The 144179-nt window shown below is 40.3% G+C and overlaps 1 protein-coding gene across 3 annotated transcripts; it reads right to left on the bottom strand.

Annotated features, from left to right (window-relative positions):
* Positions 1–4297: 4297 nt before the first annotated feature.
* On the bottom strand, positions 4298–96542 carry ATG10 (autophagy related 10). 3 transcript variants are annotated; one of them, XM_083404371.1, is made up of 8 exons: positions 96451–96542; positions 92074–92196; positions 81450–81569; positions 31076–31202; positions 25941–26038; positions 8973–9070; positions 7841–7956; positions 4298–7068 (listed from the first exon to the last, which is right to left on the bottom strand). In XM_083404371.1, exons 2-7 carry the CDS (start codon positions 92194–92196, stop codon positions 7845–7847), a joined length of 678 nt encoding a protein of 225 aa, XP_083260497.1. In that variant the 5' UTR covers positions 96451–96542; the 3' UTR covers positions 4298–7068; positions 7841–7844. The 3 variants fall into 3 exon arrangements, with proteins under 3 accessions (XP_083260497.1, XP_083260495.1, XP_083260496.1); XM_083404369.1 differs by lacking the exon at positions 96451–96542 and adding an exon at positions 96001–96217; XM_083404370.1 differs by lacking the exon at positions 96451–96542 and adding an exon at positions 93230–95989.
* Positions 96543–144179: the final 47637 nt, after the last annotated feature.

The following is a 144179-nucleotide window of genomic DNA, read 5'->3' on the forward strand; positions in this document are numbered from 1 at the left end:
CCCCAATTAAATCCAGAATCCAGTACCGCTTCTACATGCAAGCTAAACCCTTAATTCAGCCAATAATCTCCCATTAGTAATAAATGAGTATCAACCAGCAAGCACACACCTAATTAAATTAAGCACCCTTTCACACTTCTTGAGAAGCCCAAGCCTGTCCCTTTCTCAGCAAGAATGAGGGCACATTGCTAATAGACTGTGTTAATTAGGTCAAGAGTATTCCTTTTTCTGCATTTCCGAGAACTTCCATGTTCACCCCTTTCAGCAAAGGCAAGAACATCTTGCTAAAAATAGACCAGATGAGAAGAGATGTCACTATTGCTGGGCTTTCACCCTGTGGCATGACAGTTAATTAACTCAGGATATCCCAGGAACTCTCCATGTGCTTTTTGCTATGAACACTCAGGTATGAGCCCAGACTCCCTGTGGAAAAGCACCTCTAGCAGTGAGACACACTTTCCCTATAACCACATGCACAGGGCATCACCACTTCATTCAGGCTTCTGCCTGGGAGGTTGCTCCACACCATTCAGGTTCAGTTTTATGGAATACTTTACCCCACTCCCAGAACCCACCAGGTCCACCAGCAGGGGACAAGTGCAAAATAGTGCCTTGAAAGGGAGGACAGACATAACGTTAATGAAAAGAGTGCTCCCATTTCAACCTAGGACTTTGTTTTCCATGGAAGAGCTGTGCTCATGGTCCTTTCAAACCCTACCACTACCTTGCTTAGTATTTGACTAGTTGAACTAAAAAAATTGTTCCCTGTTTTCTATGTTTGCTTGGTTATAAGGCATATGAGGATTTTTAAAAATAAGAGTGGCAGTTTGTCTCTCTCCCTCTGCTTAGCTTATTTGCTGGGCTTCTCTCTGAAAACAAATTTGTTGGCAAGCAGAGGACTGGCCAGGAGATGATGCCGTAATTCCTGCTGTGAAATAAGTGGCAGTGATTCCTTCCTGTCCATCTATGTTTCACTGAGCCCCCAAAACACAGAAGGAAGAGTTACCGTGCACCAAGAACTTGATCATGTGATTTTGCTGATCTCAATCATCGGCGTGTCCTGCCATCTGGGCAGTGTGTCATAGAGGAGTTTCAGCCTCCCCTAGTAATGTGCACCTGACTTTTTGAGGGTTTTCCTTCAATTAAAATCAGGTGGTAACAATGACCAGGGATGGATTGCCTCTTTCTAGTACAAAGTTCTATCGACGATTCTAGTGAAGTGAATGGTTAGTTGTATACTTATTGGTTGCTTTCTTATGCACTCTTTACCATAAGGACCCAGCGTGGGTTACAACAACAGAAGATACAATTATAAAGATACAAATCAAAATGCTTTAAAATGCTTTAAAAAGATACAAAGATACAATCAAAATGCTTTAAAAATTGTTCCAAATGGAAGAGAGCTCCAATTTATACAGCTGCAACCTCAGTTCCTGAATGCTCACATATAAGCGATATGCCTTTGGAACCTTCAAACAGTGCAATTGTAGCGTACCCAACTCTCACGCTTTGGGTATTTCTCCCTTGAAGTGCAACTTTCCTCACTTCTTGTCACCTGGAACTATCCCAAATGCACCCTCTTATCAGTACTGTTACATATGTAAAAACAACAACTGCATTTGGGAGCACTTGCAAGTTATTAAAAATTAGGCCATGTTTTCCTTTGCCTCTTATCCCATTTAGTACCAGCACTTTGATTACAGCCATATTGCCCCAAAGCTGCACCTGCTACAACCTGGTATGCTTGATGCCTGGCCCAGTTAACAACTTACTCCAGCTCACCTTCTTTCCCTTTTCATTGCATTTCCATTTTAACATCTTGCTTCCCTCTTCATCTTCTTCTATATTGTTCCTCAGCTTCCTGCTTTTGTGTCTGAAAACAGAAGACTGACTTTTCAGTAACCTCTGCAGAAGCCCAAGACAAATGACATTATTTAATGATTAGAATAGCTTCTTTTCTTCCCGTTTTGTACCACCAAAATGCATAACATGTGCTTTTCAAAACTTTACCATTTTCTTATTTTAGCTCCGTTTTTTCCTCATTTTCTTTCACTGTTTACAGGTTATAATGAAAAATCTTAAATAAATTACTCATGAGGAGTGTGCTGTCAAGATAATATTGAAATATTATTGGTGGCTACCCCACAATGATGAAATCTTTGGCTCTGGAGGTTTGCCAAAAGTTGAGCAGGAGTATTTTCTAGGAACTATGGTTGCAATAATCACCATACTTTTAAGATACACACCCTACACAAATAATATTGAGAACAGTAATTTGTTAAGGCTACTGGGAATCTGTGGGGGTGAATTACACATCCCATGATTCTTGGGGAGGGGGGACAACTGTGCTTTAAAATCCATGGTTTGTATGCAGCCTAAGCAACCTTTCTGTCTGGACTAGCATTTGGCTACTGGAGCTGAAGCTGTTAGTATTTTACTGACTATATTGTATATACTTGGTGTCTTAACTGCTTTTTGGAATGCTTCTTCTCTTCAGTTTGCAAGATAGTGTGGGGTACAAATATACACACACACCAGAATTTATATTATCTTTTTCTGCTCTTCTGAGAAAACTGAGAGTTGGCAAACCATCATTTACAGGTTACATTGTTCCATTGTTACTGCCAAGTAGAGTAACCTACCTGGTCTAACTATACAAGTTCTGAAGTAGTGAATTTGGCAATAAACTAATTAAAAAGTACACAAAGAATAGAACTTGTAAATGCTTTCTTCCTGCAAATACTGGGTTGTTTCTGAAGTATTTCAGCTGTTAGTTTAAAAGGATTATTCATAAGTCATTTTTACTAATGTAAATAACTTTAGATGTGTTTTGTGGATATTCATATATCCATAAAATTGCATGTGTTGCTGTTGTTAAAAAAAATAAACAATATCCCTAGCTCACTGCAACCACAATTTTAAAATAGGGTGCCTACACTCTTAGGTACTTCCAGATTACAATATCCACATATTTTACTTTGTACCTTGCCCCATCCAATACCAGTCATGGATTTGTTGCTGATTAATAGCTGGGTATATGTACTTTAAAATATTCAGAATGGTTTAATCTTTCCACTGCACAAGGTGGGGGAAGATGTATTCCACAGAGGTGTATGTATTATAGCTGGAACACTGCATAATTCTCATCTGGAAAAACCTTGTCTTGGTAAGGTCCCTACTTTCTCTGTTTCAAAATGCTTCTTGTTAATCTTATCATTTTCTATTGCTAGAAGTTAAGCTAGGATGCTTGTCAATCTTGAGCAGACACTGAAAACAGGTCTATCAACTGCAGAGGCAGATGACAACTTGAACATTAAAGTTTGCTTCTCAAAACAAGGGCAGGCAGGGAACACTGTCAGTTGAGAGAACCTCTGGAGTTATGTTGGGGAGAAAGCATTTAAGTAGCCCTCTGTGCAGCTACCCATTTGCCATATGCACTGCAAAAGGCAATGTGGTTTCAAAGGCAAAATGCCATGCTTTCAGCAAGGCAACCTGGGTGTCTGCAGTAATGAACGAAACAGGGGGAAATGTTTGCACAGCATGGAATAGCATCCTTATGTTTCTTTCCAGTCCGTGACATTCCTCTTTTCTTTTTTTTCTTTTCTTTTAGTTTTGTGTTAAAAGATAAAATCTTGAAAAGAGATACAAATTAGCTTTGCTAAAGAAACTTCTCTGGGAGGGAGGAAAATGAAGAAGCCATAGAAGAAATGTTTTCTTTGTCTCAATTCTTGCTTCGCAGCCATGACTGACTAGTTGAATTGTGACCTAACATGAATAAAAAGGCTTGAATCACTAGTATAAAGTTTTGGTTTTCCAAACATGGGTTTTGTTGGTTGTTGCCAGTGATGAAGATACACCATTGAACGGCTGACTTATTGTTAGATAGTCTGACAAGCTAGATCCTTTTGCATCAGAATGGAAAAAGAATTAAATAGTAATCCTAAAATATGTAAGCAGCAGTTCTACATTTTCACTGATGGCTATAAGCAAACTAGAACTTCTTAATCTGAAAACACTGGCATTAGGCCACTGGTTAAATTCCTCATACTTAAGGAAAATCCCAGGTGACTGTCTGAACTCTATTGAACCAGGAGAAGGGTAGTGGAACTGTGCCAAACATCTTGCCCTCATAAATGGAACATATAAAACTGTATCATTTTCTTGAGAAATAGCACTCCTTTAAATGTGAAAAATATTAGCAAAATAGAAGGCTGTGCATACTCTAGACTAAAACAAAAAACAAATCCAAAATTTGCATGAAACCAAATTGTGTTACTCCCACAAATGATACAAATCGTTTATTTGTTTGCTTTGTGTAATTTATTTTGCTTTTACATGTGAGAGGAAGGAACTGTACAAAACACTTCATTGTGTAGCTTGCAATCCTGTTCTCTTTGGTTGGGACATCAAAAGTTAATGCTGGGACATATGCTTTGCATGCAGAAGGTCCCGGCTTCTCCATTATTATTTTTTAAAGTTGTTGTTTTAACAGGCGCCATGAGAAAACCTCTCTTTTTCTGATACCATGGAAAGTCACTACCACCAAGAGTACACAATGCTGGGCTACATGGACTAAGGCAAACTTCAGATGCAGTACCCCTAGCTTCATCAACCATTTATCTGAACTGGTTAAGTCAGCTGTTCATGTTCATATCCTCTAATATAACCCTCCCCAACTTGGTGCCCTCTAGATGTCTGGGACTCCAACTCCCATCGGGCCGAGTCAAAATGTCCAAGGGTCACTTGAGTTCACAACATCTGAAGGAAACCAGGTTGGGAAACACAGCTCCTACTATTCTTCCACAGAATAGTTGTTTTCCCCCAAACACAACACAAGCAGGTAGCCAAGAACAAATCCTGGCTTCTACTGGTGGCTTGTTTGGTTGAAACAGACCGGAAGCCTGGGTTCACATCGGTGGGTGCACCCGTGAGGGGGGGGGCAAGGCACGGAGGGCACCCTCCCTTGCAGCACAGTTCAGGGTAGGAGAGGGGTAGGGAAGCTGCTGCCCACTATCCTCCTGCTCTCTGCCACCAGGTCAGGCCACGCACAAGTATCGCAGTCAAGGCACAGCTCCTTCTGGCACAGAGCCAGGCTCTGATGAAGGAGCCTGCGGTGGGGGCACCTGTTTGCTCCCCCTCTCAAAATTGTGCTTGGGGCCATGACTCCCACAGCATCCCCCACGCTACACCTCTGGTTCACATGCCAGTCTGTGGCTTGTTTGAACAGCACACACAAACTTCCTGTTCATTGACAATAAATTGAAGTTTATGGTTTAAAGTCACATGAAAACTGGGGCAGAGTAATACTTCTCACTGTGGTGGTTATAATTATTAATGTGGAACCCACTTAATAATAGTGGAGACTTACCTAGGTAAAGTAAGGTGTAGTCTTTATTCATGAACCAAAGACTAGTACAAGCCGAAGTTACCATAAAACCCACTAAACTACCTTAAGTGGAAGCTAAACCATTTTTTTAACATTATGAAGAAACATGCTGCCATATATTACCAGTTAGTGATCTTTGGAGTCTTTACTTTTAACTTCAACAATGCAACACTGGAATTTTTAGTCATCTTTATATTCCTTATTCTTTTAAACTACACCCACTCAATGCTGTAACAAATACAGATTGTGTGTAGTCTGTCCAGGACAGTGGGAGGGAAACGAAGAGGTATATCTGTGCTATGATGCATCTCAGCAACGTGACTGACATTAATAGAGCAGTGACTGATTTAAATGGAAGTGAAATTAATATCTGGACGTTTTTTGCTAATTGATTTCATATATTAACTGTTAATTAACCTCTTGAATGGATAAGCCAGATAAACATATGTAACATGAAGACTATTATTGGGCATTTAGCAGAGTCCTAATTGAAGCTACTTGGTATTAAACAAGTTCTCAATGTAGCTGTACTTTTTACGAAGCCTACTCTGAGGAGAAAGGCAGTACAAAGAGAAGGCAGGGGGAAAGTGACACAAAACATCAAGGGCCATTTTAAAGCCAAGACAGCTTAATTTAGGGTCAACATTTAACATTACATTTTTCCTACATGGAAAATGCTTCACTGTAAAACAAACTAGGTGGGAAACCAGCAGCCATGTTTCCTGTTTCACATATAATGGCAGGCCGGTGGTGAAGTTTAATTGTAGTATCAGAGAGGTACAAAGGTGAAACTGTCCTCGTGGCAATCCACCTCCCAGTCCCGTCCCAACAGCCTGGCTCACTTCTGGTATTGGAACAAATCTGAGGGCTAAAGTGTTTAGGTGACAGACCATGAAAAGGTAATAAAAAGGAAGTGCTCATACTGCACAGCACATCTGAGGTAAAAAATCACACCCCCTTCCCCAGGGAAGACACATAAACAACAACTGTGACTGCCACATCATACCCAGTTTGGTCCCAAGTCAAATGTGTGCATTGCTACATGTATATATGACTGTGTGTACAGACTATGTGAGAACTCACAGCCAGTTCTAGATGTTCCTGTGTATGAAGCCTATAAACACCATGTCTGATCCTAACACACGAAGAGCGCAGCAGCAGTTTCATGCTGATTCTTCAGGGAAAGTGTTTTCTGTAATGTGTGAAGCAATCTGTGTATTGGTAACTTATAAATGTCGCTAATGGGTCTAAGCCAAGGCAAAACAGCAGCAAGGGAACCATTTCCTACAAAATTATTCCTTTTCATAGAAGCAGCTGAAAGCAACAGAAGCTAATGTAGGTAGAAACTTTAAATTCCTTTGACAATCACCAATGTTGTCTTTTCGTGGATATACTTTGTGAATTACTTCAGAAATAAGTTACCCCAAAACAGTTACTGTATCAAGTTTGGGAAAAGAGAACAGACATTTCTTTCCTGCAAAGACCATGTATCACACTTGTTGCAATTAGAATTGCTTCCTAAGACTTGGTTATAATTAACACATGAATGTTAATGAACCATAGCCTCTGCTTAGGCTTCTTGTGGTGATGTTGATGTTATCCTCAGTTTCCTGTCTGAGCTGAGCTACAGGACTGGTGGGACATCTTTATGCTTCGCCACTACCCATGCTCTGGTTCAGAATCTGAAACAGAAATAATGAAAAGCAGAATCAAAAGTTGGGAACTGGAACAGGATGGATATATCAGCATGCACTAGACTTGCTTAAATTAAGTCACTCCTGATTTTGTTTTTTTGTTTTTGTTTTTTGGTGACTAAAAAGGTTATTGGCAGTGTTTCAATATACTGCTTCACTGCAGAGAAAAAGTGCTTGGGTATAAGTAGAAGGGGTGCCAACTTGAATAAAATATTAGGGGAGGCAAGTAAGCCCCATCCCACATAATCAAATGCCCAAAATGCCAGTTGTTGTTACAGGGGATGGGATTCCACAGAAGCAGCACAACTAAAGAGAAGGTCCTTCAATATACAGTGGTACCTCGGGTTACAGACGCTTCAGGTTACAGACTCCGCTAACCCAGAAATAGTACCTCAGGTTAAGAACCTTGCTTCAGGATGAGAACAGAAATCGTGAGCAGCGGCACAGCAGCAGTGGGAGGCCCCATTAGCTAAAGTGGTGCTTCAGGTTAAGAACAGTTTCAGGTTCTTAATCCAGAACGAATTAAGTTCTTAACCCAAGGTACCACTGTATATTTAATGCGTTTTACAGTTAAGGAATGTCTACAAAACCAATTGTACAAGTCATAGAACCAAAGGAAAAGCAAATGACACCCTGGGCACCATTTTTACATGAAAAGTAGCATTGGTTTCTAACCCCCATTAGCCCCAGCCAACATGGCAAATGACCACATATGATAGGGGATGAAGACCTGCAATTTCTGGATAAGTAAGATTTTTACCTCTTTACTCAGCACTTGTAGTCTGCTCAGAATTGGCTTTTGCATAACTCAGAGGCAGATTGAGACCCACCATTGGGCCTACGATACTCAACCATGAAATAATATAGTTTGTATTCCTACAAAGCAAAAAGAAAATAGCTTTTTTTACACTCTAGCTGTCTTTAAAAGCTTGGATATCATTTTAAATGGCTACCAATTTTTTAAAAATTGATACAACATTGCACACATCATTACTATGGAGGAGGGGGAAATCCCAAAATGCCCTAAACGGAAGTTCTGACATTCCAAGTTTTGTGTAACAATAATCTGAAACCGCCAACTTTAAGGTCGTAAAAATCCAGAAACAATGATTTTCTTTATAAACAAAGCATATCTATACATAATAAAAGCTACAACCAAAGAAAGGAAACAAAGAGCAACACAATGAACTGTCAATGAAACATCTCAACAGATCTAAAAAACATACTCCCAAATCAAATCTACTAAAGCTCTGAAGCTAGGTCTAGCATAAAGCCTGTTTAAACAAGAACATTTTACACGATCTTCTGAAGACCTGCAAGGTTGGGTTCAGTGGGTACAGCATTGCAAAATATTAGCATATTCTAAGCAGAGTCCCTCTAAATCACTGAAGTAATTAGGGAAAGGGTATCTCGAGTTCCAAATCATGGAAGCTAGAAGATCAGACCTTGCTTGTAATCTTGTCTCCCATCACACATTTATCTTTGAAACCATGCAGTCGAACAATTCTTTTGAAGAAGAAAAAATGAAAACACAAATTCTCAGAATTCCCTGGGTCATACATGAGTAGCCAGAGGCCATAAGAAGCCCCCGGAGATTATATTTTCCACTCAAGTCTTTTAATCATAGAAATTCCAGAGGAGCCTAGTCCACACATTAATAACAAAGAAGACCAAGTAAATATTATGAACATGAAATTTGAGAAACACCTCCTAAAATGTCCAAGGACTATCCAGCAACACCCCCAGGTTTATTACAGTATAAGATAAAGAAGAAGTTTAAAGAATTGTGCCTTATTTTTAACCTGAGTTTGTCTGGCTACAACAGTACACTTTTACTTGGTTATTTAGGGTGAATATGAGAACCTAATAAACCTCACACGGATACTACTTGCCTGTTTTGTTTATACGAACTGGATAACACCGCAGACATAAATTCATTTGTCCGGCAAGGATGAAGAACAAAGAAAGGCTGTCCAAGCAATGGATGCTCCTGAAAAAGATCAGCCATGCTTATATTATTTATATAGCACTTGCAGTATCCAAAGTAGTTTACAATCATTATTGCATTTGTAATGTTAAGTTCTTAGGGTTCTCATTTTACAGATGAGGAATCGAAGGTTAAGCGATAGCAACTTGCCAAACACCAATAAATCTAAATCTAAGAGTTTAGACTAGGACTTCTAAATCCAAGACCAATATTCTTTCTGATAGATTACACTCATTTATTTATGTGTCATATTCACTTCTCTACAGAAATATTAATAAATGAAACACCCAAGGAAATTAACATTCTTCTTTTTTTTAAAAAAATAAGCATTTTAAACGTAACAACAAAACACAAACAAGTTAGAACAAAAAGGTCCAGTAGATAAAAGCACTAAAAGTGAGAAATCCAAGCATAATCAGACTCCAGCCAGGTTGAAAGTCTGCTGAAACAAAAACATCCTCAAACAGCACTGGAATAGCATCATAGTGATGATGGTAAGCTAGGTCTTCCAAGGCAAAGAGTTCCACAATAACAGAGAAGGCACTTTTACACGTTCTTGCCAATGGCACTTTGGATGTATCTCACCAGTTGATCTCACTGAGCAGACAGGAATGTATGGAAGGAGACAGTCCTTTGAGTATCCTCAGTAGACTTTGAACAGTGATCAAAGTGACCTATGTTAAAACTAAATTTATATAATCAAGCTATATTCCAATACAATTTAGCATATTGACACAGGACGAGAGATACCAATTATACAAAGCTATGAATGATGTAAACATTTTTAAAGAAGCACAATAAATTTTATTACTTTATTACTAAAAATGAATTTACACAGTATCAAGCTATCTAAGACCTCTGCTGGGTTCTCTAGGTATGCAGGTTCTCTGTCATTTGTTAATATTTTAGCAGTTCCCAAGTCTAGTATGTACATGCAGAAAGCAGCCTTAGGCCTCAGGGATTCAGTGTGCCAATGACTTATAACTATGTGCAATCACAGTAGTGAATCATCTGGATATTAGGCCAGATGATTAAATAGATAGTCTATATTAAAAATAGTAAGATGAGTACACTTTGAGAACACCCGGAAGATATTTAAGAACACCAGCTCATGTTAGAGTATCACTTTATAAAGACTATACAAAAGAAAATAAGCTATTGGGGAAAACACAAATTAAAGGGATTAAATAAGGGATTAGAATTGCTGGATAAATAAAAACATGTAATCCTTAAAGAACTTATTCTCTTGAAGGTATGGAGAGGGAATTATAGAGGTACCACAAATTCCATGTTTATTTCCGTAATTTGGTCTGTTTCACGCTGGATCCACTGAACTCTTCTACAGCCGTATGAGAGTTGTCTAAGCATATTAGTCACTGTTGGATTTGAATATCAGAATTTGCATTTGGTTCACAACAAGAGTTATTTTTCAATGCATTCCTGCAGTACAACAGTATTCCCTAAGAAGACATTTTGAGGCTACCTTTATGCTCTGCAGTGACCTGCCCCCTCCATACACACACACATCAAATGTAATTATTTTAAACTGGAGCCTAGCATACTAAAAAAAATACATTCCAAACAAATACCAAGAATGTCAAATACAACTACAGTCTAGACCAGCCTCCCAGCACTCCAACCCATGCCATACGGGTGTTTGGGACTAAAACACCCATCAGACCCAGTCAGCACAGCCACCCGGTTAAGGAAGGCTGGAAAGTAAATTATCTGGCCATCTGTAAGATTGAATACTAATGCTTTCTCAAATCACCAACTTACATGTACATTGAAACCAATGAATGTTCTTTCACATTAAAGCACAGCCTACATATGCACTGCTACAGATCTCAATTTACCATCTACACTTTTGTAGACCCAGGACTGATTTCCATGTCTGATTACACAATGAAACAAAATGCAGCAAGTGCCAACATTCAAGACTGACTTGCCAGCCAGAAACTGGAATTCTGCAAACAAGTAATCCCATGTTTAGACCTGAAATACTAAAATGGACTTTGTTGCTAATTTCCCCTTTCCTTTGTATCTCTGTCCTGCCCCAAACAAATCTGCTCCAGAGGATTGAGAACAATTTGGGAAGTAGTGTGGGGAAGATTGTAGGAGAAAGGCAGGATCTGTGGAAAATACTCCATCCCCCTTTTCATTCACATAAATCTTCACTGGATCAAAGAGCCTTTTGTCAACGGAAAGACACAATCGGATACAACCCCAACAGAGCAACATTTACTAATTCAACAAAATTTATGTAGAAGAACACTAAAAATTGTTGAGGCTCCTTTTATTTTAATTCAGAAGACAACCCAAACTACAAATTCATGCAAGGATGCCACCATCTGCTATCCATGCTAGTGAACTGATGCCATTCTGTATTATGAAGTAAATGCCAATCTGAATGAAAATATATTATTTCACTCAGCTGTTAGACTGAATCTGAAATGTATGAAAATACTTCTAGCAAAGACAGATTTCTGAAAAAGACTATGTCCTGAAATTGGCAACAAGAGTTTTATCAATGACAAAAAAGGAGCAAACACAAATTATAACACAGCTAGCAGGTACCTATCCTATCTTCAAACTAAAAAGTCAGCCTGAGAAGCCATGGTGCCATCAATTCTCTCTCCTGGTGGCTTTCCAGTTCCCCTATATAATATATTTATACCTGCCATGTGCTTCTAGATCTCGCCTCTCTCATCTTCCCTCTCTGCTTGTCTCTTCTCTCAAGGACACTGGCTAAGATGCTCTAATATCAGAGAGGCACAAATATTGTGGTCTCACTGGCTTCATTAGCATTACTGATGGGATGCCACAAAGAGAAGCACCTTTGTCCTAGGCAGCTAACAGCTTTGCGGATAATTTCTATAAGGCCTTTGGAACAACCACCTTGTTCCCATTCTTACAGTTAACTCAACTTGCATACAGCTTCTCTGTTTACCCCTGCATACACTTCCTGCCCCTTCCAGCTCTACTGAATTGCAGGTCATAAGCTACTGAGGCAGGTACTTGCCCTCCTACACTCTGTAAAGTTGGAACTCCATCACTGATGAGATGGGTTCTTTTCCCCAATATAGGATGCTTACTGACATACAATACACACTACTTTGTTAGCAGTGTTTTGCTGAAGATACTGAATATTAATTATACACACAAACACCATGATCAGCTTAACCAATAACATGCACGTTCAGATTTTTGTTAGAATTCCTGATTTTCCATCTAGACACAAAGCAATTTCACATGCTGAATTTTCACAAAAATGTAACATTAAGACTATTCACACAACAAAAAATTATATAATCTCCTTAGTAGTACAGTATGTATATTTAGATACTATGTTGTTGTTGTTTTAACATGTTGTTGTTAATCTAATTCTATGCTACCAACAGTCAGAACACTGTTGCACTAAAACAATGAACTGACAACCTTTCCCCAAACATTTTCTTTGACCTACATCTTGAGTATCTGTACCCAGCATACTGTCTTTATCTTGTTTCATCAGATAATGGCTCTGATATAATGAAGGTCATCCTGCTATTATACACCATTTTCTGTGTCAAGGATATTGCATTTTCCCACAGTTCAAACTAAATATATTGTTGCTGGGAAAATAAGATTTTCTCCTGAACTAGCAGGGTCGCTGGAATGTGGAATGCTGTCTAGAAAAGGATGGAACAAAAATCACAGAAATCTATTGGATAGTGTGCATGACATCAATGGTATTAAATAACAACAGTGCGTCCCTACCTATGCACACATTCCAGTTATGTCTTGCCCATGTCTTGTTGTGCTGTGAATATGAACACATCAACTCTTCTTCAAGTTGTTTCTCTCCCCCCCCCCCATTCACACACATACACACCTACCTACCTTAAGACTTCCCCTTGCGATTTTGTCAGTTATTGTCAATTATTGTCAATCACTCCTGAAGGAGTGGGTTCAAAGTCTTGGGGTCAATTATTGTCCCCCAATTGTATGTTCAAAGTCTTGGGGTCAATTACTGTCAATTGCCCCTGAAGGAGTAGGTTCAATCCAGCTCTGTAAAGTGACATGCCCAGGTGACCTGAGTGCCTTTTATGAGCTCTCGTTCAGTGGCGTAGCATGGGGGGTGCAGGGGGGGCCGGCCACACCGGGCGCAACATCTGGGGGTTAGGGTTAGGGGGCGCAAATCCACGGGTTAGGGGGTGCAAATTACTTGCCTTGCCCCGGGTGCTGACAACCCACGCTACACCAATGCTCTCGTTGATTTTTATTTTAAAAAAAACTAGTTATGGCCATTTTTGGACTGCAACACCATGAACTGACAATCTCCAGATTGTATTGTTGCAATGCATTCTGTGTGGGGCTGCCCCTGAGGCTGGCCTGGAAGCTGCAGCTAGCGCAAAATGCAGCAACTTGACCGCTCACTGGGGCAGAATACTGCCACCATGTTACGCCACCACTAAAAGAATTGCACTGGCAACCAATTAGCTACCAGGCTAAGTATAAGGTGTTGGTACTGGTGTACAAAGGCCTATACAGTTTAAGACCCAGTCTAGATATCTAGTTATTTAATTATGTATCACATTTATAGCCCCCCATTTCCCCCAAGGAGCTCAAGGTGCCATACATAGTTCTATTCCTCCCCATTTTATCCTCACAACAACCTGAGAGTTGAGTTAGTGGCTCACTGCCACCCAGTGAGATTCATGGCCAAGTGGAGATTTGAGCCCTGGTTTCCCAGATCCTAGTCAGGCACTCTAATAATTACACCACACTATATGAAGATCACTTAACTACTTATATACTCAAATGATCACTGCACTCTGCAAGAGAGCCCATACAAATGTAGGAATCAGACCTCTAGTATGGAAATACCTGCTTTTTGAAACTCTCTCCTGTTATGTATCAAAGAGCTGGTACCTCTATTATATTTCCGGCACCTATTAAAGAACTTCTTTTTCCAACAACACTTTTAAGTGGAGATTCTTTTCCCAGTCTCTGTATTAGGCTTGAAATTGCTTTTAGATACATTTATACTGTTAAAATTGTTGAATCACTTTGGGATGTTTCACAGGAAATGATTCATAAATGAAATATATTTCAGATCCAGGTAAGTCTTCTCTTTATAGGCTGAGTGATCCCTGTTGTGCACTCTGGAGCACACATCAGACACATCATACAGATAATTTACCTCATTCAGCAGCAAACCTACCCTCCCTTTGGTACATGTAAACATGATTGCCTTTGAATCAAGACTATTCTGAGACAAAAAAAAATGCAGATTTTCACTTTTGACTGACTATATCAATCCCCCAAAGTTGCTACTTTAGTTTACACTCAACACTCGAGTAGTTTGGAAGGAAGCTGTATTTTTCAAACTTTTGTGCTAAGACTTTTATACGATAAGCTCAACCATGTCCTTTTGTTTGTGAGTTGTTAAAAAGTCTGATGTACATCCAAGGTTAAACCAATGAAATGGAGGCACACTAAAGCAAGTTGTGGATAGTTGCCAGTGCAATGAAGGTTATCGAAAGAGTTAGCAGCTCGGGGAATTGATAATGGAAAACTCGCTCCTCGTGTAGTTCCTAGAGCAGTTTCCAAAGCTATTGCTTCCCCTTTCTTTGTCCAAGCCACCAACTGGGATTGAGATATAGAAAATAGTATAGAGACATAGAAAGAGGAATGTATAAACAAAGTAAGAATGCCAAAATACATATGTTGAAAAACTTTCTACTATATGAAGTTTCCTTAATTTTCGTGTCTGGAAATCCTCTCCACAAAGGCGAAGTAGCATTTAGCTTCCAGATGTCAGGCTTATATATCAGTGATGAAAAGAAACATGAATCACACTGAGTTTTGCAAGCACAAACCTATTTAAATGAAAAATCAACTTAGTTTAGTTATAAATTAATCTTTTGTGGGTGAAACTGCTACTGCAGTAGACATTTTCTGATTAATGTGTGTTGGAATTTTGCAGGAGGCAACCTGACATTTACAGGAGCAAAAGCGTCTTCTGGACAGGAACAAAGCATCAAAAAGTGAAAATACTTTTCTGAAACTTAAAGCATTATTTCCCTGCAAAGAATGTGACAGCATCATAGACATGAAACAAAGGGTCTACCAGAATTTCCCCACCACCAACCTACCATGCAAATTGATTTCCAACATTTTCTGTATCATGGATTGTCAGACAGAAGATTCTGCTTGACTCTCTTTTTCAAAAGATCTTATTATGAAGGAAAGCCAGGAAATGCTTAATGACACATTGAACCTAATGATAATTAGTTTTATCTTCTGCTATAGAGCAATTCAGAGCGAAAACAGGAAGATAGCAGCTGTGATATTTTTAAAAAGCTTTTTGTTTTGCAATCTGAAAATAGGAATGCAGTCCTACACTAGGAGTTTGATGGCCCCAAAAGCCATTACATTATGGGGCAAGCTTCTTTTTCCAGCATGTGCAACAGCAGCATTCAATAAAGACAAATCTTTCTGGTTTCAAGTCCCTTATGCTTCTTTTATCATTGACCAAATAAAATGTCATTTCTACTAGATCTCAATGAGAAAAAAATACGAAATACTCTCTTTTCATCCCAAGAGAAAGCAAACCATGCCTAAGTTCTAGCACTGACAAAACAAAACTTTCAGCCTGTGTTATACAACTTTAGGCACACAGTGAGATAATGCCTAAAATAATATGTGAAATATTATCCATGTCAAATTTCAATTAACAACGAATGTCACTTTTGGGCATTACAGCAAGGTAATTAGTTCTGGATAGCTGGTACTGTGTGTTTTACTTCCCTTCCCCCAAACAGCAGGTATTTTGTTGTTGGTACATTTCCTGTAACAGCACCATTTATTTTCCCTGTCATAACTGGAGCTCCTCCAGTAGTAATGGCTTCTATTTTCTCTAGTGCTACATTAAACTGCCTTGGAGCATCCATCATAGCCTTTATGGGCTCTCCATTTCTCCTATAGTGGAAAGGGATTGTTGTCCAAAACATCCTCTGTCACATCCAGTTTGCATGATATAGCTTTGATGAAAATCATTCATAGAGGGATGTCAAGACTTTTATCAAGGGCAGCAGAAAGCGTTTGTAACTGAACATTTTTTTCAATACCACCTGAGACTTCAGCCATTCTTCAGACTAAGAGGAGGAAATAATAATAAACTTTACTTCCTGAAAACTCTGAGAAAAGGATGATTGACATGCAATTAAAATGCACAGGTTTGTGTCCAGTGCTCTGCCATCCAGATAGACATTGGACTAGTGAAGGTTGAAATGAACTAATTCATGGACTACAGCAGCCATACCCAATCTGGTGCCCATCAGATGTTTTGGTCCTTATCATTGGTCCTGTTGACTAGGGTTGCTAAGAATTTAAGTCCAACATCTGGAGGGCCCAGGTAGGGAAAAGCTGGGCTATAAAGACTAGATGCGCCCGACCACCAAAACATCCCTCTGCAGATATTCCCTCAAACCCGCACCAACACATCATTCTAGAACCCATATATACAATTTGATACATTTTTGCTTAAGGTATGCCACTCAGCTGGGGTCTAAAGAAGCAATCAAATTTTGATTTAGCGTAGGGATTTCAAATAGCAATACTTATGCTCCAAGTAATGTTCCAGGATAGTGATGAGACAAAGTCAGTACAACAATGCTGAGTTCGCAGTGATTGCTGAAGTAGATGGGTAAACAGCAGAACCCCAACAAGAGTCATGTTTGCCTATACATTGCTTAAATAATAAAGATTTCTAAACAATCCCCCCCTTTTTTTAAAAGGAAGTAGACACCCTTAATAAGGCCTCTCTCTGTTCGGATCATGACAGGAAAGGAAATGTTCAATTCCCATTAGTCAGGCTGCCCTGCTGTTACTAGGGGAGAATGCTTCATTTTTTAACCAGAGCCTAGCCTCGCAATACAGCACTCAATCATTTGGAAGCTTGTTTTTGAAAAGAAACTGGAACTCTCACTATTTCAGCCATTACAAAAAAAATAAAATAATAAAAAACTACCAAGTCCAAATCCTTCTGCAATGGGAAATGAAGTGCAAATTAGGAAACTTTATTTTATTTTCTCCATAAACTTATTTTTTAATTACAAATTAGCTTGGTAGCACATTTTTTCTCTTCTTCGAATCAAGAGATTCTGGCAACAGTCCTCTGTTGACTCACTACCTTGCCCTTGTATATGTTCACTGAATCAAATACTGAGGTTTGAAAGAAAGGAACTGTTTAAGTTTTCAAGAAACAAGGCAGCCACAGTCTCAGTGGCTTCCTTCCTTCCATATGGAACAATGTTGTGCACATTGAACAATATTTATAATACTTATTTTGGAGAAAAGCTAAGCGCAGTATAAAGACACAGAATAGAGTGCTTCAATTTAAGGCCACTATATATGGAGCACACATTCCTAAGGAAATTGTTTTGAGAATCCTGCTTTTCAGATAAGACATGTTGAAAATATGAAGCTGCCCTATACTGATTTAAACTACAACTAGCCCAGGATTACCTATTCTGACTGGCAACTCTCCAGGGTCTCAAGTTGATGACTTTTGAAGCTCTCCTCCTGAGCTTATTGTAACTGGAGTTGCAAACTTAAGACCTTGTACATGCAAAACATGTGCTCTGCACTGAGATACAGTCTCTCCTCAGTATTTAACATTATCCTCTATCAAGAAGGAGCTAATGTGGTACCATGTTGGCTATTTCTGTTCTACACTTTATTAGATTTAATAAAATAGAGACGCGTTTCCCTGCTGTGATTGTTGCACCTAGAAAAGTGAGACTAGCAAGACATCACTTGAAATGCTACCGGATAATCAAGTGAAGGCAAATATATCAGAAGCTGCCATAGAACAGTGAGGCCTCTCTCCTCTCTCTCTCTCTCTCTGCCCCCTCCCCAGATTGTAATTCAAATTTATACAATGACAAATTGCCAACTACTCTGTGATGGAGCTTTTGTTCAGCAATAGAAGTCATTTGTTGTTATCTACATGTGCACAGAACTTTAAGGTACCATCATTCCATGTTAGTCTGTTTCAGCAAAAACAATGAGTCTTGGGGCACCTTAAAGACTAACAGATTTATTATGTGATAACCTTTCAAGGACTAGGGAAATGCAACATGGTTATTTTTCAATATTGTAACAAAATGATCTCATCAGGGTCTTCCTGTGAGGTGCTTATGAAACAGTGCCCATCCTTCTTTTCCCACCTTTATTCCCCAGGTTCAAGCAAAAGTGATATTGGATCCAAATCCCATTTTGTATCCAGCAGTGCTTAGTGCGTTGATCTCATATTGCCTATGCACCATATTTGTAAAATGAATATTTATCCATATCAAAATAAATGAGACTGTAAAGAACATGGTCAACTTGCATGGGGAAAGAAGGAAACACTGAGCTATACTCAGTTGCTTGGGGTACCATAAAGCAAGCTGACTATGACCCTCCTTCCCTTCGCTAGTACACGACACTTGGTAAGAAAAAGATTACAACATACAACCTATCTCAGTTTTCTTGCACCTCCAGGAGATACATGTCAGTGGCTATTTTGTTAAAGTGATCAATGCATTTCAGATATTAACACAAAACCCCTGAAAAACTACCTGTATCTAGCATGTACAGAATAATAACTTTCCTCTGTATGTTGGAGTGGCAAACTGGTGCTGCTCCCATAAGTTGCTGGACTGCTAGTAGTCCTAGCCAATTTCACCAATATTCAAGGATGATGGGAGTTATAGTTCTCTGATATCTGTTGACTATAGCCCTGTGGATAAGCCTTAACTGTTACTGGCATTGCCCTTTTCTTTGCCCTCCTGTTTAGTTTTCTGTTCCACTCCTAAGAACAAGGATCTCTCTTCTTAATGGAGAAGCATAATTTGACAACGAAGATGCTGCATAAATTCAACAACAACAACAAAACCCACTATGAAGCACAGTCTATTCAGTTACAGTTTAAGTTTATAACTGATTAAACACTTTTTAAAAAAAAGTTTATACTGGAAAATTGGCAGACTAGTTCTTGTTCTCAGAACTGGCACATCACTCATTCTTTCATGAAAATAAACAGATGACATATTTTTCAATACTTGCCAAAATAAAATTAATTTAGCCATCAACTTTTTAGTATCTTACATGTCATTTTATTAAATGACTCCTTAAAATATGTTCTGAAGTTGTGGGGTTTTTTTAAGGTATAAGAAGACAATCCAACAAGCTGTGTACGGATGGAACAAATGATATTGGAGCAGAATTTGGTATAAACACAACCTGATAAGAGAAAATGTAAGAGTTTAAAAATCTTTCAAAACTGTTTTAGGATGCCTGCAAAATTTAAAAATCCTGTTAAATCAAGAAAAGTTGACACGTTAACAAATATCTTAGGCTGCCACCAGACAGATGATTTCTAGTACTACTAATCACTGCTCTCCCGCTGTAAACTACCAGAATTGCAGAATACTTTCCACACTATCAAGGGGAATGTATTGTGCCCTTATCTGTGTATATATCCTGCTATGTTTCATCATCTAGGCCTGAATGTGTGACACAGATGCTTTGAGTGAAGAAGGCCCAATTCACCTGGGCAATCCTTTTTTAAAGAAAATCTAATAAATCAGAGCCCCCTAAAAAAAACTTTTTAATTAGTGCTAAGCGTTTGCTTCTTTTAAAAAGAGCTGTCCAAGAAATGTGAAAAAATAAAGTTTTTCACTATGGTTTTACAACTCTTTCATTTAAGTGCTAATATTTTAATATAAAAAGGGAAAGGTCTTTAGCAGTAATCTAAAATTCTAAAAAGCAATAAATGTGCTAAAATTGTGACAATTGAAAAGGTAATAGTGAAGGTGTATTAAGCAGCAAAATATTCACCAGCATGGTATGTCACTGCACATATCAAAACCCTACCCAGTTAAAAAGAAGAGTTGTGCTAGGATTGTCTACACCTGAGGATTGTGTTCCTCTTCCATTCATCTTTTTTTTTGGAAAAAAAAAGGTGGCAGGCAGATACCCAGGAAAGGGCTGTTACTCGGACTCTTATTCCAAGTCTCCACACAAATTCAAACACTCATAAACACTTGCGCACCACAGAAAATTCTGTGGTCATATAAAGTGGGGGGAACAAGTAGCTGTGTTTATCCCCTGAAGCAGTAGTAGAATGGAACTTCCATCAAAAGAGCAGAATGGTGTGGCTTTAGACTTCTGGGTGCCAATGACCATCTCTACACCTGAATACTTCCAAACTCTATGTCGGCAGGACTGCCTTATGATGGAAACAAGAACTTTGAGGGCAAAACATGTTCAGCAATAATGGCGCTTATGATCTTCTCTACTGATACTACAAAAGCTTTTCCAGAAGTTCTAGCCAGTGTTCTATAGCAACTGTTGATATAGCTCAAAGAAATTTCACAGGAAAAAAAATTAGCAGCCTTCTGTTAAACTATACTGAATGCAACCTCTTCTGTTTAACAGAATTCTCGAATATGTCTAAGAATAGCTACCCACACATGAGTCAAGTATTAAGGTATAAAACCTCCCTACAACAATGTCACTTTGCTGTGCCTCAGCACCACTACATCAAAGCCCTCCAGAAACAGTTAAGAATCTCTTTAAGAAAAAAATTCACACCATTAACATACTTGGTCATTTTAGAAATAATGTTTATTGATTTTTGTGTTAAAACTGCCATAAATTAAGTGATGCAATGGACAGAATTACTGCTGTACTATAAAGAAAATGTCTTTTGGGTTCTTAACCACACAATGAAAAGAATAACAGCTGGATTAATGTAAAAATAGTGCAACTTGATGCTGATATTGCAGAGGTGTGGACAAGATGGTACCTGTTCACATGAAAGACATGACACAGCACTGAAATATCTTCAGAGTTCGTAGAGAGGGAACTAAGCCTACAATGATGTGGTTCAAAGGAAGAGAACTTTTGCAACCCTGGTGGCAGAATCCAGTTGATTCCTCCTGCTCCATTTAAGCATTGCAGCTACTGCACAGGGTAAGAGTTACATTGAAAGAATTAGAGAACAGAAAAAGGGTTCTATAAATCCCTTTAACACAGCTTACCAGTAGAACCATCCAACAGAAGTCTAAACACCATCAAATATAAACTGTGTATCTATTTTTTCTTTTCCATTGCTACTTCAATTATTATGCTATTTGCAATGCATAATGCAAAATACTTTCAGCCAAAGTATTTGGATGTATGCCACTGAAACCTACACATTATGGACTAAATCACATTTGAGTCCATGTACTTCAGCTTAACTAGATCAGGCAATATAAAAAGTGATTCTGCTTGGAATTATATACGCTCAACAGATCTGTTAAATCATTTAGAAAAATCACTTGTTAGACATAATCCTTTTGTACAATCAATTTTAAGGATCATAAGGTGCTTTAAAAGCTAATTCTAACAATTATTATACATATTGTTCATACAAGTAGAGGCTATCATAAACTTAGGGGTATTGGTGATTCTAGCTACTTTCAAATGAGAACGAACTATGGTGAATCTTAATGGTTGATTTAAAACAAGCCAGCATCATAAACCACGCATGTATGGTTGACATACATACAAGAAAATTGGGAGTTTCTGGGGTGAAATAATTATACATACTCATCTGGTATACTTGCCTAAGCTGGTGAAGTATACACCACACAAAAGGACTCAAAGTGATAGAAATGCAAACCCATTTCGTAAAGGAAATATAACCCTATCTAACATTGGAACATTAGAACACACCACTTCCTTAGACAGACAGACTACCTATCCACAAATACTTCCATCTAGAACAAACATTTGATGCCACCACCAAATTCTCACTAAAATGCTACCTTATAGGTTGCTTATACCTGTGACCACCTGAGAGTACCCTGGTATGAATTAGAAGAATATATACAGGACTGCAGAAATTCATGTTCTTAGAGGCTCAAAAGAAGGCTACCAAGATCACATAATCCACAGTCCTTAAACTTGGGCTATAATCCTAAACACCCTTACTTTTCAGAATGTACCCATGAAGTTAGGGATATATATTTCCAAGTATTAGCCTGGACTATCATCCAGGTTGTGTATGTATTTCTTTTCTTTTTATTTCATTTTTTTAAACAACACTTAAAACAAACAATGTAGAATAAAAATAAAAAGCGAAAATGTGGGGGGAAAGGGAAAAAAGGAAGGTATATTATAAACCTATAATAATTAACTATTACACAATACAGTTCCATTTGCACCTATCTTATATAACCAGCTTGTGTGTCTGATTCACATACTGTATTATTTCTATGCAACTGAGGACACATATAAGTGTAAGGATAATCACACTGAAGGAATTCAATAGTCTTGTCAAAGATGTGAAATGGTTCTATGATTCTATATTTTTTTTCTTGGCAACTTGATGATTTAAAGGCTCAAGCTGTTCATTCTCATTAGCTTACTCAACCACTAGCTTTGTGTATTCAATTATATATCCCATTATTGATTAAGCCTTAGTGAGTATGAGCTCATTTGCTCAGAACTCTATTTACTCAAGGAAAAGTTTATTACAACTATTCTTAGGTGTAGAAGCCAGGGGTACCGGGGCATTTATTCTGTATCTATTTACGTGAAAGTGAATGAAAAAGAAATCAAATAGGTTTTCTAGTTGCCAAATGAAAGCAGACATATTTTGTATTTTTATTGTATTATTATTTATTACATTATTGTAAATTGTAACCACAGAAATCTCTTTTACAAAGGCTGGATTATCTAGAATTAGTTTTAATTTACATCTAAGTTTTTTATTATCTGAATAGTTTCTGAATCTGTGTAGAGCAAATTGGTGATTTCAGCTCATAAATATAGATACCTCATGGTGCCTCTCTCTCTTCAAAACTCCGCTGATCCGTTTTGACAACACATTACAATGCTAAACATGTGTCAAATTGGTTACCGCCTATATCACGGTGAACACTTGACATAATTAAGAGATGCCTTCCTCAAATCAACTGTTTTTATTTTATTCAGCATATTTTCAATTCTGCATCTTCCATATCCCCACCCTCAAGGTAATATTCATTTCGAGGTTACCCATCTTATAAATTCCCTATGAACTCTGTCTCTTCTCCCTATGCTTCTTAATAGTGGCAATTCAATTGCGCCACCACAGCAGCTAGCGCATGCTGGAATAACCTCAACCAAGCTTATTTGTGCACTATCAGGCACCAAGCAAAGAAAGCAATGGGAGAATACCAAACCATGCAGAATGTTGAAGCACTTCCAGAAACTTCCCCAATGCCTATGGCAGCACCATCAATTTCCACCAATCATAGAGAAGTATTTTCTCCACACTGAGAAAATACAACCACCCCCTACACAAAGTTCAAGAGGAAGTTTTCCAAGTCAAAGAATAGGCAAGAGTTAAAAGCACCTGATTTTAGCATTCAAGCACTTTTGACAGGATGTGATTAAACTCAGCAAGGAGAATTTCTCCCCCCCCCCCCTTACTTGTGATAAAGCCTGCTGTAGACTCCCTTCCAAGACAGGCTTTTCAGAGGCAAATGAGAGGAAGGGGGGTGAGAAGGAAGCTCATTAAGGATTATACCTTTTACCCTACGTTTGAATCAATGTCTCTCCAATCTTTCCAACAAAGTCCTTTAAATATGTCTATGGTTGCTTCCAGATGACTTGCTAACTGAACATTTATCCTGATTTGTTTGCACAAATGTGAGGGATGTTCTTTGAAGTCAACTGTCTGTTGAACTGATTTTTGTTTCTGGGGAGGTTATATGACATTGTGTTGACATTGTGCTGAGTAATTATCCACACTTTACAGTGTGTTGCCCCATCATTTTCCTTACTGAAGAAGAAAAGATCCAAGTTGGGGGGGGGTGTTAGTTGCGCAAGCTTGCAAAATTCACCAACTGCGCAACTTGAACGTGCTGCTATATAACTGAATCCCATTCACAAAACATTACAGTCTGAAAATGCCCTAGTTTCCAAGTTTTGCAAAACACATATATATCTTAGGGACGTGGGTGGCGCTGTGGGTAAAAGCCTCAGTGCCTAGGGCTTGCCAATCAAAAGGTCAGCGGTTCGAATCCCCACGGCAGGGTGCGCTCCCATTGTTCGGTCCCAGCGCCTGCCAACCTAGCAGTTCGAAAGCACTCCCGGGTGCAAGTAGATAAATAGGGACCGCTTACTAGCGGGAAGGTAAACGGCGTTTCCGTGTGCGGCTCTGGCTCGCCAGAGCAGCGATGTCACGCTGGCCACGTGACCCGGAAGTGTCTCCGGACAGCGCTGGCCCCCGGCCTCTTTGAGTGAGATGGGCGCACAACCCTAGAGTCTGTCAAGACTGGCCCGTACGGGCAGGGGTACCTTTAAATATATCTTAGAATAATTGCATCTTAATTTAACAGAACTTCAACAAAGGGAAATTTTGCATTTATGATAACGGTTACCTTCTAATACTGAGGTTTTCAACCTTTCTGAGTCCACAGCTCCCTTGACCAACTACATTCTTTCTGCAGTGTCCCTGTGGGGCTCAGGAGCCCAGGTACATCACCCTTTGCCTGCAGAGCTGGCAGCTCTCACCCTTTTTTAACACCCTCCCTTGTGTAGTGTTCCCTCAGCCTCCTCTCCTCTCCCCTGTCCTTGGGAGTCCTCTGAGCAGCCACTGCTCCCACCCTTGATCTCTGAGCTGCCCCCCCCACCCACTCCAAAGAGAGGTGCCTCCTCACACAGTCCAACAGGGGCCTGGGAAGAGGATGCCCCCAGCCTTAGTGGCCCAATAGAGACTGTTCAAAGGTGAACATGAGGCCACCATCTTACTTACCTTGGGAGGCAGCAGTGGGCGCCACTGTGGAAAGGCTTCCCTTCAGTTTTGGACACTCAGATACCAGGCAGACATTTCACACAGCTAGCACAAAAAAGGCCAGTGGCCAGTGCCTAGCCTACCATTTGTCCATCCATTCCCAAGAGCAAGGGCTGGTGGACTAGCTGGCTGGGCTCCCTTGCCTGCTTGCTCCGAGGCTCCTCAGTTCCTGACAACCAGCACCCACTGGCCAGCCCCAGAGGCACCATTCGCCTGTGGAGCTTATAGCCAGGGCTGAGGCAACAACCAGCTGTGCAAAGCTTTGAGAGCCAGAGACACAAGAGGACATCAGAGGATGGAGGGAAAGAAGGAGAGACAGAGGCCAGTGTTGCCTGCAGCACTTATGACCATCATTCAAGGCAGCCTATGGTGCCACGGCACACTGGTTGAAAACCACTGTTCTAACAGAACCAAGTAAGGCTGGATTAATACAGGCTTATTATACCACAGCACTGGCTTCAGTCAGAATTTGTTTCCCCTTCTTTTTCAGTTAGCTGAAAAGTTCTATTTACAGCAACACAGTTGTAGGTGCTGGTCAACTACAATAGAAATTAATCTGAATTTCTATTATATAGAAGGGCAGGTCCAGAGTGAGCCTGTGATACACATTTCTTGTCCCTTTAAATATAGCATTGGAAATGCATCTCCTGAATGACTATTTTTATTCAAAATGGAACTCGGAATTTTTCCACTTACATTGGCTCATAGAAAGAGGTGAATTATCTATTTCAGAACTTCACCTCCATCTGGTCTGTAGAAAGATTTTCAGTAGTAACAAAAAGATAGGAATCATCTATAGCTAGTTGTGCTTAAAACCCATGTAATAAAGACTGTATAATTATTTCATATTTCATTGCTATTAATATCTCTCACATTTAGCAAATGGGCTTTTTAGGGTTGATCCCTTTTTCTGGACTAATAAAGGTGTAGTTTGGGATACTGGTATCCATTATTCAACTAAATTAATTCCATGCTGTAATGAAGTAATAGGTGGAATAAGCTTCTAACCTGTTGTGTAATGGTATCCCAGGGGCCCTGCCAGAGCTGCTCCCTGTGGCATTCATGTACACCTTTCCATATTTCATCCAGAGTTAAAGGTCTTCCATCTGGGGGAAAAAAATAATTGTAATATATGTATCTCCACATACACACACGAAATGCAGATAATTCAAAAGCAAAAACAGAAAACACAGAGAAAATTCTATTTCCTTTAAAAGATGCCACAACAACATCTGGGATGTTTGTGTACGTGGCTGGATGTGTGTGTGTGTGTGTGTGTGTGTGTGTGTGTGTGTGTGATGGAACATGGCCCAACCCTGCTGAGTGTTTTGTAGCTGTCATGTCCACGTAGCAGAATAACTGCCCTCTTCAGAGTCCTCACCATGCAGTATTGATTGGTGCTTACTCTTGTATCCTGGATAGTTGCTGAGGTTTTATAACAGAATGAAGTTACTGTATTGAAAAGAAACATATGATCTTTGCTCAAGTATTTGTTTTTGACAAATGAGAGACTATTTTGATGCTTTTTCAATAAGTATCATTATCTTGGCATTTATCAGGTGTCAGGAGGCCATTATCCTGTGATAAATAGTTTTATTCCACTGACATTTTCATGTCCGTGAAATAAACAAGATTTATTCGTCCAATTAACATTTGAATGTCATGTTTAGATACAATCCGAAATCCTGTTGCCATCAGATTCAGTTTTATCTTATTTTTGTTGAGTACACTCAAAATGGAAGACAAACGTCTCTGTTGACATCTTACCAGTGGTAACTTCAATGTAGGAAAATAAAATGGTGAGCAAGCAAAGTCAACAATATCTATGTAGGGAAATAGGCTTTTATTGCATTATGTGATAAAATGTGATAAACGTGATAAAATGATACACAAGCCACAACTACTAATGAGGCGGCTGGAGCATGCCCTAAGTTACCACACATAGAGGAAATGCAATTGAAGGTTCCTGGTGATCTCCTTTGTGTGGTTTTTAGTACTGGAGAGCACACAAAGAGCAAGCAGATTCCTGCTCTGGAATTCCCCTCCTCCATATGTCTGCTGCTTCTGGATGTTATGTAAGGATTTTTTGCTTAGATAAGTATGACACTCTCTTATTACTATATTAATTTGTCAACACATAATTTAAATTTCATATTTGAATTGCTATTCTTACAAATGTTCACTGTTTAATCACTGTAAAGAGGGTAAGAGGGTAAAAAACCTTATAGATATAACCACACATAAATCATAAAATAATCTATGCTGTAATATACATACCTGACCATGTCTTAAATTCAATTTGTTGGTCCTCAGAAACCACAAATTGCACTTTATGTTGTTTCCTCTAATCCCATAATAATATCTAGATCAGAAGGTCTTACTCTACTAGGCTGAGACCCACACCTGGATTGCTGTGTTGGACCTAAAATGGGTCACACCAGCAACACTACCATGATACAAATAAATGGTAAAACAAAAAAAATCTTTTTCTCTATAAATATAAAAAGGAAAATTTCAGGCTTCTGAATTTTCGCTAAGAATTAAGCTTCATTTAGGTTTTTAATTTATAAAGAATAGTGTGAATTTGGGGTGAGTTTTGCCTCTTTCAGAGATCAAAGCTTTATCACTTAGCATTTCACAGAGATGTGATTGCACTTACTGAAGTTGTTATAAAATAATGTTCCCATTGACTATTACTCTTCCTCAGTTGTCATACAGAGGCAAATGTTCCAGCAACAATAGTTTTGAAGATTATGAATCCTCACGTGCTATGTTTTCTATATTGGAAATTTAGACATGATGTTTACATACACTTCTATTTTAGTGCATATACATGAGCTGAAGAGTCACAAAAATGGACAGGTGCAGGGAAGTCTACACAGAAAGCTCATCTTATGCCAAATGAACTTAGGATGAAATGCTATGCATGTCGCCCTGCTAAACATGCTTCCTTGTTAAAACTAGGATTGCCTCTTGATACACTACCAGTATCACATTTCTAATTTATCTGTTGTCAGCAGCTAAGCCGATACACTTCACCAGAAATTGCTCATATGACACTGCTGCCAGAAAAACACAACCATACAGATGATGCAACATGAATCATGCAACCAGAAGCAGCATTATGTATGCAAGTGGTAAAAATACAACCAAGAGAAAAATAATGTATTGTTTTCTCTCTAGCATAGACACATTCCAAAACGTTTAAAATTTTAAATATTATGTTTTCTGTTGGTTTTATTTATTTTTTAACATTAATGATTGAAGTATATGTTTTAGAAATGCTCCAAAATGTTTGTGTGTTTGTGTGAGTTTTATTATACACTATACACTAACAACACAATCCTAAACCTGGCTTTTGCAATGTCACACACCACAATTTTATACTAATGACTCAAGTCTGACACACCAACATACACAGGATTGGGGTGCAAGTAAATAATATTTCCTGATGCAGGTGGAACAGAAAGATAAATCTGGGTGTCATCTGCATATTGGTGACAGCTCATTCCCAATTTCCCAATGACAGCTCCCAGAAGCTTCAAACAGATACTAAATGGGGGTGGGGCAACATGGAACTCTGTGGGACAGCAGAGGACTTCAGTGGCACTGAACAAGAGTCCTTCAAAACTACTTTCTGGGAATGGCCTCAAAGGTGCTAGTGGAACTATCATAACTTGGTACCTCTAACCACCACTTCTCACAGCCGTTCCAGAAGGATACTGTGATCAACAGTACTGAAGTCACCAACAGGTTAAAGAGAACAAGCAGGGTCACACTCCTCCATCTCTCTCCTAGCAAATATAATCAACCGGGGCAACCAACACAATTTCAGTATCGTGACTGGGTCAGAGTTTGAACTGAAATGGGTCTAGTTAATCAGTTTCCTCCAAGCATGCCTGAAGCTAGACAACCATCTCCCTCTTAACTAAATTGCCCCCAATGGGATATTTGCCACTCAGTGATATTTTTGAATATTTTTGGATCCAGGGATGTCCTTTCAAGTAGTGCAATAATCAAAACTGATTTACAGATAGAACAGTCTGTGTTTTGGGTGCCTCTGTAGGACTTGCTCTAATCACGGTGTCCAGTTCTGTCCGGATCTATCCCTAAAGTGCCTTGCAAAATTGTAACAAATAATGGTTGACCCTGGTCCCAGTCAGGCAGTGTCTGCAAGGAAACAATCTGCACAACTCACTCTGCTGATATGTAACGTGATGTGATGTGTGTGTGTGTGTATTTGTGCCCCACCTAATGGTGCTCAAGGCAGAATTTTTGCCCATGGCAAAGCAGCTCCAACACCACTGCTGCTACATATAAAGGACACCTAAGATCGGTTGGAAAGATCTATTAAATTGGGATATGCTACACTATTTAGGTCAGAAGGGGGCTGCTAAAAAGATATAAGGAGGCCCTAGTTTATTGTAGAAATCCTCCAAAAGTCATTATTTTCTATTGTGAAAAACTCCCAAGAAGAGTGCTAAAATGTATAATTATACTTGCAGGAACAATTAAAACTCTGTACTGCAAGGGGAGCTGTTGGCACACAATACAAAGATTGTGCATTAGATCATCCATCAGCTTCTGTAATATCCACTTCCAGCTATAAGGAGTCATGTTTCAACACCTCCGATTCCCTGATGCTGACAAGCTAAACAACTTGTTTTGTCTCTGGGAGCTCTTCTCTGGTGATTAACTGCTTATAGTGAATACTAATTATGTGAAAATACAGTACTGTAAAAAAAAAAAAAGGTGGGGGGAGAACTGCCCTACTTCCTTTACCTGCAGCATCACCATTCCCAAACTCCCCACTTGCTTCTAAGAGGTATATGCTATTGTTCCATCTAATACAAGTATGATGACATTTTATCACACTACAAATAAATTAATGTGCCTACTGTATATTTTGGGCAGCAAGATTTTCTTTATCCTGCCATTTGCAGACAAGTTAAACAGCAGTGTATTGCTACTTTGTTAAATGTTTGCAATAACCACAAGCACGTATATAATTGCAGTGTGGTATGTGTGAATTAGGGAACTATTACTAGCAATGGAGCCTGATATATGTCCCCAATTCCCTACATCCTAACTTGAAAATATACCCTGAATTGTCATTTGCGTGAAAATGAACCTCAGATTAAAATCCCTTTTACCAGAGGAGTCAGAGAATTTGTTCTTCCATTTTACATCCAAAGAGCTGGTTAAAATGCTAACATGGCAAAATTAAAAGCCATTAAACAATATAAGGCAGCGAGTGATTAAATCTACCAAACACATTCAAAGCAGCTTAAGCTACTTTTTAATTAAAAAGAAAAAGATATCACTAGCAACATTCAGATGTGTTCATCTAGATAAAGCTAACAGATCATTCCAAACACAAAAGCTACTGATACTGCTATACAGGAGACTAAGTTTAGAAAATGACCTCAGGATTCCAACTCCCTGGCCTCAGGTACAGACTCCTTGGGCAGAGCAGAGTAGCATATAGACACTGCTACAAGTATGATCACTCTATGCCTGCTAATTAAGTAAGCATTACTAACAGTGGCCTTGGAGGAGGCAGTGTTCCACCTTCCTGACAAAATAAGGGAAGCAGCAGTGGAACATTGGTTGCAACAAAGATTGAAATGAAAATACCAAAAGCAATGTATGCCAATGAAAATACATAAAGCTAACTTTTGGCACAAAGAGCTTTAAAATTATTATTGTAATTGTTGAAACATGATAACGTAAGGGGTGTTCTCTATTTAATCATTCCCAGCCAGAATACATTACTAATTTAAAATGAAAATTCTGGATAAGTACATATTCAAGGGCATCTTTTCAGAAGTTGGCCCCATTTCTGAGTCTGACACAGTAGATTTTTCTTTTCTTTTTTGTAAAGAAATTGCCAGCAGGTTTAGTTAACCATAGGCTTGCTGCCAGGACTCTTAAGATCAAACTTATTCAGGCTGAGATGATATCATCTGCCTCAGGACACTGATATTTACAGAATCTGAAATATATACAACAGCAACCACCATACGCTAATATTTTTTCATCCTTTTATTTTCCTGCTAATCCAGTACAATTTCTATGTCTCATAAATACTCCATGTGCACATTTTTCTTGTTAATAATTGTTTCATGAAGAGGACATCTTACCTAAAAAACATGCCCTGAAATAAAGTACAGGAGCTTGATAGCTGCAGGAGTACAAAACATGATATTCATAGCGAATCACCTCAGATGCTGCAGAGTTTCCGGCCACTTGAGAGTCATCTAGACATTCCTGAAACAAACATTAACAGCGGACATAACCAGAGAGAATGGGAATGAAATACAAATGAATAAGTACCTTAAATAATCATAAATGCTATCACCATGCTGTCACCTGCCTTATCATAGGAATATAATTTTAGCAATCACTTCACATTCTTTAGGCTGCCTTCCTTTTTTGTTTTATTTTTAAAACTTTCACATGTATCTTTATCTCTTTGTTGACTTATTAATTAAAATAGGATATTTTTTAATGAGAGAAAGGTTTCTTAATGGTATCGTAGGTAAGTTCCTAGAGAAAACTTTTAAAACTTACTCCGCCCTTCAGAACTCAACTATGGAAAGGGCATGTATGAATTGAGCAGGTCACTTCCAAATTAATAATCTGCAATTGTTAAACACATTCAGGCATCCAAAGTGCTTTACGTGCATTATCTAATTGTACCCCTTACAACAAACTTGTAGGAGAAATTCATTATTATTATCTCCCAGAATGCAGACAGGACGACTGAAGCTAAGACAGAACGGCTTGCCCAAGACTGTCTAGTGAGCTCGTACCAGAGCTGAGATTTAAACATGGGACTTCCTGATTCAAAGTTCAGTCTCTTAGCCATGATGCTACACCAATTCCCTATTATGTCTGTTTCACCTATAATGTTCTTTCTAACCTAAGAAAGGACAATCGATGTACTTTACTGTAGGCACTTGCAGATGGCAGGGAGGGTGCCAGCACTAACCTCCCCAGTTGCCTATGCTGCTGCTGCATACTGGGATGGAAAGGAAAAGTTGTTGTTGGTGGTAAGGTCAGTGCAGTGCAAATGCACCAGATGAGGGAACTGTTATATAAATCTAGCCTGGGTCAATTCACACAGGCAAACCCACACAGAAATCAACACATGTTGAAGCAATTGTACAATTTTTATGACACTTCCAGCTTGCACCATGTTTTGCTACTAAACCTGGTTTAAGCAACTTTGCGGTGGCATGGTGAATTAGGCTGGGTAGATGGACAAGTTATTATCAAACAGCTTTACCACTGTCTATATTCTGCATGGATACATTCCACCCATTTTGTCAACATACCAATTTAGTTCTGTGAAATGTTACAGTTACTGCTGACGATCTTCCAGTCAATTTGAATAGTAAACTAACCTCAGATAATTTCCTATATAATTCAATTTATGTGGAACAAATGCCAATGTCAAGATCGAAAGAGACAGTAGGCTTGATGCTTTTTTTATTTTAAAAAAATTATTATTAAAAAACATATATTTCAATGTCATACAAAAATAAAAAAAGCAACACAACTGAAAGAAAATGAAATTTAACATCCCCCATCCCAAAAATAAATAAACGTGGGTTGTTTAATTCACAATCTGGGGGGGGGGGGGAGTATTGGTGTGTTGGGGTAATAACCTTTTTAAAAAATGCTTTATTTATAAATAACATAATATTGTCTCATGGTATAATATTTTCACTTAAAGCTGAAAAGATACTAAAAATTCCAAATATTAGCATATTTCACAGAAAACGTTTGAGCACTGCTATCATCGTTCATATAGAAAATAAACAGCTTGGTGCAATTTTTGAAGAGAAGAAAAATCCACACAACCCCTCCAATTCTGTTCTTGCTACTATATTGTACAACTGATTTTTATTTTTATTTTTTATTTTTTTTGTAGTTTATAAACCTTTGCAAGCATGTTATTGAAAACAGAGCTCTTAAACTGACTAAAAGGAGACCATTACTAAAGTAGGAGTAAATAATGATATGGTGAAAATATCTAAGCTACAAGGGAGGTGGAGCCTAATGCAGAGGTATTTATTAAACCCTCCCAAAAGATCACAATTAACAAATTAATTTACTGGCAAGTACTGGTGTTCAAAGGCTTTGGAAATGAGGCCATTAACTTCTCTTTTTTCTTTTTAAAAAACATGCTTCATGGAGTGAACTAAAAGGAAATACTGGAACATATTTGTAAAGATAACACAACTGATGCATTCACAGTATAAAGGCAGAACGCCTGCCAGAAAAACGTGCATATGTGCGCACAAGCTGAGTAATGGCATGCTTCCAAACTCATGCCTTATACAGCCATAGAATTTGTAGGTGCACTTGGTGACAACCAGCTGTGAGTTCAAAATTCACTATACTGATTTTTCTGGGTGAAGTACTGAATGGCTGAATGGCTGAAAAAACAGCTTCCCTAAGAACACAGTTGGCGGTATCATATGCCTCTCAGGTTGTTAATGAACTTTAATTCTTCCTCCTACATAAGAAAAATGCCAGAACGGATCATGTTAAAGATGGTAGACTTGTGTTAAACTTGACTAAACACTTAACATTATGTTCCAACTTAGTAGTAGCCAACAGCCTGATCTTATTCAGAAAATAAAACCAGTATATGATTTAAAATAGTCAAGATAATTATTGGAAAAACAGAACAGCAGTATTTTCTAGAAAGATGCTGAAGCAATTTTTTAAAAGATGAAAACCTGTTCAATAGACAACTATAACACAACATGCCTTTTTATAGAGAAAACATACATGGTATTTACTAGATATTCAGAGCTCTCATTTTTGCCTGCCTTGTTTCTAGAAATATGACGACTTGCTATATATCTGTGATCTATAAACATACAAGGACTTCTGAATCCTTCTTAAGGCCAGCTCTAATCCCTTTTTATTTGGTAAACAGTAGTAACAGGATGCATGACATAAAGGCTTGAGTACTCATGTGTAATATTTTTCTCTGTACTTCCAATAGGGTGGATGAAAAGAATTTACCAAGGGGAAGTCAACTTTGGTCTCTGTAAATGTTGATAGCATCATTTTCTGAAGCTGAGCCATGTTCTAACTGAAGTTCATTTTAAGTCACCTTAATACACCCTTTACAGTATTTGACGCTCCCTGTGAATGAAAAGACCACAAAATCTGAGAGATTATTCTGTTTAGTATTATGTGCAAAGGAAAATAAATTGTGCTTTTAAAACAAATTATCCTAGCTTTAGCTATAATGATTAGCAATCACATTAAGTAGCAAAGAAACAAGGATTATTTTTATCATCACTAAGAAATGTATAATACACCATAGGATACATTTATTTGGACATGATTCTGCCTCATGTCCTAAAAGCAAAGTATAAAGAGGCCCTATTTGGTAATTAAAATAGCCCTTCCTTTTCCTTCCATGCTGGCACATCACAGCTGTGCCAGGTGCACATAAAAGTGACCAACTGGTTATGCTAAACCAAGTCCCTCCTGCACCATGCCTTCAGGTATATATACCAACTACTTTCTGCTTTTTAGTCTCTCCTGCTGTGCAGACTACTTGGAGCAGGAGTGGTAGTCCACAATTACAAAACATTCCTATGAGGAAGCCCTCTGTCCTCTTCACCAATGGTGACACAGCGGAATATTTTAATTTTGAAAGACAATGCAATCTGTTTTTATTATTAATAGTGCATCGTTGAATTCAACTCATGGTGTTTAATTCAGCTAAGTCAGCCTTAGGGCAGATCCAATGAAATCAATAGGCTTGACTAACTTAAGTCCACTGAGATGACAAAGTTGGATTCAATAAGTAAGTTGAGCATCCCAAACAGCATGGGAAGACTTCCTCAGCAGAAGAAGCTCTCCACTTCGGACTTTTGCCCTTCATGATTTGAGGGAGGCTACAGGAAGGGCAGATCTTAGGAGATTTATTCCTGTTCTCGCTTTTTTAGGTACTGATTTTACACACAAGCAGAATGCCCAAATAGGGCCATAGGCAGACATGCCCCACAAGCAGACAAGCAATTTTATCCTCAGCATGCAGTTTATTCTGAAATGATTTTAACTGATATTTAGTCTTAGGATTTACTGCTGCGGATTTAAAAAAAAAACCATTTTATTATATATGTGCATTGGTTTATTATGCTGTTAATAGTTTTAGTGCTGCTCCTATAATTCTTTTAGATGCACTAGTGTGTTTTAGAATATGGGTGACATCCACCACCCTGTGAATCAACTTCCACTTGCACAATGGAGCTTCTCCTTCCCCATCTTCTGGAGCAGTTTCTGGAGACTTGTGATGAGTTACTGGGGAGGAGAGGAAAGGAAAACTCTGTTGTGCAAGTGAATTGTGCTAGGCAACTGAGTAAGCATAACTGGAGGTCACCTTAATTTTTGATAATTTTATGGTTTGTTTTTAAATGGTATTTAATATTGTGGGCTGCCTCTGAAAGGGCACCCCTGAAAGGCAGTCTAAAATATTGAAACTGAAATAGTACAAATAAATGGATGTGTCATAACAAACAATTAACTACTCTAATAAATGCAACTGAAACAACGCAGTACAAAAAAATAGTTCTATTACTGCTCAATTCATTTTGCATTATGCTGGTTGCATTAATGTAACTTGCACTGTTTTTGACTGGTTTTATGAAGGCAGAACTAAAGTCTGTTATCAAAAGATTTGCTTGCAGAATGGTGAGTAGAAAGTTATTATATTCAACTGTTTCAAAACAGGATTTAACTTAATTTAATTCAACAGGAACTAATATTTTCTAGAAAAACAGCACACAATCACTTGATTTTTCCCACTTATTTTCTTCTCCATGATAATTTCACTTGCATGGCTGCCACACTGCATAGGAAAACTGAATCTGGGACTGACTGTTTCCTAAACAAATTGGGAAGTTGTCATCAGGAAGCATCTGTTATTTTATTACACTCACGTAAATGCATTTTTGTGCTATCATAATGGAGTACTGAGCAGATGCTTTAAAGCACTATACCTAGTGCAATAAATGCTTAATAATAAAAAGACAAGTACTTGCCATCTAATTAATGATATAAGTTGCTTTACAAATGCATTCTCACAAGCAAAATTTGTCAATCTTCGGGTAGGTTGTTTTTTTTAAAAAGTATTATGCCTGCTTCTAAAATGTTATCAGTTCTGTTCCCTTTAATGCTATATTAGAATTGTTTTGGGGGGGTTGAGAAAGAAATATTAATACAACATATACATTTCTCTCTTTGCAAACAAAGGATCTTTGTCTTCTCAAAAAGCTCTTCCAACAAGACCCTTCACACAAAGTTCAACTGTTAGCAGAAGTCGTTAACTTGACTTTGGCACTGACTGGTCCAGGTCAAGGCAGAACACAAAGTGAGCAAAGGCTATTCTTGAGGAAGAGGTAGGCTGACAGAAGTTGTGGTCAAACAAGGAAGGCAACTGTTACAAAAAAGATGCTGCAGCTTTTCTTCCCCATCCTCAAATGTCACACAAAGCTTGGTCCAGATCCTTTCTGAAGCAAGATTCTCCAGCATTGCAGATCCAGCTTGTAGGCATTTTAACAGTATGAAAAAGTGATAGTGGAATAGGGTGATTTGACATGGATGTATTTGCAAGACTGCAGTCCTTCCTACACCTCTTCAACAAACTCCCTTGCTCTCCTACTGCTAACTGTAACTCCCTTCAAAATTCATATTGCAGAGACAAGTCTTGATCCCATCAACAGGAAGTCAGGAGAGGCACAAAGTTTCTAATATGATTAGCTGAAAAGCTATTGGATCTGAAAGATGTAAAAAAAAAAGTAAATGCAAACCATTTAGTGCTAATAGGAAACACTAAAGTAGCACTAGTCTGTTATGTTTTAGGAACATAAGTATTGGATCCCTAAACTCCAAATTCCTTAATGTGGAGTATGGTGCAATCCCCATGCAATAAATAATTGTCTAGGAAAGTCTCAAATAGAAGATGCATCCAGTAAATAGGCTGTATGCTTTTATTTTAGGTTTCTTACTCTGGAGAGCACAAATCAGTAATTTTGTCTTGCCAACAATGACTTCCCACAAGGCTTTGCATCTTTTAAACTTCTGTGTGAAATATTGCCCTTTTTACATCCCAAATTATACTATTTCAAAGGTGCGCTTCACCTTGGGCAAATGGAGTACCAGATCAAACGAACATGGAAGACTACATCAGTACAAAGTTAAACAAATAAAGAACTGAAATTAGTTTAATGTAAGGGTGCTGCTGGGGCTTGTCTGCTTGGTTTGATTTTATCTCTACCATAAGTTTCCACCTCCCAGGTGTTCTTTATTAATCCTGAATTCACCCTTGTTGCTTGAAGTCCCCACGAGTCTAATATATTCAAGCTTACTTTGGCTTTTTGGCATAACTTACTGAGTTGTGTCTAATCCTCCCCTATGGAATCCAGCAGTTAAACATATGTGGTCAATTACATATAATTTTCTAGGATCAGACCACCTCACAATACCACCTACCCCCAACACTTACGGCTGTCAAAAGACATGGAGAATGGCATTGGGAGAACAGCAATTCTTGGCGCGTGAAGAGAGTTTCCTTCAGACTGAATAACCACTAGACCACATAGGCCAGGAAGGCAGTGACGATTACAGTTCAGTTTCAGCTCCAAAACATGAAATCATGAGACTGGAAGGAACTCAAAGCCCCAAATCATACTTTAAGGCAGGATCTTCTACCAGATATTAATCCACATCCAGACCACATACCACATTACAGCATGCCACAAACACAGAGCGAGAATGAAAAACCCTGCAGGCAAAGAATAGTTTGGTAAAACAAATCCAAATGGCTCAAGCAAATAAGGCAAACATGCTATAAGGAAAGACAACGCCTTACCCCAAATTGATATGAGAGAAAATTCTCTCTCAACACCAAATAATGCTTAAAATTATTTGAGAAGTGGAAACAGAGCTCCATAATAAGGGAAAAAAACCTTCCTGTAACAAAAAAGAAATATGGAATGTTGAAAGCCTGACATTTCCAAAATCCTCAAGCTTCCTGTAAAAGCTTCTATTTTTCTTTTGCCAAAGAAATAAGACTGCATCTTAAATTTCTATGTACTCCTATGACAATAAGTGGAAAGAAGCAAGGAAGCTTTATACTAATTACAAACATGAGCATCTGCATGAATTTACCATAATTGTTCTTCTACAATTTAACAGCTTTATGGAAAATCCTAACCAAATTCTGGATAATATTATGGTAAGCACTATTCCCACCCCCTCCACATTAAAAAATAAAATAAAATGTTTCATTGACAACTTATAGATGATCCAGTGAAAGGAATGCTTTGCCTTAATTAAGTTCTAAACATAAATGTTTTGCAAAAACAATTGGCTGTGGTTAATTTTTGTGGCGAATGTAATTTCAACAAAATATTTCTTTCAGAATAGCTTGCAACTTTACCTAGCATAAAGTCGGGGGGGGGGGGGTACACAGAGGGAACTATGTTCTCTCCAGCAAGTTCCAGGGCAAGTCTGGAATATTCTTTGAGGCTCAGTTGGTTGCTACGCAGCAGACAAAAGCTTTAGTGTTTTAAGGGAGCTATACAGAATCTTCATTGTAGGAAAATTAATTTCACTTAATGTTACATTTCTACAACAAATCTATGGTGCAACAGCATTTGAAATACTGTGTACCATTCTGTTCGTCTTACCTCGAAAAGGATACTGTAGAGTTGGAAAAGGTTCAGACAAGGACAACCGATATGATCAAGGGGGTGGAGTGTTTCCCCTATGAAGAAAGGCTGCAGTGTTTGGGATTTTTCAGTTTACAGAAAAGGCAAGTAAGAGGTGACCTTCCTCTCTCCTAACACTAGAACTCATGGACATCCAATGAAGCTGAATTTTGGCAGATTCAGGACAGATTTTTAAAAAGTACTTCTTCATGCAGCTCATAGTTAAATTATGGAACTTGTTTCCGCAGGAGACAGTGATGGCCACCAACTTGGATGGCTTTAGAAGAGAACTGGACAAATTCATGGAAGGGCTCCTAGTCATAATGGCTATGATCTTCCTCCATGGTCGGAGGCAGTAACACTTCTGAATACCAGTTGCTGGAAGCCATAGGAGGGGCAAGTGCTCTTAAGCTTGGGTCCTGCTTCCTGGAACCTGGCTGGCCAGTGTGAGAACAGGATGCTGCTCAAGATGGGCCATTGGCCTGACCCAGTAGGCTCTTCTTATGTGCTTACTGCCTCTGGTCCTACTGCAATAACATCTTCAGGATAAGCCTGTTTGCCTGCATTCACAAAAAAAGCATATGGCTATACCATGGTTTAGTGCAATGTGCACAAGCTGCAGTAGGTCTTAGGCTCACATGTTTTCTCCTCCTAAGAGGTGCCTGAGAGGAGTTCAGATGCTTTTGATTCAGGTTTCAGTTAACCAGTTTGCAGTGTTGTCCTGGGTTTGTGGTTAACTATACCCATGGCTAGTTTCAACAAATGAATGTCAGAAATCATGCCTTACATGACTTTTGAACTACATACTTCACAGCATGTAATCTTAGTCACACCATATTATATGCAGCCTCATGGGAGCATGCCAATCATTGTGAAATAATGGGAAACCACGATCTGCTTCCTAAAGGGATGATTCAGTTCTAAATCTGGGACTTCGTGGTGCAGCCTTATAATAAATAACTTGGTTCAGATGAAAGGTTCTTGGTCCAATAAACCACAATTTACTAGACCAAGAATGAACCTTGCACATATGCACTCCCTCCTCCTTTGTGTAATGAAAAAACTCCCAATACATATTAAACAACCACTTCCTGTTACATCTTAACCATGACACAGTAGTTTAATATCTGGCTATAAACCAACATATCAAACCACAATTCAGATTAATGGGAAACTGTGGTTTAACAGGACACTGTGGTTTAATAATGGGAGTTTTCCATTATGGCATAGAAGAGAAGCAGACAAGGGAATGTGTGGGCACAATATTTGTACTTGTTTGGCATGAACTGGAGCTTAGTCCCTCTGCAATCATCATAGGGATAAACTACAAGGATGGCTATTGACACATTGTGCCCCTGAATGTTCTCTTCAGGTCTGCAAGATGTTCTCCAAAATGCTACCAGAAGCTACCTTCAAGTCATTCTTACACTATTATGTCAGTCCTCTATCCAACCATTGCTCTATGAAGATTAATGTGATTAAAACTGTTAGTAAGACAAAAGTAAGTGTCTCAAAATTGGGGGCACGGGTCAGGGAAGAAGCAGTCTTTGGTCAAAGATTATTCATTTTGCCAAAGGGGGGAGAAATATGAGGGACTGTTGGTATAAAAAAGATCTGAAACTGTAATCTGCATAGAACAATTTTATTAGAGCAAGAGGAAACTGTGTGAAGTCAGTTGTGTACTCTGATAAATCTGTTCCCAGACAGTAGTACTCCCTTGCTAGAAAAGTTAAGACTGTCTGGCTCCTTGTCCTTCCATGAGCATGTGAAGACTTTCTTATTCCAACAGGCTTTTGGGAACTTTTTGTAAGGAAAGGGCTGCTGCTGTGATGTTTTTATTTAGTTATCTGTATGTTTTAATAGATTATAAAACATACAGATATATGCTCTATTAAAACATACAGATCATAGCACCAGCCCTTCTATTAAAAAATGATTTCTATTAATGTTTATTTGTTTTTAATTTTTTGGGATAGCTTACTAGGTAGAACATGAGACTATTAATATCAGGATTGTGGGTTCAAGCCCCACATTGGGCACAAGACCCCTGCCCTACAGGGGGTTGGACTAGATGACCTGCATGGTCCCTTCTAACTCTACAATTATATGATTCTATGATTCCCTTTTTAGCTGTTACTATTTTCTCTGTAAGCTGCCTTGAGTTTCTGTAAGGGTGGGATATAAATAAGCAAAACAACAATAAGAATAAATCAACAATAACTTTTATAGAGGAATATGGAAGCACATAATAGCTACTAAGAGAACTGAAAGTGGTCTGAGAGACACTTTCTTTCCCTTGGTGTATACTTGTATTTTTTCTACTGCCAACTCTGGTAAAAACAACAACAAACCAGTTTTGAAACAACACAGTCTTACAAAACCTGTTTATCAAAGGCAAAAGGATGATGAGCAGTGATCACAAGCAACTGTTTCTTTTTCTAATTGCCTTTATCTCTCTAAACAATATTTTGTGTTGCCTTTGGCCTTCACTGCAACATTTGTATATGCAACAGGTTGCAATACAGTGCAAAAGTTTAGATCATGAGACACACTGCCATGAACCCTGAGAGGCTGTCAACAGGGAGTTTGTTTGCCTGTGCTCCATGATTCAATACCTAAAAATTAATGCAAAAATGACCCCAGCCCCTATGTTGTCAGAGCAAAGCTTGGCATGCTGATGTCACAGCTCACATTGATCCTGCAATCATCTTACCAGCAGTGCAGTTTCTATCTTATACAACACAGAGTCTGTTGGGATTGGAAGTGTTGTATGAGGGCATTCAACTGCCAAATTAAGCCATACTAAAAAGCAAATTCTATGAACAGCCAAAATGCATCTTTTATGCATGGAGAAAAACTGAATGCTAACAAGGAAAAGGCTTCCACGAGTCACCGAACCAACAGGCACTCTCAAGGCACTTCTTCCCCTCTCCTAGACTCAACAATATTGTCTTACATTTCAACCTCACTTTTAGGGAGCTTTCTGAAGTGATGCCAGAAACTACTAAATGTTTGAGAAGAACTCAAATATTAAGCTGATAGCTGAATATGGATTTAATTTTTGTTGAACGTATCTCTGCAATGTAAGGGGTGTCAATACACTCTAGGCTGCCGTAGTCACCCTTAACATGTAACATTTAAAAAGATCTTTGCCAAATAATGCATGTTAGAACATGAGCAGAACATGTCGGTTGCTTTCTATGTTTCTGCCTTATTTTCAGCTAGGCCAGAGCAATCAGTAATGTCAGCCGAGAAAGCATAAGACACAGCAGTCATTATGCATAACAAATTCACCCACAAATGTGTGGTTAGGTTATTGACAATGCTGTAACTTTCTAGTTTGGAGCTTGGAATCAACTCTTTCTAACCCCAAGCTATCAGAGCCATCAGAACCAACTCTTCAGTGGCACCAGTGGAGGTGCAAGCCTATCACCACATTCTGTATTTTCTCCCCATTGCTTCATACAAGAATTGAAGAATCATAGAATCATAGAGTTGGAAGGGACCCCAAGGGTCATCAAGTCCAGCCCCCTGCAATGCAGGAATCATAGCTAAAGAATCCCTGACATTGATGGACACTCAACCTCTGTTCTACAACCTCCAATGAAGAAGAGTCTACTACTTTCCAGGGCAGTCCATTCCACTGTTCAACAGCTCTTACTATCAGAGAGTTCCTAATTTTTAATCAGAATCTCCTTTCTTGTAATTTGAATTCACTGGTTCAGGTCCTGCCCTCTGGAGCACATACCATACTGGACACAATCCATCTACAAATCACTCATGCTAAATTAGAATGTGATAGGGAGATCTTCTAGGTGGCTACATCAAAGGCTAAAATTTCCACTTACATTTATATTTTTAATATGAAAATATTAAATAGAAATTGTTGATTAATTATTTAAATGTTGGTTACCCAGTAATGTCCAGAGGGTAGAGTAGATTGGGGAAAGAACACTGGCCCAATCTCAATTTGGGCATAAAATCTGAGGATGATCTTGGGAAAGTAGCATTATCTCAACAACAACTTAAATCTAAAAGTAGATGATTAACCCTAATGATACTTCAAAATCTAAAGCCTCCTGCATCAGCAAGTAAGAACTTAGGACAGGGGGAATCTACATAAACCTAGCATGACTTCATTAAACAAGATGATGTACCATTACTACAAAAATAATGAAGCAAGCATTTCAAGGGTACATGCAGCACTTGGAAACTCATTCACAGCACTCTGCTACCACATAAACACTGCCCTGGCTGGGCTGTGATGTGATCCAGTACTAGTTGAGTGTAAATTTAATTGCAACTCAGCTTTTTAAAAAGCGACTGCAATTTGCCAATGTGAATTAGAAGCTGTAGCTTATATTTTTATTCCGAACTGACAGGTGTTTTGGTTAATGTATTCTGGGAGTCTGTTTGCTTGTTTACTGTTTTTAGGGTTGGGAATGTCCTCTTCCCACTTCAGCTGAAACAAGATTAATAAGAGACCCCAAAAATCATTTCTCTCATGTAGGCAGCTTCCATCAGTTAGTTCACATCTCTGGATTTCCCAAAGTCCCAACCAAACCTCAAAAGTTACTTCTCAAATCTGGGAGAATCTAGACACTTGACCCCAAAACTTACCTGAATCCTTTGGACAGAGCCAAATAACCAAAATTCCCCTTTCTTTTGTCCAAAACAAGAACTGCACTTATATTCAATACAAATCTCACCCTATTATTTTGAAATAGCTCCCACTCAGCCCTAAAGTTATACTACTGAAGGTGCCATATGATGATCCACCACAACTTCATTCCTCTAAGTCTAGCACTTCCTTAACTCCAAGTCACCCACAATTTGGAAAAAGCCAAACAGCCAAATGAATTCTAAAACTTACCCCTCTGTCTTTTATGCAGTGCCAGAGTTCTTCAAAACCCTTTTTGAACCTCAAAAGTTCTGCCAGTCCTTCTGTGATTGCCACATTTTCATCTAAACCCCCAAAGTCTGATCTGCAAAAAGGTCATTCATTTTAATTTGGGTGCCAGACACTCATCTCAAAAATGCATCCCAATCCCAAAAATCAGTTTCTCCATTGGACAACCCAAGGCACTCATCAAGTTCACCAAATTATCACTCTGTTTCTGGTAAAACAAGCTGCCCAACGGTGTACCTAAACTCTTATATTTCATTTAGGGAAGGTCAGATTATGATCTGAGCCCACAATGCCACCATACCTTTCAGACCCTATTACTCATTTGAATCCAAAGCCAAGCATCATTTGGGAATGATCAATTGTCAATCTGAACCCCATTTTAACCTCCCCTCTAAGTAACGCCTCCCCTTGTTTGGGCAAGGTCAGGTGTCCATCGAAATCTCAATTGTCACCCTTCTACCTTGAGTGGGAATAGATACCCAGTGGAGCCACAGTCCTTTGTTCAAGTGCCTATAAAACCCCATTGGGCAAAGTTGAATGCCCAATCCGAATCCCACCCCAAATCTGTTCCTTCATACAATGATTCACTAAAGGAAAGTTGGAGGTCATAATATGGCTATATTGAACTTTATATTGGGGAAAGAGAAAGAGAAAGTTATCAGCAGTAAATTTGTATTCACCACTAAGCCTTTAGGGTGAAAAATAAATTAGATTAAAATCAAAGTTTGTAATTAAAACCATTATTTTTCACAAATTTCTTGGTTACATACTACAGGTCAGCATCATACTCCCAACAAAGCCAACACAAAAAGCCCTCACAATGGAATGGTTGATGCAATTTATATTATTCACACAGTGTTCTACGTGAATAATTATTCTTACAGTTAAAAAGCTCTACTGTTAAACTGTTACAACACCTCAGGACATGCATTTTTAATACTGAAATTAAAATAAATCTGTTGAGTGTATATATATCTCACCCACACCCACACAAAATTGAACACCCTGAAACATTAAATACAAATATACCTAATGATAACCAAATATGCCTAAAAATTTCTATTCTGTGGCATTAGATTTTTTCTCACTGTTGCTACAAGGTCATGTTCAAAATTTAAATGCAGCATTTGAAGTGTTCCTGGGCACAATGAATCAGCTAAAATCTTTGTCTTGGGGATATTTTTGCTTCCTGACAGAAAGTCTGAAAGACAATTAATGAAGAATAAAATAATCCAATAGTAGTATCTTCATGGTAGGTGGCAAAATGTAAAACCGATAGAGTGAAAACAAGAGTAGCTGCTTTATATGAACTATGGACAAGGAATACACAACTAACATAAAAATATGATAACAGAGTTGACATGGCATTTACTGATATGTTAATGTGTGCTCTTTTCCACTATGGGAAAAATTAATTAGTCTCAGTTTAAGGCATTCCATCCTCTTCAGTGTCTATTATTACAAATGTTTCATGACAAGGAGCAATACAGACTATCACACACTGAGCTTCACTTTCAAATTGTGAAGGAGAGGTTTAAGAAATATGTTTGTAGCCATTGTTTTAAAAAGTGAACTGTCTGGGTCAAGCAACTATATGAGCAAGTGTGGTCTAATATATGGAGAATCAAGCTGTATGAAGGATTGTGTGTGGCCTTGGAAAGTCATCTGCAGTCTAAATTTTCCATTTCAGCCAGGTCCAAATGGTTGCTCAACACTGTATAACAAAATATGACTTCCAGTAGTGAGACCAGACCTTTTGAATAAATGAGTTCAAATTTGAAAAATATTAATTCTATACTTACTAAACACACTGCATTTGCATCACTAGTTTTATAAAATGTGTATCTTCTACAGTTCCAATTTCATTTTTACAGTTTTCCCAATTGACAAAAGCAATTATCTAACACTGCCCTGTCCAAACTATTATTTCCTGGGATACTGCCAGCCCTGGATAAGAATATAATCTTTTTGAAACTATTTTACTGTGGGTGATTTTAACAAACAGGAGAAAGTCAAATAACTAATTGTTCTTTATATGAATTCCTATCACATATATGAAGCTCTTGGGCTGGCTGAAATAATTGTTCATTGTAAGCAGGAGCAATAACATTTATTCTATATATAAATATAACTGGATTTATGTTAAATGGTTGCATAAATGCAACCGTTTTTGGATCCCATTTATGCTCAATGGCTCCTCAAGTCTGCAAATATGTTACTGAAAAACCATTTAGGGAATGGGAAAACATTATAATAAAGATTATTAATAATATGTAAGCATGAACAATCTAAGTAAGCCAGGGAGAAAGCTTAGCTACTAGTTTCAGTAGGTTTAGAAGCTTGAAATCCTGCTCTGTGCAGAACCAAAATGAATGACTACACAGAGAGCATAAAAAGGAATGAAAGTACATAAGCAAAATGAATCCTGAAATGTTTATAAATGGAACACTGATATAAAGTGTTCAACTATATGATTAAATTTAATTAGACTTGGACACACCCAGCCCTCTTTATCTGATCCATTCATTCTGATCCAAGTATGTAAGACTCAGCTATAAATTTCGCTGAGTGAGCTTGGTCAGTTATTGCCTAACCTTCCTAACATGGTTGTTGCATGGATAAAATCGGGGGGGGGGCATGTTTGTCACCTTAGAACAGTACATGGGGGGGGGGGGGTCATTCCTCCTGAGCTGCATTCAGAAAGTGTTGTTGGGGGATGAGTGTTCAGACTCCTGGGCTCTCACTTGTGGGGTGCTTCAGAGCTCCGTCCTCTTCTCCATGCTTTTTAACATCTATATGAAGCTGCTGGGAGAAAACATCAGGGAGTTGGGGTTTGACATTCACCAGTATGCAGATGATACCCAGCTCTACCTCTCCTTCAGATCTGAACCAGTGAAGGTCCTGTTTAAGTGTCTGGAGGCAATTAGAGAATGGATGGCGACTAACAGATTGAGGCTGAATCCTGACAAGACAGAAGTACTGCTTTTGGGGGGCAGGGGCAGGCAGGCTGGGGGACTCACTGGTCCTGAACGTGGTAACTGTGCCCCAGAAGGACCAGGTGTGTAGCCTGGGAGCCATTTTGGACTCAGCTGTCCATGGAGGCGCAGGTCAATTCTGTGCCCAGGGCAGCTGTCTATCAGCTCTATCTGGTACACAGGCTGAGACCCTACCTGCCTGTAGACTATCTCACCAGAGTGGTGCATGCTCTAGTTATCTCCTGCTTGGACTACTGCAATGCGCTCTACGTGGGGCTACCTTTGAAGGTGACCCGGAAACTACAACTAATCCAGAATGTGGCAGCTAGACTGTTGACTGGGAGTGGCCGCTGGGACCATATAACATCAATCCTAAAGATCTCCATTGGCTCCCAGTGTGTATCCGAGCATAATTCAAAGTGCCCTAAATGGCCTTGGCCCAGTATACCTGAAGGAGACTCTCCTCCCCCATTGTTCAGCCTAGACGCTGAGTTCCTCCTCCGAGGGTGTTCTGCTGGTTCCCTCCCCGCGAGAAGTGAGGTTACAGGGGAAAAGGCAGAGGGCCCACCCTGTGGAACACCCTCCCATAAGATATCAAGGAAATAAACAACTTGTAGAAGACATCTGAAGGCAGCCCTGTATCAGGAGGTTTTTAATGTTTGATGTTTTGATGTTCTGATATGTGCTGTGAGCCGCCTAGAGTGGCTGGTGAAACCCAGCCAGATGGGCAGGGTATAAATAATAAAATTGTTGTTGCTATTCAAGCTGGCAAGCTGATAGTCCAATTGTCAGGACTTCAATGTGCCCATCATCAGACATCCCAGTTATATCAGATGATTGAAATTTGGGTTGCCCTGCCCAAATTGGACCAGCAATGGGGAGGAGAGAGAAAGATCTGGCCAGCCAAGAAGGTCCAGTTCCCCATCTCCACCCTATTCTATTCCTTTTGTCTTTCGTTTTTTGTTTTAAGAAAAGATGTGTTGCATTTATGCAAAGTCTAGGAATCTCCCATATATGTGGATAATGCTCCTTCTTGTTTTTCAATGATACCTTTTCAGTTCTAGTTCTATTAGCACTACTCACTACCTGAGTTCACTATTAAAGGAGCATGGAGATTCCATTTAGTTCTCATAGCTGACAGGAGGAGCATCATATGCGTTCCAATTGAACACAAGTTTTTGTGTGTACATAAGTCTAATCCGAAGCGGCAGTTGAACATGTTGCTTTGGTGGCGGGGGGGGGGGGGGGGAGAATCATAGATAGAAGGAGTCTTCACATGATGCATAGGACTTACAGCACCTCCATTTTTGGAAGTCATCAGCTGTCCTGCCTGAAGAATATAAAGTGTCCTCCCTCTCTGTTCTGAAGAGCAAATAGTAAGTGCATCAAATTGCTATATTTTAACTATCATCAGTAAAATCACCTACGGAAATATTCACAAGCAGATTTGTGACACTTGGCTAAATGTTCAAAGATAGACAGTACTAAAAATGTCATTTGGAGAGCAATTAATTTAAATCTTCCGCACCCAAGGCTGTGTACTAAAGTGCTTGTTCATAGAATGCTGCTTAACTAAGGAACCAAACCACACTGAACACAGTAGCACTTGCAAAAAAACATGAATACTAAGTACTACACTTTGCAGCTTTTAACAAATTATAATATTTTCTGCATACTAGTTCTCTCTCTAAGTTCTAAACAGACATTTGTTGAAATGCAAAAGACAAACATCTAAAACAGTTTTCAGTTTTTTGGCTTATTTTGCTAAGTGACTGAGTGCAAGGGGATTATGAATGTCTTTTTACGTAATTTCACAGCTGTTGTCGACTACCTCTGTGTTCCAACTATAAACAGACTGGTCCACATTTATGCTAAACAACCCTTGAATAAACTTTTAGATTTGTATAAAAGGGGAATGTTTTTAATGAAGAGCAAGCTGGTCAAAAAGAAGGATGTTCTGTACTGAGGAACTGTTTTATTCTTAATTGTTCAGTATTTGCATAGTCTGTTGTCAGACAAAGCAAAACTCTTTGGAGCATTTATTGACCTGAAACCTGCTTTAACTCAGTAGATAGAGAACAATTATGGTGCAAACTCAAAAAGACTACTATTGATCCCCAATTATTGTTTTCCCTTAGAGAAATCCATGTATACATTAGAGCTAATGGAAGAACTGGCTAAAATAGAGACCTTAACAAATTATTTTTAATAAACAAGGAAAGGAGGAAGTCTTCGTCACTTGTTCTCTTTTTAATTTAATTTTTTTTTATTCACATGTTTCAAGTTCTCTATCCTGCTTTCAGGAGAAAAATCTGTTATAGGTAATCTGTAAAAACACTAATCAAATTACTTAATAATGAAATACAAATATTGCATTCCTTAGTCAACAGCAAGTAAAATATTTGAAACAAACATGAGTCCATGTAACATATAAGTATTATCAGAAAGCCTCCCTAAAGGAAAATCATGTTTTATACAGATGGCTAAAAACCTCCATCACTTGGCTCCAAGTGGTCTTTCAGGGCAAGGTACAGTTTTGAGTGCCATCACCAAGAGTGCCATACTTCAACTTTACATGGGCACTTCCGCTGCTAAGAACACCTCTTTTTCAACATATGACAATGTAATACCTAACACGCAAGGAGAGACTTCTTACCCATTCACCACAGTGGGGCCTGATTCTGAGTAAAACATGTATAGAGTTGCTCATCCTGGCTCTTAAATTCCATAACTTACCTGGAGTTTTTAATTACAGTATTTAACTCTATTCAAACTAATATTAACATTTTGGATCTTACAGCATTTCAGACAGCTGGTGAATTAATAATTTAATCAACCAAACAGATCTCTACTTTTTCTAATCTACGTCTAACATCAAAATAGTTGAACAAAACATATTTTGACTGTCTTAATAAAAGCCAAAAAATAAAAATCAGCTAATTAAGACTGACAAGAATTTATGGTGGAGGAGAATTATAATCAGTTAGAGTTGCTACAGCAAAATACTGTTCATTATAATTAGAAATTAATTTGGAATATTTCAAATTGAGCCAGAAACTTTTCAAAGTGATTTTTGGAGAAAATATGTTTGATTTGCCTACAATAATTCTAGTGCCTTTGCTCAGGGCTGAGAAAAAAATTAGTTTTGCTACTAAAGATGATCAGATTAAAATACAGGAAGTCTTTGCATCTGAAAAAATAAGATGATCAATTCTTAAGTTATTCTCCTCTCCACAGTTAGACCATATGCACCAGGCTGTAAAGTTATTGGGATTTTTCTATTTAAAAAAATGTATAAATATATCAAACAACCTCCCCCCCCCAAAAAAAAGAAAACCCCAAATAAAGATTCTGGACCAGAGAAAAGGTGTGACAGCTTTACCTAATATTCTCTCTTATTATAAGTTGAATATAGAAGATGACAATCACTATTATCATAAGCATGAGGGAGTCAATACATTAACTGGTAAGTCCCCAAATACTTGCATCATTTATTATTTTTACAATGTGTTGCATATTGAGCTAGAAACGTCTTTGCAATATCAGGTTTATTAATATAAAAAATAAAACTACCATTCTGCCAAAAAATAAAAAAAGGCATTCTGTTTTACCTGTCCCTTGATGACATGGATCTAATGCATACAATTCACAATAGCAATTTCCTGAAGCTTACTGTGCCATAGATTAATAGCAAGAGTCCTATTACTCTTCCAAAGTTTTACCAACACAAGCCTGGCAGCAACTAATATCTAATCAAGTTCTTAAATACTAATTCCCCATGCCCGATAAAGTCAGACAGTGAAAGCTGCATTAATTCTGGTGTTTTAATGATTGTTTGCTCTGTTATGGTATAGATTTCCTTGAGTATCTCATTCCAACATCTCAATTTCTGTGGACACTCCCACCATGGATGAATGTAAGTGCCCTGTTAACTGTAACATATCCAAAGTCTGGGGACCTTCTTAGGCTTTTAATTTTAACATTCAGCTTAAGAAATAAACAATACCAGTTTGCATTTAATGTTATTGTTTAATCAACAGTACTGCCTTACGCGCACCACCTAGGTAACTTGGATTATAGGGCAGAAATCAGTTCAGCAAATAGCATAATTTAGATATAGCTGTACAAGAGTTCAAAAAGTTTACCTGAATCCAATACTGTATTCTATAGTTTGAATTTGAATCTAATTTTCAACTTATTTGCTAAGAATTACTTGTATTAAAACGAAGATTACTAGATAACAAGATATATCTCAAACAAATCAATTGTTCCTTTTTCCTAAGAGAAGTACCATTGCTACAGCAAATAATCCCCTCTAAAAACATTATTGTGAGGGTGCTCAGGTTTCAGAATCAATAACTTTTCACCTTTCCAGTTCTACTAAGAGCAAAGCAAAAGAGCTCAAAGCATCTTCCCATAAGAAAACTCGGGGCAACCTTGGTATGCTGACCAGACAGCAACTTTGCTCTAGTTTGAGAATCAAGTACTAAAACCGTTCTCTTTCTCCTTTGATATTTGATTTATATTGGGAGCCGCTGAAGTGAACAATAAGGCATTACAGAGAGAGTCAAGGTTTTGTACACAAAATTCTAAATAGTTTTATATGTGGCTGATTTATTATGATTTATTAGTAAGCACAAATATGTTAGTGGGCACTATTAAGTTATCAAGTTTATATGCAATTCGCAATTCTGTTGGTACACAGAAGTTATAACATATTTAGATATTTTAGTTCTTAGAAGTATTTCTCAAATGGTTATGTTGTTGTTGTTTAGTCGTTTAGTCGTGTCCGACTCTTCATGACCCCATGGACCAGAGCACGCCAGGCACTCCTGTCTTCCACTGCCTCCCGCAGTTTGGTCAGACTCATGTTTGTAGCTTCGAGAACACTGTCCAACCATCTCGTCCTCTGTCGTCCCCTTCTCCTTGTGCCCAAATGGTTATACTGAATTTTAAACAGATTGATAACAATTTTATCTTTCAATTTGGAAAGATGGGCATTACTTAGTATTTGGTGCAAAGTTAGTACACTTAAGGATGAATGTTTTGCTACAGATAATTTATATGCTTTGTGGTACAATGGGATCACATCTTACTTGAGGCTTGGGTTCCGGGCAAAGCATGCATATGCAAAATCACATATAGCCAAGAGCCTCAGACTCCCTGGGATCACCACCCTCCAGCCCAGACAGGGCCCTAGAAAGCTGCTTCCTCTTTTCACGTTGAGTGGCTCTAAATAATAACTGTGGGGCTAGTTCAGATTACAGTTATCCAGTATTATTTTTATAAAAAAATAGGTACTGGAACTCACCATGAATGCTTCCCTTGTTCTATTATAATGGCAAGGGCACCTACCTGAGAGGTGCTGGAACTGAGTTCCAGCTGAAAACAAGTTCTTCACTTACCTCATTGTGGGTGGGCAAGCAGCACAGCCTCCTGCCTGGAAAGCAACTGCTACCACATCCTGCTGGGATTGCCCATCCCCACTCACCCCCCACCAGTCATGCACTTTTCCTGCTGGCCAGAGGCTTGAATTGGCTGCAGCCCCTGCCAACTTGGCGGGACAGTGTGAGTGACTCCAAGCCAGCAAAGCCAAGAGACCAGCATCCTTTGCTGACCAGCTGGAAGCAGCAGAATGTGACCAACACTGAGGGAGCAGCTGTGGAACCACTGCCACCATAAACACGTAACTGCCCCTATTCCTGGAACTGTGGAAGAGCAGAGAAGGCAACAGCCAAAGGCAGTAATGATGGTCACAAGGCAGAGGAAGAGAAGCCTCCCCAAGCAGGTGTTACCTTCCTTGAGTTTGCTTTCTTCTCCCCCATGTAATCCTTCCTTCTGTCCCCCAACCCCACATATCCCCGGAGATCTCAAGAAGCCCCTCCCAGTAGAGGCAGGGTACCACTGCTCTCCAAGCTTCCAAACACAGTGTGCCAATGGTGAGGAGGCCTTGTCTGCCCACGTCTTCACTCAAGAGTGTTCCTTGAGCAGAAGCGGCAGGAGCGTCATTTTAAAAGAGGAACTTTTGAGTTGACTGAAGCTGCAATTAAGTGCGTAAAGCTGAGTCCATGTAAGCAAAATGCATGTAAGATGAGATGCCATTGTATCCTTTTAATACTTTGTAGTTAATGCAGCATTTCATATGGGGGGGGGGGTATCTCCACCTCATTTTTTCGCTTTGAAAAAATGCAGCTGTCAATATTGGAAGGAGAATTTAATTTTCCAGATCTTAGTCTATATCACAAGGCATATTTTTTTTAACTCATGAGGGATTGGCATGCTTCTTTTTCTTCAAATATCCCTGCCTAAGTAATCATTAGAGAGGACTTACTTAGCACCCTTTTATGGATTTATGGATGCATGCATGCATGGCATTAGATTTGAAGATAAAGAGGCAGTCCTTTTATGGAAGAAATGGGCTAATAGTAGGATTTATTCATTAGATTACTTAACAGGACTGGGTGGAGAATTTCTGTCATTTGCAATATTGCAATTTAGACACCACTGGTGCTAAATGCCAATATATTCAATTCAGCACCTTTGTCTGTCTATGGGCCATCAGCTTTGAGTGCATTGGCATCTCTATCGCGGAGGGAAAAATTGGATATTTGAAGAAAGTTAAACCTTTGACAGTAGTTTATAAATATTTATTGGCATGTTGCAAATGTTCAGGATTTTGGAGACAAATGGAACAAAGAATCAAGCGTGTTCCATACATCCTAATCAATGGAAACTTGCGTTTAGCATCTATGTGTACTGTTTCAAACTGATATTGATTCAACAAAAATCAGGTATGGGGTATATTGCATGTCCCAGCATATTAAAATAAAGGAACTGGTTGCTTCAGATAGGTGCTTGAGTCATAAAACGGGACATGTCTTGTGGAGTCCTCTTTTTGGCCAGAATTTACTGTATGCATTAACTTTGGGGTTTTTTTGGGGGGGGGGGAATCTCTGAGTACTTTTAATTTATATTGCTGTACTATAATGTGTAGACCAACAGATGGCCGACGAAAGTGGATCATGCAAGCCCTTATGGTTGCAAAGAGACCAAAACACCCACCACTCATTACTCAATGGTCTGAAGGATCTTGACTCTCCTTGACTGAACATGTATCTTATACAGTGGTACCTCGGGTTACAGACCCTTCAGGTTACAGACTCTGCTAACCCAGAAATAGTAGCTCGGGTTGAGAACTTTGCTTCAGGATGAGAACAGAAATTGTGCGGTGGTGGCACAGCAGCAGTGGGAAGCCCCTTTAGCTAAAGTGGTGCTTCAGGTTAAGAACAGTTTCAGGTTAAGAACGGACCTCCAGAACGAATTAAGTTCTTAACCCGAGGTACCACTGTAATCATCAATCTCATTAGGCTATCTAGATATATGGACTACTAATATTAATATATGTGTTTAAATTAGGAGTGATGGCTGATGCTTATAATGAATATGACCTGGTCTAGTTTCTTCCTTTATTCTTACAAAACAAACAATGAAACTTTCAGGGCATAGATTTGGTGTGGGAGAGGGGGAAAGACAGGGCATTTCCCTCAAGCATATACCTGAATTCTAACTGAACTTTATCTTCACTTGAATGAAGATGACACTCTCTGTATGATTACAACTACATTTTTGTCTTGCAACTACTCGTACACTAAGGACAGAAGAGAAAGTACAACTGTACTATTGCAAGATTTAATGAAGTTGCTTTAAGAATACTTTGATCTTTTCTTTTTGTATTTATAATTAATCATATATGAAAGGATGAAGTACTGAAAAGGTTAACTAGTCTTGTTTTTTCTCAACTGAGATATTCTGAGAACCTTCAAGGCATTTAATTCCAAAACAGGAAGCCAGAAAGAGGAACACTCAGCTATTCTAATCTCATGCAGATCTTTTGGAAAGTATTTTCCTAAACACTTGCTGAAAGATTTTTTTCTTGTTCTGCACGCTACCACATGCAGACTAAATGCAGTGCTGGAAAAAAGAAAAACAAGTTTCCTATTTAATTCCTCCTTATTAGGTGAAGTATCAATTTAACACCCATAATCAGAATCTGGTGGGGGTGTGGTGGATAAAAGGAAACAGTTTACTACTCAGTGGTGCAGTAGGACTAAAACACAAAGTTATAGGATGAAAAACTAGTTGTTGTTGTTTTTTAAATGCCTGGATTAGAATAAAGCAGAAAAAAATCTGCTGCTAATAATGATTTCGAGAAAGAAATTTGTGGGGCTATTTTTTTATTCTTGATTTTATTGGGAATTGGATTAGAAGAAGTGAAATTTCTACTGCTACTATTGCTATTATTTTGTTGCTTTATACTTTATATGATTTAAAAATGAGTTTTATATTTTGTAAGCCACTGTGCAAAAACAGTGTATTTTGAACAGTAGCATATAAATGAAGTAAAATTCCTACAGTCAAAATTAAGAATAAATGCAAGATCACTCTCTTAAAATGTTTAGCTGTTATGGAAGTTTTATCCATTTGGAGAAGTTCATGGATCACTGCTTCAATGAACAGTTTTCAGATTTTTTTTCTTACTGAACTGCAGACGGGTCATCTTCTAGCTATGTAAAAAAATCTATGTTATTCTCAAGTTTTCCTGAGCCACGTCTTCTATTTAACCAGCATTGCTAATAAAAGCATTGCTGTAACTCAGTCTTTAAAGCTGGGTAATGACACTATAAAGGTCCCCTTTGGTCAGTTCAAACACTGTATTCATATATTTTGCAAATTTTATTTTAAAAATCAGGACTATATACCTTATCAATACATTAATGTGAGCATGTTACACCGAGGTAAAGTAATAAAATACTATTTAACAAACCAAGTTAAAAGCCAATCTACTAGTTTGCAAGTTCAACGCAGTCTTGTAAGTTTAATTATCATCTTATACTCAAACATTTTCTGAGCAAAAGTGATGACGATGTTTCAAAATGCATTCCTACAACTAGCCACATAGTTCTAAAGTCTGGTTCACACACAATTTTGGAGATCAGAATGTGATTTTACCCTAGGGATTAGTCATCTAGTCTGGTAATGAGCCAAGGAATACACACACAAGCAAGATCTCCCATATGCAGCAGTTCAAGGCCGAAAGGAGACCGATGCCTCTCTATAGAGTTCCTCTACTCAACCAGACTAGAGACATGTGGGATGGGTTCCATTGGTCCTCCTGCACAGTAGTGAGAGCATTGAGGTCACTCACTCTGCTGTATAACAGACAGGGAGCTGCTTACAGAACTGCTCCTATCCAGCACTGAGATGTAGAATCAGCTTCTCATGCCTGAGAAGGTTGGTGGGTGGGCAGGGCTCAGTTTTCTACCTAACAGGAAGAATATACCCTAGTTGCTATCCAACAGCCCACAGACAGTCCTAGATCCATTGAGCAATGATCCATTTATTCAGAATAGATGGAAACTGGGCAGCAATTAAGCCTTTTTTAAAAAACCTGTCCTGCGTGTATTACCAATTCATTTCTAAGCAGCCCCTATCTCAGTTTATTGCTTTGTATCTAAAATAGAGGCAGTGTCCTTATTTAACTAATCACTTATAAGTAGGAACAGAGGAGAAATTCAATTCAGAATACATTTAAAGCCAAATCTATTAAATTCACACTTAAACAAAATGCAAATCAAAACCAGCTACCCTTAGAAATTTACACTTATCCAGAATTTATGATGCAATCCTTCAACCAATGTTTACAAAAATGCTTATTTTATGGGAAGGTGTGCATACAGCCATTAGTGAAATTTTTCAAAAATGTCCTATACTAGGGGAACAGTACACAAAAATGTGCAACTAGTCAAAAGTAGTAGTAGTAGTAGTAGTAGTAGTAGTAGTAATATATTATTTATACCCCGCCCATCTGGCTGGGTTTTCCTAGCCACTCTGGGCGGCTTCCAACAAAATATTAAAATACAGTGGTCTGTTAAACATTAAAAGTTTCCCTAAACAGGGCTGCCTTCAGTACATATAAAATGTATTAGGACAAATTCAGACACACTGATTTATTAATTTTTAATTGATCAATAAGTTAAATTAATTATGTTTATTTACCTTGAAATCATCTGGTTTGAATTGTAACTTGCACTCTAGTTTATTAAAACTGACCTAGTTTTTAACTGAATTAAAGTTGAAGCTTAAATTGGACTGAGATCTACTATGACTTTTCCAGTAGTTAGGTCGGCTTACTGGGGTCCCTCAATGTTGTCCTGTAGGATTAAATAAAAAAACTATGGTCTTATTAAACGAAAGATTTATCCCACTGGGATACAGCTCCTACCCTTATTGATTTTAGCTGATAGTTTGATAGAGCACAGACAGACAGACAGACAATATGATATTAACACTCTCCTTACACAGGTGCCTAATACACTTGCTACCTTGAAGCTTTCTTACTGGGGAAGAGACACTTCTGCTTTCAGTACAACTTTCAGTACAACAAAGCCATCGAAGGAATGCCAAACTGTGACCTCATCAGCCTTTCTAAATACCTGCATGACACTTCTTTTTAGCAAGCATTTTTTCTATGATTTTGTTACAAATATGAATACACGTAAAATGATATTCTGTTGTTTACTCTCTCTCACACACAAATACATATGCATCTTTTAATGTAACACACTTAGAATTCACTGTAACATGGAGCAGACCAAAAACATTTGAAAGTTAACCAACGAGAAAATATCTGAGTCATTGGTAAAAAGTTTCATTGCTTTTGTACAAGAACACAAATTCTACATTGGAACTTGGTGACACATAAGAAAAGGAGTCTTATACTCTAACAATGGAATGCAGTCACTTCCATCAAGCCTCACTTGTTAACAGATGTGTAAACAGCAACAAAGGAAAGGATACCAATGAACATATTAACATAGTCCAGATTTAAGAAACTGATTTCTAAAGATATTTTTAAAATGTTTTGCACACAAGTCCCACAGATCTTTAGCACTGGTCTGATGATTCCACAGACTTCCTTAACCATACCACCGCAACTGGCTTTGGGCCAATACAAAACCCCAGACATCCTAATGACCTCATTATGTGTTGGCTGTACCCTACTCACTTTTTCAGCTCAACTCAAAACTTTGTATAGCCTGCATCAAGAAATGTCTGCTTACCTGTGCAAATCAGATCGTCAGTCTTCAAGCTGACAACATACTAATACTGTTTACAGCACCTAGTCCTTAACTGTGTGGCAATAGAAGTCGTTATCAGGAGCTTGTTCTACACTTGAGTAGGACCCTGGCAGAGACACATGCCCGACTGGCATGTTCTCTCCCTCCTGGTCGATCGTTCGGGAGCTTCAAGCTTTCTTCTGCCTGAACATCACAGTGACCGATGCCAACAGACATTGGCAGACTTAGGGATCCGCAGTGTCTTCGCAGCTTGCGTAACAGACCTCAGCAACTCAGCATTTTGGCTAATCTACTTTATTTACATATAAACACACGTGGAGCACTGCAACATGGCTCCCTCTCTCTCTAGCATCAGACAGCAAAGAGAAAGAACAAAGGACAATAGTCCCACTTCATAGAACACAGTAACACAAACATCCTGTCTCAGTCACTTCCCACTCTGTGGATTCAAAACATACACCGTCATGTCATAGACAACAATCCCATGACTGCAATCATGGAGGAGGAATTCTAACAGTCGTATCTTCCAAAATTCCACTGAGCTACCAGGCTGTTTACAAGTTATGAGGTCAAGTCAACTTTTTATCAAGAGAAAGATTCAAAACTAAATCATTCAATGAAACAAACTCCCCTGCCTTCTATTTCAGCTGTCAGAAATAACCTTATATGTGGAAGAAGTTTCTTTTAAGTGCCTCCTCACTCCTTGCCATAAACCACTCCTTGGACTATTCAGTGGCTAAATTCAGCCTAAGCAGCTATTCACAACCAGTTTGGGTACATGGATGATTGTGGGAAATACAGAAAGTATATAGCAGAGTTGCTGCTGCATAATGAATGTAGTGTTCCTAATAACTTTATAACTATTTGTGGTAGAATAGCATTTTGAAAATCACTTGACCAACATTTTAACACTGAACATTGTAATCTTCCAAATTAAACCAATGAAAACTTGGAATTTACACTATCCATAAATCTCTCATGCAGAGAGCTATCCCAGTGCTGACTGAGACATGGATCAGTCCCTGGTGGTGAGCAAGATCCCTCTTCAGCCAAAGAGTACCTATAGCACAAAGTAGAAAGTGTGGCATCAAATCAACAGTGTGACCACAGTCATACCTGAATTCCATGCACTTCTCTGATTCTGTCAAACAAACACTACTGAATTGCCCAACAGACAGCACTGAAGTAAGGTGGAACCACATCAAAGAGGCAACCTACAATACAGCTATGTCCTCTTTTGGCAAAAGACAGCAGCAGATCCCCAACTGGTTTGAGGCTGACATTAAGGACATGGAGCCTATTATTGCTGCAAAGTGTAGGGCTCTTGTGAACTACAAGAATCACCCTGCGATAAGAAACTTGCAGCACTCAGAAAGGTAAGGAGCAATGATGCCCAGAGGATTACCAGATGCTATGCCAATGACTAATGGCTAAAGTTGTGTCAGAGCATTCAACTTAAGGCTGACAGTGGCAATACTTACAAAATGTACGAAGGCATGAAGAAAGCCTTTGGAACAACAGTCAGAAAAACTGCACCACTAAAAACCTTGCCTGGAGAGACCATCAGACAGCAGCATATGAAGCAATGGGCAGGGCACTATGAAAAACTGTATTCATAGGAAAATACTGTCTTCAACACAGCAGTTGACAGCACCCTGACTCTGCCTGTCTTGGAAAAGCTGGATGTCCCTCCCTCCCTCAACTCGCAGGTATGCAGGAAAGCCCCAAGGGCAGAACAAAATCTCAACAGATGTTCTGAAACCAGCCTTAAATCCTCCTCATGACACACCTCCATGGCTTCTTTTGCAGGGTTGGGGAACAGGATTTGTGCCACACAACATGCACGACTCCAGCATTCTGACCCTCTACTAGAGCAAAGATGACTGCCATGACTGTAGCAACCACCATGTATTCTTTTCCCTGTTGCTCTCCTATGCCTTCAGCTCAACTGAAACTTTTGACTAACCACATTGCAGGAAACCTGAAAATCCCAAGCACTAATGCAGTTCAGTTTGATAGATTCTGAAAAACCGTGACATAAATTATCCCCAAGACACAGGGTAAGAAATCTATGGTCCTCAAAATGTTGTTTAACCATAACTCCAATTATCCCTGACTCTAGGCAGTGCTGGCTAGGGCTGATGGGAGCTGTCCAACATCTCAAGTACCACATGTTTCTCAGCATTAACGCCACTTAGCCTTGTCTCTTTAACAATGCAAGACTAAGATATGTTGTCCTAATAATTTATTGAGAACATTATAGGGCCACAGTTGTGGTCTTGGGTTATGAGCAAGTCAGGTGAATTGCATTCTGCCATTATAAAAGTGGGTACTACATTCTATGGCTGTTAGAAAAAGTCTCAGTGAATTGATTTGAAACTTGGCAATGTAGAAGAGGTGTGTTTGAGGGTAGCCCATGCCAAATGTGAGGTTGTGCTACATACTTGTAGGACATTGTGGTGTGCAAAAAGCATAGGATTAATCTCTGTCCTGTTCATTCCCTAAAGTAGCTAAAAGGAAAGATATTTTACCTGTTGGGGGGGGGACTAGATGACCAGCAAGGTTCCTTCCAGCTCTATCATTCTATGTGGATGGTATAATTTACCAGTTGAATACTTGTGACAAGGAATGATCACTTCAGTCACATAAATTCCATGTGTCTTTTCCAGTGAACAGACAAATCTTGAGACTTAAGTCCACCCCTCTACCACTGACAGTCAAGGTAGTAGTGAACCTTGGATGTTCAGCATAGGATACCATAACATATTGCCTAAATGAGTTTGAGTGGACATGGAAAGCCCACGTTAAGCCTAATTGTTAACCTAATCTCACAAGGTCCATAAAAAGTTAACTGGCGTCACCTGGGATATTCCAGAATTGTTCCAACATACTCAAACCCACAAAAAAAAATGGTTTGAATAGTAAATTAAAAGGCATATTCAAATATGACATTACTGTCAGCTCAAAATATATATACTTTGAAGACACATAGAAATTAAATTCTAAAATGTTTTATAAAAGTAAAGCAAGTAACATTAAGTGAAAACAGCTATTTTAAAAAGCACTTTTAAAATCTCTGTGTTGTGTCCTTATAAAGCTACTTTTCTGAGCAGTCTGTGGATGTTATTCATGTGCCAAAACACAGAATTTGTACAATATGTTTAAAAGAAGTACTGCTTGTCAGTCAGATTTACTTGTCGCTTTTGCAAAAGAAAAAAAAGGGGGTGGGCTGTCTACACGAAAACTCCAGAAGCATAGTTGTTAATAGTTTTAAGTTAAACTTTACATGTTTAAACTTTACATCAGTTTCAAATAGAAAATATTTATTTGCTTTTCATATTTTAGAAATGAACATTTATACTATCAGTTATCAATGTATTCAATAAGGGAAATGTTAACTATCAAAATTTTATCTGCTGACAAGCCACAAGACATAACACAGCACTCTTTATTGTTTTTACAGCAAATAAAATTCATAACTTTACAGTTAAGCCAATATTTAGTCTGGTTCTTGGGAGAGCTAAACTGGGTGACCCAAAGTAATATGTAAGAGTAAATGCAATACAAATTATTAAGCATTCAAACTGAAAATGCAATTACTAATTATCTAACTAAACTAACAAGAAGCAATTAGGAAATCTCATAAAAGCCCACATACAACAAACAAATCATGTTCCTTTTGGGTGTTTTCAGAATGTAGAAACTAAATAACAATACTGAAGTCAGTTATGACTTACCTTGTGTCCAAGATAATGCAATTTCTTTCAACTTGAAGGCACCTGTCTTACCTCTCATTCAACATTCATTAACATTTTGTTGCAAATGAAAAATTAAAAATGCTAAAGCATAGTATATAATCAGACATTACATATTCTCTTAACACTTTCATAGATGGAGTGATTGTATATATGCAGGTTTTTCAGAACTTAAGTGGCTGAATTTATCTTACAAATGCTAATTTGATTATAATTATGCAACCTTGAAACAACCCACCATCTCACACACATGTATTAAAATTATGGCATGCATATCCTCTGAAACAGTGGGGCGTGGAGCCAAGCAGCATAATTATGAACATCCAGTATTTGTTGCTTTCTAGCTGTAGAAAGGGTGATTTCTATAGTCTTCTTCAGGTACCTTGCTTGTTTTAGGAATGCACTGTGGAACTGTATGATAATTTCCTTTACCAACTGTTTTTTCAAGAATAAGATACAAGATGCTGAAATGGACGAGAGGAGACAAAATAGTTACATTGTTATCTGCTTGGAAGCTTTCATTACTGTTACTAATAACTGTAGGTTTGCCCACTGAACAACAGGTAATCTGAAATTTAACAAATAAGTTGAAAGTTTCAGCCCTTGGTATGTGACACCCATTGGAATATTGCAGGAAGGCTAGAAAGACAGAAAGAAGCTGATTGGAATTTACATACAAAAATATTACAGATTTTTGCTGGTTGACCAACAAAATAAAGCATGTTTGGACTGCAATTGCCCTTTTTCAGAATGTTGCAGGATTAGTGGTTGTGTTGCCTGCTGTAGAAGTCTATTCACGTCCACAATATTATGCTTAGAGAACAAAGAAAAGACAAAAGTCTTCAAAAATCTATCATCTAAATGAAACTAAACTTTAACTTGGATTATAGAGTACATATTAAAATATACTTAATTAGTTTGTACATAACCCTATACATTGAAAGAAGGGAATGGAAAGTGAAACAGACAAATTCAGAACACAAAAGAAATATAACACAAGTTTAGGGAGCCCTGTATTGGAATCTTTTTTAATATCTGATGTTGCATTATGTTTTTACTTGTGTTGGAAGCCACCCAGAGTGACTGGGGCAACAGAGCCAGATGGGAGGGGTATAAATAAAATCATAATTGTATCTAGTTGGATTCTTAAGGAACTAGGGTAAGGTCTTATTTCACACGCTACTACTGAATCTTCTCAGAATCTCTTCTGTGAGCCTCTGTAAACAGGTTAGTAGTTTCCATACAGCAAGAGGCACAGTCTATGGTTATGGGTGAATCCCAGGCTTCAAGGTATCCAAGGAATGTGTAAGCCAGTATCATCTACTTTAAACTGGGCCTGGAAACATAGTGGAAATGAATGGACTGTTGAGGTAACAACATATAATGAAATCAGGAAAATGTACTGAGATGGACTAGAAGAAAAAAGTAGGTTCCTGAGGGGCAGACTTCCAGTGCATGCCAAGTAGTTAGGGAAATGATGCTCTGCTGTGCCATGGGATGAAGAGAAAGTTATTTCTCAGTGGTAGATCCCTAATTGTAGAACTCCCTTCCTAACAACATTCAGCAATCCCACACATAGACTACATATACACAAGCTAAAACCTGTTCTTACCTTGTCCAAATCTCTGAGATGTAATTGGCTTTTTATTTTTAATATTCTATCATTTCTGCTGTCTCTAGTACTGCTGCTCTATTCTGCTTTCATATCCAGTTATGATGTGATGCTAACAATATAATAGTGTTGTGTACTGCTATGTATGCAATGTTGAATTCTTAGCTGCCCTTTGCTTCTGTTGGGAATAAGGGTGGACTATAAGTACAACAAAATAAAATATGAGCGGTATGGGCGGTATAATAACAAACAGGCCAACAACTGAAGAAATGGATCGCCTGCCCGTAGATGAAAGAAGGGGCATGAACAGAAGCAGTATAGCAGACCAGAGAGTTGGCAATATAAGCACAGGGTGGTTTGGGGTATGTGTGTGCATGTATATTTAAGAAAAGCAAGCTTTAGAAATGAATGTCAAAGACAAATTTATGTCCTTGAATTTGGACATGGATGATGCATAAACTGTGAGGTTGACAGGGGAAAAACTCTCCAGGGGCATAAATGTGCAGTAAACTGATGTGTATTTTTAAACATTACTGTTGAAAAAGTATGACGGCTGCCAAACCAAATATTCTGAAATCAAATGTAAACACCTCAAGCTGTGATTATTTGGTAGCAAAATATTAAACAGTTTAAAAATCCCTTTTCATAATTATTCCAATTTAATCCAAAAAGTCACTCACATTACATAAAAAGGTTTAGAATAAGCCTGAAACCATCTTAAATCACAACAGTATACATATGCAAACAGTCTCAAAAAGATTAATCCAAATGTGTTATAACCTCTACAATTTTAGCAACATTTAAAAGGAGCTCTTTGGGGGGAAAATACAAACACACTATTAAAAATTATTACATTTGGTATCAAATATCTAGTGTTAAGTTTACAATGGCAAAAATCCAAAAAGCTCTATGTTATGCAAGCCCCAAAAGCTTGCTTATGCCCAGATGGTTTTTACTTATTTTCTTTGAGAAGCAAACCACAGTACCATGCCATACCATAAGCTGATTTTGAAAATCACCTCCGTTTCCACATGGCCTAGCAAACTGCTTTTTAAAAAACCAAAGCCCCCTGAAGTGCATGGAAATAGCTGTATGGGGGGGGGGGGGTTTGGATTCTAGTCAATTTTGAAAAAAAGATTTGTTTGTGCACGAGAAATTAGCAAACAATGAATATTACACTAACGGCTCAATACAATGCAAAACTCAGCATGCTTAAAGTCTATTGATTTCAGTAGACTTGGGTACACCTTATTCTTTATGCTGGATTTGGCTACAGGGCTTATTGAGTTATAAAGAATTTTAAAGGGCACCAATCACAATATGGTCACTGCTGGATGCATGGCGTAGCCAAGATGTCTGTGGTGGAGTGTGTAGCATAGCACAAAGTTAGAAAGAGCCATTACTGCTTGTCCATGCCCCACAACTTGCTTACCATTGGAAGTCAGTGCTATCTCATGTTGGTGTTGTTTGTGGCAGTCACACAAATTGATTCTCCATACACTCAATGATGCTGCGCTTGTCTAGTAACAATAGGGAGTCTTCCATGGTACCAAGGAAAATATACAATGTGGCCACACCAAACTGTCTCTTGCATGCCCACAGAGTACATGCACTCACCACACACATGCAGACCACAGACACACATGGATCCCCCCCCCCCCAGTTTTTAATTGCCTATTAAAATATTTCAGATACCTAGGTGAACAGAATTCTGAACTAAGTGAACAGAATTTTGTTGAATTGCTTAGGCACTGCATAAAGATAAGAAACATCTTTTGCTGAGTTAGTATTGTTGCTGCCTAATAACTGTGAATCTGCCAGAGCCAATGTCAACTTCTATTATGAAAACAGTTTTCTAAACAATTTTTAGAGGGATGGGCTGTAAGGCTCTCTGCATTCCTCCCAATATCTAGGGATTTAATTACTACTTATCTACTTACACAAAAAGAAATATTACACATGTAGTTATCTAATTTACAAAGACAGTGAAGAAACTGAAGGGTACTAGCTGGTTTTCCATAAATTAGCACCGTCAAATGAGAAGTGCCCTTTTTATTTGCTTTTTCCCCCTTTTCTTGCACATTTTTGCCATAGCAGAGAACTTTGTCTATAAAATTGTGTCTATAAAACTGTTTTCAACTGTGTTGAAAACAGATAATGCAAATGAAAGTTGTGTGCTGTTTTGTTTAAAAAACACAGAGAGACACACACAAATATTGAATGTTGAGAAGTTTTGGAGCAGTACTCCAGCTAGTCTGAGTCCCAGCTATCTACTGAACCACCTTGATACTATCCTGCCCGCAGATTAATATCACCTGCTCTGGAAGCTCTCCTGCTTTGCCCACCCCATATGTTAATAAGGTGTATGTCTTAGTGTGCTCACGCTACAGGTTGGTATGAGGGTGCTTGGGACACCCTCTGAAGACCAATGGCTGGAAATTCAAATTGAGGAGAGAACTGTTGCACTCAGGTCCTGCTTGCAGATTTCCCATAGGCACTTGGTTCTGATTGGCCACTGCAACAACTCAGTGCTAGACTAGATGGACGTTGGTCTGATCCTGAAGGACTCTTTTTACGGGGGATTAAATGAGAGGTCCTTCTTTGTGGTGGCTCCACATCCTTCTGTTGGATATACACCAAATCTCTACACTGTGGGCTTTTAATAAGGCTCTGAAGATTGACTTTTTCAACAGGCCTTTCAGGCAAGAGGCTTGTTTGGACGGTGATGGTTTGACTTGTCTATGATCTCTCTGGTTCTGTATTTTTTATGTTAAGTGTTAATTTAAAAGTTGTTTATTTAATTATTTTTTTAAAATATTTCTTAATTTTTTCTCATTTTTATCTTTTGCTTTGCTTATAAGCGGCTTTGGACTAGCATTTATGCAGAAAAGTGGCCAAAAAAATATTTTTAATAGGTATAAATATATTCCACAAATTTGCAAACTTGTAGTCTGTGTATTAGGGGTTACGTGACATCAGTGCTTTTTAAAAAAAAGAAAAAGAAAAAAGGTGTGGTACACACCATGAAGCTGTTACAGTAAGTGCCACACTTTTAACATTTTTTTTAAAAGGTGCCAGTACTGTGTACCCTTGAATATCCCCAGGAAAAAAGAACTGTGTGACATGCTGAACTGTAAATGGCAGACATGTTGCCTAAAACACAGCATGTCTGCTACTACTAACCATTCTTTGCAATGGACAGCTCCAGGGGCTGTTAAGTGTACTTTCACATAAGCAAATTGTTAGATCAACAAGGCCTTTCAGATATGAATCAACTTCATGTCCAGTAATTTACCCTCGTATTGTCTGCAAGAAGCAGAGATGTCAAAACAAACAGATAAATGTAGACAGCACTGCCTGGTTATTCTGTGAACTATCTTACATATGCTATTAAATATCACTTTTCTGTGCCAGAGCTCCATTAAAAAAATAGGCTATTTAAACAGGAAAGTGCTAATAGAGAGACATTTATGTTAAGGTAACAAATGCACTAATAGGTCTTTGCAACAGATAACTGTTTTTAGTACCTGCCTTTACCTTTTCCCAAAATTTTTTTTTTTAAGAACTTAAACATTTCAATGAATCAGTCAGTCAATTTACAGGTCCAACCAATTATGACAGTTATGCCTAGTGAAAGCAAAATGTAATATTATATAAATATACACCCCAAGATTTATCATAATATAATCTGAAAATTTTACATACAAAGAATTTAGGTTATTGGGTAAATTAGACAGATAGAAAAATACCTTCTGTATCAGATAACTATTACCCAGCTTTATTTCTTATTATTTTAATCTAATTATTATCAGAGACTAGGTCATCTAATGAAGCATGCTATCATTAAAGTTGAGCTCAATACCAGATTTTCTCAATGAACCAGTAATTTTAAAAATGCAGACCTAAAGTTAAGCTACAAACTTAACATTTAAATGCCCGTAGAATCCCTCTATCATAAAAATTAGCCAACACATTATAGTTTAAGTGCTGCATAGTGCTAGTGCAAAGTAATTTTAAGAGAGGTTTTTTAAAGTATTTCCTTCATAAAGGACTATACGCTACTTGTGTAGCACTAAAGCTCCCTTGCAGCATTTCCAGTCCATCAGGTACAGAGCTAGGGTTTTCTAAACCTCTCTAATTATCCATAAGACTAAATTGGGTCCTAGATAATTTAGTCTTCACTTTCCACAAACCATTTATTTTTAAATGGAGGGGGGGCATAAATGAATGCAGAGACACAAGAGGAACATCAGAACAAAAAGAGAATTTCATTTGGGGGAAGGAGTGAGAAGCAGAGTATTTAATTCTGCCTACCCCATAACCCACTTGTTACTTATATTAAAGAACTCAAGTTGGATTTTATCTTAATAAGCAGCAAAAATTTTAGAGTCCTTCTGATATTTAGGAACAACCCAAAACTTAATATGCAAAAGCACTTTTGAGTAACAAAGTCATCCAACATAATCCCTAATCATGCCCCACCCTGCCTTAAATGGCTTCCGTATGATGTTTAGACTTATGAATGCTTTGTTGAAGCTCTTGAAGCCTAAAGCTGGACTCAGGTGGCTCTGTGACATCAAAGCAGCCAAGTTGTTGACAGCTGTGACACTTCTTGATGTCTTGCCCACTGTGACAACGGAGTAAACAAGGAAAGGAGTGCAGGACCATCATCAGGACAAGTTACAAATGTACTTGAAAGCATCCTTTCTGCAGGTTTTTATTCTATGATAAAGACCCACCAAGTCACCTAGGACCTGTTCAGAACAAAATGGATGCATGAGACACAGTCCAAGAGAACTACAAACTGGATTTATATGGTCAGACATTGAATTCCAAAGCTCTTGCAGATTCTGATTATTAGTTTATCACTGTCTTATACCTGTGAATATTAGTATAAGAGCCCTGCTGGAACAGACTAAAGATTCATCTACCTAGCCCATCATCCTCTTTCCAACAGGAATTTCATGAAATAACCACAATCCTTTTTTTAAAAGGCTATTCCTATCAAAGGATTTCCTAAGAAAATACTGGCCAGCCACATATGAACACACAAGCTTGGAATAATGACTGCAACACGTTTGAAGGCACCAGATGGAAGGAGAACATTATTGCGATTTCTGCATCCCATTGTGCAACAGCCAAGAGAGCTGTTAAAGCTTTCTGACTATTTCTAAGCGATTTAATGTGTCTTCTTTTGAAGTTTGCATTCCCCTGTCAGTTTATCTGATAGATCAGTTGTCTGGCAAACAAATTTTCACTGGCAAATTATAACAGAATGGAAAGTTAACTACACATTACAAAATATCACTACATAGTTATAAAGCTTGTGTATGAAAATATTACTTTCTAAGTGGCAAGACATTTTGGCATAAATGTGTTTTTTCCTTTGACACTAAAGCTGTTGCTCTCCCCATTTTGCATCCTGTCAGCCTTTTGGTAGCTATAGGTTAGTCTTCCCATCACAATAAAGATCTTGGTCTTTTTATCTTATTTTCTCAGACATAATACAAGCACATAGCTTTGCGTTATTTCAACGAAAACAAAAACCAACAAAATAGAAAATTTATTATTCCTTTCACCTTTTTTGCTGCCATATGGGGCTTTCATTGGGAGCAGGGGGTGTTATTAAATTCTCGTCTGAATTTTGCCCCTGGTTTCAAAGTCCCAAATTGCCTGGTCTTGTTCCTGGATTTGCTGCCTTTCCAACTCCTAGCTGTACCCAAAACATTGAACACCGATGGATTAATGACTATTTGTCAAATAGTGAGTGGAAGAGAAAGCTCTCTCTCAGGCAGCAACTATAGCTCTAAACCATACTTGTTGGGCTGACGGGAGCTGGAGTTCAACAACATCTAGAGGGCCAATTATTCTACCCCTTAGGCATGACAGTCACAAAATACTTATGGCCAAAATTGGGCCACATGCGCCCCTCCCCACAAAGTTTCCCAGATGTTACTATTACAACCCCTTTGAGAGTGAGAAACATTAGCATCATTTCTACTACTCATTCTGTGTTTGACATTGAATTATTTGTATTTTGCATAAACATGGAGAGTCCAACAACATTTGCAAGGCCACAGGTCTTCATCCTTGCTCTAAAGATTGGCTCCCTGAGGCTACCCATCCCAATCCAGAAAGGCTAACTGAGAGAGCTGTTAAAAAAAGCTATGTGCCTGCTCTGTCCCTATGCACACACCAGAATTTCTCCATAAAGAGACACAAGCCCCACATTGCCTTTATATAGTTGCTAAACTAATTTTAGTATGCCAGGTCTTTGTAATTATAATTTTACAGATGAAGAAATGAAGTTGAGAACCAATTGGCCAAACAGGGTCCTGAATCTGACTCCTTGAATTAAGCTCAACAACCTATTTGTTATACCATTTGATTTCCAAACTCCTTTCTCTCATTATCCTTTGCACACATATTTTCCCACTGGTGGGAATAGTCAGTGACACAAAAGTGGTGGAAGGGACTGAGGTAGCAGAAGGGGCAGCAGACACCAACTCGAATCTCCTCTTTCACCAAAAGCTAGAAATCAGTTTGCAGAATCAGCTTAGGGGTAGTCATCAAGTGGAATGCTTAAACTTCTTACACTAGCGGACAATACATGTTAGAAAACCATCTGCAATAGACATTTATGGATGAATTCTATTACATAACTATCATATCTAGGCAGAAATATTTTCATTCTTAAAGTGCCACTTTTTCACTAGTGTGAGTAAAATTTCCTTCGAATTGGTCTAGTGTAATGCATTGTAATCAGTTCCTAAACTGTGCCATGATCAGAACCATTGGGATGAAGGGAGATGGTATCATGATGGTAGGAAATAAGCAAAGGGCTTGTCCACATCACAGCTGAAAATGTACATTTTATAAATCCATTTTCTCTGATGAAGTACTCTGAGGTTCGAATCTCTTCAGTTTTTTCATTGTGTCCACAAATAATTGTACAAGAACCACAAGCTCTGCCTACTTGTACTTTGTATCTAGACTCATGTTGCTCATTTTAAATAACCGCCCATGGACCCTTTGTATGCAGCCCATAAAATCCACTCTCTACTACTGCTTCCAGTGGAAATAAGGAAAACACATTGCTTTGCTTCCTTCTCTTTTTTCATGTATTTCAGAACATCATTAGATTGCAACGATCCTTCAACTAAACTTCATTTCCACTTCCACTAACAATGCATTTCACTGATCAGCATCACAAGCAAACCCCAAACTAAATGCCCTTAGAACTATTAGGAATCTTACAAATGAATAGAGGGAAATCCAGTCTGTGTTTCTGCACAGAAAGGACAGAAATCAACCACAGCAACAACTAAAAAGAAATGAAGCCAGGAGGGTTGAGATTGGCTGGAGGGCTTGTGCAGCAGCACAGAGGAGTTAAGAGGCAGAAGAAAATGGGATAACCCAAAAACCATGAAATGGCAAACACCCACAGCCTGGGAAATTGTGTGATACACAATCAATTCTGAAACACTACCTCTTTACTGCCAGCTAGTAGGAAGTTGGATTTTAGCCACGCAAAAATCAAAATTTGCTCTGATCCACAATAACATCAAATAGTTCATCTGAAAATAATGAGCAAGTAAGTCCAAAGCAAGGCAGTTTTTGAGATGGTGCAGATTGGCCCAAAGTCAATTCAGAACTCAGCAGCCAAAAGCAGGCATGGCTGCAGCAAAAGCAAGCATGGGTGTTCAGATTACGGAGCAGGAGCAGGCTTTTATCATGAAAGGTTAAGAGTCTTTGGTTATCCTATAGATTATTAAAATATCAAAGATAACCCAGGGCATACAGCAGAAAGTGGACTTACTGTGCCTGTAGGATCACTATCCAGGGGTGCTACAGACCACTTTCTTCTTGAAAAGGGAACCTAAGTATCTGAGAAATAACAGAGGCTCCTTTTTCTAAATGATATACAGAACACATCACAAGTATGCCATATATATAATCATTCCAAATTTTCCTGTTGCTCAGTTAAATATAGAAAATTCCTGGTGTTAGTAAAGAGAAGAACGTGGAGTACAGTGTTACTGTTGTTTGTATTTGAACATTAATCCTATGCTTATGACATCTGACATCACTGTGCCAATTTTATTTTATGTATTTGGAAAGCACTCTCATTATATCTTCCAAATCTCAATAAAAGCATTATTAAAACGTTAAGAGATTTTTATCAACTTTTTTTTTACATGTACTGCTGAATTCTAAAGTATATTATCCAGGTTTGAAGTAATTAGAAAACTACAATAACCTCAATGAAATGGAAGAAAATTATAACATGGAAGAAATAACATACAGTTTAAGAGAATGATGAAAGAACACTTAACCTCATATAAATGGCATATTATCTGGAAATGAAGTAGGCTATTAAAATTTTAAGTTATAAATATTTTTTACATGCTTTCCTGAGCTCCTAAACCACGTGCTTAGGGCCTCTTATCTTGAAGTTCTTCTACAAAAATATATCTTAACTTCAAATTCTGTGCAATCCTGTACTGAGAGTATAACACGCTAACCTGGTATAACGAATAAATTATCCAATGTGGTTATTTCAAACTCCTCCCAAGTAGCTCCCTGACCCAGAGCCTGCTAAAAAATGAAAGAATTGCATTACTTAAGTTATTTATTTGATTAGAATTGTACTGGAGCTTAAAGACTGGTACTGGTACAAAACATTAAAAATTAAAATTCATTACACTCTTAAAACTCTTTTTATAAACCCCTTTAAGGGTTTTTGTTTTACAATCAATCAGTATATAAATTTTGTGAAATAAATAAATTTATTTAAAATGATCACTCTCATAAAATCTGAAGGTTATTGCATTTTGGGGTGTATTTATTTTTACATGTTAGTAAGCTTTGTTGTATTTTATGGATTTAAAGTCAATTTGAGACATTTGATAAATGAAATAAATAATAATAATACATCCCATTTCCCGGTTTCAAAAATAGGCAACAAAATTTTATGCTACAAAACACATACACAGTGCAGAATTTCTTCCTTCCTTAAGCAAAAGCTAATTAGGATTGTTTCCTGAACCCACTCTTATGTAAGTCTACATCGAGTTTGAGGATTTTTACTGAACACAGCACAGTAGGACAGGCCTGTCATTAAATAACAGGAGATCAGAATGGTGATCTTTACTGAGACTGGGTTTTATGAAGGTCACTGACAAAAGCCAATGACAAAGCACCCATTGAGTTCACTGTTCATTTTTCACACTGTAAGCATTTTAGATGCCATGAGAAATAACACTGAACACTCACTAAATTACAGCTGCTATATTTCTGCATTAACTCGCTCTATGCAGAAACACTGCACCAAACCCAAGAGATTTGAAATACCTTACTGTTAGCAGGAAATTATTGGGCTTTCAATGTACAAGTACTGTGAAAATTTCCTTCATTTACACTCTGACTGAGCGATACTTGTTCTATACAAAGAATGAAACATATTTACCAAGGTGATCAAGGGAGGTTTGCTGTTGGGATTACACCTTGTCTTCTATCCCTGTGACTCAAACTGAGCTGACACAAAAAAATTGAATTAGAGCTGTTTTTAATTTGCTCAGTGTGAACATTCTTTTGTAAATAATTGACAGCTCTACATGCCATAATGGCAGATTTTTAAAAAACAGAACCACTCTACATAAGCATCTTAACAGGAGGATGATCATGGTTAGAGATCATTTGGTTTGTTCCTACAGTTGTTTATATACTCTGCAATTAGTTTTTTATCTTTGTTTATTTCTGGGATATTTCTGTAGATTAATGGGATGTATTATTCATCTGGCTAGTGCTGAACCAGAAGGCAAAATAATATTTCAAGTCTTAGCAAGTGCAATTGCTGAGTGGTCTAGTACTGATCCAGAGTGTTATCACAGAGAACTGGTTGGATGAGGTGGGGATGTAAACCTATTTCAGTTCCTGCCCCAGAAGACTGATGGATCCAAGTGGTTTTTTAATGGCTCTCTTGGGAATTTCCATGACACTCAGTCCTGTTGATATTCTGTTTGGCCTCCGGAATGGGGAAAGGACCCTTCGGATACAATTCCTTCTCCTTGCCTTGTGACCCAAGGAGTTGACAGTAATGAAATGACAAGGTGGACAACTAGATCAACAATGGTGGAAGACTTGAACTTTTTAGAGCAGGGGTCCTCAAACTACGGTCCTCAGACCGGATCGCCTGCCAGGGTCCAGAACCCAGCCCACCCGGCAATTGCTGAACCCACTGCTGTCTAACGGGCCTATGGCCCTCCTCTCGCAGCCTGCCTCCCTCCATCGCCCCTCTCGCCAAACATCACGCTGCCCAGAGCAGGGAGAGATTTACATGCATGATATACATGCCAAGGGCCGCCTTTGCATTTCATGAACTCGGGCGGAGGCGCCTCCCTGCACTTCTGTTGCCATCTGAGCGTTTCCTTCTTTTGCCAGGGTCTCCGTTAATTCCCTTCTTTCCATTCTCAGCATTGCCACAGGTGCTTCCAACCTCTCTTCACACCCACCCGCCCAAATCGCTTTTTCTTAGTTTCACCCCACAAGTGCAACACAGCAAGGCACAACACACCCCACCAGTGCTGGATTTACGTATAAGCTAAACAAGCTAAAGCTTAGGGTCCCACTCTTTTGGAGGGGCCCCCAAAAAATAAAGAAAAAAATGTGCAGTGTGCATAGGAATTTGTTCATATTTTTTTCAAACAACAGTCTGCCCCCCAACAGTGTCTGAAGGACAGTGAACTGGCCCCCTGTTTAAAAAGTTTGAGGACCCCTGTTTTAGAGGTTATTCTGTAGTGATAACAACAAATTAATCTTTCTTTTCCACCACCATTGCATCTGGTTATGGTCCGTTGGTTGAGTTGTTCTGAGTCATCAGAGGGCTTTTAGATATCAGACTGGAAAAGAGGACAGCTCAATGTCTCATTGGGGACAATCTGTGGATAAAGCCGCTTGTATCCATCTTGACATAGATGCTGCCCCAACAGTTAAAAGGTTCCATTTTAGGACAAAAAAAAGGCTGGGGAGATCTAAGAAACTAGGACAAACTGCACTTGAATATTTCTGCTGAAAACCAATAGTGAAAATAGTTAGTGTCCACCTCCTGAAATCATGAATGATATTTTTTTCTGTTTTTAATGCAAGTGAGGGATTGGCTGTGGTAGGGAGTTCTGCACAAGGTAATTAATGATGAACTAAGAAACCGGCTTTGACTGGCTGAATAAACCAAGTGAGGGTAGCCAATAGGTCTCAAATCCCTGTTGCATGCAAAGCAGACTCCAGCAGATTGAGCAGATATACTTTGATCCAACAGTCAAGAAGGCCATTTCTGCATATATGCAGAGGAAAGTGAGAGGCAAATGCAGCTTGTCAATCTGGAATATATCCTAACTAGAAGGAAAATTCTGATCCTAAATCTCCGCTGCCTTGCAAGATATCTTCAGGAGAAGAAAAGGCTAAGGAATGGACACTACACAAATCTAGAGTGGAGTCCCTAAGGCAGTTGTATGGTGCCTTGTACGCCTCATTCTAGCAACTCTTACAGCCAAGCTGGTGGCAAATGTATTGCTCTGCTTTCCTTTGGATCACATCAGAGAGGCCAAGAGGGGAGTCTTGTCATCTGGACAGCCCAGGATCTTTGTATACACTGCCCAGACTTGCATCCTGGAGAGGTTACTTCACTGCTGCTAATGCACCAATTTGATTTCACTTTTGGAGGCACACTCCATTGTCTCTTGAGACAGACAGATGCCAACAAGAACGCAAGGGGTGGGGGACTGTGGGAGGACAGATAACCGGGACTCTACACATCTTATCCACCAATGTTCCAGTAATGCAAGTTGAGCCTTTAGCCTTTTATTCTCCCACCCCCATCTTTACTCTTCCTTCTCTTTCATCCACACACTGTTCTGCCCTTATCTAATTTAACAGACCCAAAGAAGCACCACATGCTGATTTCTAGGCAACCTGAATATATTCCCCTTCCTCACCCAATCCTGGTAAAAGGGCCAGGAAATATTTAAAACAGGAGGTAGGAGACCTAGCCATGGCCTACAGAACATCTTTGAATGAGGGAAACATATGGAATGATCACCTAAAGGAAATGTCATCAAGGCTGGTACAAGCTACAAATTCTAATTAATGTTCAAAAATATGACCTGTAATCCATAGTGCAATTTATTTCTCCAACTACTGTTTTGATTATACCATAATTTATACCAGTTGCTAGGGAGCACACGCAGGGATAATGCTGTTGTGCTTGTGTCCTGCTGGTATAGTTCCTATGGGCTACTAGATGCTTTTTTTGAGATGAGAAAGCTGGTCTGTCTAGATTTTTGGCTTGATCCTTGCCTTGGGTTTCTGACAAAACCAACAGTTAATTCCTGGTTTAGTTCTAGAATACAATTATTTTTCCTTGGAACCAGTTTGACATTCCTACTGAATGCTGGGTTTCATTAAATTTGTTTACATTTTTTTTCTTAAGTAATGTTTGTTAAGTTTTTACTTCAGGTTTTTTGCCCTCTAGCAAATACTTTGGTTTTGCAAATATTTACATTTTTGTTCATGCTATTTATTTCAACAAAAAAATGAGAATGGTTTGGTTTTTAATTCCCAATCCACTGATTTGTTTAGGGGGAAAGATTTAATAATCCCTAAAAATTGGAATATTTTCATCTGCAATGATGTATGCAAAACAATACTGCTGTCACAATTAATTTGATGGGCAAAATGGCCTAAGTCCCAGATTTTTCACATGGACAGTACTTATGACTATACAGAAATCTGTGCCTACATAGATATTTAAGATGCAGCAATTTGTGCCTACATAGATGTGTAAGATGATGTCCTTTACTGGAAGTACACAAATTTAAGCAGGCTGGTGTTTCGCTTTCAAATGAAGAGATCATGTTCAGCACCCACAACTTGCCAGCTGATTCATCCAGCAGATATCTTTGTATCCTCAGAACGTATTCCACATTGAGTCATGCCATCTGCAGTAGCCACAAGCAGCAAAGCATGCAGAACACTATAGATAGATCAAGTTACATTAAAACTAAGTAGATCCTCAAGAGTTTTACAGGAAATCCTCACTGCCTTCATCCTACAGGTGATAAATTATTTGGAGAAGGACTGCACTCATTTTGGGCTTTGTAAAATGCTAAACCTATTACTAACACATAGGCATGGGTCATATGTCACATTAAAACTTGGTTAGTAGTGAAATATGGTCTAATGCAAAGCAGTATGTAGTACCTGGCCGTGACAAAAGCAACCAACGAAAAGAGTTGTCCGTCCAAATCTGGGCTTGTGTTTTATTTGGGTGGGTGGGGGGAGAACAAATAATGAGCCAAGGTTCAGACAACACAGCAAGGCAAGGCTTTTGAGTTGTTGCTCTTGGCACAACATGGCCAGGTGAGGGAGAAGCAAACCAGGGTCCCTTCCAACTTCTATGATTCTATTCTATGATTTTTGAGGAGCATGCAACAACATGCTGCTTGTTCTCATTAAACCACAGTTGATATTTAACTATAATTTAGCATGATATGTGACCAGAGGCATAGGATTCAACCTCTTTCTAACTGATTAGTAAATGCAATTAATAAACCAAAGCTTTAAAAAAAATATCCTAGAAATTAGGTACAGGGGGAGAAATCTGTAAAATTTTCACAAATATCAAGAAAGTTATCCATTGCACAGCTTTCTCTAGAAAAGCAATTTTCCTATCCCATCTATGTATATGAGATATAGATGGGTGGGAATTATCTCCCAGAGCAAACAATATGAGTTTTTTGTTGTTGTTGTTGTTGTTTTCAACTAAAAATATTCTAAAATTTGATGTTCAACAAGGAATGGTTTGAGTTAAAGTAAACATTGCTTCATTTTAGTAATTATATAGCCAACAATTTAGGATGATTTGCTTATGTCTCACTATTTAGCAGTAATCACATTTTCCGAATAAAGTTAATCAAGCAAACAAAAACAATGTTTTCATTATTAACATCTATGTTAAGGGATCTCTGATCTGTCTGAAATAGTTAGACAGAGAGAGGTCATGCTCATATTTAACACATTTACTTTATTAGCATGCACTAGTTGGGCTACCAAGCGTTAACAAAGTAAAAAGCCAGAAAGCAATGGGATTTATTATCTTGAAAACTATTGTCACATTTTCCTCTTTAATTAACAATAACTACCTCAACCAACAACACAGTGGTTTCATTCACAGGGAATGGTAAGCCTTGTCTGAAATAAACCATGGCTTACCATGCTAGTGCCTGCTACTCAATCTTACTCACTTCACTGCTCCTTTTCCAGAGGCAGAAAACAAATCACTGAGTAGCTGCTTAGCATGACATGCAAACCAGCACTCAGGACTAGCACTCAGGGCAATTCAGTCAGATGGGCAGGGTACAATTATTATTATTATTATTATTATTATTATTATTATTAGTAAGAATAAATAAATTTATTACCCACTCTTCTCCCTAAAGTCTCAGGGTAGGTTACAACAATTTAAAATACATTAAATACATTAAAAACCGTTTAAAATAACTCACAAGCACACATACAAATAGAGTACAGTAAGTACTAAAAATAACTCCAATCTGGAAATTACCAAAGCACAGATTACAATGGCTATGTCATTTATGTCCAAAAGGTTATTGTAGAGCTGAAAAAGGTTCAGAAAACAGCAACCAAAATGACCAAGGGCTGGAGTACAATATGTGGCACTTTTTAGTTTAGAAAAAGAGTAGAGTAAGGGGGAGACAGGATGGAAGCGTATAAGAAGATTGTGCATAATGTGGAAAAACTGGAGGGGGGGGGGAAATCTCCTGCATCCTTAGTACTGGAACCAAGGGTTATTCAATGAAACTGAATATTGAAAGATTTATGACAGACAAAAGAATGTACTTCTTTAAACTGTGCATAGTTAAACTATGGAATTTGTTCCCACAAGTTCTTGTGATAGCCACCAACTCTGATGGGATCAGATAAATTCATGGAGGATGAGGTTATCAATGGGTCCTAGCCAAGACAGCTATGTTCCACCTCAACTGTCAAAAACAATAATAATTAATAAAGACAGTTTGCCTCTGAATATCAGTTGCTGGGAATCACAGTTACAGAGAGCGCTGCTCCATTCAGGTCCTTCTTGTGGGCTTCACATAAGCACCTGTTGGCAACTGTGACATCAGGATTCAGAACTTTGGGGTCTGTCAGGGGCCTTCTTATTTTTTACGTGTTATTAAGTGCACAAGTGAAAAACATTTTGAGGACCAGTTATGCAGGACACAGGTGGCGGGGATAGAGCAGAGGCACGTGGCAGGGATAAAAGGTATGAGAAATCTATTTCCTGCATACTGCTCCCCAAACTGCTACTGTGAAGAGAGGGATGGAAAGACTAGCACAATACACCTATCTATCTAAGTATTTCCAGAGAGAGATTCCTAGAAATACTGAGATAGTAGGTTACAATCTTTAAATTACAGCAATAAAATCCAAAACATTAAGTAGAATAATAAATAAATAAAAACGGAGAGCTAAAAACTGGACTCAGCTTTAAAAAAAGAATCTCAAATCAAAGTACAGTATTTGCTTTTTCCAGCTCTGTGGCTAACAGCAGTATGACAGGGAACATTTGAATTGGAGAAATGGCATGCAAAGGATAAGTTAAAACCTGCCCCCCCCCCATACACACTACAGCCCCAGTACAACATTGCTGCCTTAAAAAAAGTAGTAGTAGTCAAGAGATCCATTTACAAATCTCCTGTGTCACATATAGTTTGGCCTTAAGACAATGAACTGTGAAAAACTTTGCATAGCAAAACACTTTGCACTTTACATGATGCGACTCTACTTAGTTTGAAAAAGTTTCCCAATTCACCATCTTATCACAGACAGTGCTTCTGCCTTTTTACCAGCAACATTTAAAAATCTCCTCTCCCATTCTTCCCACTTTTCGTTTAATATCTAGTCTAGGGAAGAGTCTTGCGAAACATGAAAGTTAGCTTTCTATTTTGGGACTTTTGATTGGTCCTAATACAGACATTATGTTGTTACTGCTGGCTTGTACTTAATATTAAGCTAATTCATTTGAATGGCTGAAATGGTTGCATATGATTATATGCTCTTAATTTTCCTGAAAGAAAGCAATTTGCAACAACTTCATAAAATATGGTATTATTCCAATAGCGCAGACAGACATTCAGGATCAGAATGGTAGTTGTTGGCAAGTCATATCCTTCACACAGCCCACCATTTCATGGAGCTCCTTCATTAGCATAAAAACCAATCCAATTAATGTTATTTCACTTCTGATGCAATATTTATTTTAATTTCAGTGACTACAGTAATGCACCAGTGATGTACCTGAGAACTTCATATTTTCTTCTGTCTTAGTGTATTACATTTGCTTTTCAAATGCCTCCTTAATATTTCATCTTGTCTGCCAAAAATTTATGTTTTGTTCTATTAGAAACTATTAGATTGAATTCCCATTATATAGAGAATCCCTTTGTAGCGTAAATATAGTCTTCTACCCTGTCAAGCAGCCATAGCAGGTTTCTTCCTTGCCTTTTTCCTTCTTTGTTCCAGGGCTATGCATAAATTCAGTTTCTCTAATAAGGTATTCCTCAGCAGCCTACGTGCCGATTGTATGGACTTTAATTTCCTTATTTTTCTCTCCAGGCTGCTCCTAATTAATATCCTAATTTTTGAAGTTATTTAGGTTTAGTAGTACAATGATCCTTCTCAGTGTGATCAGCCCTGTAAGTTTTAGCAATCACCGTTACTTAGCTGCTCAACCAGTTTGTTTTCCAACTTATTCCCTATAATGTCCCAAAAAAATTAACAATTTTGCTTTAGAATTATAAACTAATTCTCTTTAGTTACAGGGTAGCTTTCTTTGAGTAGCCCAAGCCTTGCTCAGCTTCACTGTAGCACAGTTTGACTAAAATCGAATGAGTTACCTTGCAGTACCTTGTTTGCTCCTGATTTGTGTGTAGCACACTGCTTCGGATTTTTAAAATTCATTGATGTGCAGGAAGTGAAATCTAGATGATTTTGAGATCTAGACTTCTTCATGCTGAGTGCAAGTGTTTCATCTTGGTGCAAAGGCATTAGCTGAGCTATAGGCAAAACAGTGGGAGCCTCAGTCATACTGCTATGCCACTCACTTTCCTCCAGTAGCTGAAAGGACTTGTAGCAGCCTGTGCAGCATTGTGGAGCTGCAGAGCCACCTTCCTAATACCAGTGTCACCAGGGTGGATAAAAATCAGTAAAAAAAAAAATTAAATCAGATTTTTAAAATTTAATCAGATTTTTTAAATTTAAACTGTTGTTTTTTGTTTTTGTTTTTTTAAATGCTTTTGGGGGGGAAATCTTCCTAAAGATAATTTTCTGTTTAAGTTACATTATAGTCCAAAGGCTATTCATGAGGAAATAAGGATTTGTTTTAAGTTTTTCATGTGTGGTAAAACTCAGTCTGTTTATAATAAAAAAAAATTGTTTAACCACATCAGTTAACAAACATGGATACATATGCTATGATATTGTTTTAGTTAAATAAATTGTTACTAATAATTAATTTTTTACTTCCAATAAAGTACAGCAGAAAAGTTGTCCAAATATAAACAGTTAACTTATTAAACTTCACAATAATTTCATAATTATCTATCTATGTATTTCTAATAGTATAACCAAATCAGTAATTTTTGATATAACTACTCTGAAAATGTATTATTCCAAAAATGAATATTAATATAAAAATATTAAGATTATACCAGCAAAAATGAGTCTTTCTGTAAAAAAAAATGATTTAAATCAAGTCTTAGTGAGTAGTGATATAAATCAAGTCTTACTGAGTAGTGATTTAAATCGATTTGATTTAAATCAAATCCACCCTGAGTGTCACTGCAGCTTACTTTAATAGGGCTGGGGTGGAGGGGAGTGGCAACACCAGTCAAGAGGGCAGCTCTAAGCTCCACCCCACCCCACAGGCTGCTACTGTACTTCCCACACCTTCTTGAGAATCAACATCTACTTGAATTGTGCAGGCTAGCACAAAGCTGCAGGTTACACTTAACTGTAAGCACACACAAGTACACAGGACTACCAAGAAGCAGAACAGAAGCAACTCACTTTTCAGAACTAGTTGTGGACCTGACTTTGGTATCAGATATAAACAGCAACCCTTCCAATGTGTGTATATCTCTTCTTCTGTAACTAGTTCTAGACTCTCTTCAAAGTGCAAATATACTTCAACAAAGATTATGCCACTTGCTGATAATGCAGTTGCTGAACTGTCACAGAGCTCAACAGCAAAATATCAAAATGTTTTCAATAACATAGGTACTTATTATATAAGTTGTACTTACCCCAATATGTGCAAAGGTTATTTCATCACGCTCACTAGCCATATCCTCTATGTCTGCTGTGACACTTTCACCCTTCACTTGAAAGTGTGTTTTAGTCATATAGCCATCATCAGCAGAGTCCTGTGTTTAAAGAAAATAAATGGCATTGCTATCTTTTCACCAGAAACCTCAGTAATTCAATAAATGAAACATTTAGGCCTCAGTAACCGAAATATATTTCTTAACAGATATGGTTAAAAATGTTCAGCAGAATTCAAACAGTATGTTATGCCTGAGCCTTCATTGCTGAAACTCCCAACAGCATTTTCATGCTCACAAACTCCTGATGAAGGCTTATGGAACCATTGTGACATAACCCATTCAAGCAGAGTGAAGGGGCAACAGGCTGTCAACAGTGGCAGTACTTGGGGGCTCCCAGCTATTAAAAAGTCACATAAAGTCTTTTCATACTGCCTGAGGAATTAATTCCTTATTTAACGTTCATAATTGCTGGATTGATTTAACAGGACTGGAGCTAACATTTGCTTGGATTTGGCACCATTGATAGGGAACTGCCTGCTGCGTCCTCCACTTTGAAGTCACCCTGGTCTTTGGGCCTCCAGCACCACCTTCAGCATGTCCAACCCATCTAAGAGGCATATGATGCTGGTGTTCTACTGGGTTAGGAAGAAGCCCCTGACAGAGAAGCCATGTTCTACCATCTCAGCCAAAGCTTCTGCCTCTGCACCGGCTTGCAACACTCCTCACATTTCACGCTACTTCACGAGGAGCAAGACACAACCCACTCCGCTCAGGAGGTCCAGCAGGCGCAAGTTGCTACAATTGCCAAATCTCACTGACCCCAAGTTTTTAAGATCTGTCATTGGCAGCGTTGGCCGGAAGAGAGCCCGCAGGCGTGGCAAGCAAAAGAAGACTCCAGCGGGAACAGGAAAAGGGGAAGCGGCCTACTGGAGTTGCCATTGACAACCACTCTCAGACTCCTTTTTCTTCCCCCTTGAATGGGCTAGCCCCTTCTGGCCCAGCATGCTGGCGCCCAGCCCCAGCACATCCCAACCGGTGCCCACTTTCCCTTTCCCCTTCTCCACCTCGATGGCAGGGGCTGAAAAACCCGTGGAGGGGCAGTCTCTGCCGGCCGCCAAACCAAATAAGAAGAAGCCACCCTGTCGGGCCTGCACGGACTTCAGGAGTTAGATACGGGATCAGAGGAAGCAGTTGGACCTGTTATTCTTAAGGAGGCTAATGGAAAAGAAGACTTGGAAAAGCACCTCCTGAAGCTTCGGAAAGACCAGAAAGAGGCTGTGCTGAAGTTTTCCATCACGTGGAACACAAACTCGCGGAACTACCTCGAGGCTCAGGCAGTGGTGGAAGCCCTCCTCCACTTCGATGGCAATAATTCTGTCCTCTTCATCTTTAAAGATTAATTTTGGATCCAATTTAGGATTGACACATATTATTACCCCTCTCTTTTTGGTTTTATCTGAAGATATAAACTTTTGTCCTAGTCCTTTATTTATTAGTAGTTTTCTATACTGTCTTTTTATGTGTGTCTCCTGCAAACAAATAATATCCAATTTCTGCTTAGCCAATGTGTGATATTTCTCTTCATTTTATTATGAAGTCCATTTACATTCCATGAAAATAAGTTAAGATCCACTTGGTATTACTTTCTCTCTTCTGCCTTTTAAACAGTTAAATTTTAAAAAAATCCCTTTGACTTTACTGTTTGTCCTCTTTTTCCTCCTCCTCTTTCCACCAGGTATTTTGTTTATATGACTATATATATTTAAATGCTCAAACCTTTTCCAAGATCAAACTTTATGGAAAAAAGACTATTCTTGATTGATGGAAACAAGTAGCAGGAGTACTTTTTGTTTTGTTTTATGATCAACATAGAAAATGAACTGAAAAGGCACAACTCATCTTAAATAAATTCACCTAGAAGATTATTGTGGTTACTCAAACAAAAGTAAATTTAAAATACTAATAGAAGTATATTATTTAACCCTTTGGTTTTCCTTCATTAGTTCCTCAATCTAGTGCACTTCTCATTATGTCATGTCATACTTATGTCAAGTCATACTCATTATGTCATAGGCATACTTCATGTCATGCCTATCCTGTAGCTTCTCAGTTAATTATTAAATCTAATGACTGATTACTGAATACATTAAAGTTAAGGAACATGATTGGCAGCTGCCCTGCTCTCATTGGTGCCTTTTGAAAAACATTCTTGGGTAAAATGCCTATGAAGGTCAATTGTCTGGAATCATATTGCTATATTCCTCATATACTTTCTTTTATTTTCCTGTCTTGCTTTTATCTCATCTCTCTCACCTATTATTATTTCTTTTTGTGCATTAGAAAATGAAAATAAAAACAATTATTTTTAAAAAATATAATTATTGATCTTGTACTTCATTCCTTTCCCAATATTAAAAGAATTATCCATCATTTTTATATTCTCAACATGCGACCTCTTTCCTTCCCTAGACTGCATTACAGGAGTTATATTTAAGCCTTTCAGATCAATATATTTATTCTATTGGCTCGCCAACAGAATTTCTACTCCCCAACCCCCCCCAAAAAATATGGGCTACCAATACAGTAGCTGCCATTATCAAGTCAAGGACAACCTTACAGGGGAGGGAGAGAGAACTACCAAGTGCAAAGCCCTGCCAGGCTCACACCAAGAAATTGAGAGTAGGAGGGAGTGTTTCTCCTTTCCCCCTTCTTTCTTTCTTTTTTTGGGGGGGAGGGGAAGCTTTAGCTCTCCTTTGCATGGAGAGATTCATTCTGAACTATAGCTCCTAGGATGTCCTCCTAGGAACCATAGGATTGCATACTAATTCACTTTCATATTTTGAATTTAAGACAAGTACTACAGGATCTAGCACAACAGAAATACACTTTATTAATAGTTACAATAGCAATGAGTAATGTATAAGATATAGGACGGAGGCCAGGAGAAATAAATAGAAAATAAGTTAATTAGGACATGTTCATGATCTGGCAGCCAATTTCTTTCAAAAACAAAAGGATGAAACTTTAAAATACTTAAAATAGTCGTCAACTTAACTAACTGAAAACAAAATTTTGAAATAATGTTGATGGGGAATGGAGATTTATCCTAAGAACACATTATTGGATACACAAAAGTGTAAGGGTGGAGGGAATGCATCATTTGCAAAAGGAATTGAAAGAATGATTTTCACATAATAAAAGGGGGGGAAATCACCTTTAAAATACTTTTTAATATTATATATGCTTATATTATATTAGCTATATGCGTTAATGAGAGAAAATAAAAATAGATATGAGGCAGAGGAATGGCCATGAATATAGATCAACAGATAACCCTCTATTCAGAAAAGAGATCTCAAAAACATCAGATAATCCAAATAAAACAAGGTGGTATTCCTTAAGCCATAACAGCTGACCTACTTTCAGTTAGATACATATGGTAAACCTGTAAATACTGACAAAAAAGGCACAAATGTTCAATAGATATTTCAATAGACGCATTGAGGATGTATCCTTCCCATATGCCATTGAAAATGTGATTGAAAATTTACCATCTGTAAATCAGGGAAATGTGAAGTAGCACTTTCTAAAATTAAACATTAAAAGTATGCAGACCCAGAAAACTCACACTAAAAAGCCATGTAAGAACAAAGCATTAAAAATCACTAACCTAAATTTCAAAATTTAAGGTCTTTGAAAGTTAGAAAATCCTGCATATTTCACATCATAAAACTAAAATACTGTACATTATTCCTAAGACCTAGGAAAGCATGCAAATCAGAAAAAGAGCACTTCATGTGTGAGAACACGTGAACAAAAGTAATGGATACATATTAAAATGACATCAATTATGAAAATAAATAAGAAATTTCTTGCAAATGTGATCCCAAATATATGTTTACATTTATAGGAGCTATACGGCCATTACAATATTGATACAACAAATATGTATCTTATGATCTACTATGCTTGTGACAATGAAGCCATACCATAAATAATATATGCATTAGGAAGCTGGAAGAGGAAAAAAATCAAGATGGGCACAAAAATAAACAAGTGATGAGAGGTTGTATAAACAAAGATGGATGTATAATCATGCAGCACTGTGGGTCTTTTCACACATTTTGGGGGATGAAGGGTGGTGAGGACTACTTGTTCACTGTGAGAGAGTCCACCTGATACTATCAGGGCAAATAAAGGTAAAAAGGGAAATTAATGCCAACACAAAATAAAACACATAAGAGATAGGTCTGCTGACAGTGTGTGGGAATATACCGTATTTTTCGCCCTATAGGACGCACTTTTTCCCCTCCAAAAATGAAGGGGAAATCTGGGTGCGTCCTATGGGGCGAATGCAGGCTTCGCGGACCTCTCCGCTAGCAGCGGGAACGCTCCCGCTGCTGGCGGAGAGGTGCCTGCATGCGGAAGCCTGCGCGTGCTGAGCTCAGCGCGCCCAGGCTTCGCGGACCTCTCCGCTAGCAGCGGGAACGCTCCCGCTGCTGGCGGAGAGGTGCCTGCATGCGGAAGCCTGCGCGCGCTGAGCTCAGCGCGCCCAGGCTTCGCGGACCTCTCCGCTAGCAGCGGGAACGCTCCCGCTGCTGGCGGAGAGGTGCCTGCATGCGGAAGCCTGCGCGCGCTGAGCTCAGCGCGCCCAGGCTTCGCGGACCTCTCCGCTAGCAGCGGGAATGCTCCCGCTGCTGGCGGAGACGTGCCTGCATGCGGAAGCCTGCGCGCGCTGAGCTCAGCGCGCCCAGGCTTCGCGGACCTCTCCGCTAGCAGCGGGAACGCTCCCGCTGCTGGCGGAGAGGTGCCTGCATGCGGAAGCCTGCGCGCGCTGAGCTCAGCGCGCCCAGGCTTCGCGGACCTCTCCGCTAGCAGCGGGAACGCTCCCGCTGCTGGCGGAGAGGTGCCTGCATGCGGAAGCCTGCGCGCGCTGAGCTCAGCGCGCCCAGGCTTCGCGGACCTCTCCGCTAGCAGCGGGAACGCTCCCGCTGCTGGCGGAGACGTGCCTGCATGCGGAAGCCTGCGCGCGCTGAGCTCAGCGCGCCCAGGCTTCGCGGACCTCTCCGCTAGCAGCGGGAACGCTCCCGCTGCTGGCGGAGAGGTGCCTGCATGCGGAAGCCTGCGCGCGCTGAGCTCAGCGCGCCCAGGCTTCGCGGACCTCTCCGCTAGCAGCGGGAGCACTCCCGCTGCTGGCGGAGACGTGCCTGCATGCCGAAGCCTGCGCGCGCTGAGCTCAGCGCGCCCAGGCTTCGCGGACCTCTCCGCTAGCAGCGGGAGCCAGCACTGGGCTCCCACTGCTTGCAGAGAGCTGCCTGTTTGGGGGCTGGGGTCGGGGGAAGCTCGGGCTTCCCCAACCCCGCGCCTGGGGGGGAAATAATTTTTTTCCTTTATTTCCCCCCCAAAAAACTAGGTGCGCCTTATGGGACGGTGCGTCCTATAGGGCGAAAAATACGGTATATATATAATTATATTCCCCAGCCAAATTTTGCTGCAGTTCATTAGTAAATATTTTAAATCTTTCTACACAAGCTTTTGATTTTTAAAATACCAGATCCGCAGCAAATGGTGAAATGTGTACAGAATCAATGATGAAAGGTAGATGATGCCTGGTAGGTGGGCAAATGTAAGCTGCAACTTTGCTTTCTTGTTCCCAGGTGGCTTTTCTCCAACTTCCTTTCCCTGGTCTCTAATTCTTCATCTTTCCTGGCACCTTCTTATAATATACTGTACATTATTTTATCTTTCCTAGGAATATCTTGCTCACCCCATTCCCTTGTCCTGTTTCCTATACTCTGGTACTCCACTAAGCTGATCCTGCCTATTTTCCTTTCCTCAGCTCATGCATCCTCTGCAACTCCAATCACCCAACCATTGGCAATGTTGGCTGGGACTGACAGCAGTTATAGTCTATAGTCTGGATGAGGACCCAGCCTGGGGATGGCTGCTTTACATCTTCTTTCTTGCAGATTAAGAAGAGCCTTAATGGATCAGACCAAAGGGACTCGCCAGCATCCTGTCACTCACAGCAACCAGCCAGATGCCTCTGCGAAGCCCAAGGCAGAACATAAAAACAAGAGCCATCTTCTCTTGTTCCAAGCAATCACTGGTATTGAGAGGCAAAGCTGCCTCTGAAACCTTCATTCAGTTAATCAAGCTTTAGCTCTGTTGGTTAGAGAATGGTGCTGATAACACCAAGGTTGCAGGTTCAATCCCCATACAGGACAGCTGCACATTCCTGTATTGCAGGGGGTTGGACTAGATGATCCTCGCGGTCCCTTCCAACATGATTCTATGTGACTGATTCTTTGGTTGCCCACTGTAACTTGTTTGCAAAGCATGTTGAGGGTAAAATTGCTTGTCTCCACAATGACCTTGATACTGTTATTACAGCAAGTCCAGATGAGGCCATCAATGTTGTATCTGAGTTTTCTGAGATCATTTTTAGTTGATGTAGCCCAAAGACACAGACAAGCTGCTTGCTAGTATGCACCCATCCACATGCACTCTCAACTCTTGCTCATCTTAGCTAATCAAAGCTAACCAGGGAAGTTTGACAGAAGGAAATGTATTAAAGTGCCCTCACCAATATACAGCAATTCAAGAAGTGAGAAGTTCTAAGGACAATGCTACTCAGGGTTTGGTTTTCCTTTGAGGAAATATTTTGTAATATTTGGTTTATTTACAGATATAGTAGAGCACAGATTGAGGCAAGAAGCTTATGAACTCCCAACAATCAGCAAACCTGCTACCTTACAATGAAACCCCAAGGAGATGCACACCCCCCACCCCAGTGTGTCATTCTCCGTCTCTGAAAGCTTACACTGCCCTCCTCCCACTAGCAAGAAGCTACCAGGTTAACCATATCTGCAAATGTGCAGACATATGCAATATTATATATGAAGTATTATTTTCCAATTATTATGTTCACCTGGAATGAACTGAATTAGTCTATAAATGTCTCTTTCTTGTTCAGATCACTCCAACAACATTTTATTAACTAAATGTAAGCTGTTCACACCAACAACTTTTTGTTAGCTAGATGGCAACATGGACGACTTTTAGAGAAAGCATTTGTTCCTGGGGGAGACTGAAAGGAACATCAATATTTTCCAGCAAAACTGCTTACCTCTTTGGGAATATAGCTTCATTGAAATTTCACAGAAGAAAACCAGATGTTTCATTTCTTCAACTTTAAGTAATTTTCATGTCAAATAGGGATGTGATACAACATTTTTGTTTTGAACCAATCTCTTGTAACATCAAGTTTAATTAAACTATGCTAAATTACTTTGCCTGAATATGCTATTTTTCTCTCAAGGGACTCCTTGCACCTCAGACAGACGCCTTCCTCATACTTGGCACCACATAAATTTAAAGAAGCATCCTTTTCTATGGGAGCTGTATATTTGCACGTATGTACAAAAGAATAAAACCGGAATTATTTTTGGCCTGGTGCCTGAGGTGAATGGTTAATAAAATCTAAAGTGAGTCTAGAACAGCTGCATACCTTTAACTGTGCTGCTCTGTTTTCAGTGCATAGATTCCTGTTGTTGGTGGCTCTAGATCAAGACAGCTCAGAAAGCTTTGTACAAAACCTGCCAGTTGCTGCTTTCCAATCAACAGTTAACTGAGCAGAATCTCCTTTCTCTGAAACACTTTCCCCTCCCAGCAATATCCAATAGCTGTAAGTGCTAGGTTGCAGGCTCAGAGCCAGCAAGAATATGCAAGTGTGCCTCCCTCCATAGCTGCTGCCTTCACAAAGCCTCCTGAAAACCCATTATCTGGCTTTTCATCTACCTCTTTGAAAACATATCCAATTATCCCAAACAGAAAATGTTGCATAATTTAACCTTATTTATTAACTGTAAATATATTAAAAAAACCTTTGGAGTCCATTTTGCATCCCTGCAAAGACTACACCTGAAGCAGGTGCCCTGTTACCCCCAACTTTATTATAAACCTCCTACATACTAGCTCCAATAAGCAAATTAAGCATGCTGTCCTCAACAAATAAGTCTTGCCAAAAAAGTTTAAGTACTGATTGAATCACGTGGCAAGCATAGCCGGGAAGAATATCTGCTGAAAGGGAACCAAGCTGCATAGTTGATAATGAATGGTAGCTGCATATTAAGAGCTTATTTCTCAAAGGAAGCACAAACAAATTGGGGTTTTATTAGCTGTTTCATTAAGTTTTATTTTAGACAAACACACACAGAAAGCATATGTGCAACATCTGATATAAAAGGATTCTATTCAAAACAAGTCTCTGTACAGAACCCATTAATGTAGCATTAAATTACTCAACAAGGCTGCAAATTTAACTATAAATTTAACTCTTTGACTAATCTATCATTTCTGACAGAGTTTATTTCATTTGCTCTGATCTTTAAATCAATGTGTGTCTAACTCCAGCACATTAGTTCTGTCTTTTAAGTAGCATTACATATATACATATATCTCTGTGTGTGTGTTATGTATGGCTAGTGCCATGGGCTATTGTAGCGCTTTCTTTTTACCAAGTTTGCTCCTAAAACAAATCAGTGTGTGCTTCTGTCAGTAAACATTTGAACACAGAACAGATCAGTTTAGAGAAAATTACCTTGTTCTTAGAGTTGCTTTTGTGGCAATGCTTTATTTATATTCCCACTAAGACACAATGAGCCAAATTCAGAACGTACCTGTGCTAGAACAAACCAATTATTTTTGCGTATGCAGCTGTAATGTTCAATGAGGAACAATAACTGAACTCAAATCTAAGCAATTGGGGAGGGGGGTTAGGATCTACCAGGAAGAGAAAGATCTCAGTAGCATTTTCAGTAGCTATGGAATTCTGAACTTAAATGCTAGCTACAATTCAGAAGTCGGGTATTCTCAAATCAAATTGAAATTAATGGATTTGGGTGCAATTCTTGTCACATTTTCATGTGGGTAAATCCCACTGATAATAGCAGGGCTTACTGCATAGCATTGTATCCACTGCTACTCTCATGCAACATGCACTTATTGTTATTATTATTAAATAAATTTGCATACTACCCTTCATCTGTATGCCTCTGTAATTTTAATGGAACTAAAGTATGATCACAAAACCATAGGAAGCAGCCGAATACCAAGTCAAATCACTGGTCCATCTAGCTCAGTATTGCCTATGGCTGGCAGTGGTTGTTCAGGATTTAAAAATGAGATAGTTCCCAAGCCCTGCTGGAGATGCCAGGGATTTAACCTGGCACTGTTTGCAGGCAAGGCACGTGAACTGAAACTAAAGTCATGAGCTATGCTCAACATAATCTGTATAGACAGGTTCCCGTTTCCTATAGTAGCATAATACTGCACAGAGGCCTAGGGTCTGCCCAGGACCAAGGAAACCTAAGGTCAAATCCCTGTCCCACTTGGTTGTTGTTGTTGTTTTAAAAAAAAGAACCTTAAAGCAGTTTACAAAATGTTAAAACAAGAAAAATTCACAACCATTCTTAAAAACATACAAAAGTTAAAATACTAACACAAATTAAAATTACCTCAACTTTCCAAGCATCTAGGTAGGCTTGCCTAACCAAAAGTGTTTTTAGTAGGTGCCAGAAAGAGTACAGTGAAATCACCTGCTTGATCTCAATAGGCAGGGAATTCCAAAGTGCTGTTGCTGTCACACTAAACAATTGAGTTCTTACAAATGTGCAACGGATATTATGTGGCGCCTGTAGTAGTGCCAATTCCACCAATCAAAATGGTTGAGTGGGCACATATGGGATAAGGTGATCTCATAGGTAATCCGGTCCCAAGCACAACCTGATATGTTACCGAGTTGTTGTAAAGACAAAATTGGATGGGGAGAGGCAGACACAACCATATACAATACCCTGACCACATTTGAGGAAGGAAAGGAGTAAAATAAATTAGTAGAACAATCGACTATAGCACTGAAATTTTGCAATCAAGATCCGATTCGCTATGAAACAAAACCCTCACATACAACAATCACTTAGCCTTGACATTTAACTCCCAAACTTGACTATTTTTACCACAAAATATTACTTATGTGACATATATTTTTCTAAGATACTTTTAAATGCCAGTTGTGAACACAAAAGCGTGTGTGTGCGTATGTATGTGTATGGTAACTTTTGTAAATATTTCCAAAACTATACAATATTTCTGATAATTCCATGTTTTAAAAACACCTGAAAAAATATTTAAACACACATTGAATCCCCAAACTACTTTTCGATTTGAAGGAACCATAGTGTAGAAAAGGTAACAAAGTAAAACAGAAGTACAGATTCATTAATTATTATTAAATTTCTATTCTGCCCTTCATCCAAAGATCACAAGGTAGTTTGCAATATAAAAGCACAAAAATATGTAACATAGCAACAAACCAAAACAGTAACCACCATCCACCACCCAGCTTAAAAGGTCAAAGATTGTTTAATTGGCCAAAAGAAAGGCCTGGAAGAAAATGAATGTTTTTGCCTGGCATTTAAAGATATGCAATGAAGGCACCAGGCAAGCCTTCCTGGACATTAAAAAACATCCCTGGCCTATAAAATTTGAGACAAAACTAGCAACACAGTGTTTCGGCTAGAGATTAAAATCTGGCACATACCTTTACAATTCTCCACTGCCAATTGTCTCCTACTTGTTGAGAGTGTTTGATAAATTCTGCACAATATTGCTTGAATTTATTCTCTTCCAGAAAGAAATCTTCACCACACAAGTTAAGTGACATCTATTTTAAAAAACCAAAGTGTTAGTATTGGCAGGTATAGTTAACTCTAAATAGAATATATAACTCTCCCAAAGGAACAGGAAGCAATACAAGAGATCAACAAACAATAGGAATTGGGCTACTGCCCAATCTCTTGCTTTCAGATGAACTTTCTACTTATGGACAATGATTTCATGTCATTACTTGATGGTATAATATTTCTATAGTAACTTATTCCCTGGACAGTTTGATGGGCCATTAAGCTAATGCAGGAATTTCAAACCTACATCCCTTCAGATGTTGCTGGACTCCAACTGCCATCAGCCTAAACCAACATGACCAGTGGTTGGTAGCTATAATCTAATAACATCTGGAAAGCTAAAGACTTCCCATCCCTGAGCTAACGATTCCTGAATTGCAGGGGGTTGACCTAGATGACTTTCAGGGTCCCTTCTAACTCTACAATTCTACAGTTCTAGTATACTTTTCCAAAGGCAGAAGCCTCTCCAGAATGGGTACTGTTTTTTACACTTCAACCTGTAATGTATTCTGTCAGACAATATGCTTCAATAAAATGAGCAGAGCTTGGACAAGCAGACCACTTTCAAGGATTGAAATGCTGATATGGGTGAACATTCTGCCATTTGTATCTCTCAGTTTTACATGGATTATATTGACAGTATGAGTAGGATCAAATATCACCACCACTCTGGATTACAAGGAACTGGGAAGTTTCCAAGTTTGGAGAAAATGTCAGTAATTACTACATCTCCCAATGCAGTTATCAGATGTGAAATTGTAATCAACACAGTGCAGGTAAAAATACTGTAGTCTTCACACACACTTTAAATAGAACCACCTGTTTTTAGCAAATGAGCAGATGTAGGCATAACAGAGAAAGTGAAAATTATAATGCAGTATTGCTTCTTTCCCCATACTTGTACAATAAAATCATTATAAGAGGAAATAATTGGCCAGTTTTTTTAATTAAATGCACATATAAGAAACTTACTAAATTCTGAAGCACCCATGAGAATTTAGTCTGCTCTTATACCTTGTAACATTACCAATCTTTCTTTATGTTTGGTTTTCAGAATTAAGGATCCTATAGCAGTGCTGCACAACTTGTCTCTCATGTTGAATGAAGCCCATCAGACACGTGTGGTATTTTACCAAACACTTGGTAGATCTTTCTAGTCTAATACCTGCCTTAGACTTAAAAATTGAGGGAGTGGGGAGGGGAGAGATAGAGTGCCTGAAAATCCAAAATACATTATTGTTTTCAGATTCATCTTGGTGTAATATGCAAGCTTTAAATGATGCATTTAAAGTACAGTCAACCCCATTTACACATGTTCAATATGTGTGTGACTGCACATATACACATCACATCAAACCTGGAAATGACCCCAAAACATCACAAAAGTCTCAATGTATCCTGCCTAAGTGAGACTTTCAAAGGCTTCCCCCAGAAACATATAACATTGTTTCATTTATCTTCATTGTTCAGATGTCAGTGTCATTGCTTTTGTTGCAAAAACATCAGCACCCACATACAAGAGGGACAGAGGTATCCTCAGATTTCCTAAATACAGTACAAAAAAACTTTTTTAAAAAAACCAAAAGAAACTCCAAAAGCAGTGAGGACTAGGAATACTCAGAAGCTGCAGTGCTGAAAGATGAGGTGGAAACAGAAGATCAGCTAGGAAGGGGAATGGAATAGACAGATATGATCACAGAGAAGTTCAGGGAAGTTTTTAATGTCTGATGTTTTATCGCTTTACAGTCTTAACTCGGGTTAAATATGCTTCCGATTGAGCGTTTTCAGGTTGCGTTCCGTGGCGACCCGGAAGTAACGGAATAGGTTACTTCTGGGTTTTGTCGCTCATGCATGTGCAGACGCTCAAAATGATGTCACGCGCATGCGCAGAAGCGGCGAATCACAACCGTGCAGACGCGGGTTGCGTTCTGTTCAGGATGCGAACGGGGCTCCGGAACGGAACCCGTTCACATCCAGAGGTACCACTGTATCATCATCATCATCATTAATTCTGTTGGGAGCCGCCCAGAGTGGCTGGGGAAAACCAGCCAGATAGGTGGGGTATAAATATTATTATTATTATTATTATTAGGAAATTTACAGCATAAAAATACAAAATGAGAACACAAAATACACACCAAAAAACAAACTGATAATGCCCTTCTCACGAACACATTTAAAAGGCCATAAATTGTTCAATCAGCCGCAGGCCTTGTTAGAATCATAGAATTGTAGGGTTGGAAAGGACCCTCAGGGTCATCTCATATAACATTTTTGCCCGGCACCTAAATTACAGTATCATGGAAGAGGGCATGGTTGGCTGAATGGAACAGTGAGCAGGAGCATTAAGCACTGGAACCTTTCATTGTAGATCCCGCCTGTGCCTCTGAACACCAATTGCTGCAGAATAACAAGCTGCAGGGCTACATAGGCTCCTGATTGGTTACTGTAAGAAACAGGATGCTGGACTAGATTAACCATTGATCTGAGCCAGCAGGGTTCCTCCTTATGTACACACACCAGAGAACACTGGCCAGGGATATTTAGTACATCTCCAGCTAGCTCTAAGTTTCGGAAAGCACAGGTGTCCTTTGCTGCGTTTACAAACCCCTAAGCTCCCTATGTTTCAGTCGCTGCTTAGTTCCAACCACCCAAAGGGGCTGCTGTGGTGACCAATGACCAGCACAAACATGTACACCTTTCCACAGCTCACATTTCCCTTATTTGGCCGAGCCAGGAGCAACGGGGAGGCAGCAGGGCGCCCGAATGAAAACGTGCCTTGTTGTTGTTGTTTTCAAATGGCCTGAACCTTGTTGTCTCAGGGGACCAGCCTGTGCCAGGGCACAGTTGGCCATTCGATTTGCAAGCCTGTTTCTCCTTCCTAGGTAAAGGTAAAGGGACCCCTGACCATTAGGTCCAGTTGTGGCCGACTCTGGGGTTGCGGCGCTCATCTCGCTTTATTGGCCGAGGGAGGCGGCGTACAGCTTCTGGGTCATGTGGCCAGCATGACTAAGCCGCTTCTAGTGAACCAGAGCAGTCCACGGAAATGCCGTTTACCTTCCCGCAGGAGCGGTGCTTATTTATCTACTTGCACTTTTTGACGTGCTTTCAAACTGCTAGGTTGGCAGGAGCTGGGACCAAACAACGGGAGCTCACCCCGTCGCGGGGATTCGAACCGCCGACCTTCTGATCGGCAAGTCCTAGGCTCTGTGGTTTAACCCACAGCGCCACCCACGTCCTTCCTCCTCGCCTGTAAAACCACTCCTGCTTTCGGCATGTTTGTATGGACAAGAAGAGATCTGTGTACTGAGGGGTGGGAATTCCCCTGAAAAACATGCAGTAAGGCAGCACAACCCCCCCCCACACACACACACAATTCCGCCCCCTCGTTTAATTTCACTGCACACAGGTTGTGTAGTGACAATAAAGGTTTATTATTACACACACACACACCCCTATGGCATTCCTGTTTACAGTTGGGGGGGGGGAGGAGAGAAACTGAGCGTACACTGAGGGGGCTGCGGGAAAGCAAGAGGGCGGCCCAAGGAACGGGTAATGGCAGTTTCAAACGAAGGCCGGTGACCAGGGCGGGAGTTTCCAAACCGCGCCTCTGAGGCGAAGTTGGCTAGCAAAAAGCGACGGGAAGCCCCTCGGGGGGAAACAGGCTCGGGAGACCGGCCTCGGCGCCTCCTGACAGGCTGGGGCTGCCGGCGGCACCCGAGCGCTCTGCGACCGCCTTTTCCTTTCCATCCTCCCTCATCGCCTCGGCTCCCCCCTTCGCTCACCTTCTCCGCCTCCCGCCAATTTCTGACGGATGCGCACAAGGCTCCGTCTCTTCCTTTCTTGTGGGAGGAGCTCGGGGGAGGGGGGAAGAGAGAGAGAGTGCCAGAGCGCAAGCGCAGAAGCACCCGCGCGGTTTCCTTTCCTGTCTCTCTCTCCGCTCTCGGGCTCCGGGAAAAGCCTTGGGACCCGCACCTCGAAAGCGCATGTGCTAGTCCGACGCATGCGCGTCTGTATGCGAGGGGGCGGTTAAAGAGGGAAAGTGTTATGTTGGGAAAGGGTGTTGCGCGTTGTTTCAGGGTTGGCAGCGTTTAATATGAAGGTCCTCCCAAGTCCAGCTTTTTCCCTTATTTAAAAAAAAAAAGTGTGTTGCTAAACATGAGGCAGCTGGAATTGTTCCCGCTGGATTTCCGCGTTTGCAAAGCGGCAACACTTTTCCTCCCCAAAATTCCTACCTTCTATTGGAGCAAATTAGGGTTCACAGTACACAACCTGCTGCTCCTCTCCTAGTAGCCTGCAAAAAAAAGGAGCGCTGGCTAACTTCACCAAAGCGATGAGGCGAGATAAAGTTCTGAGAGTTGGCGGGAACGTTGCCAGTCCCTGCAGTTTGTTGCTCTGACTCATCTCATCCAGAATTGTAAAATGTTTTGCTGAAATCTTTTAGTCTTGGTGAGAACTTGGCAGAAGGCAGCCTTCCTCGTTCCAATAACCTTGAAGCGAGGTAACTTTCTGGGGGCCATGAGGCAGAGTGAAGCAGAGCCCTGAAAGAGCACGAAAATACTGCAAAAAATGTGCAAAAATAGAGCAAAGCAATCCCACAAGCCTTTGCACTGACCTATGACGCCTGGGGAGAGTTGGAGTTTGAGCAAGGAGGCTTGGAGAGAGCAACTGTGGTGGAACTTGGGGGTTCCCTCCTCCAGGGTTTCCAAAGGGAGGGTGTTTGCAGGCTTTTTCAATGGTGTTCCCAATAGAAATGACTTCACTTAAATGTGTGGTGCCTCAGAATGTAACCCCCATGTAAATGGAAAGTTGTCTGTACTTCAGAGGGGAACCAATCTTGCACATAGTGCAGGCATTATATAGGATAGATCGAAAAGAAGCTCTGGTCCATTCAAAGGGGAAATTATTTGAATTCAGTTTAAAGACCACTTATAACATTTTAAAGACTGTTTAAAGACCCCTTATACCATTTTAACAGTTGTGACTTCCTCCAAATAGTAATGGGAACTGGTTTGTTACAGATGCTTGGAATTGTAGATCTTGTTAGAGGTCTCCTAACAAGTCTCAACTGTAGTTTTTAATGGGTGTTCCTAGAATTGGGGGGTGGGGGGAGAGACATGACTATTAAAGTGGTATAAGAGTGCTTTAAATGTATGGTGTGGCTGTGACATTCCATTTGCTACCCCTTCTATTGCAACTTGCTTTCAGTCCAGGAACCATGCCAAAGCACAAGAATGAAACAACTGGAACACACTGAAACCCCCTCACCCCCTTTCCTGCCAAGAGTCCACAATAGTTCCAAGACAGCTTTCTGTACGTGCTCAGGGGAACACATTATGGGGCAGGACTCCTGAGGGAGGAGAAAGGAGGAGGGAACTGGAAAGGGGTATATATGCTTGTGCACATGACTGTGAATTTCGTGCATGCTTTTGTGGACTATCACACTTGCTCCTTCTACCAGTTCATGGATGGTAGAAATAAAAGCCTTTTCTCCGAAACTATTCCTTGAGTGTCTGTTGACTCCCACTTCCCTTTCCCAGGCACAATATTTTTCCCACCCGAGGGCAAAGCCTCATAAGGCTACAATAATACAAAACTACAAAATAGAATATTTAACCCTTTCTTCACCATTTGTTAAAATAATTATTGATTATATAATTGTATACTAAATGGAGATGGTAAAGTAACTTTATAAGTAATATTTGGAAATTCAACACTATCATGTGAAATAAATATAAGGACACAAAGATGAAAAATGCTGTTACAAGCTACCTTATAAATAGTGCCTATTGTTGGAATTAATTAATTTATGTGTTGAGTACAATACTGGCCGTATTGTACAAAGGACACACAAGGAAAGCATTTCAAATATATGGGAAAATATACTGTTAAGGGTCTGATTCAGATGGGAGAGAGAGCTGCATGTCATACTGATGCATACTGATGGTACTGTGATTGAAATCCCCAGGTGACAGCTCTCAATACTTTAATACAGGTGTTGAATAGCAGAAATAACAGAAAAGACTCTTGCAGGGCCCCACAGCTCAAAAGCCACAGATATAAGCAACAGTTGCCTGGTATTACTATCTGGTACCGACCATGCGGATAGGAGTGACACCACCAGCTCCAACCACACTGACTGAGTCCAGAAGGACATCCTGATCAATGATGCTGAAAACTCTTGAGAGGCTGAGAAGAACCAACATGGCCACACTCCCTCTTGTCTCTCCCAATAAAAGTCATCTATCAGAGTAACCAAAGATGTTTTGATCCTAAAACCAGAGTGTGTAGACAATCTGCTTCCCTTCTGCCGCTTACTGGCCATGCACACACACACAATCATGTTGCTCAGGAAGGGAATATTAGAGACTAGGTAGTAGTTTTCTAAAACCTCTAGATCCAAGGAGGATCTTCAGGAAGGTCTGCACCACTGCCTCTTTCAAGGTGCTGGACATAATCCCTCCCAGTGTGGGGCATTTTGAAGAAGATTTTTGTTAACAATGACCGACAAGCACAGCTAAATTTAGTGACATATTCAAGCCAAAAAGGGAGTAAATTTAACATGATCCAAGAGGCTGTTGATCATCGGGCTTCATAACATTTGTTACAAGCATTCCTAGTGACCTCTCTAAGACCAACTCCATTACAGTGGATATCACAAGTTGCTGACTATGTAATTATACCCAGAATGTTTTATCTGTTTGATACTTTACTATGCTGCAGTTATACTTCACCCAAAGTACAAACTAAAGAAACAATCTGTCTTCAGCTTTTAAAGCCAACTCTGCCATTGCTTGCCATGTGGTACTGTCAAATAAATGATGTAGAGTTGGCTAAATTCCTCTGCATCACTGACTTTGTCTGGATATATGATTTGTTCCTAAATATTAGCCGTTTCATTTTTCACTTCTTGCCAACTCTGTAAAGAAAGATAGAGCTGACTTTTTCAACCCACTTTAATTACACACACACACACTGATATTTAAGTGAAATGCTTAGCCAAAATCCAGCTGTTGTCAATCCCATCAACACCATATGGTAAAAGCACTCTTAGACCGCTTTAACTGTCATGGCTTCCCCTCAATAATCCTGGAAACTGTAATTTGTTGAGGATTATGAAAATTGTAGCTATGTGAAGGGTCTCCTAACGACTTTCAGCACCCATAACAAACTACAGTTTCCAAGATTCTTGGTGGAGCCATGACAGTTAAACTGGTATAAGAGTACTTAAAACATGTGATGTGGGTGAGACACCCCCCCCCCAATGAAACTTGAAATAAAAATGTTTTCTCCACATGGTTCACATTCATCTTTGTGGAATTTTACCTACATTACCTGTTGTTGTTTTCCAATACTGTAGTTAAATAGGTCATAATTTTTAGTGTACTTTTTATGAAAACCACATTGAGATCTCTTGCTGGGGTACAAAATACAAATTTCCTAAATTAAAAAAACGCACATACGGTAATCTGAATGAATGTTTTATTCCTTGTCTACAAGTCATGCGGAAATGACTGAAATCCTCAATAATTGTTAATGGAATCCTCAATGATAATTATTCAATAAATCAGTACTGAAAACTTGAGCATTCTATTTTATAGTTGTGTGTGTGTGAAGATCTGATAATCTTCCTAGAGGAAAGGTATAACAGGACCAATTTACCATTCACAGTTTATCTAACAGAGGGGTCGGCAACCTGCAGCAAGTGGCCCACGGAGGCAATTTAACTGGCCGCCACCAAACCAAACCGCACACTCAGCAAGTCCCTGCACACTGCACTAAACCGACACAGTGAGGGAACTCGCTTCCGCGGCGCTGGAAATTGTGTGTGTGCACACAGATGCTGGAAATCGCGTCTGCGCATGCCCAGACACCGAGCACACGAGAGAGTGCTCCACAGGACTAGACCGGCCCAGGCAGGTAAAACCTTGCCGACCCCTGGTCTAACCGTACTTACAGTGAGGTATACATTCAGTGAGTAGGCAGCATCTATTTAAGAGGAAAAGTCTGTATACAAAGCATTGAAGATATTTAGAGTTGTCCTCTGCTACACCTGGAGTCAAATGTCATTTTTATTGTTTTGACGTCCTTTACTGAGCAGAGGGAAACCAGTGAGTCAACAACTTTAAGGCAATTTCTGTTGGAAAAAGACAGGAGATTTGTGCTGTGTCTGCTGAGCAGACGGCAAGCAAATACATACACATGAAATGTGTTGGTTCAAGGGGAAAAATAGGTATAAAAGGAGAATTCCTGGATGCCAAGATCCAAGTTTGGGGCAAGCACTCAGATAAATCCAGCAGAGATTTAAAATCACAAAATATGCAGCAAAGTAAAGCATGGAAATATCAACAGTAAAAGCTAAAAATGTCCCCTTTAAAATGAGTTCCAAAATGTCCCCTTAAAATGTTTATTTCCAAAGTTTCCAGTACCCTAGCATAGAACAAGACCACATGCTTGTTAAGTTAAAAATAGTTTACTTACAAATTCTCCAAAGATCAGATTCGTGTGCTTTTCCATACAGCATTCAGAAAAGCTTGAAAATGCAGCAAAACTTGGCTTTGTTGCAGTGGTGAAATTTCCTTAATTATTGGTATAGGAACTCAAGCATAGCTTGTGAGAGCCATGTGGCTAAGCTGGTTGTTCTTCACACACTGAGCTTCTCAGGTCAACTGAAGAGAAAACAAAGGCATCATGTCCTATTGCCTTCCAATGTGAGAGGTGGTGAACATAGCTAAGTGTGGCAGGACAGCTTACACTATAGTTTTAACCCCATTTATGTGTTAATCAGACTTAAGCATGTTGGTTATATGGGGCTGCTTATCTCACAAAATGTTGGTCACAGGGCAGCAGAACCACCATGCCCAAAGCCTCAAGATTACTTATCTCAGCCATGCTAAAAAACTCTGGCCAAATTAAAATGAGCCCACTTTATTTCTTTCTAGCACCCATTCTAGAAAAAGGGAGCCATTTTCATAGCGGAATAGCATAGCTATAATCACATCAGTCTTGTAAATGTGCTGTATAGGTTTGTTTTATTTTTAGTCTTCCACTTGGAAAGACTAAAGTAAGTAATTATGATTTCATACAAAATACAAGCGGAGATAATGACTTGCCCAAGGTCATCCTACAAGTCCCTAACTAAATAGAGATCTGAGCATCCACAGCCCTGTGAAATAGGTTACTGTTTAGTCACTGCATATGGGGAGTGACAGAGAGAGCACAGTTAACAGGAAGTAGCTTGCTGAAAACCATCTCCAATAGCAAAGTCTGTCAGGATGCAATCCTACACTGAAGATTGATGGCTGAGTGTCTGTTAGATTACAGCATCACAGGAGAAGAGAATGAAGCAGAATAAGCTGCTACTAGAGTCAAATTTCATCCTCCAAGGGGGGGGGGACTGGAGCCTCTCCCCTCCAAAGGAAGGATGCTTAGATATGAGGATGCTTAGATACTGACTGATCACTTAGGTGACACCGCTTCCTCTTGCCCCTGTTCCCTCACTTAGAAATATCTATTGTGTATCCAGCTCTGGAGCCTACTAGCCGCTGATTGTTGTGTACTGCTTGCTCTCTCTGTATGTCTCCCTTTGCTTTCCACAAGCCACCTTCCGAAGCTGCAGGATAAAGTCCACCTAGTAGCACACAGCCACACATTTGGCTAGCACTGCACGATGCCCATTCCAATCCAAGGTCCTGTGCCACAGCTGGAACTCTTGCCCTATGGCACTCAATGATCACAGAGTGCAGCTGGACTTGCATGTACCAGAGGAAGCTCTGCTGCCTGCAAGGTACCACTTGGGTCCATAATTGCTCAAAGAGTATGTGCCCCTGCCTCAAGAGAGGCTGGCTGGTTTCTAAGGTCACCATTTTTTCCTATGTTGCTCGCCCAAAGTTATATTATCATAAGATTGAGGGATGAGCAGGAGTCAGCTGGTACGGCCAGATTGATGGCCCAAAGGCAACCAGGCTGGCTGACTGGAGCCATCCATGTATTTTCTTCTGTTGGGAGAGGGGTGAAGTTAAATATTTCAACCATGGTGAGATCTGAACAAGCCATCCTTGGAGCGTGCTTGCATATTTGTGATTTAGCACAGCATGCCACAGAGTTTCCTTGGCTACAGCTGCTGCCTCTGCCTGATTCTCTGCGTTTCTTGAGTGTTAGGAATGCTGTGACATAAAGCCATTTGCTCAGATTGGTTTGTGCAGATTGACTCTCGCCTTGTCTGTGTGGCATGGAGGCATCATTTCTGACTGTGCCCCTTGCTGGAGTGGACAGGCAAAGTTTCCAGGGATGAGGTGGGTGTTTTTTCCCTTCACTTTTAGATCCCCTACCCCCACAGGGTGAGTATAGGCTTTGGCAACTGTTCTGCTGGTGTAGTGGCAATACATCTTCACCCCAGCATAATATGACTATAGCATTGCTCGGCCCATCACATTTTCAAGAACGTTTAATTCACTGGCTTAGACTTCACTTTTATTGCTGTCAGAGAGTAGTTAGCTTCCTGTCTCCGAAAGCTGTAATTTCCCGCCAGATGTGGAGGTCCAGCAGAGTTTGTGGCAGAGTCCATCTATATTCAGATTTGGTCTTTCATCACATCATGTAACATTTGTGCTTTGACTGTACACTGCTTCAGGTTCTTTTCATCAGAAAGTTGCTTTTAAATCTTAAAATACAGCAAATCTGTTTTTTTTCCAGTCCATATCTTTTTATTTGTATTATTGTAAAGTCACTGATTCAATAAATATTACATTACTGAAATAAATTTCTCTTTAGTTTTACATACCCACAACACAAGTTTCCTACAGTTCACATTAATCTGACGAATCTATAGTACATACAGAGCAATTTATCCTGTGTAATAAAATGATATCTATTTTTGCCACTTCTAAAGTCTCCTAGGGCTTTGAATAGCTATTCACAAATTGTTGGCAAGCTTTCCTAATGGCAAGCCCAAACACATTTAGCTAATATCTTGACCCAACTATCAATTCATTCTGCAGCCAATCTACTCAGTTGGATTAAAGCTGAATGTTAGCAGCCTGGGATGACCATGAAAATATTGTGCAAACAAGTAAATAAGACAAAGTTAGAAGAGTAGCAAATGAAAAATACACAAATACCACAATACTAGAGTAGTACCACCTAACATCATGAGATTGCTCTGGGGTAGATGCATAGTGGGTTGTTGTCTGACTTAAATACTTCCTTGATTTTCTGCAGATTGTCTGAAAAGCCTGGCAAGCACCTTGACCTAAAAACTTTGGGGTGGGGGTAGGAATACAAAACCAAATGCAAATAACAATTTAGAAGACGCCTCAAGGGAGAAAAGGATTTAGTTGATGAGGCTTGTAAGACTTTTAATTACAGTCATTATCAGGCGCTACCTATACAGGTCAGAACTCATTAGCAAAAATATTAACACAACTGTTTGGGGGTACTCGCCAGTATATAATATCCCAAACTATGTGGTTGCAGAGCAACAGAAAAACTATTACACATACTGGGATCGTTTTTACAGTTGATGTGTGCTCTTCCTTTTGGCTTTATTAACTCTTCTGCTGACTTTAAGTCAACGGTAAGCCTCAAGAAACCAACCAACCATTGTCTTCATTTCATTCCCTTACTTTCAAATTCCACAGCTAAAATTCTACTGCTTTACAGAGTAATAGCCTGAAACACAGTTTCTAATCAGCTGCATGCTGTAATGCTCTGACGCAGTCAGAATTTCTCTAGGGCTTTGGGAAGAGAGTGGAGCGCATGCTAAGGAGGGATGGAAATTCTGAAGAAAACTACCTGGCTCCTATGGAGTTATTTGAATGGTGGCGATAACATACTCTTCCGAACCAGAGCAGAAGGGGGCCGTTTGTCGTCAGGCACCAGTTCTCATCAAATACGCAGGTGATCTTCTTGATAGCTATCATGCCGCTCTTGCAGGATTTAGTCATTCATCCATTGCTATCTACGTCCCATCTGGGTATCACAAGCACTATAGTTACATGAACTACAATACTACAACCAATATTTAAAGATATCTGGTGGAAGCTTGTTTGGGAGAAAGGACACTTTTAATTTATCAAGCTCTGTTAGGAAACTGTTAGGAGGCTGCTTTATATAGCTTCTTCTCCCCCCCCCCAAAAAAAAACCCCAGTAGTGAGCATATACGCAGCTCTGCTGGAGCAGGCCAAAGGCCCAACTCTGTCCAACGTCCTGTTCCTACAGTAGCCAATCGGATGCCTAAGGGAAGCCTGCAAGTAGCACCTGAGGGCAACTGCACTCTTACTATTTGTGTTCTCCAGCAACTGAAATGGCACACCCATTCACTTCTTTATAACCTATGGCGGCTGCCATTTGTCTGATAGCACATTGCCACATGTTATCACAGGAGCCACAGGATTGCTTTTTTCAGCAGTGGCCTGATAATCTAATAATGTCTTGTTCTGACCAAAGGTGTTTAAAACCCACACCCTATAACTTGTAAATGTGCATACAAATCAAAATTAGCCTTTGGCTAATTAAGGACTCTATGGCCTTTTAAACTGGGAGCTTATTGTTTTCATTTGCTACTGTGTTATGTACTTTTTTGTGTTTTTATACTGTAAACTTCCCTGTGATCATTGGATGAAGGGTCACATAGTAATTTAATTAATAATAATAATAATGTGGTGCTACAACAACAGCATGATCACAATGTAGCTAATTTTAATGTATGTTAAAATGCTTTTAAAAAGTAAACGCAGTGGTACCTCGGGTTAAGAACTTAATTTGTTCTGGAGGTCCGTTCTTAACGTGAAACTGTTCTTCGGCTAATGGGGCCTCCCACTACTGCCGCGCTGGCAGAGCACGATTTCTGTGTTCATCCTGAAGCAAAATTCTTAACCCGAGAAACTATTTCTGGGTTAGCAGAGTCTGTAACCTGAAGTGTCTGTAACCTGAGGTACCACTACTCTGTTCGACAGACATAAAAGAAACATAGTTGGAGCAATGGAAATGTCAAAAAGGAAAAGCAGTATTGAGTGATTCCTGTCCTCAGAGGAAACTGCTGCTGATCAGCCAAAATGTTACCTTCTTGGCTGGTTCCCAGAAATATCAAGTACCACCAAAGGCTAATGTTTAAAATCCATACTTATGAACGCCAGAACGGGATTCCTTTCATAAAGTGCTGTTACTGTGCCATGAGATGGGAGCAATTCAGGAGGCATGCAAAGCCAGTAAAAATCCCAGCTGAGTTATTCTTGTTGGTACTGCCACCTAACCATACAATCCCTAACCACATGGATAGAAGATTTTAGTCCTCTGAAGATGTTACATTCTGCAGATGAAGGCAGAGAGCAGGGCTGCACTCCGTGCCCATCCCTTGCGCCCCCACACCCTGACCACATATTGAAGGAATGTCTGCAAAGGGGGTGGCCCATTGTACAGACATAGTTCTGTTCAGTGCTTTTTTTCTTTAAAAAAATGTTTAGGGGTACTCTCATTCTGACTCAAGAAAATCACCATTTTATAGTTCAAATTGGGGGAAATAAATGCAGTAAATGGACAAAAGTACAAAGATTCACAAAATGTTTAGGTGTATGCGTACCCCCCAGAAAAAAAGCACTGGTTCTGTTCAAAACACTGTGGGATCAGGAACCCTTTACAGTTGTCCCAGAGCAATGTGAAAGCGGCTGCTGAGACTGCAACAGGCATTCTGCTCTAGGAAAGGTTTAAACCAGGCTTAACGCAGTTTATGGAGAAGGGGAGATGGTTGTATCTGCAACCTCTTTATATTACTGTGAGCATTCAGGTAAAGACAATCATGCCCGCAATAAAACATAAGCCAATGAATTATAAAACCTTAAGAATGGAATGGTCCTCATGCAATAGTTACTTCAAGACTGGATTGCTGTAATGCACTCTAAGAAGTCTAGTGCCTTTTTGGTATGGTTTAGTCAGTGAGACTGGACACTAGCATGTTGGTATTCTGTCTATAACCGGGGGGGGGGGGGGGCTGTGTTGTTCTCCCAGGCTCTGAATGCCGCATGTAGCTGCCACTTACAGGGAGGAGGATGGGCAAGGCAGTGCAGAGCGAAGCGGGTGCAGAGGCTCATTTTGGCACTCCTGCCATAGCACCCACATCATGCTGAGCTCCCCACTGCCTTCTTCAGAAGCTGGGAGGGCAGTGTATTCCCCCCCCCCCAGCTCATCCTGCCCACCTGCCACTGTTAAAAATGGGATGTTTCCCTCAAATGCAAATGTGAGTGTCAAAGAATAACCAGGTGATAGATGGCTGGAGTGTGCTTGGGAATGAGTGTGAATGGGTGGATGAGGGTGCTGTGTGTTGTGAAAGAGTGGGGTGGCCAGGTCCACTTCTATCTGTAGCTCCACCACTGGCAGGCGGCCCCTGACACATTCCTGCTCCCAAAGGGAAAGTGGCCTTTGCAGGGAGGATAATGATCCCCCGCCCTGTTCAAAAGTCGGACAGCCTCCGGACAGGCAACCAAGCCATTCTTTTACAAAGGAAATGTGTTCTACAATGGCTGGCAGCCCTTTCCTGAAGTCTATTCTTCTTCTTCTTCTTCTTCTTCTTCTTATTATTATTATTAATCTTAAACCTATTTTAACCACCCTTGCACATACTGACTTATGTTTTTACATTGCAACACAAAGCAATGAGAAAAGTCTCTAGATAAAAATAGATCCCAAAATCATTCCTTAAATGACACGATTTTCAGTGTTCACAAGTGATTAAATATTAAGCTACAGTTTAAACATTCATTTGCTGTTCAGGTTTGCTTGCTATGGAAAATAATTGTTACTCAGCTTTTACATTTCTCATGGTTACTAGTCAGGTATCCCCTCAGTTTCCTAGATTTTGCAGGTTATAATCCTATATCAGGGGACGTGGGTGGCACTGTTGGTTAAACCACAGAGTCTAGGACTTGCTGATCAGTAGGCTGGCGGTTTGAATCCCCGTAACAGGGTGAGCTCCCATTGCTCGGTCCCAGCTTCTGCCAACCTAGCAGTTCGAAAGCATGTCAAATTGCAAGTAGATAAATAGGTACCGCTCTGGTGGGAAGGTAAATGGTGTTTCCGTGTGCTGCTATGGTTCGCCAGAAGCGGCTTAGTCATGCTGGCCAAATGACCTGGAAGCTGTACGCCGGCTCCCTCGGCCAATAAAGCAAGATGAGCGCTGCAACCCCAGAGTCGGTCACGACTGGACCTAATGATCAGGGGTCCCTTTACCTTTATAGTTATTCTATAATACTAGCCATTTATTAGCATGCATATAGCACCTGGAAATGTTTAACTATTGCATACACTTGAAATCTGTACAAAGAAATTCAATAGCACAAGCAGCATTTAGGGCAAACTTCAGTCAGTTGTAAAGTTAAAACAATATGACGATAGCCATCAATTCATACACCAAGGTGGGGAGATCTGTGGCCCTCCAAAGGTTGGCTGTCAATGCTCATCAGCCATAGCCATAATAGCCAGCCATCAGAGATTATGGGAGTTGTAGCTCCTCAGCACAGTTTGCCCATCCTAACCCTCAAGGTTTATTATCTCAGTCTGACAGTTTTAGGAGCACCACGTTTTCAGAATTCATACAAACTCTTTGCTCAGCCTTTAACTACAAGGAGGTACTGAATAACACTCCTCGAAGGCACATTCAGGCACCCTGAGTTTGCAAATGCTCCTTAACAAATGGAGCCATGCACTATACTGTAAACAAACATAACGCATATAAAAATAGATCCCAGCTCCTTTTTATGTGTAAACAAGTCAACTTGGTAGAGATAAGCTGAAAACATAAAATGTTACATTTATGTGAGCTGCTCCAAAACAGCAAAACCCCTTCAGTCTTTGGCTGTCGTTTTACAGCAGGACTTCACTAAGGAAAGACTTCTGAAGAAATTGTTCTGTAATAAAAATGATACCATCATTTGCAACAATAACGTGTTATCCTGAAATACCATACATTTGCGTTAACCTTGAGAAGCAGGGTGAATGTAATGGCTGCATTGCCCCAACTGCTAGGGTCATGATGTTGTACTCTCACTGTTATTGTATTCAGTCTATCATTTGAAGTGCAACATATCTTTCATTGAACAATATGTGATTTATCCTGACATATTACTGCCAGGCCCTAGATATTTATCTGCACAGGTTAACTTGCAGAGATTCCCTTCTCTTTCAGTCTGCAGATCTCTCCTCTATGTTCCTGGCACGAGGCATTCAAAAATCCGACTAGGGAAGATTACATGGATAAAGTGCTGAAGTTCAAATAGGTATGTACTGATGTACTGGAGATGCCACAGATATTTTTAGTGTTAGAACTGGTTGTCAAAAGTGTTTGATATGCCGGAATTCAGTACAAAAGTGATTATTATTGCTCCAAGCAATTAGCTGGATGGTGGGATGTCTTAACGCTTACGTCACAAGTTAAACATGGTCTTTCTACACAATTGCTGCCGTATAATTAAAAGCAGTACACTTTCTTTTAAGCTCCATTTGCCATTGTACGTGAAATCGCTTTAATCACTTCACCAAAAATAGCTGAACTTCAGGAATAACCAACCGCACATGCAATGTATAATCTGCATGTATAACCTATGAATTATTTCTTTAAAAGACTCATCATTTGCATTCTACGGTTAAGGTTAGAGATAGCATGGCCTTGAAATCTTTCCCCATATCTGAAAACTAGTCTTCCTGAAAATCTTTATATGTCTCCCATAAACATAAAATGAAGTACATTTTAGAACATTAGTGCTATAAAAAAGCTCATGCAATTTATTTGCGTAGTAGATAGGAATTAGCTTGCTCCAACTCTAGAATGTATGTGATAGGGAACATTGCTACTTCTGTTCCCCTTGTAAAGGAAAACGTATTTTCTAGATCTGAATGTAATGATGAATCAGTAAGATGGATCCATCAATTAATAAGTCAAATATTTTAAAACGTAGAATTTTAGTTAAGTAGTGATGACACCTGTGAAAGCACATCCAGTGCTGATGATGTTTGGGGTGAGCAAGCTGTGAATATCTGGGTTCAAGTGCAGGGCTAGGTACAGTGGTACCTCGGGTTAAGTACTTAATTCATTCCAGAGGTCCGTACTTAACCTGAAACTGTTCTTAACCTGAAGCACCACTTTAGCTAATGGGGCCTCCTGCTGCTGCCACGCTGCCGGAGCACGATTTCTGTTCTCATCCTGAACCAAAGTTCTTAACCTGAAGCACTATTTCTGGGTTAGCGGAGTCTGTAACCTGAAGCGTATGTAACCTGAAGCGTATGTAACCCGAGGTACTGCTATAGTCTGATAGGCAACTCACTTGTGCCACTTTAATCCCATTGAGGAAGGTAAGATCTTTCCACATTTTTATTTATTTATTTAGAGGATGTCTGACTCACTCATCTTAGAATCCCAAAGCATGATTTCTACAGGCACACAAATCACAACACAATGAAATCACAATTTATCATAAAAAAAATTAATAATGATAAAACAGGAGCAACAAAACAACCAGTCCAGTGGGGGCACTCACCCCATCCCCACAGCAAAGCAATTTAACCAAACATCTGCACAAATAGATGGGCTTTTAACTAGTACCCAAAACCCAACAAGATCGGCATCACTTGAACATGAAGAGGGAGGGTGTTCTTCACATGGGGTCCATGTATTGGGAATGCCCTCTTTACGTTGTCACAGAGCAAGTGCTCAGCAAATGTGGCACGGTTAAGAGGGTGTACTCACTGCATCAAAACAGCTGTGCAAATGCAACTGGGAGCAAGCATTCTATCAGTTTCTAGGTTGCATAGGACTCTATATGTTACAACAAGCACCTTGGTTTGACATTGGCTCAGTAGCAAATCAGCAGGCAGTGCAGCACCATCAAAACGGATACAGACAAAAAACCAACCCATTAATGCGGGGGTTATATTTCAAGGAAGGGACACGGGTGGCTCTGTGGTCTAAACCACTGAGCCTCTTGGGCTTGCCAATCCAGAAAAACTGTCTGTGAACAAATGCTGGCTCCCTCAGCCTGTAAAGCAAGATGAGCGCCGCAACCTCAGAGTCATCTGCGACTGGACTTAACTGTCAGGGGTCCCTTTACCTTTACCTTTACCTATATTTCAAGGCACCACGCAAGTGAAATTGTGTATATTTGAAACACCATTGTAAAAGCCTTCAAACACCCTGTTCCTCCCCCACGCCATTCCGTCCCTTTTTGTGATGGTTTCGGGTCACTTCCGGGTTTGATGCAATACGCATGTGGACAGTTGTGCTCATATTGAACACGCATAAATTGGGGGGGGGGGATTTGCCTGTATAGCATGTTCTCAGATAGCTGCCCTGGTTGACAACCTAGCAGCACTAGGGCATCCCCACACCACCTGGAGTGCAGTGATTCAGTCCTGAGGTTGTCACACACAGAGATTAAAAGGCAATAGATGGTTCAATTAGTCAAAGGCCTGGGAGAACAGGAATATTTCCTGGGGAGAGCATTCCACAAACAGGGAGCCACTGCAGAAAAGGCCCCGTATCATGTTGCCACCCTCTGGACCTCTCCTGGAGGAGACACACAAAGTTTATTTCTTGCTCTCCCTCCCACAGCACCAAGTAGGTGCTCCTACTTTTTTATTTCAAATAAGCAAAGACAAATACGTGAATAGTTTCTAATTTTTTTTGCTTCACAAAGTGTAGCATCCATGCTAATTGAATGTCTATCCTTTATCTTATTAAAGCACATACGCATTTTTTTAAAAGTTGAAAATCTGCCTGGGGAAGCAGGAGAGAGTAGACTCAGGAGGTCAAAAAGAGCCAGCCAATCCATGCTGTGCAGAGCCAGCTTCAGATGGAAAAGAAAAAGAATAGGTTCCTTCCCCTCTCCCCCCGAATTCAGTCTTTATGAGATAATTATATAACTAAATAAAATACAACCCCTTTAAATGATGCCCCTCCCAGACACACCCAGAAACAAAAGCTACCCTCCTGCAGAAATGTCCAGACCATTTTGTAAACCTTTTGTGCTAATTTTATTTTACATTTCTGAAAAAATATTAGCATCGCATCTGTGCGCTTCTCTGATGTATGACTGCAAGTGCTCAATTAACCACATTTTCTTTCTCAGAGAGGACACACACAGCATGACCATCTCCGCAATAAGGATATCTGTGGGAATATCCTGCTATACATAAAATGTGCTTGTGGCATGCTCATCAATGATCCTACAGAATATGCACTTAACCATCAACACTGAACTCAACTTATACCAGTGAGAGCGACTTGGCTTAAATCCAGGTGTTTGGACTTAACTGCATTGCTGCCCAATGATTTTCCAAACAATAAATTATGCATGTTGTTCAGTCAAGAGAAATTATCTTCATTTCATGTCCACAGAACATCATCAGCATTCAGATTCCCCGCCCACCCCTCTTCATCTGAAATTAATGTTTGGCTACTGCAGACTAGCAAGGAGTGAAGAAGGTCTGTTGGTTTGAGCTCCTGCATTCTTGTTTACAGTTTGATCGTGAAAGATTGTGCAGCACAGTCTCTCTGTTTGGGATCACTGAAGTGTGCCCTGTGGAGCTCATCCTTGACGTGACGTGTCTGTGCCAAGCAGCTAGTGACACTTACATAGGAACAAAATTTTTCAAATACTGTGTTTCACTGCAGAATCAAATCTCAGCCAATTTCCAAATCCCCCATAACCAACAACCCAGACCCTTTTTTTCACAGCAGAGCTGCACCCTGCCCTCATTTTCACTTATAACATTTGATGTTGCATTCAGAGCAGTATGTAAATTATCTGAGGTGGATTAGACATGCCCAAGGTTAAATGGGATTGTGAATCCAGGGATCCCTGGCCCAAGTCTAACATTCCTTGCATTGTGTACATCTTGCCTAACATTCCATGTAATGCGGCCTCCCACTGCCGCCATGCCACCACCGTGCGATTTCTGTTCTCATCCTGAAGCAAAGTTTTTAACCCAAGGTACTATTTCTGGGTTAGCAGCGTCTGTAACCTGAAGCGTATGTAACCTGAGGCGTATGTAACCCGAGGTACCACTGTACCATGTCACACTGGATGGAGTGACCTGACCCTACACAACATTCCACAGGCCATAACGTATCTATTTAGGAAGACCCAGAGCATCCACTGCTGTCATGTGAACACTAGATGCACATTACTGATGAGCTCAGCTCATGCTTCACTGATACAAAGTCCTCAGTTTATTTCTTGGCCTTTGAAGTTGGCACAGTACCTGAAAAGATGGGAGTAGAGTGAAATAGGTATTTGCTTTTTCTCTGGCTCAGATTCCAACTTCCTCCATCACCTGTGGGCCAACACTGCCTACCTGTCAATCATCAGATGTCATTATGACACCAGGCTACAACTTCAAAGGCGGCCTACTGTATCAGCTAATCAGAGGTCACATCGTGCCCTCTGAAGTTTGTTTGCAGGTGTGGTTTGAATTCAAACTTCACCAGCAAATGGACAAAGTGGAACACATAGTGACCCCCCAGCAATCAGCTGACTGGCACTGAAAACACCCCTTCAAAGGAACTCAGTGAATGCACTGATGAGACCCACTTGCAAAGAAACAATTGACAGCTCAGTTTAAGCCTTTGTTCATTCATTTGAAGTTGCATACTAACCTGCCCCACACATGACAAGGGACAGATCTGGTGTGGAGCAGGTGGCTCTGCAGTCCAAACTAGGGCATATGCTAGGCCTAATTAGGCCTGTAGGCCAGAGGTTCTCCACCCCAATCTAATGTATCACTTGAGAACAAACACCTGCTAATGGATCAAGTTTGTTATTTGGCTTCTGCTATCTAAATCTTGCCTGTTTCTTTCCACGAACAGCACTGAGGCTTTGAGTTTTAGTTACATTATCCTTGAAAAAATCTGCTGCCCTGTCAAGAATATGAACACAACACCCACAGGGCATCTACACATAGCTAAATATGTCTAGCTTTTTCCTAGGTGTATTCAGACTTACAGTGGTACCTCTGGTTAAGAACTTAATTTGCTCTGGAGGTCCATTCTTAACCTGAAACTGTTCTTAGCCTGAGTTACCACTTTAGCTAATGGAGCCTCCCGCTGCTGCCGTGGCACAATTTCTGTTCTCATCCTGAAGTAAAGTTCTTAACCCGAGGTACTACTTCCGGGTTAGTGGAGTCTGTAACCTGAAGCGTTTGTAACCCGAGGTACCACTGTATTTATGTTTCAAGACTGTCCCATAAGAAGCTTCTAGGAAGCTTTCAGATAAGAACTGGAATGCTTGGTGGAAGTGAACAATTAAGAACAAGATGTTTTGAAATCCTAAAGCACTTCCAGATGAAATAATTATGTATTACAGGAATTGTACAAACTGTTTCCCAAGAAACACATATTGAATATTTAGTGTCCTCCTCATGTTATGAAACAATTATTGTTAAGAAGGCATCTACTTTTCCTCCCTTTGAACAGTACATAGATATGAGCTATTAAAAAAAAAACTTCCAACTTTTATCACATTCCCAGTGCAGCATATTTTCCCATTAGCAGTTCTACTAAACATGTAAAAACATGTTAGAGGTTACAAAACAGCACAAACTTGAACTTTAGGCAAGGTAATCTCAGATTGAACCTGGCATCAGCATTATATAAACTGCTGCTCGTAAACTGTTAATAGGAACAAGGAAGGGGGAAAATAAGGTTTTATGATATAAATATACAGTATTAGTCACTTTTCTCCCATAGGCCACAGAAGAACTAGTCTTTTAATGGGTTAGCAGTCTTATTGTCATTGTAATTCTGCAATTCTCATGAGGAGGGTCCTTTTAGAGAAATGCCTCTAACATTGCATAGCTGGTTATATTTGCCAGTTCCCGACTCTATAAGTATTTAGGAAGCCAAATAATCTTCCATCAAGCATTTAAGGTTAGAGGTTAGTTGATGCCCAAGATCCATGGAGGCCAGTCCTTGCTTGCAAAACACTTCAGTGTACACATGGAAGGGAGTCACAGCCAGTTTTCTTTCTCTTTGAAGCTTCTCACGGTTCATGCTCCAGAAGACCCCTGATCTTTATAGGGGCTTTAAAATGGGCAAATAGGGCTGCAGACAGAAGAGGAGGTGCAAAAATACCTTGGATCCCCATGAATATGTTGCTTTGTGTGTTGTTATTTTGCACTGGTGGCAGTTTTATATTGTTGGCTATCATGGATTTTATGATAATTGTAATTGTAAGCTGTTGGGTTTTAAATATAAAGTGGGTTAAAATGACTGAAAAAAATTAATAAAAATACTTAAATATATTTATATGCATATAAATATCTCTGGCCACAAAATACTTAGTAAAATTTGTTTATTTTAAAATACTTGCTCACATTAAAGCTTTGCATTGTATCCAGAAGATATCTAACCGCCAACTACACTAGATCGTTCTCAGTACTGCAACATATTGTTCACTCACAAGCCGCACAACACCATCACCAACTTGTAATGTTTCCATGATTTCTGACTTATCTACAGTAGGAAATTTGCTGCCCCTTCTTCCTCCAGTGGAAGCCTCCTCTGGATCACAGTCTCTTTGAAAAATTGAATGAACCTGTATATTACAGAATGGACAATCTGGGCCAGCGCAACAGGTATATTACATCATACCAAATGTTAAATATTTACAGCTGTATTGTTATGAAGGATGTGCAGTGGGGTGTTTTTTAAAAATAAAATAAAACATACAGTGTCATATTGAACACCATCCTAGAATCAGTTTGGGTGAAGTGAGATTTAGGAAACAATTAAAACAAATAATACAGTGTTTCAGCAAACCATTCAGGTCTGAAATATATGTACTTTTGTCTTAGAGAAATCCCATTTCAAAATGCTTGTATGCTTTCCAGTTTTATGATATTCTGATATATATTTCAGCACATAGTTTAAGAACTTTTTATTATAAATACTTAGCGAAAACAAAATTATTTCAGATTAATGAAGAATTAATTTATAATAATATGATAATGCCATAATTAATTTATATTAAGATGGTAATACCAGCATAATACCCAGCTTCTTTCTATTGTGAAATTAATTTACATAATTTTTAGATAGAAAGAGCATTACTTATAATGAATAAACGTGCATTTCTGTACACTTGGGAAGTCATTGAAACAGACTATGTGTGCTGAAAGATTCACCTTCTTGTTTATATGTCCATTAATAAAAAATATGAGAAGTGGGTGGACCTACAGTACAATAATTCATTCATTTTTAAAATATAAATCTATATCTCTAGTCATTTTTCAATATAGTAAGGTACAGCAAGATGACTAAATGAGCTTCTTGGCATCAAGTGACTTTATATATTATATCTATATAACTGAAACTGTGAAATTGTTTAGGTATTCATCTCAGCTAGTAAAATGTCATTATGCATTTAGATTTTTAAATGTAACATTGCAGTACAAAAGTAGAAAAGCAACTTTACAGATCAGACTTATGAGAACTCAAACCACAGTATAAATTGTAACGGTGTGTATCCACTCCAAGCAGAAAGAATCTTAAAGAAACTATTTTAGAAACATATCCCAATCCTAAACAATGCTTACTCAGAAATTAAGTGCTGCTCGCTTTAGCCCAAAACCCTCCTGAGTGCACAAGAGTTACCAGCAAATCAGAGATGGTCAACACTACATTGCCAACCCCCCTGCAGGCATTTCTGTCACCAGTTGAATGGCATCCAAGATAGAGGGGGAAATGAATCTGGCACATTAAGAGGATTCTGTAATCTCATCCACCAGTTAACAGTGCAATCATCAGCACTAGATGTGTACTGCACTGAACGTGTTAGTCTAGGTGGACGTGCCCTTTTCCCCATCCAGACCTGCAGATGGCTTGTGGTCCACCGCGCAGCCCTGATAGGAACAGGGTGAAATTCAGTTCAGTTTGTATTTCAGCGTGAACCGACCCAATTCACGCTTTCCCAAACAACATGCAAACTAAAAAGCAATTTTCCTTCCGCTGTTCATACTTCTCTAAACTTTTGGTGCATATTTTAAGGGAAAGAGTGCATAGAGCACCTATTGCAAATATAATTATTGTTTTATTTATTATTTATTAAATTTACACACTGCCCTTCATCTAAAGATCTCGGGGCGGTTCACAAGATAAAAATGAAAGCTAAAAGCCCAAAATAGGCTAAAACAAAAACATAACATGACAATAACTCCCACTCCCACAAACACATTTAAAAGGCTGTAGAATATTATTTATTATTGTAATTGTAAAAAATTACAAATATGAGTTATATTAGGGAAAATTACTTGCAGGAATGTGTATGTTAGGTACAATATGGATGTTAAACGGCAACTATATGAAACCACCGAGTGGGTTCATCTGGATATTTGGAGTGCATCAATATGCTGATTACTACACACAGCTCTGTTTCGCCTTCCATTGTGGCTGTACTACTAGACTGGTGTCTGGTTTCAGTAACAGACCGGATGAAAGTCAATAAACACAATCTCAATCCACTATTAGGTTGAAGCACAATTAGAAGGTGATTCCCTAGACGGGATGGGTGGGGTTCAATCTGTTCTGAAAGGGGTTGCATTCCCCTTAAAAGTACACGTGAATGGTTTGGAGGTTCTTCTGGACCCATTACTGTCTCTGGAGACACTAGTGGCCTGGTGCTAAGGAGTGTTTTCCGTAAGCTTCAGCTGGTGGCCTGTCTGATTGCTTAGCTTCTGTTGTCTATGATCTGGTAACCTCTAAGTTAGAATACAGTGGTACCTCTGGTTACATACTTAATTTGTTCCGGAGGTCCGTTCTTAACCTGAAACTGTTCTTAACCTGAAGCACCACTTTAGCTAATGGGGCCTTCCGCTGCTGTCGTGCCGCCGCCATGCGATTTCTGTTCTCATCCTGAAGCAAAGTTCTTAACCCGAGGTACTGTTTCTGGGTTAGTGGAGTCTGTAACCTGAAGCGTATGTAACCCAAGGCAATGCTCCATTTTGTGCAGAATTCAGTGGCCAGATGGCTGACTGGCCTTATGTGCCTCAGGACCCCAATACCTCAGACCACCCACCCCACAGAAACCTCACCAGACCCTGTAGTCTTCATAATCAGCCCTTCTCCCTTCTCTGAGGGAAATGGACGGTGGCAACATTAAAACAGGTTATTTCTGTGGTGGCTTTCCATTTGTTGAATACTCGGAAGAATGCCTGGTACCATCATTATCAGTTTCAAGGTACTAGGCTAAGGCATTCCTGTTTGCCCAGATACCTCAGTATGATTCTGGCCTCTTTTGTGGTGCTCATCTTTTAGTGGAGTGGAATGAGATTTATCCTTCCCATAGTCATCTGTACCAACACTTTAGGAATTTTCCGTATTTTTTTAAAAGCTGATTTTTAACTGATTTTAGCCAGTGTAAGCCACTTTGAGACTATTTTTGTAAAGCAACAAATAAGTGCAATAAACAATCATAATATTCACAGACTACATAATATTCACAAAGGCATGGAAACACACTGAATATGCAGCCACAAAGTGATGCCAGGTCATTGTAGACCACCAGCTTGCCTGGCACAGCTTGCTTTGGATTGGATGTTGACTAGCTGGCATCAGTGCAAGTGTCTGTCAGGAATGCCTCAGCTGTGCTGCTGGCCCACACTGGAGAAAGGGACATTGAGAGACGTTGAATTAAATTTCTGGTCTATCGGAATCTGCAGGTCTTGAATTGGAAACTTTCCTCTCTGCAACCACCCAGTACCCTGCTTCCAGCTTCCTTGGAAAAACACATTCACTTTGAGCCCCCAGACCGGTAGACAACCTTCTTTGTGATTATCCTTGCTGTGCGATGTCTTCCAATCTACTAGCAAACTACTTCTGACACCTGGGGGCAATGCTGGGCCCATATCCTATGGATCCAGAATTGGCCTCCACCATCACTTACTGTTAAGACCATGTTCATGGAAGATGATCTTACTCGGCTATGAGTGATTGCCAAAGAAGAAGTATCCCTTCCACATCTGCTTCAGTTGCCTACAGCCCAGTACTGATAAGATCATTTTGCTAATATCTCTGGGGCACATGGTGTGATGGCCTGGGATTCGGACTCAGAGGCTGAACCCGAGGAATCTCAGCCTGCACAGGAGTCCCTGCCTCCAGAACCAGCTGAGGCAGGGCTGGGGCCTGAGCCTGAAGGGTCCTCACCTGTGCTGGATCCTCAGGTGCAGGCACCAGCTGAGTCTGCTCTGGCCCCTGAGGTGATGGAGGACCCATTGCCTACAGGTGCTCCACTCTCAGCCCCGTCAGGGGAAGAGGAGGTTGCCTCTGGGTCTGGTAACCTTCCAGCCTCTCCTGAGCTGCAGAGGCTCAGGGCAGAGAGGCGGAGGGAACTAAGTTCCTGCAGGAGGAGTACTTGCCTCCAGGCCAGGAGAGGCGAGTCACCTGTGGACCGGGGCCGCCCTATGCTTCAGGGCAGATAAAAGCCAGTCAACCCCAGTCCCAGGTTGCGGGAGAAACATTGTTGGTAGCCTGTTCCTGCCTGCACCCTGTCCTGTTCTGCTAGAGTTCCTGACCTCACCTGACTTCCTGCCTTGGACCCCACCTTGCCTTTGACGTACAACCTCCATACCGGACCCTCAACCTCGGATTGGACTCAGACCTCACCTTTCAGTTAGCCCCTGGGACCACCACACACACATTTGGTCAATAGTTTTTATTTTAATATTTTTTTGGCCGGCTGAAGACATTTGGCTACCTGAGGCAAAAGACAAGAGAGTGCTCTACCCCAAGGCACAGTAAGAAGCCGATTGGACTGGTAGCTGAATCTCACTTCAAGACTGGTGAAAGGACAATATCTTCCAGTGCACTTGAGGGCAGCAGGCTAGCTTAGAGGGTATAGGGCAGCACCATGGCATGCACAGCGCTGGCTACTGCCTGTATTTCAGAAGCTGCCACCTGAGGCAGCTGCCTCACTCTGCCTCATCATGGATTAAGTGTCACCCTTAAGAGTATCTTTCCAAGTACAATTGTATCAACCTCTTTATACTTTTGTCCTAGCAATTCATAAAAGGATATCTACTTGGAGTCTAGGATATACATATTGATATCTCCTTGCACTCTGAGAGCCATACATTAATTAACACTTTTAGTATTGTCTTGCAGTACAACCAGATGTGCTATTACTACTACTGGGGGAGGTGTTCCAAAAGCCTCATTAAAAGGAGAGTTTAGCTTCTATCACATTATTTCTAAATACTGGTTGTATAGTAGCACCAAAACAACAACAACACCCTAATACTTTTGACTATCAATTCAGATGCCCCATTTGCAATTAAGTAATAAAAACTAAAGTTCATTGTTGCCATTAGGCATAATAAAATTATAAATAAATACTAATTCAAACTCAAGAGAAGAGGAAATACTACCATTGGTAATAAGCACAAAGGACAGCTTGTAAAACAGTAGTAGGAGAAACTCACATTGGCAGAAATGCCAATGGCATCACTTTAATCAAAGTTAGACGGCATCACTTTAATCAAAGTGAACATCAAGCACCTTGGTATCAACAAAGTTCAGTTGCATTTTGTCAACTGCTAAGGCAAAAAAGCAGCTGCTTCTTCTTTTCCTTAACCTGCCTGGCTATGATGACTGTGGCTTGCTTATCGTAGCTATTGCCATTTTAAAAGGGCAAAATTCATGTTGGGAATCAGCAATGCCAGTTTGTTTTATCTGGAATCTATATTTCCTTGTCTTTCACTTAAGCAATCAAATCCTACAGTTGTTGTGGTTTTTGTTTTTTCATTTCCATGCTTCCTATGTCATGACAGCCCATTCACTGTTAATCACCCATAGATGCCCCCACTTCCTCCTGACATTTGCCCAAAAAGATGGAAACTAGATTGTCCTGCAACACTTACTTGAATTATGGAATGTGTTAAGAGGGCTGTGGGTCGTACAGTGTCTGGCCCCCTCTCTGTAAGGCAGGAAGGTCTAAAAGGGTTTTTTTGGTAAATTTAGCTTCATGTGCTCACAAGCCTTTCCATGACCAGGATTCCCAGTCAGCTGAATAGATTTCCATCCTCCTTCAGAACTTCCGACTCAAAGCATAAAAGGGATGGAATACAAGAGGGCATTGGGGGCTAAGCTGGTGCATGCTGCCCCTGGCCCTCTACACAATTTGAGATATTATATCTGTTCAGGAATAACACATGAGCAGACCTTAAGGCTTCCCTGCTTGGTTTTTCAAAGCCCCACCTTTGGCAGCCCCAGGGTCTTATAAAATATCCATCAGTCCATGACACGAGGAGTCTGATCAGGGGTTGCTAACCAATGGCACTCACAAAAGCCTTCACCCCAGAAAGCAGGAACTAAAAGTGCATGCATACTGGAAGCTGATGCCTTAACCAATATGCCCCATGAACACTAATGATGCTGTGCAATGTCATGAACTGTGCAAACTTACAACTTACCTTCCATGCATTCACACTTTTCCATGGTCATTCAGTCTGGCACGGTTGAAGTCCCTGGGACCAGCAAACATGCCCCATAATGTCCTGATCCTGAATTGCCTTGGGATGCCCCTGAGCCTTAGTGTGGGTTGACCCATGCCTGTTTCTTGCTTACACCACTCATTGGCAGAATGGCTTAAACAGTGGGAGATGGTCTGGTCTCCTCTGACGCAGCAGGGGTAAGAGGAGCCCTATTGTGATTGATGTCAAAGCCAACCACGATGAATGCCAAGGCATGTTTTAAAAAATAATTCACCCATTTCATAGATTTTTAAAGAGGCAACAACAAATGGTGAATCTTGGCAGTGTGGAGGCGGTTAACATACTGATTTTGAGCAGGGATGGGTTGCTTAATTATTTATATTTCAGCGCGTTTGTAGGCCAGTGCTTTTCCCCCTCTAAAAAGGAGCTCAGAGGGAGTTTAAGTCAGTTCACAGGGAGTTCAAGTTCAAGTTAGACATCTGAACTCACAAATCTTAGCCCACACATCTTTTCTGTGTGTAGTGCTATTGGCAGGGTGCAATTTGAAGTGAATAAGTTCTGCACTGGCTGGAAGGGGATGTTAAAACCCTTCTACTTACGTATCGCTTTGTCTCAACCGCAGCACCATCCTACCCAGCCTCTTTTATCTCCACCAAGCATCTCAGGTTCCAAAGAAACCCCAGATATCTTGCAGCATGCCGGCTGGTGGAAATCGCAACATGGTAGTGAATGAGCATTTCTTTCATGTTCATCACGTTGCAGTTCAGAATAAGAAAATTGAACTCTCATGTCATTCAGTCTTACTATAGTGCCACAGGAACGCCGCCTCTGTGGTGAGCCCTTCCCACTGTTTAAACCAGCCTGCCAGCTGCTGATGTAAGCAACAAGAAGGCTTGGGTCAATTCACAGGGAGATGTGGGGTGATTGGGAAGGTTGCAGATTGGGAGTGTGGTCTCCCCCAACAGTTTCTCAGGTTTCCAAATGGGCCCCCCAAAATTAGTGCACCCTTGTCTATCCATTGCATTATACTGTCATATACCATAACTAAAGGTGTATTAACTGAGCATGGCATCTAGCAGATGCTCTCTCAGCAAACACTGTAGTCCAACGAAAAAAAGCTGCTTCAAACATCAATCTGTACATGCCCTAACTTATTTTGCCAGGAAATGCTGCCTGTGGGTTTTTTTTTAAAAAAAGCATTTATTAAATACTTGCTGTAGCAGTGGCAATTTTTTTATAGATCGTTTTGTGATTCGGTGCATTTGTGGATCCCATTAGGTAGATTATCCAGTTTCAAGTTATTAGCTCAACAGATGCTATTTTTATAAGCTATAGAATTTTGAGGCTTATAATAGTGGAATTATTATTATTAAGCAGATAGATAATCACTCACTTTCCATAAGGTTTTCCACATTATATTTTAAAACAAAGAACCTATAAAAAGGGTTTGTTCACATGATAACTCTCCTTTTCTTTGACCTTTCCCCTCCCCCTCACTAAACTGATAAATTTAACAGATTATGGGTTGGATCCAAAGAACCATGAGCAGAAGGAAAATAGATGCTAATGCTGTTCCAGAAACACTTCCATATTAGCATGTTCACACAATTTCACACAATGTTGTGACAGGCTCTCTGGCACTTCTCATGCTGCTACCTCTGCCAGAGATTATGCATGATCTTGGACAAACTGAAGAACATATTTGTTTTTCACTTTTCTTGTGCAATGCTATAGCATGAGATATAAGACTGCCTTTCTACAAGGGAGGGAGATTTCTTCCTCATGTTGAATTAAACCTTCCGACCCAACTCATGGTGGTCGTAACTAGACAACCATTACTTCATAGACTTAAGAGCCAGGTAAATTAACTGAAGAGAAGCCTGGATTGAGATCTAGTAATTCTTCCATGAATAACTGCTTTGTAGCTGCTCACATGATACACAAATATGTGATGGTATAGAAGGATCATCTGTTGTTATTTCATAACTTTTGAGATCTAGCAATAGAATAGAGCTCTGTCCAATCCGTGTACAAATCTGGATTACTGCTTGTTGCAGTTCATTAAAATCCTTTATCCAACACTTAAAAAGCTTAAAGCTTCTTCCCATCGTCTTTTGACTAACCCCCTACTAGAGTATAAAGCTGGGTTGTATACTTGCCCCACTGATAATTATTTTCTTCATAAGTGACATTGTTTGTGAATTTAGCAGGGATTTCTTTCCCTGCCATTATAAGGAATGTCACATTATTTTAATAGCTGTCAACTTTTCCCTTTTCTTGTGAGGAATCCTATTCGGAATAAGGGAATTTCCCTTAAAAAAAGGGAAACGTTGACAGCTATGCATTATTTTATGTGAATCACAGAATCAAGTTGTTGTTGTTGTTATTAATTGTAGTAGTAGTATTTGTCACCCTACCATCCAAGGGAGCCCAGGGATCACAACATGACAAAATACAATGAGTTTCAAAACAATAATTAAAACGTTTAAAACTTCATATCCAAAAGCAAATTAGCCAAACGCAGTAGGCAGAAACGAAGAACCATTTACAGTATCTCCATAAGGACTAAGGGAATATATACATTTTCAGTTAATGTATATGAATTGTCAGCATGGGGGGGCAACCCTATTCCCTAGGAAGGAAATTCCACAAGTCGGGCACTGCCGCCACTGCCATCATCAGGGCTCGTGCCTTTAGGTCAACTAGGCTTCCGCCTAGGGCACAGACCTAAGGGGCACAGTACTGAACCATTTTATACAGAACCATTTTATAAATTTATGTTAGTATTTTATTTTCATTTTATACTTTGAAGAATTTTATCATTTTTGTAAGTAATTCATCCAAAGACATCTGTTTCTGAAAACTGAAATTAGCAGTTTGTTGGGTGGATGGGTGCAAGTAGTTAGCCTTGCCTTGCGCACAAAAGAGCCCGGCACCAGCAGTGACTGCCTTGTCACACTGCACAACAGGCCACACCAGTTGATTGGCTCCATTGTCAAACTGCTCTGCTTACAGTCAAAAAGTTTCTTCTAATGTTCCATCAAAATCTACCCTCTCGTAACTTAAGCTGTGTAGCTCTAGTCCATACATTCTTGCCCTCTCCACCATTGATAGATATGGCCTTTGCAGTACTTCATTCACAATACGTCCTTGGATGGTGTTGAAACACATGCTTGGAGGATTTTAACCAGAATGCAATATACTCCGAGATGATTTCACAAGCCAGGATTAGAGGTGTGATTAATAATCAGCTCCTAAATTTGATGCTAAAGAACAAATAGCATACAGTATCTTGTGGATATTACTAAATATAAATTATTGCTGTACTGATTAACCTAACAAATGCACAAACTATATAAATTAGATAATTGCTATTTTTTTAGTACGTCGTGGGAAGAAATACACCTCTGTGTGTGCCTCCACACACGCTTTCTCCTTAACGTACCTTGGAGGCAAGTTACTGCATTAACAATACATCCTGATATATATGGGCTTACAACCCTGCAAGGCCATTTCTCTAGCTATGTAATTTAGTGAATCAGTATTCTGATGACTGCTCCTGAGTTGCTGTATCTCCCCACTCCCCCCCCCCCAGCCCCCACAAATGCCCAAGAGATATTGGTGCTACTAGGAAATTGTGAAATGTAATGCTATAACTGTATGGAAATATTACAACATAGCGCAAAATAAAATTAAACTTTTAAAAAATAATAATCCCACATTTCTGCTTTAGATAGTAACAACAGAAAAGACAGAAGGCTCTTGAAAGATATAAAGGCACCAGGCACAGCAGCAGAAGGTAGCAGTGCAATCTTGCCTATTTCTGAGAAATTGACACAAAGAAAGAAAAAGAAATAGGAATGCTGAAAACTGTACAACAGCAATCTGCAAATGATGTCATCTGTATTATCTATTAAAAAAGTGAATGAATGAGCAGCAGCAATTCCACATTAAACTGCCAGTTGCTAAACATGCAAAAGTCTAAAAAGGAGTCTGCATGCCCAGGAACACTGAAGGTGGGGCTGGCATTCACACTATCCCAGTGATGCTTCAAGCCATCATGTGTACACAAAAGGGTGTCTGAAGAGGAGGAGAGTCTCCTCAGCACCAGTCTCCTTACAGCTCCTGTTCTGGTCTCCCTAGCCTGCAAATTCAGGATGGCTGATATCTTCATCTTCTCAGGCAAAGCCCTCCCGCTAGCTTTCTTTCATTCAGGAACTTCCCAGTCTCTTCTGCTTTCAGATGGATATCTGTCCAGCCAACAGTTTTCATCTCCAACTTTTCACACCCCAGGCTCTTCATCAGGGATCTCTCCTAGGCTTCCCCACCCTGCATATTATTTGATTGTGTGTCAATATTAAAAAGAACATTTAAAAAGCATATAAATAGGCAAGCGTAATAAACTAGGCCTTCTCCCAGTTGACCTCTCCCACCCTGAATTCTCTAGTTCCCATGGTAACCAAAACTAGTCAGCAGCTTGCCTTTTACTTTTGGGTAAAGTTCTAGTTGCCCACTTCTGAGTCTGATACAAGGTTTGCTGTGGCAGATTTCTCATACTCAGGTGGGTCATAACGGATTGTTATCAGACTTGGGTATACTAAAGACAGAATTTGTTGAGTGCTAATAACCAGTGAAATGAAGCCACTTACCCAACAACTGTCCCAGGGAAAACCCCACCTCAAGCTCCAGAGTTTTAGTCTGCTCCTTCTTTGGTTTCTGTATTTACTCGAGTCTAATGCGCCATCGAATCTAATGTGCACCTCAATTTTCAGAACCTTGAAACCCAAAAAAGTATTTGCTGGCGAATGTAAATGTGCCATCCAATCTAATGTGCACCTTAATTGTTGCAACATAATTTGTCCAAAAAAAGGTGAGCGTTAGATTCAAGTAAACACGGTACAGTATATGCATGTTTGTGGTCATTTAAACCTATGATACCATATGGTTCGAAAGCACATCAAAGTGCAAGTAGATAAATAGGTACCGCTCCGGCGGGAAGGTTAACAGCATTTCCGTGTGCTGCTCTGGTTCGCCAGAAGCGGCTTAGTCATGCTGGCCACATGACTCAGAAGCTGTACGCCGGCTCCCTCGGCAAGTAAAGCGAGATGAGCATCGCAACCCCAGAGTCGGCCACGACTGCACCTAATGGCCAGGGGTCCCTTTACCTATCATATGGTTATATGTAGTTCTGTATCTTTGACACAACTCTAGTTGTGTTAGCAAAAGTATGGCTGTTGTAACTGTGAACCCAATGATCTGAAGCAAAGACATGGATGTAAAAGGTATTCTTTTGAATGTGTTTACTGATTCCATATACAGACACATACCCCAAACTTCCCTGCTTAAAACATTCAGTGTTCAATGCAAACCATAACCTATTACTACTGGCTAACTATTTTATTTCTGTCTCTCCGAGCTGTGACAGAAATTTTGAGGTAAAAGAATTGACAAGGCAAGTGCTTCCTGGCTTCTGCTCCACCTTTTCGCCCATCGATAAAACAGGAGTACAACAAAATTAAAAGGGCCTTCCTTAAGGCTGTACTGGTAGGGTGTGATGAAAAGAACAAGGAGATAGAGGAATGGGAACTGCAGGGGTTGCCAGTGTTTGGGGGCCTGAGGGCACATTTGAAATTTGGAGACAGTGCCAGGGGCACACCCTTCTGCCCATCCCTTACCCCAGATCACTTTCAATATACAGACAGCACACACAAACGCATATGCACCCCTCTCCTTTTCTTTTCCAAGAGACCTGGCCAAAAGGTGGAACCAGTAGAATTAGGAAGGGTACTCCTGACTTTGCATTTCATATAGGGTCTCTCAAAAAAACAACCCATCAGATTAAATCCTATGGTAATTGCATAATCAAAATCATGGTTCCAGTGCTTGTCAGCTGCATAAAAGCATTGATCCAAGGCACACAGGATAGCAACAAAACTAACAACAAATTACAGAATAGATCTCTGGACTTAGAAGTGACCTATCCTTTGATGGTGGTCTTGTAAAAAATATTGAGGATCCATAGGGAGCTGTGCCTCAGACCCATGTTTTTTAGTTAGCAGCACTGGAAAGCACCAGATCTATTATTTGTCCTTCAGCCAATAGGGTCTGATATGGTGGTGGTGGGCACTGAAGAAATGCAATTTCAAGAGGATCAGATTTACTAGATCTATGTGTATACGTAGACCTCCTCTCCAAAATAAGAACCTTGAAAAGCCCTTAGAGCTTAAAGAGGAAGTGGGAAGGAGTCCCTTTATTAACTTCTCAGGAGCAAAAAACAGAAACCACTCTCGCCACCTCATGGTGAAGTGAGCAGAGGTAGGTTTGGCTAAGAGAAGCGGATGGCCTCAAGGTCATGCAGATTTGAACCCATTTCTCCCATGCCTTAGTTCAACACTTTAACTGCAAACCCCAAGCTAGAGAAAGGTAATTGAAGATGCAGAAGAAAGCAGGAGTGTGTTTTGTTTGTTTTTAAGAAAGAAAGAAAAAAAGATGGAGAATATTGTGGGCTCCAGCATTCATACTAGAAATCCTTCTCTAGTATATACTCAGAGACAACCTGCTCCTGAAGGCTAAGAGCATGGGCAGGCAGGAAACAGTAGTTATGAACTGAATAGGAAAACGCTGCAATGCTCTTGAGGTACTTAAATTCCTATATTGCAGGTCTCAACCTCTGCTATTTAGAAGCTATATTATTTTAATATATTATTATCAAATTGCAACTTGTTTGTCACACATTTTAAAATGTCATCTAAGACCTGATCAAAACCAAAAGCTTATAAACAAATAATACAATAAGATAAAACAACAGCATACAATTAGAGATTTTAAAAATCTAAAACTAACAAAACAGCATTAAAAAAAAGAAATAGCCAATGCCAATGCCAGTACAGTAGTGGTCTCCTTTCCCACCTCTCTCCAATATAGCCAACCCCTCAGCTTCCCTGGTGAGCTTATGGGGAGAATAGGCAAGCAGGTAAGAAAGCTACTGGGGAAAGGATTTGTTTTGTATTGTTGAGTGGGATACCTTGTTTTTGTGAAGAGTTGGTTGAGGGAGGAATGAAAATAAGGAGTGGATTATTGTGTACTGTAGAGGGAAACAGAATACATGTTCTTTGGCTGTAGTTTGCTAGTAGTGGAGACTGGGTTGTTGCGGAAGTCCTAAAGCAGAGCTTTCCAAACTTTTCATGTTGATGTTACACACTTTTTAAAGAAATGCATAGTTTTGCAACGCAGTAATTCAGTTTTACTAGCAAACCGGAGGTTAAACTAACCCCTTTCCAGTCCTGGGAGGAGCATGAGAAGTGTTTGTGCAGAACACTTACACACTGCAGCCGACACACTAACCAACATACAGTTTGGAAAGCTCTGCTCTAAAGAGATGAGAGGAGGTTTTTAATCTGTGGGCACCCTCAGATAACCAGCTTGTTGAGCGTTCATCCTGATTTGCTTGCAGGGAGGTTGGACGTTGGCTATTTAGTAAGCATCCATTGCAATTTGTCTGTGGGGAAGTTGGATGATGTTGCCTCAAGCAACCATTATCCCACACTTTCCAGTGAGTTTCCCCATCATTTTCTTTATTACAAATAGGCTGATCTTTTGAGGAAGCAGGTTTCTTAGACAAGACCTTGCAATCTATTGCAATTGCACAATCTCAATTTGCTGGCATATGATTGAATCCCAATCAAAATTATTACCATTACTATTATTATTTTAATTTATATCACAACCCTCCTTCCAAAGGAGCTCAAGACAGCAAACACATCAACAAAACATTTCTTTAAAAATGCATTCTAAATCAGGTTACAGTTAAAACATTCTAAAAGCAAATGAAATTATAAATATTATTTAATCTCTGGGTTTCCAGGAACAGTGTGTTTCATTCATCAAATACCTGGGTAAACAGGAATATTTTCTAATTCCTCATGAAAGTTAGTAATGGCAGAGGCAGAGACACCACACCAGGGAGGGGAATTCCACAAATGGTTATCCACCACTGAAATGGCCCTGTCATATGTTGAATGGTTTCTTTAAATGTAAAGGTTCATCATTGTTTCACCCGATGTGTATATCTTTAAGGGGCCAGAGCAAGGGCCAGAGCAAAATAACGAGACCCAGCTTTACAGCTGTGAAACATAGCAGGTGCTGCTGAGTTGTATTGATTAAGCTGTGTCAGCATTTGGGTGTAGTATATAAGGAGCAGCACCTAGCTCTCCCATTACCCTGGGGGATGGGTTGGTGGTTGGGTCTGGTTTGTTGATGTATTTAGTGTAAAAGGAGTTTTTGTTTTTGTAATTAAAACCTTGTTTAAGTACTTTTTGAGTCCCTTTGTAATGCATGGTCTCCCCAGCAAGCTCTCTGCAGCGCTACCATACTGCAAATAGCCAACATCACAGCCCTGTTGCACAATGCCAACTGGGCAGCCCCCAACTGGGCATTACCAACAAGGCCTCACCTACTGGTTGTAGGGTCTGATTTGGTTGATACTGGAGAAGGCACACGTTTGTGTAATTGGGTTCCAAAACAATTTAGAGATTTATATGCTTATACTAACACCTTGAATTTAGCTGGGTAACTCACTGGCACATTGTTGCATCGGGCTGCCCCATTTACCAGCCTAGCAGTCACATTCTGCCCTAGCTGCAACCTCTGGTCTGTCTTCAAGGCCAGCCCCACATACAGTGCATTACAGTAGTCTAGAAGGGAAGTCACCAGAGGTGGGCAGAAGCACTCCTGGTCACAGGTGCCACTTGAGATTCTAGTGACAAGTTGGATTACTTCCATACTAAAAACCTGTTCCCTCAGGGGGAGTTCAACCTAATTCTTACACAGGGGAACCACCTACTACTGCCATCATTTCTGTCTTATCAGGATTCTGCCTTGGTTTCATTGGCCCCCATCCAGTCCTTCACTGCTTCCAGGCAAGTCTCCAACACCTCCACAGCATCTCCTGATTCTGACACAATGAAGAGACAGAGATGTATGTCACCCTTGAGTTTCTCCAGAACAGCACAATGTTCAATGGTTTCAAAAGCTACTGAGAGGTCAAGGAGAAAAGGATTGCACACACACACCCATCTCTCTCCTCAACATTGTTATCAATTGGGGTTACCAAGGCTATATTGATGCCAAAACCTGCAGCACGCCAGCCATCTTGCCCAGGAAGCCTGCACCCCAAATGCTTCCAAAAGTTATTATCTCCCTGCAGTCTGCCCTCTTTGTTTCATCACTTTCTCTCTCACACACATCACTGTTTGCTAGAGAGAATGTATGCCTCACATGCTTCTTTGTTTTTTCCTATTCAGAATATTCCAGAATGGTCACTGGTGCTGCCAGGGTAGGACTTGGGAGCAGAAGAACTGAGCATCCAAATGCAGCTGCAGGCCAGTGCAGAGCTGGTCTGAGGTCTTGTTAGAATAAAGTTAAAAAAATCAAACAAAAAAGCAGCCAGTACCTAGCGGAGGGTCCTGGTCAACTTAGCCCTCCAAGAGCCAGAACAAGTATACCAGGTTGCCCAGGGGCCTGTGCAACAGGGATGGCTTACTACATTTTGAAGTGAAGCAATACACTTTACCATGTAAATTGTCCCTCCACCCTCACCCATCCCCAGACCATTAAGTTCAGAGTCTAAAATTACTTGTGGTTCTATAGCAAGAAGAAAAATATGTAGGAAATGGCTCCCATGGGGACACATCTCCTGAATATCATGTGTAATTATGAGCCCTTTTTGAAGTCCAAGTCTCTGGCCAGGTATTGCCTTAAGCAGGGAAAGGCAACATGGTGCCCTCCAGATGTTTTGAACTACAACTCCCATCAGCTCAGCCAACATGGTCAGGTCAGGAATGATGGGAGTTGTAGTCCACAAAATCTAGAGTCCACCACATTGCCTAACCCTGCTTTAGGCAATACCTGGCCAGAGCCTTGGACTTCTAAAAGGATATATAGGTAACGTGGCTCCATGGGAGCCTAGTGTGATATTCTTGTTCACAGAAATCTGATTAAGAAACTCATGAGAATTCTCTCCCTCCCTCCCTCCCCGTCTCCTGTAGCCCTATGTGACCTCATTTGGCATACAATAATTGCTCAAAATAATACCCAATGGCTGCAACTTTTCAGCAACTTACTACGGCAGACCCTGCTAATATTAAAAGAACTTCAAATTATCTGAGTGTTCTTTGATGTGTTCCTTTATTATCCTATCCTGCATAAAATCCACATTTTGGCATTAATTTTGTGAGAGTTCTTTAACAGCACTAGTTTGTGCATGTTGAATGTTTCCTTGCATGCCTGCATAATATGCTGGCCACCCTGTTTTCCAGGTTTGCAAATGAATGCTAAAGACAATGGCCCCAATCCAGAGAGCTGTGAGTGAAGCAGAAGACAACATCATGCACCCACGGCTGTGACTGTGTTACAACAGAGCAAAATTTTTTTACCGCACCAAACACCTGTTGGGCAGGGGTAACCCAGTGAGGGGGACTGATCCTGATTCCACCCTATCTTACAGTGATCAGTGCTATGAAGGACCTCGTTCAGAAGCACCTCAAACCACCTCTGCTTTTCTGGTGGTAATGCTATGTCTCCTTACATACACAGACTGGTATAAGGATTGAGTCCTGCCAAGACCTTGAACCTGAGGTCTCCTCGGAGGAGATACAAGGGAAGCAGGATCCTCCAGCACAGCTCCACACTGCCAATGAATTACCAAGGGATCCAGATATCCCTGCCAGCTGCCTGACCAGCTCTCACACCTCAGGGCCAGAGGAGCAGAGGAGATGGTGAGTCTGCCAGGAACTTCACAACCACTGCCAAAGTGCCCATCTAGCTCCACATAAACCTACTTGGCAGGAGGGAGAAGTGCATGGAAACACTCACTCGGATTAGGGTCTGGATGAGAGCCAGGAAGGGGTGGAGCTTCCTGCTCCTATATAACTTCTCTGTCTGAGCTGCTTCATTGCCAAAGCACTAGTTGTCTCCCAAGCTTCAGCCTTCCTGATCATGGGAAATGGACAGTTGTAGGCACAACTTAAGATTCAGGGAGTTCCCCTCTCCTGTTTTGCTTGCAACAACTTTTTGTGCTGATCCAGTAAATATTCCAGTCATAATAGGTATTCTTCCCCAATATCTATCATGCTAACTTAGTACTGGGAAGATTAAAGAACGACTAAAGAATCTTTTGCAAAGCTAAGTGATCCAGAAGTACTAGATAACACAGTTTCCATCCACTACAGCCCTGTGGACAGAAACACTGTAAGAGCTGGCTGTTAGATGAACATAACAATATAATGTACCTGCTGTCTGTGAGTGCATCTATCCACCTTCTACTGCTGAATTGCTCCACCAGTGAAGAGATCCCACCAGAAGGCTGACATGGTGGAGAAGGCAATGAAACATGTTTAGAAGACCTGTGACTTTTCCCCTAGGAGAGAGACAAGCACACACACCACCCAACACATCATACCAGAGAACCACAACAATAAAGAAATGGGGCTCTAAATGCAGGTATAGGCATGGCCTGAAGGTATGCAGCAAACTTGCTGAAGATGAACAACTCTGGTTCCAGGCAGTGCCTGGATGGAAAACTGCAAAGGAACCCTATTTATGCTGCATTGAGCTCAATGACAGGAGAAAGGTGAAATAAATGAATAATGATTCTTTCTTTATTATTAGCTACATTTAGATAGGCACTCATTAACAAGAGTTCTCTGGACAGTTCATAAAACAGAAACAATGAAAGACACTCTAATACTATTAACAAACTGATTTTAAAAACTGAAACTATCAAAATATCATTAAAAACTCAATTAAGACCTATCAAGCCATCTGCAAAGAGACCAATCTTGCATGTCTGAAAAATTGCAAGATCTAAGGGCTGTGCTGCAGATTTCAAACATTCCCACCATTTAGTGCACATGACATATCAATAGTGCTAAATATATACAAAAAAGTAAGGGCAACACAAGCCTGATTAAATGTTATGGGAGCATCAGAGGCTCTGCCATTGCGGAAGTGGAGCAGGAATGAACCCTTGTATAAGAGTCTATTGAGAATCATAGATATAGATATACACACTCATCTGAAAATCTAGGTAGAATTTTGCATAGTCAGAGCCTAAATATATATCCACACAGAAATATGAAAAAGAGGGAAGGAATTTTTTTTTTTTTAAAAAAAGCAACCTTAATAGTATACTGCCCCCCAATACTATAATTTGCCTCTTCCCACAGCATTTCCCTTACATGCTGATTTCCTCCTTTTCTATTTGTTGTTTTACTCTTCCCAAAAAAATGAAGAATGAATGAAGAATGAATGCAACTGTTGGGATGAAACTGCAAGCCACACAGACATGCCTGATTTCTGTTTCTTATGCCAATTGAAGAAGTGTAGACATTTCCTTCAAATTTGTATCCAAAGCTTGCAGGTATATTTCAAAGAGAAGCTAATGTGGCTTTTCTTCTACCAATAAGAATAACAGATAACCCAAGCTGAACATGCTCACTTGAAAACATTATGCATCTACCATCATTCATAATTTGTGCAGGAAGGGGTGGATGGATCATGGCCGCTGACCCACTGACGCAGTGTAATGGCTGAAAGAATCCACATGCCTACAAAATGTATGTGCACATTGTAAGGGAACCTTTGATAGGCAAGGTCCCCAGTTGTGTGGACAAAGCCCACATGTAGGCTCTTTCAAACATGAGCATGAGTAAGGCATCCAGGACGTCTAAATAGTATTTCCATGTATTTTAAATCTTCCACAATACTGATGAGATTTTGACTTCAGCACTGATGTGTTGCTGTAAAGAGGATTGTTCTGCACTCCAGATAACCAGCAGAAAACACTTAAATGTGGTCTATCCCTATAATTATTAGGAGTAGCTTTGGTTTGCTACTCTGGAAGTTATCTTCTGCTTAAAATACATCCCTCAATATCCTTTTTAAAAAGCACATATAGGTATGGTAATAAAGAAATGTATTCAAATTTACTTATTATTAATCAATTTAGATTTAATTAATTGACAAGCGCTAGCACTCATGTATTTTAAGCTAAGCAGTACTGTACTCCACAAGTCCTCAGGCAGTTGCTTTGAAAAGGTGGGCCTATGAATGTAGCCAACAAGATGATCAAGTTTGGAATAGGCTACACTTCTGAAAAGAAAAGCAGGAGGGGGAGAAATCACTAAAAACAAAACTTCCTAATAAAGTATTTACAGCTTTATTGTTTTGGACTACCTAGAAAGTGGATTGGGTTTGCGGGTTTTAAGAGTGGTGGTGGTTTCTCTTACTGCCCCACCATCACCAACCTACATGGCCTTATGCCCAATGGCGTAGCGTGGGGGGTGCAGGGGGGGCCGGCTGCACCGGGCGCAATATGGGGGTTAGGGTTAGGGGGCACAAATCCACGGGTTAGGGGGCGCAAATTACTTGCCTTGCCCCGGGTGCTGACAACCCACGCTACGCCACTGCTTATGCCCATACCTTGCAAACAGGTATCTGAAGAAGTGTGCATGCATGCCAAGAACAAACTTAGTTGGTCTCCAAGGTGCTACAAGGCGCGCTCTCTCTCTCTCTATATATATATATTTATTTCTAGAACAATAACTGTTATGTTCATTTTAACAGGCTATATTTAGCACATTCCCCACCATATATTTCCAAGGAACGCAAAGTGTTAACCTTCCACTACTCTTCAGAAACTTTGGGGAAACTCAAGAGAACATTAAGAAGTCTTCTTTTTCAAGTCTGAAAAATCATGTAGCTGCATATTGCTAGACCTGCTTGGATTAGGGAAAGGACTCAGTTGAAGTTTTTCTGCTCTCTGGCTAATCAAGGTGCCAAAGTAACTGATCCATCCCTCTAAGAAGAAATTGCCTTTCATTCCCTCTGCAGTAGATTTCTTGAGCTCTCCTTTTATGTTCATTTGTACGGCCCAGACTCTTGTCACTTAGAACTGTTGGGAAATAGTACACTTGACTTTTCCATGCGTGTATTTACAACACAGAACCTCTGTTGTATGCCTAGCAACTTGCCATGAATACTCCCCACCCTCCAACCCGGCGTCGCCCAAGTTCATACATAACCACACGACAGAACTACCTTTCCAACTTTTGCGCCATGAAATATCTCGGTCTCTTGGTGCCTCCTAGGCAGGAGGCCAAATAATCTATTGCGCCACTGCTGCTCACTAACGAGCGCCGGCGTTCACACAAGTCTCGAAAACGCGGTTACATCGCGTGTGCGCGGGCGCCGCGAGTTTTTTTGGGGGGGGGGTTCGGGGGGGTGCAGCCTCGGCGAACTGTTGCCGCCGCTGCGCGCTCTTGCCTCGGCGCCGCGAACGGGGGAAAAAAAAGCGAACGGGAGCCGAGCAGCTCCTCCTCGCGCGCGCAGGAGAAGTTTGATGTTGACAAACTTCTTGTGGCAGCGAGACTGTGTCAGCACAACTTCCAGGAGAATGAGAGAGCTGCTCTTGCAAGGGCGGCGGGAGGCGGCCGCGGGGACGGAACAGCAAATGCTATTCAGCCTGAGCAGTTTCAAGCCGCCCATGCTGGGGAATTACTGTAGTCTAGCTACGGCTCTTAGCACTGGCGCTGGCTCTGTGTGTGTGTGAGAGAGAGAGAGAGAGCGAGAGAGAGTGAGCTAGCGCGTGCGTCGGGAGAGGAGAGGAGGAGGAGGAGGGAGGGGGAGGCTGCAGGCAAGGGAGCCGAGCCGGGAGCTTTCAAGTTACTTCGCTCCAGCCTTGCCACAGCAGAGGCAGACGAGGCTTCCTGTGGAGCGAGAGCGGCGCCTCCTCTGCTGCTTTGGGGGCTGCGGCCCCTGGAGTCGCATAGCCCATTTCTCTCACACACACGCGCGCGCTCTCTCCTCTCTCTCTCTCCCGCACCCGAAAACTCCCTCTTTGTTTCCCCGAATAGGGCTCTCCAAAAATGTATGTTCGGGCAGACTGACAGCCGGGGTCAAGAAACAGCTGTTGGAGTTAATGTTCCTTCCTCCCACTTCGTCTCATGGTGGTGCCCTGCCAAGAGAAAGTGAGAGAGGGAGGACGCGTGCGCTGCCGTTGCCCGCCTCAGACAGGCGGTTCTGCTCGGAGCGAGGAGGTGGCGTGGGTTCCTTTGCACAGCCACGGCTGAGGCACACAAAAACGCGCCAGATGCGCGGCAGAACGCGCGCGCACCTCAACGCGCCGACACACACCTTTGGTGGTCCAGTCTCCACACACACCGTATATATACACACACAACCACACACGCGCATACACACAGATACCCCTCCCCCGCCTCCAAGCAGTACTTTGCAGGACTTTAGTGCCAAAAGGGCACTTAGACGACGTCTTCTTAGAAGTTCGTCCGCTTCCCTCACCCTCAGTGACACACGTTGCAGTCGGAAATGAGTTTTTCCACGTTGTTCTCAAATGGGTCTGTGAGCAATTGGGCTGCTGCCATTAGGAGAAGCGGGGGGGGGGGGACGACGACGAGGGCGATGCATTTCGTTTACAGTGGCTGATTCGCCCTGAGGCTTGCCAAAACTCTTGTAGGTTTGTACAAGACAGGAGTACAGAAATAGTTTGTGGAGATGTTTATAGGCTTTTGCATGAGCCTGCCTATCGTTTTCTGAGCCCAAAGCTGAACATGTTGCAATGTTCTCGTCAGGCAACGTTGCTGCCGGCGAGTTGAGCACCAGACCTCACGCCGCCCCCTGCAGGTCTGGCTGCGCATTCCACCGTTACATTGATCCAGTTCTAAGTAAGAATGACTGTACTTCCACGTTTTTTGGTACAGTATTGTGTTTTTTGAAGCAGATACCAGTAGCTCTCTTGGCCCGTTATAAAACAGACCAGCCAAAAGTGACAAATACCCCTTTTAAACCAACTAAATCATCACAAAGAAATAACCTTTTGAGTTCAAAATTCTTTGTCAGGCTTGATGGGCCTTAGCGATGGTGGGGAGACCTTGCTGATTATCAGTAATAGCAGTTTGGGGAAAAGTTTAATGCAGTCTTAATCAACTAAGGTTGCCTTAAAGACTAGATGGACAGAGAAGCAAGGCCTCTTGCTCACTCTTTGCAAATATATAATCCACTAGTTTCTCAGTTCTGCCTCTAGCAGTAATTGGAACTTACTGTGATAAGTAAATAAAATATGGCAGTTCTTAGATTAGCAAAACTTTATTTGTAAATAGCTAGTGATTAGAGGACATGTTTATCTTTCCAGCCACCATTTTCTATCACTAAAAGATTGCCTCCTTCCCTACATACTCAACCAATCACATTCTGTAGGAAAGGGTATTTTGCAGATCCATCTACGAAGAGATCTGTTCCACACAATGCTGGAACTGGGTGTGTAATGTGGTGGCAAATACCTTTTGGAACTCCCTTCCACTGTTTATCAGACAGGCATCTTCTTTATTGTCTTTTCAATGCCTGCCAAGGACATTCCTCTTTCAACAAGCCTTCTGAACTCATTATCCCAGTTGGTATCTGCCTTGCATTTGAACTGATTATATCTATGTGCTGTTGTTTATTTAAACTGTGTGTATATTCATAATTGTTTTTAAAATTGATTTTCTACATGCTATTGTTTTAACTGTTTTTTATATATGTAACTGTTTTGTATTGTAAATCAGTTATGTTACTGTGTTGTAAATCACTTCAGGATGCCTCAAGGGAAGAGATTCATAAATAAAATAAAGAACAACAACAAAGGTTGTCTTACTCTGGCTCTAGGAATCTCCTATTCAGCAGCTAAATTCAGGATTCTTCAAGGTAGTTTTAAAATTGAATGTAGCCATGTTGGTTCATTAGAAATAATCCAAAAGTAATATCAGAGTAATGTCAAGCTACTTCTCTGCTGTGGACAAGCATTCCTCCCAGTGGTGCTTCCTACTCCAGGCAATTATACATCTTTCACACTGTTCCAGCTAGAACAGAATATTAAAAAGGACAAACACTGGATAACTCTTAGGAGGCATTGATAGGGAAAAAAAAGTTAGAAAGAAAATTAAAGGCATGAAAATGTTTGCAGTAAAAGATTGACAGTTGTGGCAACCTGGGTGTGGGTAAAAGAAAAACAGAGCTGTATGCTCAAAGGTACCCAAAAGATGGTGTTGTCATTTTAATGCTTCCAGAAAATGAAGAAGGTGGTGCAGGTAATACATTTTACTGGAGCAATGTATAATGTTAAAAAAAAATATCAATATCTTTGTACTGTTTTGTATACTATAGAAGTAAACATACCAAATGTTGTTGTTTTTACTGGATTTACCTTAGGTTGGTAGCTCAACCCTAAAACTGAAAGTTCCACTGATTCAAGCCATTTTAAGAAAAGTCAATATTTCCTTTTAATTTCCCAAACTTGTAATTCAAATGGTAATATCTTAGAGCAGGATCAAAGTTAGCATTTGCAAATCAAATTGATTTAAATGAGATAGAAATGAACACATGCTTAAATCACCCATTAAAATCAACGAGACAAATATACTTAGCTTTGGCTGGATTCTGCCATTGGTTATTGAGTATAATGTACATTTGATTGATTGAAACTTAGATTTTCTGCATGTATTCAAGAGCATAATCTTCTCTATCACTGATTGCATGATACGTCTTTGCTACAGAAACATACATACGCTTGAGGAAAAATGTTTTTTCTTTATATAGTATATAGAGGCCTACTGCCAATAACAAGCTTAAATTACATGCTTAAATTCTATATTTCAGAGAAAAGAGTCTGGAACTGGAGTGGACATCGTAAGAATGCATATTTATAAGTGCATGTTAATCAAGCGTTTATTTTTAACTTGCTTGAAACATAGCTTATAATAATGTGATCAAGGGTGAGTTGCAAACTAAGCTTCAATGCAAGCTGAGCTATATCAGTCCCCATTACCTTCTCAGATGTTCTGCTTTCTCACACATCGGCAATCTTTTAGCACTTTGGGTTTAGTCCTGGGTAAGTAGTGATTCTCAGATTGGTTCCTCCCATTCCTATGTTCTGCGCTGCTTTCTTAACTCTTCTTAACTCTGCCACTCATTCCTAATTACTGCCTTATTTTTGCTAACAATAATGGATAATTGGTTACAGATACATAATAAGAGTGAATGCTTGCGCTTTTTAAAGGCTATAAAACTCCTAGAGCCTTATGCATTTTATTCTGTTCATTGAACTTTCCTCTCTAGTTAACCTAGCTTTGTCTTCCCACTTATTAAGTGCTTGACTCTGAAGGTAGCCTACCTGCTATTAATACCTAGTGCATCTGTATCTCTCACACATGAGGCAGCTGAGGAATGGGAGAAGAGGTCTGAGTAAAGCAGGGAGAGAAAGAAGTAGCAGTTTTAAACAGGGCAAATATTTGAGTAGAATGAGAAAGCAGTTGAAAAAGGCTTTCTTGTGTTAGCTGCTGTGTTGTGTTCATCTCCACTATTTGTTAAAATTTTAAAAATCCCAACCTTTCTGTGTTCCTCCCTTCCCAATGCATTCACAGCTCTCCCATTGTTTGAAACGACCACACTTAAAAACCCTCTCAGTGCCTTCTCACTTAATTGGACCTTAGGCTGTGTTTACCTGTTTGACCATGGAACACCTTGATCATGACCTTGGGCTGCTTTGACCTTACCTGACCTTGATTATCCCAACTGCAACCCTGGACTGGCCTTGGACACTGCCTTTTTTTTGCTTTTGTTAGTGCTTCCGTCACTGAGTTACCTTGATGGCTCAGATTCCTGTCTAGAACTGGAGAATCAGTCAGTTTCAAAAGATGACCCTCAGTTCCAGCATTATGAGAGAGGAAGAAAACCACCTCTCTGCTTCCTGAAGGATGAATTAGGAGGGTAGATAATAGTATTATCTGGGACTTGTGGGGGGAAGATAGCAAGCAAGAAGGACTGAAGCATAGGGAGTCTAGTCCTGTTTTTAGCCATGGATCTAGCTGTGTGTCTACCTGCCCCACACCTGATGTTGTATGTCAGGTTTTGGACAAGTGGGTGTGGTTTGGACCAGAGGTTTCCCACCTCTAATGTAGATTGTTCTGTATTCTGCGTTAAGATTTTAAAGAAATTCTTCTTATATTTTCCATTTCTCAATATTTATCATAGTGTTCCCTTTTTCTTTTCTTTTTTTGGTATATTTCAGCCAAGTTTCCCTCCACACTCAAGCAACTTAAAATACACACAAATGTATAACCTTCACTGTGTGAGGGACGGTATCTTCTGAGCTCTGGGAATTGGTGATCCAGTCAGTGTTTTCGCTTCTTATTTATTTATTACATTTATATTCCATCTTTTCTTTCAAGGAGTTCCAGTTGGTGCACATGGTTCTCTCTCTCTCCCTGTTCTATCCTCACAACAACTCTGTGAGGTAGGTTAGGCAGAGAGAGTGCCCAGAGGTCACCCAGTGAGCTGCATGGCTGAATGGGGATTAGAACACTGTATCTGTTTGATCATGGAACACCTTGATCATGGCCTTGGGCTGCCTTGACCTTACCTCTCACCTGACCTCACCTCTTACCCAGGTCTTATTGCAACACTCTAACCACTACACCACACTTGCTTCTTCTTTCCTCCAGAAGGAGGGGGCAGAATAACTGCATAGGGACAGGAAGTGGTTGAGAGTAAGAATGCCAACCCAGAGAAGCCACCCTGGCAGTTGGTTTTACAGTTCCATTTTAATGCTTGTATCCTAGATGCTTTCCTTATATTTTGAAGTACATGTTACAGGTTCTTTCCCATAACTGAAGGTGCCTACTGTTGTGACGTGGGGTTTGTGATTTCAGCTCTCTTGACATAATCTGCTGGAGACAGTTCTCTAGTAACACTTCTTTATTACAGCAAACAAGACTGAAGACTGAGGAGGGGAAAGCTACATTTATAGGGACAGGGGACTAGCTAGAAAGGATACATTTTGGAGGGAACAATATCAGGCAATCACAGTCCTGCCTTTTGGAGGAAACCAATAAGACAGAGGATCCAAATACAGCAGTTTAAATGAACCAATAGTAGCTGTACCCCCTGAAACCAAAAGGCAGTTACTTTACCCTAATGCAAATATAGACAATAATAATACAGATATAAAATCCTTTGACTCAATACACAACACCCCTCCCCCCCTAGTGAGCACAGCAGACGTAATCTCTCAGGTACTGTGGGGTCCTACAACTTCTACTTGATCTCCTGACAACAGGCGTTGCCGGTTCTGGATTGGGTGTTACCTGTGGTAGAGGGGCTGCTATAGGGGTTTCCTCAGGAACAGATGGAGTCCCAGACATCTCAGGGTTCCCTACCTGTACCTCGTCATCATGAGGACTAGCAGACCCTGGTTCATTTGCTGAAGCCCCTGGTGACTGCACCTCTGGGCCATTTTCACTCTGGTCTTGCAGCTCTGCGTCGTTAGCCAGGGATGAATTATCTGACTCCTCCCTGCTGAGCGCCCGGCGCCTCAGCTGATCTATATGTCTCTTCCAAACTTGCCCATTTTCCAAGGTTACATAATAGGACACAGGTCCACTAGCCCGGGTGACCACACCAGCCACCCACCGCGAACCTCGTGAATAGTTCCTCACCCAGACCAGATCTTCAGGGGCGAGATACCTTGTTGTGTCAGTCTCAGCCTGGGGGGTTGCTCTTGAATTATGGTTTGGCATTTTATCCGGGTGGACATAATCCAGCACCGTTACCAGTCTTCTACCCAAGAGCAGCTCAGCTGGCGACTTGCCCGTCGCAGTACACGGCGTCGCATGCTGCAAAAATAACATTCGCGCGATGCGAGCTGACCAGTTACCCTCCATTAAGCGCGCAATGGATTCTTTGGCTGTTCTTACCATGCGCTCAGCCTGCCCATTGGAGGATGGGTGAAAGGGCGCGGATGTGACCCCTCTTATGAAGTTATCAGCCAAGAATGCCCTGAATTCTTGGGATACAAAAGCTGCCCCATTATCTGATACAATGGTCTCAGGTAACCCGTGGGTTGCAAACAGCTGCCTCAACACCTTGATTACGGCAGCTGATGCCATGCTAGGGACCATCGCCACTTCTAACCATTTGGAATATGCATCGACGACAACCAAAAAGACCTTCCCCTGGAATGGCCCAGCAAAATCTAAGTGCAGCCGGCTCCAGGGAGATCTGGACTGCTCCCACCAGTGAACTGGTGCTCTGGCCACTTCTGGCCGCACCTCTTGGCATGCCTTACATGTTCGTACCCATTGTTCTATGTTCTGGTCCATTCCAGGCCACCACACATAACATCGGGCTAGCGACTTCATCCTGACCATTCCCGGGTGTCCCATGTGAAGCGTCTCAAGCACCCTGTTTCTCAGTGGTGCTGGGATGATCACCCTATCTCCCCACAGGAGACAACCCTTATGCATGGACAACTCGTGCTGCCTTGTCGCATAAGGCCTGAATTTGTCTTCATGCGGACCACCTGGCCACCCCCTCCCCACCCAAGTGAGCACACGGGAGAGAACAGCATCTTTCCTCGTTTTCTCAGCTATATCAGTAGCCGTTACAGGAGCCCCCGGAAGTGTTTCCAGCATCATTATGTGCTCCGCTGGAGCGGGATCCTCATTGCTCCCGCCAGGAAGGGGCAATCGACTCAGCGCATCAGCGTGGCACAACCGTTTCCCCGGCACATGGGTCAAGGTGTACTGGAACCCGTTCAGGAATATAGACCAACGCAACATTCTGGGGGAGAGAATTTGTGGCGTTTGTTTGTTCGGGTTGAACAACCCTAACAGTGGTTTGTGGTCCGTTTCAATGGAGAAATGGCGACCGTACACATAATCATGGAACTTTTTGATTCCTGCCACAATTGCAAGCGCCTCTTTGTCAATTTGAGCATAGTTGCGCTCCGTGGGCGACAACGTACGGGAATAGAAAGAGATGGGCTTTTCCGACCCATCCAGTTCCCTATGACTCAGCACCGCCCCCAGGCCGTATTGAGAGGCATCACATGCCAGGACCAGCGGCTTTGACTCATCATAATGAGCAAGGACGCTCCCGCTACTCAGCATTCTTCGCAAGGAGTCAAAAGCCTTCTGCTGCCCCTGCCCCCATCGCCACACATTCTTTTTCTGCAACAGTCTATGTAATGGTTCAGCTACCGAAGCTTTATGGGGTAAGAACGAATGATAAAAGTTAATAAGTCCCAGGAATGACTGCAACTCCGTCTTGTTCTGTGGTCGTGGTGCCTCGATGATGGCCTTAATCTTAGCATCTGTGGGGTGGATGCCTGATGCATCAATTTTAAACCCCAAGAAATCCACAGCTGGCACCCCAAAACTGCATTTTTCCTTTTTCAGTTGCAACCCCACCTCCTTGAACTTGAGCAACACTGCACGGACACGCGCAACCAGTTCCTGTGGGTCTTTTCCAGCAATCAAAACGTCATCAAAAAATGGCAAGACCCCCGGCAGACCTCTTAACAGGCGTTCCATGAGCCCTTGAAAAATCCCTGGGGCCACACAAACTCCAAATTGTAATCTGTTAACTCTGAACGCCCCTTTATGTGTGACAATAGTCTGTGCTTCCGCTGATTGTGGGGTTACTGGCAGCTGTTGGTAGGCTTGTGCCAGGTCAATTTTGGCAAACACCTTGCCCCCAGCCAGTTTAGCCAACAGATGTGATACGACTGGAATGGGGTATGAGTTTCCCCTGAGTGCCTTATTGATAGTACATTTGTAATCTGCACAGATCCTGACTTCCCCATTTGCTTTAAGGGGCGTGACGATTGGAGTCTCCCACTTAGCAGAGTCCACGGGTGAGAGAACTCCCTGCTTGACCAATTTATCCAGCTCTGCTTCGATCTTGGGTTGCAGTGCAAATGGCACTCGCCTTGGTTTGAGTCGGATTGGGGCCACCCCAGGGTCCAACTCGAAGTCAACTGGGGGCCCTTTATAACAACCCAGTTTTCCATTAAAGAGACCAGCAAACTCTTTGCATAATGCCTCGCTCATCTCAGGGCAGGTTTGGATTGAATTAAGCCCTGATATACTCAGTCCCAGGGCGGGGAACCAGTCAGTGCCCAGGAGACTGGGGCGACTGCCCTTCGCAATCACCAGTTTGAGTACAGCCTGTTTGTCCCGGAACTGAACTCTCACGGCACACATTCCCATAACATGGATGCGGCCCGCTGAGTATGACTGCAAGGTTGCCGGGAAGGGCTCCAGAGGGGGCAACTTACCCCTGGGGAAGAATGTCCTCGCGGTCTGGTCCGACACGATAGTGAATCCAGATCCGGAGTCCACCTCCATGTCGCACTGCTGACCCTCAATCTTCACCTTGACGTGTGCCTTGCCTTGCGCTGGGAACTGCACGACCCTCCCGTTGATCTCCGTTACATAGTGGCAGTCCTTTAGAAAATGGGTTGCTGTGGGCGGTCTGCGATGCTCCAGTCTAGGTGTTCCTGTCGCTCCCAACGCCGCCGATCTACAGACCCTGGCGATGTGACCTGTCTTCCCGCACGTCCGGCACATAGCATCCCGGAAACGACAACTCTTCCGCTCATGGTTTC

The sequence above is a fragment of the Podarcis tiliguerta genome, assembly GCF_965153285.1.
Source record: "Podarcis tiliguerta genome assembly, chromosome: 11".
NCBI lineage: Eukaryota > Metazoa > Chordata > Lepidosauria > Squamata > Lacertidae > Podarcis > Podarcis tiliguerta.

Bases quoted from the DNA above. Each gene is read 5' to 3' on its own strand.
- ATG10 (XM_083404371.1), bottom strand. From the start codon at position 92,196: ATGTCACTTAACTTGTGTGGTGAAGATTTCTTTCTGGAAGAGAATAAA. The intron at 31,203-81,449 runs GTAAGTACAACT...TGTTTGTTTCAG, and splicing joins TAACCTTTGCACATATTGGG to GAATGTCTAGATGACTCTCA. The intron at 26,039-31,075 runs GTAAGATGTCCT...TTTTTCCCCCAG, and splicing joins TTTCAGGGCATGTTTTTTAG to ATGGAAGACCTTTAACTCTG.